Below are 144,179 nucleotides of genomic sequence, written 5' to 3'. Positions count from 1 at the left end.
TTGGCTGTAAACCGGCTGCCCCCGCCCTGCTGTGCGCCAGGCAGAAGTCAAAGGTGATGAAGAGGCAGCACCTTACCGTTTACAATGCAGAGGGAATCGACATTTAATTCCTGCCTAAAGCCTGACGCTCCGCTCACAGCACAGCGGGTGCCCTCTCAGTAACTGCTGAGCAGACACTGACTGTAATCATCTGTCTCAACATCAGGGCACAGCCGGACACCCAAGACCAGGAGACGCCAGCGGTGTGGGGCAAGGGAAAGTCCAGGGAGAGTCAGGGCACAGGTGGGCGGAGCATGTGGATGGGATGGTGGGGGGAGTCCCCCTCGTATCGTGGGCTTACACAGGACTGGAGCCCCCCTGGGCCCCGCCTCCCCCCCTGGCTCCCAGAGGACCCAGGTGACCGGAGCCCTGGGTTCCCAGAGGGGCCAAGGGACCGGCCCCTCCCTCCACAGGTGGCCTCGAGGGTCAGCACCCCTCACTTGCAGAAACAAAATGTGTGTCTCTTTCTAAATGTGTATATTTTTATTGACTTCAGAGAGGAAGGGAGAGGGAGTGAGAGATAGAAACACCCATGAGGAGAAAGAATCATGGATCGGCTGCCTCCTGCACACCCCACACTGGGGATGGAGCCGCAACCCAGGCCTGTGGCCTTGACCAGAATCGGACCGGGACCTCCTGATGCTCAGCCACCGCTGAGCCACGCCGGCCGGGCAGAATTCATGTCTCTGAGGCCTCATTTCCATCTCGGGGAGAAGTTCACGGGCAAACAGACTATGCAGGTCCCGGACCCTCCGTCCCCCGGCTCCTCAGCGTGCTGCCCCTGAGGCTTCAGGTGGTCGCCCCTGGGAGGAGGGGAAGACCCACCCCCTTAATTAACAGCCGGAGACAAATTGGAAACAGCTGTGATAATTAGACACCTTAAGTGCTGTGAAGGAGGAATAATTTCTGCGGCCTTCGCAATAAATCTTATGCTGTCTCGCTCCTGATGCCGGCCTGGAGCTTTTTCCCCCTCTTGCAGGGTGAGTTAGCACATTACTCATAAAAGAAACAGTATCCCTTTTGTTTAGGCCGGGCCTGTTTAATAACAAAAGGGCCGGTCGCAATGACAGGGGCAGCCGGTGACAGAGCCAGCGCCCCGGCGGGCAGGCTCGCAAGTTTCTCGGGGAGGCGGCAGGCCCCGGGCCCGCGGCCCTGCCCAGCGTGGCTGGTTTCCACGCCGAAGGCTCCTCGGAACGGTCCTCACGCTGTCGGCTGCAGGTTTTGGGGGTCACGGAGGTAAAGCTAGAGCGCCCAGATGTGCTCGCGGCAAACCAAAGGACCGGAGTCCACGCAGCGTTGAACTTCCGCAGGATTCCGGGGTTTGGTGGGTCGGTATGTCCAGGAGATGGAGGGATGAGCAGGAAACGCCTCACTGAAGGACAGGAAAGGCACGGAGGTGGCCCTAGGTCCCTCCCCTCCGTTTGGAGAGGAGAATCCGGCCCCACACAGGGGAACTGACGGGGCCCAAGCTTCCGGGGAGCTCGCAGCAGGACCAGGTCTAGAACTGGACAGTCTGCTTCGGCTTCTGCAAGGCAGTCTCCGGGCGACCAAGTAATCAAGACCACTTAGCGCTCCCTCAGAGGTGCGCAGGCGGCGGCTCCCTGGGCAGGCTGGAAGGGTGACGAGCGTGAGCCTCCCTGCCCGTCCCGGCTCCCATCCTGGCTCTACCCTTCCCACAGGCGACTTGGGTAGTTACTTCACCTCTTCAGTTCTCAGTTTACTCGTCTGTGAAATGGGTATGAAACAGCTGGTGAGGTCTTTCGTGAGGATTGATGAGGTCAGGCGTATCAAAATCTCATTAACGACCTGCCTGCTCCCCACGGGCACCCATGCAGCTGAGCACGGCCAGGGAAAGACACACCCATGGACTGTCCTTGAACTCTTGACCCAACGCTCCGATGGCCTCTCGGGGGCCCCCAGAAATTCTCTCTTTTTTTTTTTTATCCTGGTCATTCCTCTCCCGGGGCATCCTACACCTCCCTCTCCTCAAACTGCCAACGCCCCCTCTTCTCTGCTCGCTCTTGACGGAGGACCAAGCACATATTCTATTTCACTGAAGCCAACCTGGAGCAGTCCGGGGAGGCCTTTCCAATGGCCCCTGCGGCCAACCGGTCCCCTCACCGCCATACGCTCTGCTTTTCCCTAGTTACCACGTGAGCTCCCCACTCCGCCCGGCCCTTTCTTCGCCGTGCGCTTCAGGCAGACTTCAGCGGAGCCGAGTCATTTGCCCAAACTTAGCAGCGAGCAAATAGCAGAGCCAAACGTTTAATCCCGGGCCTGTGAGAAAAGAAGTTCTGAGGGATCTTTTCCTCAGTCCCCAGCAGAGAGCCTGGTATACACCAGGCACTCAATAAATGCGTGTGAGGAATACGTGAGTGAGCGAACGGATAACCAATCTATGGCTCTAATGGACTTTCCAGGAGACCAGTGACTTACCAAGTGCAGCTCCCCGTCTCCCCTCCCCGCCCTCCCCGGGCGGAGGTTTCAGGCGTGTGTGAGGAGGTGGGAGAATGGAGACTCTGGCATAAAGCCGCCAGCAGAAAGTGGCAAGGGAGATCGCCACACGTCCCATGAACAGCCCTAAGCAGGACACACACACACACACACACACACACACACACACATCCTAGAACTGGGTAACCCAAGTCGAACCGAATGCTCCAGATCAGAAGAGGAGCAGTGGAACCCTAAATTGTCACATTAAGATAAAAACTAGCCAGGACAAGTGGGACTAGAAAAGGCCATTCTGTATGGACAATGTATACTTCAAAGTGCATGAGTTCCCACAGGAAACAATTCCTTGAGATGAAATCACAATAAAAAAATGACAAGCCACCTGAAGAAATAAATAACTTTCACAGCAAATGAGAGAGTTAGCACCCAAGAACCAAAGAGGAGAATAACCCTAAAACCACCTTTTAAAAATACAATACTATAATGATGAAAAAAGGGCCGACCAGGGTTCATGTTCGTAAAGGGGAACCAATAGGATTAGTGGTTCCATCAACCACAGAGGATCAGCCCTAAAAAGAATCCACTCCACTGTGTTCCCAACTTCACCTTCACAAAAAAATTCCATTATCAACCCACTTTTTTCTTTAAATTACCTCCCTTTAAAACTTTTCATTAACTTAAAGGGAAGTTATAGTGATGCATGATAACCACAAAATTATGACTTGGCTGTGCTATTGTGGTTTTATTAAATATTTACATAAATATATAATTATTATTATACTAGAGGCCCGATGCACAAAATTCATGCAAGAGTAGGCCTTCCTTCACCCAGCTGCCAGCACTGGCTTCCCTCTGGCACCTGGGACCCAGGCTTCCCTCACAGCCCCGGCTTCGTCTGGAAGGACGGAAGGACATCCGGTCTAATTAGCATATTACACTTTTATTATTATAGATTGAAACTGTTTGTCCAGGGACTCAAAGCATCTCATGTATCACCGGTGCCATATCAACCAAGCTTTGGAAAATACCGGCCTAGATCAACCCTCTGGTTTCAAGGATTAGAAAGTAAAACGCTGCCAGAGGCTAGAACACAGCCAGGACACAGCCCGGGCTTGAACCCACGCACCCACCTCTTCGTGCAGGGGTTGAGTCCCGCGTTCTGCGTCATGTCACCACCATTCACCTGCTTTTCTTACATAACTTTCAAATCTGTTCGCGAGACTCAGAAATTCTTTATGCATTTTCCAAAATAAATATATAAATGGCCTTAAAAGGGGGGAGGAGTTATCGCCAGCAGATGTTCATTACATTTCCGTAAATCAAACCCGCACTTCTGCATGCTAATGAGATGGGAAGGGGCCAGCCTTCGCCATGCGGGAGAAGCGAGCAGTCTGCATGGGGTGTGTCAAAGTGACAGTATTGCTCCAGCCACGGTTAATGGGGGAGCCCAAAGGGCTGCCTTCGTGTGAAGTCATTCATCACCCTTTGAAAGAAATTACATTAAAGGGGAGAGACTTTCTTTACCACTAAAATAGTCCTCGTCTGTAGGAGAGCAAAGCCTGCCTCCTTTGCACAATCCCATAGCAAAAGAGATGCTCACAGCATTTCTATTTTTATTTTCTTACTGGGCTATGATTACAACCAGCGTTCGGCCATCTTTGGGAGCGACATTTCCAGCCCCATTCACACACTTCAGCGCCATCTCTCCACTCCCACCCTGCTTGACCTATGAGCTTTCCAAGTAACACATCTCCAGGGAAGTGCTCAGGCTCCGCAGAGCATACCTTGAGGCTCCTCTCAGATCTCACCAGCGCTTCTGGGCTGCCCACCCACCACTTTCAGACACACTAGACTTACACGTGTGCTCGCATAAGTATGGAGAGGTGCCAGCTGCTGTAACAAGTAAGCCCCAAACAGTCAGTGACATAGCACAACAAAACTTCCCTCCTCGCCCCCTTAACCGTTCTTTGGGTTTGGTGAACAGTTTTCCTCCATGTGATGACCCAGGTCCTTTCCATCTTGTGGCTCTGCCATCCCTTGGAATTCAGAACCCTCTCAATCCAGCCATCAGACCAGGCAACAGTTCAAAGACACGATATGTCCCCTTCCTAATCATGTCAGCCCAAGGATGGCCAACAGCACGTGTGCTCACATTCTACCGGCAGGAACAGCCTCCAGCTGAAGGGGGGCCGGATACACAGGCATTATGTACACAGCCCTCTGTGCCCTTCGCCTGCTATTCTTTCTCTACCCCTGAACTCCTATGCATCCCTCAAGGCCCTACCCATCTTTCAAATACCACCTCTTCTGCGAAGCCATCACTGATGTCCCAGACAGAGCAACCAGTCTCTGTTTCTCCTGTTCATAGCATTCTTCTCTATTAGCAGACACACCAGGCATTCAAGGGCCTGATCTCCTCCGACACCTGAACCCCTAAGAACGAAGTGGTGTCTTATTCAACTCTGTGTCACCAGTGGCACCTCGCCCTGCTCCTGGCAGAGCACAGTGGGCATTCAATATGTTGACTGAATTATATCAGCGCCTGCTCCTGAAATTCATTAGTCAGCATTTAGTGAGTCATTACTCTGCACCCAGGACAGCTTAAAGGGCAAAGGGGCTCCCAGATGAATAGAAGAGTCACCCTTAGTTCTCAAAGTTAAAACTGTCAGCAAAATGCATAGTGGACTTGGGGAAAATTCAGTAGAATGTTGGAACACCTTGAAGTTCCTAGCAAAGGGAAACAGGGATGAATTGAAGGTCACCCGCAAGGCCCCCCTTTCTCCACTCTGCTTCCTCCTCCTGAGCGAAGAGAAGGAAGAGCTGGCTGCATAACTGACGAAAGCAAGAGGAAAGGGAAGGAGAGGGAGGCGTCAAGGAGGAAAACTGCATTGAACGCAGGGAGGGCACATTTTTGTTTTTACTTTTTATTTTGAATTAATTTTAGATTGAGGTGTGTCTGAAGATAGTCGTGTCCTCGTATCTCTCACCCAGCTTTCCCTGAAGCGAACATCTTGCATAACTCTGGTGCAATTAATGGTGAAATCCCGGGAAGTTGGCATTTGCACAATCCTCTCAGCTGATCTACAGACTTTATCGGACTTTCCCCCGTCTTCCCACCGTGTCCTCTTTCTGGTCCGGGACCCGGCCCAGCACCCCACCTTACATCGACCTGTTCTTTCCCTCGAGTCTCCTGCAGCCTCTAACCGTCCCTCCGTCTTTCCTTGTCTCCCGTGACCTTGCCACTTCTGAAGAGTGTGGGGGTGTCATTTTGTCAAATGGATATGGCAGAATTTTTGATAGAGGTGATGTCCTAGATCAGTGGTCGGCAAACTGCGGCTCACGAGCCACATGCGGCTCTTTGGCCCCTTGAGTGCGGCTCTTCCACAAAATACCACGTGCGGGCACGCACGTACAGTGCGATTGGAACTTCGTGGCCCATGCGCGGAAGTTGGTATTTTGTGGAAGAGCCACACTCAAGGGGCCAAAGAGCCGCATGTGGCTCACGAGCCGCAGTTTGCCGACCACTGTCCTAGAAGAATAAGAAATGGACTCCTGAGATGATGACTTAAAAAAGAGAAAGAAACTGAATCCACGAGGCAACGTTTATAGGCACAGGAGAGGACGTATCTCCGCCCCCGAAGGCCAGGCTCAGACGCAGGGGTCTCCCAAGGCCCCTCGCCGTCCCACCGCTGTGGACGCTCACCTGCCCTGCCCGCCCCGCTGTGGACAGAAGCTATCCGGCAGGAGGCCCACGGACACCCTCTCCGAAGGTGGTGCTGTCGTACCAGCTTTTAAGATGACACGAGGGGATGACGGCTGTTAGGACAGTGACGAAAAGGTGGCAAAGGTGGCATCGTGAAGGCAAGACACGGAGACATGCTGGATGGCCAATCAGCGTGAGGGAGACCATGTCCCCTTCAACTTAGAGTACGTCACCGTCGGTCCTGCCGTCCCCTCCCTGCACCGCCACGTCCTCTCCATCCTAAACACTGAGTTCCCACACTGCCTGTTCGGCTTCCCCTCCGAGGGGTTCGTCGATTGTCCCCCCGACCCGGCGTCCCCAGCGTCCTGGCTGTGAGGAAGGACGGAGAAGCGGGGGCTGCAGGAACTCAGAGGGTCCGGAAATTAAACTCTGCTGGAGACTGAATATAAAACTTGGCCAGTCACTGCATCGGAACGCTCCCTGAGGTTCTGTGAGATGATTGCGGCAGACAGAGCGATGGTTCTCTCCGGCGCTTCCTCCCAGAAGCGTTCAGCCATTTGGGGAAAGCATGAGATTTAACCCATTTACGTTTATTGTCATAGCGGCTATTTTGTTTGTGTGTTCATCACCTTGTTTTGTGAGATTTTAAAAAATGATTTTCCTTCTTTCTCTTGCTTCCCACCCCCTAATGGTTGAGACGGTGTACCTGCTGTTTAAAAATCTCCGGACACACCAACCCCCACCTGCGGCTTCGAGACGCCAGCTCTTCACGGTCACTTCCAGCTCGAACTTGGGGGCAGCCCCCTTTCCTTTCTTTGTGCAACGAAGACTTAATGACCACAGACTCCGCGTCCAGTCTGGGGCAATGCCCCACGAATCAGAGGTGAGCGAGGGTGGTATGGCAGGGAGAGGGAGACCCTAAACACGTAAATACCAATAATTACGCAAGGACCATCGTGATACCCACACGGCTGTCTTCAAATCCTAGCGCAGGACTGCAGCGGGAAGGAAACATAACCCGGCCGCTTCCAGGTTCGTCCCTCTACGCGAAGGGGCTCCTCAGGCCCGGGCCTGCTGTTTCTGGGAAAGGTGGGCTGCACGTGGGCCTCAGGGTCATTTTGGAACCTGTTCTCTCTGCCAGGATCCCTTTCTGACCCTCGCCCGCACCCTGGCCTGCACCCTCGCCCACACCCTCGCCCCACCCTGGCCTGCACCCTGGCCCGCACCCTGGCCCGGCAAAGCGAGGACACCATAATTAATGCTTTATTCAGCCCTTGGCCAGCAGGGCAAGCCTGGGTGGGTCTCCTCACCTTCGTGACTTGGGTTTTCTTCCCCGTCCTGATGTGGCCTGGCAGGTGTGGGCACCCAGTCCAGGGGGGAGCCGGGGGCCACAGAGTCTGCGCCTGGCCGAGGAGCAGCAGAGGCGGAGAGAGGGGGGCAGAGACCGGCACGCACTGTTCACTGGGAGACGCGGTGAAGACCATTTCGGGAGAAACGAGGAAATCACAACCAGACGCCACCTAGGGCCGGAGTTACTTGCCAGGCCTCCCAGGAGGCACACGGTTGGGAGATGGGGGTCACGTCCAGGAACCAGAGAGGGCGTGTGAGTCTCTCGGGCACACACAGCCCCTGGGCCTCCGTGACAGGACAGGGGGCGGTCTCCTGGCCTCGCCAGCTGGGGCTCCCCGACCCCGATTCGCCCTGGCGTTCCCGGAAACAACCTCAGGACGAGACCACCATGATCGTCGTTGCAACCCCACCTTTCCAAGGACACTCCCCTGCGAGTCAGTCCCAGAGGCCTGCACAAGGGAGAGTTTAGGGGAGCGGGGATCAAACCAAGGCCTGTGGGCCGGGCGATGGCGTGGCTGGCTCCGGCAGAGGGAGCGAACCCGAGAGAGGGGCCCAAGGGGTGGGGTGGGGGGCAGAGGAGGGCGCTCAACACGCAGCTCCTGGAAACAGCTCAGCCCTCTGCCCTCCACCGGGTGTTCCCAGCCCATCCCACCGCCAACGCCAACGCCAACGGGGCGCAGAGGACACAGTGCGGGCCGGTCCCTCCTCCAGCCCCGCCTCTGTCAGCGTCCCTCTGTCCCCAGCAGGTGGCTCACCCCCATCTCTGTCCTGCAGACAAGGTTATAAAAGGACTTCCCTTTGGGGCTAGGGACGCAGAGGCAGGAGGGGGAAACCCCGCCGTCGCTCTCCGGCTCTGCCTTCCCCCAGATGGAGCTCCCGACATGAAGAGAGGACCATTCATAACCGGAGTGAGCTGCTGGCTACGGTTTTCCTTTTCTTCTTTTTTCAGATCTGGTGTTTATAATTCCAATTGGTGTAAAATTTCCTGATGGTTAACACATCGCATTACTGACACTTTTGAATGAATGACTCATTCCCGAATAATTGACTCGCTTTGTAATTTGGGAAGTAAAATCACATTTACGAGTCCCCCGAGTGGAGGGTCTATATTGTTGTGCATAAAAAGCAGATAAATCATAAACGCGAAATCTGCAAACACTCCCATTAGCCTTTGTCCCGGCGCGAAGGGCAGCGCCTCTTCAAAGCGCACAGCTGCTCGGGCTCTGCGAGGGCCTTCGCCGCGGCCCCGTTTCATCGCGGGGGTAAAACCGCGCACGGCTCGCCCCTCATCCCGCCCGTGTCCAGCGGCTGGCCGTGCTCCCGGCCCCCCCTTTCCCGCCCGACTTCTCGTTCCCGTTCCAACCACGCAGGCCACACCGACGGCGGGCGCTTTGTGGCTCACCGAGGGCCCCCCCGCAAGAAAAGACCCTCCCCAGTGAAGTCAGGTTCCCGGGCGAGCTGCACCCACACAATAAGTGGGTGCCTGGCCGATTGGGGTTCACCAAACCCACAACGTGATCCTAACGAGACCCGACAAGGGCACTTTTTTTTTTCTTTTTTTTAGTGGCTGAGAGTCAAGTCTCCTTGTTTGGATTTAACTCCACACATGCGTGCGTTGCTAAGGCCCCCCTATTTTTAAGGGCAAAACGTACACAGGGAACCCAAAAGGCAGGCCCGAGCCCGCGCCGTCTGGGGCCGGGCGCTAATTGTATCTTGATGTGCCGGGGATGTGAAATCTAGAAGTCCTGGCAGTGGAGTCCTTGTCCCACTTTGCCGCCCGCTGCAAATTAGCGAGTGCGCCTGGGAGAGAGCCCGGCGGGGCTGCTCTTGTTGACATATCAACTTGAGGCCGCACAGAGCCGGCCGGCCCCGGTGCCCTTGGTTTTGTAGTTACAGTGCATTTTAAGGGCCTGACAGGTCCGGTGCTAAGATGTTCTGAATTAGATTTGAATTACAACCGCTAAATGCCCTTGTCAAAGATCGTTAGTCCTGACACTAGCCACGTCCCTGCAGCTGACGGCTCCGATGCGAGGCCCCCGGCTTAAACAAAGACATGCCCCGCGTTTCATTCCGAATTGTCAGAGCGTAATTGAGTTAAAAGAGCAGCTACAGCATAAGAATGGCAATCTCTGCTGCTTCTCTTCGCTTTGAAATAAATCCAGGGGACAATTTAGCGGCATCGTAGGCGCAAAATGAGAAGAGGGTTTTCCACCAAGACGCGGGGCGCTTGCAAAGGAAAAGTCCAGGCCCGGCCCTGGCCCTGGGCGGCAGGGCTCCGGCAGCCAGGGGCCTGCGCCAACGCCTCTCGGGGCTGGACTCGGTCCTTCCCAAGTGGGAGACCAAAAAACAACCGCCTGGTCCCTGGATGTCACGCAACCAATGTTGGTCACAGAACTGAACCAACGAATTTAAAGAGAGAGAACCGTGGGCAGAACCAAGGGGCGCTGGAGCTGGAGCCAGCCCCACCCGGATCCCCTTCCTGCGGCAGACCCACACCCCGACCACTGACTTCCCTTTTCTGAGGCCCCACGTCCTCTCTGGTGGCCATGGGGGTAGCCATGCCAGCTCCTAGAACAGCGGTTCTCAACCTCCTGGCCCTTTAAATACAGTTCCTCATGGTGTGACCCAACCATAAAATCATTTTCGTTGCTACTTCATCACTGTCATGTTGCTACTGTGATGAATCGTCATGTAAATATCTGATGGCAGGATGGTCTTAGGCGACCCCTGTGAAAGGGTCGTTCGACCGCCAAAGGGGTCGCAACCCACAGGTTGAGAACCGCTGCTCTAGAAGGGCATTGGGCTGTGGTCACTAAAGCTCATTATAAGAAGCTGATACTTTTTCTTTTCTTTTTTCAAAAGATGGCGCACCACAGGAGGAACGAGGCCAGGAAAGGTTGGCCCGGGACCCACCCAGCAGCATGGTGGGGGGAGGGTACGTGCCTGGGAGGCTCTGGGTGCCGCAGGAGGCGTGGAGGGGAGCGTGGTGGCTGGCAGTGCCTGCCTCACCCAGACTCCCCACATTCACAGTTCACATACACCCGTGGGAACTCACTGAGCTGCTGGTGGGTACAGCCGGGGCGACAGTTCTTCAGACATTTAAGGGAAGGCAGCTGGCGAAGTGGGTTTTCAGGTCAAATACAGGACGCCCAGTGCCATTTGGGTTTCAGATAAACACATGCTGTTTCAGTGTACGGAGTCCGAAGTATCACACAGTTTTAAGTAGCCATTATTATCCGGAGTTAGAGTCAGCAGGCAGTCTTTTTTTTTTTGTCCTTCTTCTGCCAAGTCTGGCGATCTTCGATCTTTGTTAGAAAGAACTTAAAGCTGAGAGTCAAAAAGGCCCAGGGGTGCCGTCCTAGGCCTGCCCCCTTCCTTCCTCGGGAGCCAGGGGTCCCCGCAGGAAAACGATTGCCCAGCCCTACGCGCAGGGGGAGCAGGAGACAGGGGCAGGGTGGGACCTGCACGCTGTGAGCCGTGGCCGGCCTGAGGTTCAGTGCCGCCTGCTTCCGACCTGGCTGCCGGGCCACCTGGGACTCCGCAGGCGCAGGGAGAGAGCCGGTTCGGCCCAGCGCAGCGTCCCGCCCTCCTCCCGCCGCACATGCACTTCTGAGCTGGACGGAAACAGCACAATGAGCACAAACCTGGCCACGGAGTGTGATAAAAAAGAGTCCCCCCAAGAAGTCAGTCCGGGGGCTCCTGTGGGGGATCCCCGCCCAGGGACGAGGGGGTGTGACGAGAGGTGAGGTGCTCGGCCTGCATCTGGAAAGACCATTCTCCTGTGGGTCAGGAGAGGCGCGGGTGAGAAGACAGGAGCGGCCGCGGGCAGGGGCCGGGAATGCGCTAAACCTCAGGCTTCCCGTGGCCTTAAACTTGGACCCGGAGGCCGGGGGACAGCTGTCCTTCCCTCTTCGGAGCTGCACAAAAATCCCTTCCAGGCTCTAAAATAAAGACATGAGAGGGGAAATAGCAATGCCTGTGGGCTGTGCATAAAGCCCAAGGCAAAAGGAGAGGAGGGAGGGCTGGAACGCAATCAACACGTGTCTGAGAGGCCCGACGGGCACACCCTGGCGGGTGCACAGGCTTTGGGGGAAGTTAAGGCGCAGTTAGGAGACGACTCCGAAGGACCACGGAGAAGAAGCCTGTCTCAGGACGCCCGCTCCAGCATGGGAGCCACATGCGGGGAATGAGCCGGGGAGACGCCCGCCCCGGCTGGCGGCCCGCGTTAATTTCTGATCCACTAAGAAGGCGCTTCACTCTGAGCAGCACCCCCCCCATCCCCACCCGCCTGATTCGGATGCGAGGCCCAGCCCCGAGTTCAAGCTGCTGCCGCTTAAGAAGGCTTATTTTGACACAGTAATTACAGGGCTCGAGCGATGCTTTACATTAGAGTATAAAACACTCATTAAATTAAAATTCTTCCATGAAATCATGAAAATAAACAGTCTGTCCAAACTGGCATCAACAAATTCCCCGGCGCCTCTGCGCTTTCTCAGGCCGGCCAGCCAGGGGCCCGCATTTAGCCGCGAAGTGTGAATGGCTCGCATTCCTTTGAAGGCCCAGCATTCTGCTTCTTTTTAAGATTATTGCCTTAATTGTTTTTACAACTTGTAAGATTTTAAAGCTATTAAGCTTCAAAGTTGGGGGTGGGAACACTTGAAATGGGGACCCTTTGTACCCGGCCCAGCTTGCCAGTGGGGGGACAGCCCTCAGACCCTTCTGGGACAATTAAAATCCAGGGGACAAGCGGGGATGGGCCATTTTTCCATGACCCCTTACGGGATAGAAAATAAACCTCGCATTTCAAGGGCTGTAGACAGGAGAGCAGGGGGCAAGTAGGTGGGGCAGGGGGCCAGCCTGAGCTTGTGGGAAGAGCAGGGGCCTCCAAACCAGCCAACCTGGGCATGCAGGTGGCCACTGCCTGCTCTGAGCTCACCTCCCTGTGGCTAAGAGGAGGAGGGTGAGTCAGCACAGTGCATCCTCGGTTCTATCAAGTCCCGCGCACACAGAATCCGCAGATGCTGAGCCATCGCCCCTGGGAGGATGCGGGGGGGGGGGGGGGGGCGGCTAGTGGGACCTGCAGCCTCTGGTCACAACATTCTCCTCCACCGATCAAGACACCGCTGGCTTGCTTCATGTGTGTTGACAGACACCCTATTTCGTATGTGTTGCCGATGCGTGAACAGTGAGCTCACGGCCCAGCACGCTGTGGCTCGTGCCCAGATGAGCTCGGGTCCGGAAGGACACGCCTTCTCAGCCTCGCCAGCACCACGCGTGGGGGCCTCACAGCAGGGACACCACCGACAAAAGGCGCAAAAATGCAAAACGTGTGCCGTGCAGCAGGCCTCTTGCTTACGGTGGGAGTGGCAATTAGCACATCGGCTGTGTGGACATTTCCACGCTCTGCGCATGTGCGCACAGTGGGGTTACAAGTACCTCTCAGCCGCGAGGCACATTCTCAGACTCCGGTGTCTGAAAACAACGAGGAGGCCGTGCCCTGTGGGCAGGGAAAGGGGAGTGTTTAAAAAAAGTAAAACAAACTGAGCGCAGCCACGCTGCCTTCCCAGCAGGGGTTCGGGGAAGGGAGTGGAGATGACAGATGACACAGTGGCGTTTGTAAACGGGAAGGAGAGGCCTCCGCCCCGCGCCTGCCACCTACTGAGACAGGAGGAACCAGGGTCTGATGAAGTCGCAGCAAAGAGGAACGTTATTGCCGGGGCTGGGACCCCCCTCCCCCCCCCGTCTCCCCTGGGCTCAGGCTCCCACATGGGCCTTTCTCGGGGTGTTTGGGGGAAACCCGGATGGAGGGAGGAACAGGGAGAAAGAGCCAGACAGAACACAGGCGGTGAGATGAAGGTACCACCAGGAATTCATTGGAGGCAGCGCCTAGGGTTGGTGGAGACCAGGAGAAACGGATGCCTCCCACCAAGTTTCCCCGGAGGAATTGGGCGGAGGGGGCTGGGGGGGCCCTCACAGGCGGGGGGGGGGGGGGCGCTAACGGCAATATGTGGGAGCTTCTGGGAGGCTAGGACTTGGGACATGTCGGGTGGCCATGAAGATTCAAAATAATTTATCTGAAGAGCTCAGAACATAATGGCACTCAAAACCAGTAATCTGTTCCTGCAAGTGTCACAAATAAAATGCATTACCTTTTACCTCCAAGTCTTCCCGCTCTAAAGGATAACCCCTCCGAACAGAAACTGTCAGTTCTAGGTCCCCAGAGTCCAGACAAGGCCCGGCACCCACAGGTGCTCAGGACACGCGGCCACAGCAGGGGATGGGCGCAGGTTTCATGAAGCGCACCTCCCCGCCCCCCAAGCGAAGGCTTTGACGGGGAGACATTTGCGAGCCCACGGTCTGGAATAAACGCCCAGTCTCCTCAAAGCCAGGACCATGAAATGACCTGGACTCCCCCCGGCCCAAGACTTTCCAAGCTGGGCTCCGGGGAGCTCCAGGGCACCCCGGGGAGCAGCGCAGACTCTGGGGACCAGGGGGAGGGGGAGCAGAGGGAGCCCCGCTCAGCACTGCCACCAGCCGAGCGGCGAAGCTTTACATTTAGATTACTCGTTGGGGGGTGGGGGGTGGGGGGAGACAAGGTAGAAATTATTCAACAAAAAAGAGCTCTTGGCCTAAAAAGTAAGAATAAAGCACATACTTGTACCCTGCGGATAGCCAATCGCTTGATATCGAAGAGAAGAAAACGGAGATTCAGGACTTGACCAAGGTCACGGGGGACAGCCTTGCGCCTAGAAGCCAGGTGCCACCGCACGCAGGATGGTTCTCGTAGAGTGTGTCCATGTGTGTGCGAGTTTCTTGTTGGTCAGGGTGAGCCCCGCGAGGCCGCAGTAACAAGCACTCCCCAATATCTCAGTAGCTTACACAGGACTGGATTCTCACGCACACAGCTCCCATGCAGGGCGGGCGGTCCTCCAGGGCAGCCAGCTCGGGGTTCAGGATGCTTCTTTTGTGTGGCCCCCATCTCAACATCGGTCCTCCCCGCAGATCCCTCAGCCCAGGGAGCGGGGACAGGAGCACCAATCACAGAAGAATCCTTCCTGCCTCCGCCTGGAATGACAGGTGTCAGCCACTTGCGCTCACACCCCATTGGCCAGAACCAGTCACATGACCCTCACTGTAGGGGGGCTGGGAGGAGTGAAGATCCGATAGGGCGTGGGCACTGCTCATTCTGACAGGTGTGGGCTTTTATCCCTCCTGAGGGCAGCAGGAAACCCTGGGACTGGAGCCAGAAAACCCGAGTTCAAGTCCTGGTCCCTCCGGACGGTGTGTGACCACGTGACCACGTGACCACGGACAAGTCGGCAGAACGCCCGAACCTCACGTTTCTCTCAAAACCTGGCAAGATAGCAACACCTCCTTCGCTCAGGAATCTGGTGAGGTTCAAAGGCGCCGAGGCATGTGAGGCTGACTCGAAAATTACAATGTCGGCTACAAGCCAGCATTTGTTTTAATTGTTACTCAAAGGTGAGGCCCTTGTCAGAGCTGGGCTGGAAGGGTGTTAAGCACAATTAAGCCACATAATTAGCTCTCCAGTGGGCTTGCACTTGACACAAAAACCCACATTCCTCGGGACACCGGAGGGGACCAGGTTGCAGCCCGCCAGGCAGACAGAGCTGCCAAGACGCTCCCTCCTGCTCTCGCGTGCAGAGGAGGGAGGCCGCGGCAGGAAAGCCTTCCTGGGAGGGAACAAGCACGTGCACTTGGGAATCACCTGGGGGCCTCCCCCAGCTCGCTCACCCGAGGCCCCTTGTAGTGCGTAGCTGTCAGCGAGACGCAGTTGTGCTGAGAAAACAACAGCGCTGGTGGTGTTAGCCATGTTGAGCTCAAAGGAAACAGACGGGGGTGCGCCCTGCTGGTCTGGACCTGGAGCTGAACAAAGTGTTTTAATCATGTCAGTCGTTCTGTGTCGGAAACCAGCGACCCAACAACTTCACACGAGGAACCTGGTTAAAATATATACAAGCAGTTATGCACAGAGATGGTAGCCGTACACTTTATATAACTAGGGGCCCAGTGCAGGAACTCGTGTACCTTAAAGGAACTGTGGGCCCCAAGGTTCTGGGGGACACAGGGGCGGGTCTCAGCCCATCCTCCGTGCTCCTGCCCGGCCCTTCCGCATGGCCCCCAGTCCCCTGTCTGCTTGCAGCCCCGCTCCTGCTGCCGCTGATCCCACACACTGACAGCTCCGGCCCCACTCATACCCACTGACAATGCAGAGTGATTGGGGCTGGTGCAGGCAGTGGGTGCGAGAGGCAGCTGCCAGCCCTGATCGTCCCTCAGGAGCAGGAGGAGGTGGAGAAGCCCTGAAGGGCAATCAGGGCCAGCAGCCACCACTCGCCGACGCTGGGCGCCATCAGTGGGTACGAGCGGGGCCGACGTTGGCAGCAGGTGCAGGCGCCAGCAGCAGGTGTGAGCACCCAGCCAGACCTTGGCACGTGGGAGCAAAGAATTTTCAGTCACCACCAGAGGCTCGCCCCCATGACAGCGACTGGTGCCCCGCCTTGGTCTGGCACCCCACTCACCTGCTCCACCATCCCACCGCGGCCGATGCCCGCCATGTTCCATGCTCTGCCGCCTGTTGCCAACGCCCGCCATGTTCTGTGCGCGCCCCCTGGTGGTCAGTGCACGTCATAGTGACTGGTTGGTTGGTTGTTCGGTTGTTCCGCCATTTGGTCTATTTGCATATTAGGATTTTATATATATAGATGACACATGTTAAACTCTTTAGCATGCAACAACAGGAGGCCAGTTAAGAGTAAGTGGTGGGAGGTTATGCAGCCACTAAAAGGAGCAACAAGAAAGAGTTTGTGGTGAAATGAGAGCATGCTCCCGACACAATGTTATGAAAAAACAGCACTCAGGTGCTTTCTTTAATTTTAATGAGCAGCTACTATGAACCAGGCGCTGGACTGAGATTAAAGAGTTCATTTATTTTCTTATTTTTTCATTCGACAGAGATGCGTGGATGGCCCAGCATGTGCCAGGCACTCTGCTCGACCCGGGACACGTGTCCCCGCTTTACTTATCCACTCGCTGCACATGCGTTTGTGGAAGGCTTCCTAGCCCGGCAGTGTGGCGGGCGCTAGGGAGAAATTGTACGTTAAGCAGGTACGGAGTACCAACGCGGGGGGAAAGACTGGAAGGAAACCACACGAACATGTTCTTGGTGATTAACTCCAGGAATGAGATTCTGGATGATGTTAATTTTCCCCTCGTGTTGTACAAGTTTTCTGCCATGGACGCTTATGCTCTTGAAATCAGGGAAAGAAAGAAAAAAACAAGGTGAGGCGAAGGGAAATGTTAGAACCAGAAGTGGGCGCGGTTGTGACGGGAGTTTGGAGAGAACCTGCTGGCGGGGAGGTGGGCTCAGACGCAGACGCATCCCCTCCGGGCCCCGACGGCGCTGGCTTTCTGCCTGAATGGGGGCCCCCCGTTCCCGGGTGCAGCCAGGTTTCTCTGAGGAGCAAAGAGATGGGGGCACTTCCAGTTAGAGAGATCTGATTTCCCCCGTCATCGTCAGAAAACCCAGAAAGATTGCCCACGCCCTACTTCCTGGTCTGTAAAATGGGCATAATCATAGCCACCTCGTTAGCTGTCCTGAGGAGCGGGGGTGTGCCGGGTGGAAGGCGCCTGGTGTGTGTCTAAGAGATGTTTAGTCCATGTCACGCCCCCCCACCCCCCAGAACACCCCCAGTCCTCCGCCTGCTCTGGACACACAGGGATCTGACGTGATGATGTGCCGATTTACGTCAAGAATGGTAGGCTGGTGAGAGACATCCCCAGAGCCCATACATGGGGTCCAGGGTGAGGCCCATTGCCATGATGTCCGCGGTGGCCAGGCCCTCCTCTTGTCCGCTCTGCAGCCCGAGGGGTGGCTTCCATCCGCCTGGTCTCCCAGCCGCTCCCCCTTAAGCCAGAGAGCGATCGTGTTCTCAGCGGCCTGCAGCTCAGGCTGCCGTGTGCTTCTCATCCAGGCAAAGGGCTCGGCCAGTGGCAAGGGCACCTGGGAAAGTCATCTGAAGGCCGAGCCGACCCGCGGCGCTGTTCACAGGACGCGGGGTGCTGCGCGGGCCGCTGTGTCTGCTGTGGGCTATACCCTTGACAGCAGCGGTTCTCAACCTGTGGGTCGCCACCCCTTTGGGGGTCGAACGACCCTTTCACAGGGGTCACCTAAGACCATCGGAAAACACATATATAATTACGTATTGTTTTTGTGATGAATCACTATGCTTTCATTATGTTCAATTTGTAACAATGAAAATACATCCTGCATATTAGATATTTACATTACGATTCGGCATCGGTTAATCAAGTGGTAAGGCACAGTCACGCAGTAAAACATTAGGCAGCGACTGAGACCATTCCTGGGGAACCCAGGAGGCCACGTGGGAGAACGGCCACGCTGTCCCGCTAAGTGAAAGAGCAGGCGCGCGTCCCGCCTGGCCACGCCAAGGGCCATGCGAGGTGTGTGTGCAGACGGAAAACCCCGAAAGGCGCACGATGACGGCGGCTCCGACGGGGTGGTCGCGGCGGAAGGAACCATTCTCTTCATTTCAAAATGTTCCACCGTGTTGTTGGACTAGTTTTCCCAATAAAAATGCTGCCCATAAAAAATGACATTATCCCCACAGCCGAGCAGAAAATACCATCAAGTGTTTGTCAGGCTCCTGGAGAAGTAGTTACTTTCTAAGCTTTGACGCCAAAGGGAACATTGCAAAGGAAAAGGCACGCAAGTCCGACGAAGCAAAATACAAACCCCGGGCCTAATGCAATCTGTAACCAACCCCTGCACTTAGCGGAAGGAATCGCTTTCCCAGGACCCGGACTGCTGGCGATGGGACTGGAACCCGGGGCTTGTTGGCAGGCGGGACGGGCCTATGACCTTGCGGAGGGCAGCTTGGCAACGTGGCTCAGGAGCTGTGAGTAGGATCCCAGGTGTCGGCCTGGCCTGACCACCCTGGAGACGTGCGCTGCAGACGCAATCAGTCGCTCACGCTCCGTGCAGAGCGAGGTTCCTGGCAGCCTCGCCGGCAAGTACAGCACGTGTAGAGCTTTGGTGATGGGCCCGTGTACTCGTGGAATCCTCGTCAGCCTGTGGGGCTGAGGACCGCGCTGCAAGCTGGCCGTGCGCTTGGCTATAATAATAGGCGTTACAGTGGGAAACTGACAGGGCTGCAGAGGCGACTCACGCAACAAGCCTTTATTGAGCACCTACTGTGTACCACGTGCTGATGATAAGTACAGAGCTCTGGGAGGGTGTTTGAGGGAAGGTCGTTGAACTTAACCTCGTCTGATGTATCAGATGGGACTGTGTGTATGTGTGTGTGCACGTGTGTGAGGGATGTGAGGTGCGAGGGATGTGAGGGGTGACAGGTGTGGTGTGGAGGGTGTGTACCTGGGCTCCCTGGGAGGAGCAAGGTAGGAGTATGGGCGATTTTTTTTCTCTATTCAAAGTATTCTTACAGTTGTTATGTTGCTTTTAAAATAAAAATGTAAGGTTCCAAAATAAAATAATTCTGTTCTTGTTTTCCAAGCACAAGAAACCGAGGAACTGTATGTGTCTGAATCGTTAAAAAATGTGATCTTCCTTCCAAAAGCTGGAAGTTTGGGCAGTCTCAGAGCGCCGGCTGAGCCACCACCACATGGACAATGTGACTAGGCCAGCCGTGGGCAAACTACGGCCCGCGGGCCGGATCCGGCCCATTTGAAATGAATAAAACTATTGAAAAAAAAAGACCGTACCCTTTATGTAATGATGTTTACTTTGAATTTATATTAGTTCACACAAACACTCCATCCATGCTTCTGTTCCGGCCCTCCGGTCCAGTTTAAGAACCCATTGTGGCCCTCGAGTCAAAAAGTTTGCCCACCCCTGGACTAGGGCCACTATGGAACTGCATTCTGAATTTTAATGGATTTATTTACATTTAAAAGCTGAAGCAGTTTAAATATTTTCCATTAGCACCTTACTGTGTACGCTACATATTGTTAACATTCATTAAAACTAATTTTACCAGTTACTTCCCTTTTTTATGGAGGCTACCAAAATTATAAAGCCACACGTGCACCTTCCGTGATGTTTCTATGGGACAATGTGTTCTGCGTGTCAGTCTTTTGTCAATTGTGTTTTACAAACATCTTTTCTATCTTGGGCTCATCTCACTTTCGTGGAAGCTTTTGATCATCAGAACTTCCGTTTCTCCCTGGCTTATTTAGGGACAGATTTCCTAAAGATGCCCCAAGGCTGTGGTGTCTTTTTTTTATTTTTATTACTGGAGGCCTGGTGCACAAAATTCGTGCATGGGGGGGTGTTCCCTTAGCCCAGCCTGCACCCTCTCCAATCCAGGACCCCTCAAGGGATGTCCGACTGCCGGTTTAGGTCCGATCCCAGGGCAGTTGAACATCCCTCTCACAATCCAGGACTGCTGACTCCTAACTGCCCCCCTTGCCGGCCTGGTTGCCCCCAACTGCCCCCCTGCTGGCCTAGTTGCTCCACGCAGCCTGCTGTTCAGTCCTTTGGTCATCCCTCACTTACCCCCCTGCTGGCCTGGTCACCCCACGCAGCCTGCTTTTGGTCATCCATCTGGTTGATTCAGTCGTGACAACCCCTGGCTTTTTATATATTAGGATGGATTTCAGAGAGGAAGGAAGAGGGAGAGAGAGATAGAAATATCAGTGATGAGAGAGAATCATTGATTGGCTGCCTCCTGCACACCCCCTCCTGGGGATCTAGCCTGCAACCTGGGCATGTGCCCTTGACTGGGATCGAACCCGGGACCCTCCAGTTTGCAGGCCGATGCTCTATCCACTGAGCCAAACCAGCTAGGGCTCTTTTTTTTTTTTTTTAATCCTCAACCAAGGACATGCTTAGAGAGAGGAACAGAGAGAGAGAGAGAGAGAGAGAGAGAGGAACATCAATAGGTTGTCTTCCATATGCTCCCCAACTAGGGATCAAACCTACAACCCAGGCATGCGCCCTGAGCAGGAATTGAACCAGCAACCTTTGGGTGCACGGGACCACGCACAACCAACTGAGCCGCCCTCGCTGGCAGCCTATTCGTGATTCCCTCTCATCATTGATATTTCTCGTTCCCTATTCAACAACCTTCCTGCAGTGAAGAGGGAGAGGCGGGTCTATAGTAGGACTGGAAAGGTCCCTGGGCAGAAAGCTGAGGGTCTGGGGGGGGCGGTGGGCGGTGGGCAAGGGAAGCGAGTTCCTGAGAGCTCTGCAGCCAGGCCCTGGCCTCTCCTCCTTCCTTTAGCTGCGGTGGCCTGGAAGCCGCCTCTCCCTTCCTCGGGGACAAAGCGAGACTAGGCTGGCCACCATCGAGGGGGGCAGAGACACCCCAAGTGTGGGCCCACGGGCAGAGCGCCGGGGCTCCAGCTGCTAAGGGAGCAGCGCCCGCGGCAGGAAGCCTGGGTGCCCGCTCCCCCAGGCAGGGCTGACGCAGTCACGGTTTGGGGAACATTCTTGGACCAGCTCCGTCCCAGCAGAGCCTCGGTCGCGGCTGCCGGCGTCTGAAGCGGTTCCAGGAGATGGCCCGCTCGCTCGGTAATTGCCCCGTTGTATCTCAAGATGGGGGTCTGGGGGCTGAGCCCAGCCTATGAGGTTCCAGCTGCACGAGACAAATCCGAAACATACGCACACGCACACTTAGCCTCGAATTTGTGAACGCGCACCAACCCCAGACACCCCCAGAGGCCTGGTCTCACTCCCAGCCGTCTCATAACCCAGGCTGCGCCCTCAGGCGCCTGGGCTCCGGGGTCGGGGTGGGGGTGGGGGTGCCGTTTCCACTCCCTGACAATCTCGAGGGCACATCTGTGAGGGGTCGGGGGGGTCCCTACTTCAGCCAGCACATCGGTGGGTGGTGGGCGTACTGGGCACACCACCTCTCCCACCCCTGCCGCCACTAGGCCACACGGCGCCCCTGAGATGGCTGGGCACGTACACAGGGTCCCCTTTGTGTTCTGCCTTCTCTGCCACCTTGAAGGGTTCACAAACGTGGGGGCTGGGGCCTGGGAGCAGGGGCGCGTGGCCCGGCACTTCCCAATCCTCTTCCGAAATCGGGGCTCCTGGACGCGCATCAGAAGACTTCAAAACGAAACGAACGTGCTTGTGAGATGCGGGTTAACTTTTTCCAAGGGTTTTAATCCTTTTCTGCAGGACTTCTCAGAGCCTTTCCTCTAGCGAGGCGCCATGTGGGTTTCTGCGAGGGGGAGCTAGGATGCAGCGTTTCCCCCGCAAACCACCACACCGCCCGCTGCGGCAGGTGCCGCGAGCATCCGCCGTGCTCGCGTGCCGGCACCTCCCCTCTTCTTGTTCCCATGGTGCTTTGAGAGGGGCTGAACCAGGACCTCGCCCCGGAGCCTCGTCCCCGGAGCCCACAGGTGGCTCGAGCCTGGCCCAAGGGTCCCCCTATGGTGAGGGGCTCTCCTTGTCAGGGCGACTGAGCGGAGAGGATGTGGGGCTTGAAGCCGAGAGCCGCGCCCCAGCAACGTGTGCGGCTCTCAGGATCCAGCCGTGCCTGACGCCATCCCTTCCCCGGACTTGGGGCTGGGGTTTGGGGCAGGGGGCAGGGCAGGGGCAGCTGGCTGACGCGGAGAGAACCCACGGGGCATCTTGCAGACCGTCAGGGAGTGTGCCGGGCAGGGTGCTTCCGGCAGCGAAGAACAGAGACCTCGCTCAGCATGGCTTCCGCCTGCAGAGCCGGGTTCTCCCGCCCAAACACCAGTCCCGGGGTGGCCCGTTGGTGAATCCAGCTGCTCGGCGAAGTCTCCAGAGCTGGCTCCTTCCTGGCTGCCACCAGGACGGGTCCCCTTAAGGAGTACCGTCACCCTTCCGAGCCTTGCTTTTCTCATTTACAGAATGGAAGGGAGCCCGGCCGGTGTGGCTCAGTGGTTGGGCATTGACCTATGAACCCGGAGGTCATGGTTCAATTCCTGGTCAGGGAACAGACCCGGGTTGTGGGCTCGATCCCCAGTGTGGGGCATGCAGGAGGCAGCCGATCGATAATCCCCTCTCATCATTGATGTCTCTCTCTCTCTCTCCCTTCCTCTCTGAAGTCAATAAAAACGTGGAAGGAAGAGCAGCAGCAGAAGCTCCTCCCACGCCTGGTGCCCGTGTGACCACCTGCACATGGTCGCCGCGGCCTCCGCTAGGCTGTCTCCCGCCGGTCACACCTGTCCACCCAGAACTCCTAGCTTCCCCCCAGACTGACGTGGTTCTGTCTTCCACCTCGGGGCCCGGCATGAATTTCTCAGGCCAAAACCTCAGAGTTGCCTGGCCCGCCCCCATCCTTTCCCTCCCTGCCCGCACCCGGCCCACTCCCGGACGCACCCCGCCTGCCCTGGTGCACAATCCTTTTCATGTCTTACCAGGTTGGTTCGCCATCATGTCGCTGGGAATGTTGCCTCGATATTCATAAGTGACCTAAGCCTGTCGTTTTCGTGTACAGTGTGTGTCCGGTTTGGGTGTCGGGGTAATGGTGGCTGGAAGGCGGTTACTCCTCTTCCTTTTTTGGAAGAATTGGTATCGATTCTTCTTTAAATGTTCGATTGATTGTTTCCTTTGTGTACACTTTTAAATGGCGAATTCAGTATCTTCAGTTGGCAGAGGTCCATTCGGAGTCCCTGTTTCTTCTCAGCTCGGTGTTGGTGGGTGGTGTGTTTCTAACCAGCAGTCGCCAACCTTTCGGACCTCAGGGACCACCAGGTGGCGACCGCGGTTTCTAACCATTGGTCTGTGTCACCCATGTTATCAATCCCGTGGGCGCATACAGAGTCCTCCCTGGTCGTCCTTGTTATTTCTGAACAGTCCATTGTGATGTCTCCTCTTTCTTTCCTGGTTTCAGCCATTTGCATCTTTTCTCTCTTTTTAAATTTTTTATATATATTTTTTAATTGATTTCAGAGAGGAAGGGAGAGGGAGAGAGAGATGGAAACATCCATGATGAGAGAGAATCATGGATCGGCTGCCTCCTGCACGCCCCCCACTGGGGATCCAGCCCCCAACCCGGGCACGTGCCCTGACCGGGAATCGAACCCTGACCTCCTGGTTCCTAGGTCAACGCTCACCCACGGAGCCACGCCCGCCGGGCTCTTCTCTTCCTGTTGGTCCGTCTCCTAAAGGTGTGTCGACGTGGCGGGTCTTTTCCCAGGCCCAGCGTTTGGTTGCCGTGGTTTTCCTCTGTTGTCTGTCCATTCTCTGTGGTATTTACTTCCTCTCGGGTGCTGATCATTTCTGCTCGCTCTGGGTGGAGTTTGCTCATCTTGTCCAGGCAGTTAAGATGGAAGCTCAGGTTACTGAGGTCCTGTTTCTTAGCACAGACCTTCGCACCTGCGATGTCCCTCCAGCACCGCTCCGGCCACGGGCGTTGGTGGGTTGCATCCTCGCTGTCGCTGGCCTCACAATCGTTTCTAATTTCCTTGTGATTTGTTCTCTGACCCACTGGCCATGTAGGAATAGGTTCATGTCCACGTGTTTGTGAATTTCCGGAATCTCCTTCTGCTCCTGCTTTCCGATGCCATTCCCTGATGGCCAGAGAGCATGCGTTGTCCCAACCGTCTGTAGATCGTGGAGGCTTGTTTTCCGGCCCAGCGTGTGGTCCGTGCACCGAGGAGAACGGGCCTGCTCCTGTGGGTCGGCGGGCGGCCTTAGGGGTGCCTGTTCCAGCTCCTTGCGCCGCTCAAGATCGCCCGCTCACGCCGATCCCCCGTTAGTGGAATTTGCACCTTGTGAGCAAGCTGGCGACGGGGCGGGAACCGGGGCCTGCCTCACCTGTGGGGCTCGCTGAGGGAGGCGGCCCGGACCCCGCCGCCCCCTGGCCTGCGGCAGAGCCCTGCAGCCGGAGCTGGGCGAGGGGGCCTGGCGGCGCTCCGTCCTGCGGAGATGCTGCGCCTCACCCGGGAGCCGGGAGCCGGGCCCTGGGAGCGAGGGCAGCCGATCCATGGTTCTCTCTCGTCGTTGATGTTTCTATCCCTCCTCCCTCTCCCATCCTCTCTGAAATCAATAAAAATATATCTTTTAAAAAGATGCAATATCAACTCTTGCTGGAATGTCCACCTTGCTGGCTTGACTTGCAGGTTTTGCCCCACAATCACATGAGCCAATGTCCTGAAATAAATCTCTAGGTGGATGGATATAGAGCTAGGTGAGATAGAGAGAGAGGGGTGACAGGTAGACACACACACACACACACACACGGGTAACTATTGCTTCTCTGGAGAACCTTGACTGCTATGCTAAGGGTCCGTCTTATTCAGCAGAAGGACTGAGATTCCTTAAGGCAGGAACATGACCTACGGCCCCATCCATGACTCCGCGTCCCCCCGACACCTGGTGTGACATGGGACAGAGAGCTCCCCCACGAGGCCTGGTGCCTTGACTGACAAACCAGCGAAGGTGGCGGCCGCTTGCACTCGCCCCGACAGCGGTGAGGAAGGGGGAGCAGACCTATCTGCCCGGCTCTGGTCTGTTTCCTTTAAACCCAGGCAGTTTAGATTCCACGGGAGCCTCGTCGAGACAGCAGGCGAGGCCCATTGAAATCGAGTCTGTAAATGCAAAACATGAGAAAAGAGCGCATTGGTATTTGATATTCCTATATTTCAATATTCTTTTGATATTCCAATAGGAAACTTAAACTCTGGGGTTTTATGCATGCTTCGTTTTCCCTTTGATTTGGCGCAACGCTTTGCTTTGAATGCGTTTGCTTTAATCACTGGGCCACGGAGCAGGCGGGACCTGCGTCTTGTTTGGGGAAGAGCTGGGGGTGCAGCCATCTGGGCCCAGAAAATGACTGCCTCCTGCAAGTCCCCGAATCTTCCCACAGGAACCCCGGCTGGAGGGATGGCGGGGCTCACGGGGGGCGGGGGAGGCTCCCCTGGCCTTGCTCCAAGGGGGGACACTTGAGTCCCTACCTTACAGTTCAAAGGCAGAAAAGCAGAAAGAGCAGCTGCAGCCGGGCCCCTGGCAGGTGCCAGGACGGGGGACAAGTTCCCGGGACATCTGATTGGCAGCTGATCTGGGGCACAACCATGTGGGGTGCCTGCAGCCGGTTCCATGCAGGGGAGGAGCGGGGCGGGGCGGGGGCGGGGGCCAGGAGGGGAAGGAGGAGGGGGAGCTGGGTGAGTCTGTGACGTGAGGCAGCTCAGTCCAAGGAGGAAACATGACTCTGACGATCACGGTGACGGTGACGGTGACGGTGACGACGTCAGGGCCACGGTGCCGCTCAATGACCCCGGTTACTGAGCACTTGCTGTTCGCAGGCATGTGCTTGGCTCGAGGCGGACTGTCCCGTGTGACCCTCGAAATCACCGTCCGCGTTTGCAGTCGCCAGAAGCAGAGCCGGCCAGGCCTGGGGGCAGTTGTTCGTTCCGAGGTGTCCCAGGAAGAATGAGTAGAGGAGGTGGGTCCGGAGGCAGGAAGGCTGGTCCCCCTACCGGCTGGGGCTCCGGGAAAGCGCGGAGCCAGCTCAGGACTGGCCGTGGGAGGGCTGAGGCGGTGCGTTTGTCCACGGACCCCGTCCCACCTGCACAGAGCAGCCGAGGGCCCCAGAGCGGCGGCCGCACCTGGGAGTCAGGCCTCAGGTTCCCGGCGAGCCGCAGCCTGGCGGCCGGCAGGAGGGAAGCGGCCCGGCCGGAGCTGCCCAAAGTGGGAGGGGGCAGGAGGGGCCGCAGGAGGAGCAGATCTGGACACAGAGCCTGACTTCAGCCCCTTAACCAGCGCCTGGCCGACCTGCTCCCTCTTCCCACACCAAGCTGCCTCGCCTGGCGCAGCTCGGCCCCACTGTGCCGCTCGGGGCGCCTTGGTGCCAGGGCCAGAGTCCACCCCACACTCACTTGGGCGAAGGGAGGTTGCTCAGTGCCCGTAATGCCTCCGAGGGCGGCTCCAGGCCGGGCACCCGTGGACCAGGGCACAGGGAGCCGGGGGACGCGCCCCTCAGTCTGGACCCTGCTCCGCCCTGTGGGTTCACTCCGCGCCTCTCTGGGCTCTCAGTCCCCCGGTGCAGCTGAGGGACGGCCTCTTTCTGGAAAGTTCCAGGCCAGGGCCGTCCATCCCTGCGCCGTGGTGCGGGCAGAAGCAGGCTGGCCTCTGCTTGGCCAGGTCTGGCTCCCTTCCTGGGGTCCCTGACGGGGTTGGCCCCCCTGAACCCTACACACGGAGCCTGGAGCCGGCCAGGTTCCCAAAGGAGACTTAGGCTGTGGACGCCGGGAGGACAGTGTGTGCGGGCGGGAGGGGAGGCTGGCGCTCTGCGGGGGACACATGGGGCGTTCAGGGGGGACAGCCCCCCTCGCTCATCCCTAGGGCGGAAAATAGTGCGCTGTGGAGGGGCGGGTGCCCGTGTGTGTCTGTGTGCACATGTATGTGTGTGCACACATGCAGGTGTACATGTTTGTGTGTACATGCATCTGTGTGTGTGCAGATGTATGTATTTGTGTGCACGTAAATGTGTGTGCTTATGTGCATGTGCATGTGCATGTGCTTGTGTATACATGTGGAGCTGTCCCTGGGGTCATGTGTGGGAGCGTGTAAAACTGTCAGACAGACGTGTGCGGGCTCCGTGTTGTGTGAGTGAGCCCCCAGGAGAGGAGGCGGGACTGGGGGAGCTCAGGGGTAGGGGCCTTGAGAGGGTGAGGGGTCTGCATGTGAGGGCAAGCGCCCCCGCGGGGTGGGGCCCATCCCCCCAGGACTCACAGGGGTCCCGCTGCGGCCCCGCCTTTCCCTGAGGCCCCCGAAGGTCAGGGGCAGGAACAGAGAGCAGAACCGGCCATGGGACCAACCGGCCATGGGACCAACCGGCCACGGGACCAACCTGCCACGGGACCAACCGGCCATGGGACCAACCGGCCACGGGACCAACCCGCCATGGGACCAACCGGCCACGGGACCAACCCGCCACGGGACCAACCGGCCATGGGACCAACCGGCCACGGGACCAACCCGCCATGGGACCAACCCGCCATGGGACCAACCCGCCATGGGACCAACCAGCCATGGGACCAACCCGCCATGGGACCAACCAGCCATGGGACCAACCCGCCATGGGACCAACCCGCCACACAAGTGTCAGCCTGACCCAGGTCAGACAGGCCACGGGCCAAGGCTGCATCAGGGGAGACCCTGCGCCTGGCCAGGGATGGGGGGCGGGGCGAGACCTGTGTCCACATCTGCAAGTGGCGCCCAGGAGGGAGGGGGGCCCTCAGCACCCCAGGCCAGGAGGGGCCCGGGGCAGGCGGACAGGGCTGGGCCTCAGGCTTCCGGGCCCCAGGAAGGTAGGCCACCCCCTTCCTCCGCCCCAGCCCCTCGCTCTCCTGGGAGGGTCCGCCTGAGGGAGCCCCGCGGAACCCACCGCTGCCCTGAGGGTCACTCATCGAGCTTCTCCAGCAGCGGCTGCGGCTGGGCTCCCCGTGCTGGGCTCCCCGTGTTGGGCTCCCCGTGCTGGGCTCCCCGTGTTGGGCTCCCCGTGCTGGGCTCCCCGTGCTGGGCTCCCCGTGTTGGGCTCCCCGTGCTGGGCTCCCCGTGTTGGGCTCCCCGTGCTGGGCTCCCCGTGCTGGGCTCCCCGTGCTGGGCTCCCCGTGTTGGGCTCCCCGTGCTGGGCTCCCCGTGTTGGGCTCCCCGTGCTGGGCTCCCCGTGTTGGGCTCCCCGTGCTGGGCTCCCCGTGCTGGGCTCCCCGTGTCTACAGGACGGAGGGGAACGCAAACAAACGCCTGGGGAAGGAGTCCGCCCTCCGGCCCGCGGGGCGGGGACCCAGCGTGGCCTCCCGGGGAGCTCAGGAACAAGGAGTGGAGGTGGGGGTGGGATGGGGAGACGGGGGGGGGGGAAGGCGGGGGCGGGGGGAGACGCCGTGCTCGCAGGGCGGGTGCTGCGTGTGGGTGTGTGCGGGTCAGCACGTGTGGTCCCGGGACCAGAGCGCCCTGAACACGAGAGGCCACGAGGGACGGAGCTGCCTTCTGCGAGGGGTTGACACTGCAGAAGCCTCGGGGGGTTGGGGGCCGCATGACAGAGAGAGAGATGAGCCGTGGGGCGACCTGAAGGCCAGCCGAGGGCGGCAAGGGAGCCAGAGGCCCACTGCAGGCTGCACCCGCGTCTTCCGAGGGGCCCGCCTTCCTCAGAAGTCATTTCGCCCAGAACCACAACGTGTCAGACACGGGCGTGGGCTGCTGGGGGGGGGGGGGGCAGGCAGCTCTCTGGGGCCCAGCTCCACCGGAGCCATCGCCCCTCCCCCGCCATCGCCCCTCCCCCGCCATCGCCCCTGCCCACAGCTGCCCAGAGCCACCTCCCGGGGTCCCCGGGGGATGCCCTGTGCCACACATGTCCCCATGAGGCCCCTTCTAGGGCCCTTCCTGTCCTGCGGGCTCCTGTGCCCCCCGCCGCTCCACCCCGCGAGCTGCCCGCACGTCAGCCAGGAGGGCACAGAAAGTGCAGTTGGAGCTCAGACGCGCCTGGCACGGCCACCTCTGGAGGGCCGTCCTTCAGAAAGGGGGGGGTCCGTTCTGTCCCCAAACCGCAGACTGAGGGGGGCGGCCTTGCAGGCGGCCGTGTCCACAGATCAGCGGAGCTCCCGGCGAGCAGCCTGTCCCCGGGGGTGCAGCACCGCGCCCTAGAACAGCACAGGGGACGGAGGCCGGGCTCCGGGGCGCCCACCCCGAAACTCTGTGCACCGGAGCCCGAAGGGTTTCTCTCCCAGCAGCCTCTCTCTGCCCCCCTCCCTCCCGCACATCCCGGCCCGGCAGGAGCTTGCGTGCCCATCACCTGCGGGCAGCGCCAGCCCCTCCTGAGAGCACGGGGACTGCTTGCTGCCAGGGGACAGGGTGGGCAGAACTCTTGGTTGTTGCTGTTGTGTTAATCCTCCCCCGAGGATGCTTCCCATTGATTTTTACAGAGAGTGGGAGGGAGGGGGCGAGACAGAGAGAGAGGAACATCGATGTGAGAGAGACACGTCATTGGCTGCCTCCGCACTGGCTCCCCGGTCAGGGATCCAGCCTGCAGCTGAGGTACAAGGCACGTGCCCCTGACCAGAATCGAACCCGGGACCCTTCGGCCTGTGGGCCACTGAGCCACACCGGCCAGGTGGGAGAGAACTCGCCTCCACAGCCGGCCTGCGGTGGCCATCGCGCTCTTCCTGTGCTTCCTGCGGGGTCCACGGCGTCGGGGGTCTGCTCACTCGGCGGCTCCCCTGTCGGAGGGCAGCCCGATGCGCAGCCAGCGCCTCCGAGGTCACGGGTAACAGGCCGGGAGGCGGCGGAGGGAGTCGGAGCGGCCGAGCAGGAAAATGCCGCCTCTCCTCGCAGGCGCCTCGGGCAGCAGAGAGGCCGCGGGGCACGGAAAGCCTCCCACCGGCTCCGCACAGCCGGACTCGGCTCCGTGCGTCCGGGAGGGGGGCTCCGTGCGTCCGGGAGGGGGGCTCGGTGCGTCCGGGAGGGGGCTCGGTGCGTCCGGGAGGGGGCTCGGTGCATCTGGGAGGGGGCTCGGTGTGTCCGGGAGGCCAGCGCAGCAGGTCTTGGCATCCACCGCGCCCCCTGGACGGCCCACAGCAGCTCCAGCGGCGACACTGACGGGCCTGGCTTCCAAACCGCGAGGAGGAGGAGGACAGAGGAAGGACGCTCTTCAGACGAAAGACGCCCAGTCCTCCCCGTTGCACCTGCACAGTCTGCCTCCGCCCGCTCCGCCGGCCCTCCGCCTCTCCGCCCGCGAGCAGAGAGGCCTCCGGAGAGGGAGGGAGAGCCCTGTCCCACTCACCCACGCCCCACATCTAACCTGCCCGGACGCCCAGGCCGCCAGCCGCCGGCCTGTCCACAGACATGTCCCTGGACAAGAAAACTCGCAGGAAACGCAAGGAAAGGGAAGGCCGCCGAGCCTTGACGGGCCCCACCGGTGCCGGGCCCTGGCTGGACGCTGGCGCCACCAGGCCGCTCGAGACCGGCTCCTGCCCCGCGGGTCCTGGAGGAGGATTCTAACTCCTGGAGGGCCTGTCGCCACAGCGCTGTGCTGGCGCCGTGCCCATCCCTCCCATCGGTCCTCGCCACGGCTCCGTGAGACGTGACCGTACCCAGCCTCCTGACGAGGACATAGGGGCCAGCGAGCGAAGGACCTGCCAGCCCCGGCCGCCGGGGACGGCGGAGCCCGCCTCTGAACGCAGCCCCTGTCCAGAGCCGGTCTGCGCGCTCTGTCACCCTTTTCCCCGTAACCCACAGCCCGGTGGCCACGCAGACCCAAGACCGCAAGCCCTGACCTGCCTCCACCCTCCACACGCATGGGCTTTGCACGTGGCCGCGCCCCGATGCCTCCTTTGACGCAGAGGCAGGCGCCCGGAGGGCCCTCGCCCAGGCTCACGTCACATGCGGGCGGCGGGCGGGGGCTCCTCGGGCCTGGAGCAGGATGAGACGGGTCGGGCGCCCCTCTGCCCGCCTTCCCGTGCGCATTCGCCCGCCCAGCTGGAGGCTGGGCCCGCGGCCAGTCCCTGTGCCCGCGGAGAGTGAGGGCCCACCAGGCTGTGGGTCCCTGCAGGTTTCCGGGGGAGAAGTGGCCTCCAGGGGCAGGTACCCCCTGGCGTGTCCGGGTCGGAGGGAGGAGAGGTGGGTGAGGAGGTCTGAGCCCCCGTTCGCCATCTTTGGGTATTTGCCCCTTTTAGCTCCTTCTTTGGGAACAACGATGGGCTCCTAAGGAGTTGGGAAAACAGCGTCGGCAGGTCCTGGAGCCGCCGCTGGGTTGGCTGTGAGGCAGATGCCAGAGGACTCAGTGGAGAGGGCGAGTCTAGTTTGAGTTCAGTCTAGAGCAGTGACGGCGAACCTTCTGAGCTCGGCGCGTCAGCATTTTGAAAAACCCTAACTTAACTCTGCTGCCGTGTCACATATAGAAATTTTTTGATATTCGCAACCATAGTAAAACAAAGATGTATATTTTTGATATTTATTTTATATATTTAAATGCCATTTAACAAAGAAAAATCAACCAAAAAAAATGAGTTCGCGTGTCAGAGGTTCGCCATCACTGGTCTAGACCAGCCGTGGGCAAACTACGGCCCGCGGGCCGGATCCGGCCCGTTTGAAATGAATAAAACTAAAAAAAAAAAAAAGACCGTCCCCTTTTATGTAATGATGTTTACTTTGAATTTATATTAGTTCACACAAACACTCCATCCATGCTTTTGTTCCGGCCCTCCGGTCCAGCTTAAGAACCCATTGTGGCCCTCGAGTCAAAAAGTTTGCCCACCCCTGCCATAGACTCTGGAGGGGAGAGTGAAAAAGAGAAGGTGCCCCCAGCGGCCACCCGCAAGCAGGGAGCACGTCCACACTAACCAGGCTGTTATGGTCACCCCTGGCCAGACAGGGCCGAGAGCGTCTCCTGTGCCAGGGCAGGCAGAGGCGGGTCTCCGAGGGGAGGGGAGACGGATTGGCAGAGGAGAACAGGGCAGGCAGAGGCGGGTCTCCGAGGGGAGGGGAGACGGATTGGCAGAGGAGAACAGGGCAGGCAGAGGCGGGTCTCCGAGGGGAGTGGTGACAGATTGGCAGAGGAGAACAGGCACTGGGGGTGGAGCCCGTGGGTCCTGGGCTTGGCTCTGTCCCTGACTCACCCTGTGACCTAAGGAAGCCCTTCCCCTCCCTGAGCCTCAGTGGCGCCATCTTCAAGGTGCCTGGCCCTGAGGGCCTCGCCGACACTACCCCACACCCAGGCGCCTCGGGCACAGGGCCGCGGACACGTGCAGCCCAGCATTCTTGGGGGAGGGCACGCGATGCCCTCACTGCAGGATGTTTACCAGCATCCTGGCCTCTGCCCATGAGAATGCCCCTCCGTCCCCACACACAGTGTAACGTAACGACCCAAAGTGGCTCCAGGCCTTGGCCCTAGGGAAGTGGGGAAATGGGGGGCGGGGGGAGCGGAGATCGCCTGGTAGGAAGCACGGCCCTGGGCCCAGGGCCCACACCCTCGCCTGAAGGAAGGACCCGCACACCTTCTCCATCAGACGACCCTGCAGCCACCCCTGGTCCACCGCCTCCTTTGTCGGAGCTCGAGCAGGGTCCCGCCCCAGGACCGCCCTCCTCATCCCCAGGCCTCTGGATTGAGTCTCGAGTCCGTCTTGGGAACCTCCAGAACCAGCTGAGACCGCCCCTGAGCTCCAGGCCCTTGTGGGTGTGAAGAGAACCCTGACTTCCCTCCTCCTCCAATGCCACGCTCGGGGGTGGCAGGTGCCACAGCGGGAGGCCTGGGGTGGGGGTGGCCGCCGTCTGACGGTGTGCTCCCCTCCTCTCTGGGTGTGAGCAGAGAAAGCTCGGGGTCTCCCTCTTCCTGAAAGGACACTAATCCCATCGCCGGGGCCCCACCCCCAAAGGCCCCACCTCCAGATACCATCACAGTGTCAGTCAGAGCTTCCACGCATGGATTAGGGGGGACACAGACATTCCGACCATAGCACCCCAGGCTTTCAGCGGCCTGCCCATTGTGAGCATTAGCCCCCTGGTGCCCGGCCCAGGGTGGCAGCCAGCAGGCAGACGGGGCCACACACCCATCTGGACTCCTGACCTCACCCCCAGCACTGCCCCTCGCTCCCGCCTCAAACGCCCGCCTGCCCCCCGCCTTTGCCCCCGCGCCCCCCATGTGGCAGCCTCTTCTCCGCAAGGCTTCTGTGCAGTTGTTCTTGGGAGCTATTTTGGGTTTTCACTCAAAGGTTAGCTCGCACTTGAACCCGCCTTGGCCGCTGTCCCTGGAACTGACTGTCGCTGCTTTGGCGGCGCCCCTCCCGGCGCCCTCGCTCTCCGGGCACTGGGCCAGCTGCCCTCCCTCCCACTGCGAGTCAGGCGGAAAGAAGCAGATGGAGAGACTCCCCGGGCAGCCCACGTGGGCTCCACGACGCGGCCGTGGCTGTGAGAGGCTCTCCCCGGGACCCGGGTCCACGGGACACATAGAATAGGACCTCTGGGGGGAGAGGAGGGACACAGCAGGGACCTTCCCACGGCCCAGCGCCCGCTGCTTCCTCCCTTTCACTCCTCAGGGCCTATGACGGGGATCTTCACCCCACGTTCCCGATGTGAACACCGAGGCTCCGAGGGGTCAAGCTCAAGGTCACAGAACCATGAAGCAGAGCCAGGACCCACCCAGCTCCAAACAGCTCCCAAGCCCGGTCCTCTCTGCTCAGCCTGCGGGTCCAGACAGAAGCCACCCGCCCACCCGTGTCCCACGGAGACAACCCTCCCCGCTCCCGGCCTGGCTCTCCGCGGTGGGAGGGAGGTGGTGGCAGGGCCCAGCCGCGTCGCCCTGCTCCCGGTGCCTGTCAGGCTGTCTGCTCCCAGCAGGACGGGGCCTCTGACGAACAAAACGCAGGCCCTGCCTCCAGCTGCTCTCGGGTTTCCGCGCACAGTAAACCGGCGTGTTTTTATTTCTCCGTCTGTAAACATCGCTCGTCTAATGCGGTAACTGCCGTTCATACAGGGCTATAAAAACAGAGGTCAGCGCACGATACGATTATGCTCTCACTTCAGTGCGTGCAATCCATAATAAAGCAGAGCCGCGCGCGGGCCAGGGGCGCCGGCTCTGCGAGGACTCACGTCTGGCGCGCAAGGATCTACGTGGGCATAATATTTTCCACAGCTGTCAGGGCCGATTTAAAAGGCAATATCCTTTCCCGGCACTTGATTTAGATTCTGTTTATGCCGTGCGGAGGATTGCTAACTCCGCAGCATCTGACTGGGGGTCTGATTACACCGAGGCCACCGCCAAGGGGCGGCCGATGCGGTGTGAGGTCGGGAGCGGGGCGGGGCGGCTGCTCTCACCAGGCCCCTGGCACTGAGGTGCGCCGGAGGGGATGGGCTAGCAGCAGGGCTGGGGGTGGAGGTCGGAGGGAGAGGGGGAGGGACAGGCCTGCCTGGCACACAGCCAGGAGGAGCAGGCTGTGGCCCTGGGGGAGTCATCTGCCTCTCGGTGACTCCGTGTCCCCATGAGCGGGTGGAGAGCAAGCAAGGTCTCATGCCTGAGCTGTGTGTCCTCAGAATCCCCATGTTGAAGCTCTTTTTTGTTGTTTCATTCCTCACCCAAGGATATTTTTCCAGTGAGTTTTAGGGAGAAGGGAAGACAGAGAAACACTGATGTCAGAGAAACACATCGATGGGTTGCCTCCTGCACACACCCGGACCAGGGCCCTGGCCGGGGAGGAGCCTGCATCTGAGGTGCATGCCCTTGACCAGAATCGAACTGGGACCCTTCGGTCCACAGGCCGACGCTCTATCCCCTGAGCCAAACCGGCCAGGCCCATGTTGGAGTTCTAACCCTGGTGCCTCAGGACCTCACAGCCTGAAGACAGGGCCCTAAAGAGGGGACTCGTGTTCAATGGTGCCCGTGGGTGGGCCCTGACCCATCTGACCCGTCTGACCGAGGCAGACACCCCGTGGGGGACACAGCTGCCTGCACGTCGAGGAGTGAGGCCTCGGGAAACAGCCACGAGAAGCCCCGTGGGGGGCCGTGGGAGACGGAGTTTGCGAGCCCCTAAAGGGAAGGCAAGGGCAGACACCTCCCGCCTGCCCATGCCAGGGCAGTGTACACAACACACCTAGTGTATATGACACAAACACATATACACATACCAACACACACCAACATGCATGTATACACACCCAGTGTACACAACACACAGTGTATATGACACACACACACACATATACACACACCAACACACACCAGTAAACACACAGTGTACACAACACACCTAGTGTATATGACACACACACACATATACACATACCAATACACACCAACATGCATGTATACACAGTGCACACAACACACCTAGTGTATATGACACACATATACACACACCAACACACACTGGTATAGACACAGTGTACACAACACAGTGTATATGACACACACACACATATACACACACCAATACACACCTACACACACACCAGTATACACACACAGTGTACACAACACACCTAGTGTATATGACACACACATATACACACACCAACACACACCAACATGCATGTATACACACCGGTATACACACACCGTGTACACAACACACACAGTGTATGTGACACACATACCAACACACACGTATACACACACAACACGCATATATACAAACACCAACACACACACGCGCACACTGGATTGGACGGCTTTCCCGATTTGTAACAGATAACGTTTGGAGTAGAAAACCTCTTGCCTCCCAGCCAACATGAGAGCCACTCTCTCCAGCCCCCTCGGGGCCCCCCATCCTGGATAATGGTTCTAAATATTATACAGTTTTGTTCAAAAACTGTTTACAGAACCCGCCCCCCCTGGGCCCTGAGACAGCGGGAGTGACTCAAGGGCTGTGTGCCCAGGGGAGGGGGTTCCGGCAGGGGGAGGGCGGGGGGGGCGCTGGCAGGGGGAGGGGCGGGGGGGTGCCGGCAGGGGGAGGGGCGGGGGGGGTGCCGGCAGGGGGAGGGGCGGGGGGGCGCCGGCAGGGGGAGGGGCGGGGGGGGTGCCGGCAGGGGGAGGGGCGGGGGGCGCCGGCAGGGGGAGGGGCGGGGGGGTGCCGGCAGGGGGAGGGGCGGGGGGCGCCGGCAGGGGGAGGGGCGGGTGCCCAGGTGCTTTCCTTCACCCCCAGTTACGGAGCCCCCAGCGAGCCGGGCGGGGCCTGACCCTCCACAGGCTCCCAGGGGATGTCACTGCCCAGCCGTGAGCTGCCCCTGGCCCCCTGCCCCCCCACTGTTGCAGGGAGCCCCGCTCCCGGTGTGGTCCGCCCCTGGGAGCGTGCTGGGCGCTCTCTAGATGGGCAGCGAGCGAGAGCTGTGGAACTTTCCAGAGATAAGGCCCCTCTGGAACACTGCCGGAGACCCCAGTGCACAGAGGGCTGATGGGAGACGCAGGCGCAGCGCAGGCTGGCATGAGGGCCTCGGCCGCACCACGGTGGGTGGGAGCCTGGCTCAGACGCAGACACCCCGGGTGCCCATCCGCCTGCCCCCCGCGGGCTGTGTGGCCGGGGGAGCCGCTCCCGCTCGGGGCCTCGTGTCTGTCCTCCGCAAAGTGGAACAGGGGCCATCACGCTGCCCGCAGAGGCAGAGCAGGTGAGGGCACGTCGCCCAAGCCCCCTGAGCCGCCAGGGCGACGGAGGGCCCCCCGCGGGCAGGTGGTGGTTGCTATCCGTGAAACGGTGCCCGGTGCCCGCAGCCCCCGCCCCGCGCTGCCGGCCGCAGCCCCAGCCCACACGGCAGCATTTTGCCTGTGAAAACATTTTGGTGCAATTTTCTGACCCGCAAAAATATTTTTACAGGGAAAACGCACGCCTGGCATGGAGCTGCTCAGTCTCACTGGTTTGTTTAGCTTCTCGGGAAAATAAACAAAAGTGAGTGTGTGGACACCAGGGGATGGGCCCGATCACACAACCCTCCGCGGCTCCCGCCAGCGCCCCGCGTGCCCCCACACCGCAGAGCGATGGACGCGGGCCAGGTCACTCAGCCTGGTCACCCACGAGGCCACGAGACACAGAGCCCACAGCCCAGGGCAACTGCACCCCGAGCCCACACACTCCACGTCTCAGAGGAGTGACCAGAGCGAAGGGTCCCAGCCCAGGTCCTGGGGGTGGGGGGAGCACAGGGAAGGGTCCCAGCTGAGGCCCTGGGGGTGGGGGGAGCACAGGGAAGGGTCCCAGCCCAGGCCCTAGGAGTGGGGGCACAGGGAAGGGTCCCAGCCGAGGCCCTGGGGGTGGAGGGAGCACAGGGAAGGGTCCCAGCCCAGGTCCTGGAGGTGGGAGAGCACAGGGAAGGGTCCCAGCCCAGGTCCTGGGGGTGGGAGAGCACAGGGAAGGGTCCCAGCCCAGGTCCTGGGGGTGGGGGAGCACAGGGAAGGGTCCCAGCCCAGGCCCTGGGGGTGGGGGAGCACAGGGAAGGGTTCCAGCCCAGGCCCTGGGGGTGGGGGAGCACAGGGAAGGGTCCCAGCCCAGGTCCTGGGGGTGGGGGAGCACAGGGAAGGGTCCCAGCCCAGGTCCTGGGGGTGGGAGAGCACAGGGAAGGGTCCCAGCCCAGGTCCTGGGGGTGGGAGAGCACAGGGAAGGGTCCCAGCCCAGGCCCTGGAGTTGGGGGGGGGGGGGGAACACCAGCTTCCGGGCCGTAAGGAAGAGCCTGCACTGGGTGGGAAGCAGCAGGCAGGATTGTCCCACTGTGCTGGAGGCGGGAGTGTGAGCCGAGGGGGCGGCAGGCCCCGCTCTCTGAGTGTCTTGGGAAGAAACTTTCTCCGTCCTTCCAGCTCTGGTCGCTCCCAAATCCTGGCTTTTGGCCGCCGCCCTCCAGGCTGTCTGTCCACGTGGCCTCTCCCTGCACCTCTGGTCTGCACGCGGCCTTCAGATCGGGACCCCGGGGTACCTGATGGGGCCATCAACCTGAACTGGATCCCATCGGCAAAGACCGTTTCCAAACAAGCCGCCTTCCCAGGCCTCAGGCGGGACTTCAGCACGTCTTTTGAGGGGACACAATTCAACCCACAGCTGTGGGGGGACCGAGAGAGCAGGCCGCACAGGGCCGGAGCCAGGACCCCTCCGAGGGGCCCGCCAGCACACACATCCCTGACGTCTGCCCTCCACAGCCCTCGGGCCACCGGCAGCCGCGTCCCGCCTGGGAGCCCTGCTCCATGGCCTATAAACTGTTTGTAAGGTTTTAAATAAACACGCGCGGCCCTTCTGAAGTCTGGGGGCTCACCCAGGGCTTGGGCAGTTGTCAGCGCACTCCAGCGCCCGGGGCCCTGAAAACCAACGGTGGGCAGAGCCACCCACAGAGGCCAGCGAGGAGGGTCCCGGTGGGCACGCCCACGCAGGACATTCCAACCCGGGCACCCCCACTGCCCTGCTGGGCCAGACCCGCAGTGAGGACGCAGCCCAGGAGGCCGGCGGCGGGGGGGGGGGGGGGGGGGCCTTCCCTACGTCCAGACACAGCCTGGAGGTGGGAACTGGCAGGTCCCCCCGGCCAGCCCGTCTCCCAGGCTGTACACAGAGGCTCCGTTCAGCCCCCTGGAGAGATGTCGTCCCTGCCGGCCAAGGTCAGGAACGCCCCCCCCCCCCCCCTGTAGCTCCTGCCTGGTGTCTGTCCGGCAGGGCCACTCACTGGCGCTGGCGGCAAAATGCAGCCCCGGATGGGGATCATGGGCCACCAAGGGGACGGTTTTTAAATGGGGGCCAATATTTTAAAATCGGAAATTTCACGAGAAATCTCCAGCGGCCGCGTGGAGCGGCCACGGCCCTTGGAGGCCGAGCTGCGCCTGTGCTGTGTTACGGCCAAAGGTGATCCTGGGGGGGGGGGGGGGGGGGAAGGATTAAGGAAAGACAGACAAGAGAATGGAAACTGGGTCTCGGGGGGACGCTGCTCCCTGATGAGGAGACAGCGCCAGCGCCCACAGCCGTGTCTTTATTTTATAGCAGATGCCACGAGGCAAAGCAGGGGCGTGATCAGGTTGTTTACAGCATTCTCGTGAGTTTCAACCCCACTCAACTACATGCACCTGAACTCTATCACAAGGCACGTGGGGTCACGTGTTCGGACCACAGGTTCACGCTCACAGCTACAGCCGTTGGCTATGATGGTGCTGGGGGGGCCCTGCCCTCCAGCTGGGACTTGCACGTGGCAGTGAGAGGACCCTGTCCTTTCATTAGTCCGAGGCTTGAACCTGGCCAAACACCGTAACCGCGCCCCACAGTGCTGGGAGAGGACAGGGGGCGTTCTATGTCCCGGGGGGTCAGGTGGTGCAGTGAGAGGCACGGTCACAGTGGTGCCACGTGGGGAATGCTGACCAGAGGGTTCCCAGGACTCACACCACACCCGGCCAGCATGTGGGGAGACCTCCTGGATGACAGTCCCCCTGCCTCCCCCAGGCTTGGTGGCGGCTCCACCACAGGGCACCCATCCAAGTGGCGTTTACCTGGAGGTCAGAGGTCGCCCAACACTCTTCAGGAGCTGGGGCCCCGGGGGACTCCCCAGCTGTGTGGCCTGGACGGTGCAGGTCCCTGACCCCCTGTGGGATGGGCGGTGAGCTAGTCCTCAGCTGCTGCTGTGGTTGCTGTGGTGGCTGTTCCTGCTCTTGCTCCCGGTGGACAGAATCCTGCCTCAGCTCCACTCCCCAGAGGCCGCCCTGCGATCGCGCACACTGCTGGCGAGAGGAAGGGCCCAGCACAGAGGGGCTGGGACACCCGGGCTTGGAGGGGAAGGCCACTGCACCCCATGCAGCTGGGACGCTGGAGCCAGTGAAGCCCACACCACAGAGCCTGCACAGCTCAGAGCCTACAGAGCTCACACACCCCACAGTTCACACCCCAGAGCCCACCCCACAGTTCACACCTCAGAGCCCACCCCAGTTCACACCCCAGAGCCCACCCCACAGTTCACACCTCAGAGCCCACCCCACAGTTCACACCTCAGAGCCCACCCCACAGTTCACAGCTCAGAGCCCACCCCACAGTTCACACCCCAGAGCCCACCCCACAGTTCACACCTCAGAGCCCACCCCACAGTTCACACCTCAGAGCCCATCCCACAGTTCACACCCCAGAGCCCACCCCACAGTTCACACCTCAGAGCCCACCCCACAGTTCACACCTCAGAGCCCATCCCACAGTTCACACCTCAGAGCCCACCCCAGTTCACACCCCAGAGCCCACCCCACAGTTTACACCTCAGAGCCCACCCCACAGTTCACAGCTCAGAGCCCACCCCACAGTTCACACCCCAGAGCCCATCCCACAGTTCACACCTCAGAGCCCACCCCAGTTCACACCTCAGAGCCCACCCCACAGTTCACACCTCAGAGCCCACCCCAGTTCACACCTCAGAGCCCACCCCACAGTTCACACCTCAGAGCCCACCCCACAGTTCACAGCTCAGAGCCCACCCCACAGTTCACACCTCAGAGCCCACCCCACAGTTCACACCTCAGAGCCCACCCCAGTTCACACCTCAGAGCCCACCCCAGTTCACAGCTCAGAGCCCACCCCACAGTTCACACCTCAGAGCCCACCCCACAGTTCACACCTCAGAGCCCACCCCACAGTTCACACCTCAGAGCCCACCCCAGTTCACACCTCAGAGCCCACCCCAGTTCACACCTCAGAGCCCACCCCACAGTTCACAGCTCAGAGCCCACCCCAGTTCACACCTCAGAGCCCACCCCACAGTTCACACCTCAGACCCCGCCCCACAGTTCACACCTCAGACCCCACCCCACAGTTCACAGCTCAGAGCCCACCCCACAATTCACACCTCAGAGTCCACACCCCATAGTTCACACCTCAGACCCAACACCCACAGTTCACACCTCAGGGCCCACACACCTCAGAACTATTCAGCCACCCTGCCCAGCACCCTGAGCATGGGTGTCATGGCATTGATAAGACTCTGGCAGCTCCTTAGTTGAGGGCTGCAGCGGGGTGTGCCCCTCCCGGCCTGCTGGCCTCAGGGTGGAGGAGCATGCGTCTGTCCCAGAGGTGCCGGCGTGGCACTGGCAGATGCGGTGAGACCGCGGGGGAAGGGCGAGGAGGAAGGGCACCGCCAAGTGTCCACCAGAGCTCCTGTTCCTCTTTCACATGGATGCACCCCCGGCAGTGGATGCACCCCTGGCAGTGGATGCACCCCTGGCAGGGCCGCCTGCAGGAGTGGGTGCGTGGAAGCTGCGTTCCTCAGTGCCTGCCCTCGCCGAGACCCCACAGCCACGGCCCCGTCCCTGCAGGTCGCCTCCCACAAGTCTGAGTCCCGGCCACAGGCCGAAAGCCCAGGCGTCACAAACGCCCTGTTGGTGGAGCCTGGACTGTCGGTGGTGCTGCCCACAGTGGCTCCTCCCACCTGGACCCCGCTGGACAGCGGGCCTCCCGGCTCCCCACGGCTCCGTCGGGCCTGAGGGCGCTAATGAGTGCCCTGGAGTTAAGTGTTTCCCAAACCCCCACCCCCACCCCTCCCTGCCCCCCTGCATGGCCTCTCACACCCTGAACGCCAGGCTGGCTGCTCGCAGCACTGCACCGAGAGGGGACATTGGGTGTGAGAGCTGATTGGTTTCTGACAAGTCCAGCTTGGCCTCTTTTTAGCACCTACTCATCCCCAGAGGCTGGAAACCTGATATTTTAATGATTTGTTCCAGAACCTTTGGGGGGTGGGGCGGTGCTTCTGTGGAGCCAAACCCCCAGGGAGGCAGGCCTGGTCCATGTGATTAGCAGGTGAGACTTGCAGGAGGAGAGTTGATGCTGCCAGGCAGGGGGGTGCTGTCAGGCAGGGGGGTGCTGTCAGGCAGGGGGTGCTGTCAGGTGGGGGGATGCTGCCAGGCAGGGGGGTGCTGCCAGGCAGGGGGGTGCTGTCAGGCAGGGGGGTGCTGTCAGGTGGGGGGATGCTGCCAGGCAGGGGGGTGCTGTCAGGCAGGGGGGTGCTGTCAGGCAGGGGGGTGCTGTCAGGTGGGGGGATGCTGTCAGGCAGGGGGAGGTGCTATCAGGTAGGGGGGAGGTGCTGTCAGGCAGGGGGGGTGCTGTCAGGTGGGGGGATGCTGTCAGGCAGGGGGAGGTGCTATCAGGTAGGGGGGAGGTGCTGCCAGGCAGGTGGGGTGCTGCCAGGCAGGTGGGGTGCTGTCAGGCAGGGGGGGTGCTGTCAGGTAGGGGGGGTGCTGCCAGGCAGGTGGGGTGCTGTCAGGCAGGGGGGATGCTGTCAGGCAGGTGGGATGCTGTCAGGCAGGGGGGATGCTGTCAGGCAGGTGGGGTGCTGTCAGGCAGGTGGGGTGCTGTCAGGTAGGGGGGGTGCTGCCAGGCAGGTGGGATGCTGTCAGGCAGGGGGGATGCTGCCAGGCAGGTGGGGTGCTGTCAGGCAGGGGGGGTGCTGTCAGGTAGGGGGGGTGCTGCCAGGCAGGTGGGGTGCTGTCAGGCAGGGGGGGTGCTGTCAGGCAGGGGGGGTGCTGTCAGGTAGGGGGGGATGCTGTCAGGCAGGGGGGATGCTGTCAGGCAGGGGGGGTGCTGTCAGGCAGGGGGAGGTGCTGTCAGGCAGGGGGGGTGCTGTCAGGTGGGGGGATGCTGCCAGGCAGGGGGAGGTGCTATCAGGTAGGGGGGATGCTGTCAGGCAGGTGGGGTGCTGTCAGGCAGGGGGAGGTGCTGTCAGGCAGGGGGGGTGCTGTCAGGTGGGGGGATGCTGCCAGGCAGGGGGAGGTGCTATCAGGTAGGGGGGAGGTGCTGCCAGGCAGGGGGGTGCTGTCAGGCAGGGGGGTGCTGTCAGGTGGGGGGATGCTGCCAGGCAGGGGGAGGTGCTATCAGGTAGGGGGGAGGTGCTGCCAGGCAGGGGGGGTGCTGTCAGGCAGGGGGTGGGGGCTGCGCATCCACTGCCAGCCCAGCTCGAGCAGCCCTCAGCCTAGAGTGCAGCTCCGGCCCCCCTCCAGGCCAAGTTGGGCTTTCGGGAGGGGTGGCTCCTTTGTCTCGTAACTGCACAACCGTTTCCCCTGCACTCCTGATTATTTGGCGCAAACTGCCTGCTCTTCCCCAACCTTTTTTCTTTTTTTTCTAAATGTTTTTCCTACGTCCTCCTTATTCTTTTTTTTGGGATCACAGAATCTCAGAGGAGGAAGGAGGCTGAAGTTCCACCTCTTCATTTTATAAATGGAGAAACTGAGGCCCAGTGAAGATAAAGGACTTACCCAAGTCACACAAGTGAGTTAATATTATCATCACCATCATCATCATATCATCATCACCATCATCACCATTATCACCACCACCACCACCACCATCATCATCACCATCACCATCACCATTGTCATCATCACCATCACCATTGTCACCATCACCATCACCATTGTCATCATCACCATCACCATCACCATTGTCACCATCACCATCACCATTATCATCATCATCACCATCACCATTGTCATCATCACCATCACCATCACCATTGTCACCATCACCATCACCATCACCATTGTCACCATCACCATCACCATTGTCATCATCACCATCACCATCACCATCACCAGTGTCATCATCACCACCACCATCACCATCACCATTGTCATCATCACCACCAGGTCATCCTTATTCTCATATTCACCACCATCATCATCACCATCACCACCATCATCATCACCATCACCACCATCATCACCATCACCATTGTCATCATCATCACCAGGTCATCTTTATTATCATCATCATCACCACCATCACCATATCTTCATTATCACCATCACCTTCTTTGCTATAATCATTACCATCATCACCACCACCATCACCATCACCACCACCATCATTTATTTGCTTGTTCATACCCAACCTTATCCCAAATAAAAAAAATCAGAGCCCTTAGCCACCACAAAATCTTGGGTCTCCAGCCTCCTTCCTTAGGGCCCCTTCCCCATTGTCCCTCTCTTCCTGCAGGTGTCTCACTTTCATCCACACCAGGGGGTGGCTTTTGTCATTTGAGGTCCTCTCTCCAGTTCTCCCACCCCCTTCCCGGTGTTTCTCATACACACACTCTTCCTCTCGCTGAGGGGAGTACGGCCTGGAGAAGACAGTTCTAACACGTGGAGGATGGGGTGCAGGTGGAGGGGGAGAGGGAGCAGAGTGTAAAGGGTCCCGGCCGGCTGCTGCTTCTGCTCCACAGCCTGGTGGCGGGACACAGGGCCAGCCACGTCCCTTCATTCCCATTAGAAAATGGGCTGGGAGGGAGAGGAGGGTTATCATGGGACAGGCCACACCCATAACAGGCCATTCCTTTTTCTGGAGGCCTCTCCCTGGAGCTTCCTTAAGGGGGGCCCAGGGCGGTAGGGGGGTTCATGCATGGAAGGCACCACAGATCTCTGCAGGGACAGCTCTGCCCACACCGGCTCTGCTGGCTTCCGGCTGTGCCCTGCTCCTGCCGGGTGAGCTCCTGAGCACATAAACCCAGCCTCCCCTCTTCCGCCAGCCCCGCCCCATGTCCCCTTCCCCACCTCAGTCTCCAGCTTTGCCCTTTGCAGCCGACACTTAGAAATGCGGGGTCCACTTTAGCCAGGTTTGGCCAGAAAACCTCCATCCATCGGTTCGTGTCTGTGGACCTAGAACAAACACCCACACCCTCCTCCAGGAGCTCGCGCAGGTGGCAGCCGGCTCCCCCCCTCCTGAGTGACTTCCAGCCGCCCAAGGCCCCGTGAGTCCACGGGCAAGTGGCCCGCGGGGCAGGGGTTATGCCCGGCGGGCGGAGCGAGTCTGAAAATACGGCCTAAGGAGGCCTTTCCGGAACGGCGGAGGAGGAGCCGAGCGGCGAGGAGCGCGGGGCACCCACTCGTCCTGGGCGCCTGCCCGGCCCCCGCAGCCCATCCCAGGCTGGCCGGCTCCTCTGGACCGCTCGGTGTCCACGACCCCCAAGGGCTGGGCTCTTTAGGGAAAAGGCATCCAAGGTGGCGCCCACAATGGGGCAGCCCAGAGCAGCACCCTTTCCCGTCCTTTGGGGGAGGGGCAGCTGGCAGGGGGGGAGAACCCTCTGAAACCGACTGCAACTTAGACAATAGAGGCCCCTCGTGTCCCGCCTGCAGGGGCTGCCCTGTGCCCAGCCCTGGAACAGCCTGTGCTGCTGGCACTGCCGCTGCTGCCAGAGGCCACGCAGCTGGGAAGCGGCGCGTCTGGGTTCCAGCCCATCTCTGACCATTCACTCCGACCCAGCCCCTCACCTGAGTGACAAGAGCCCAGAAGGGTCACGGGTGGGTAGCGAGGCCCAGGCCACCCAGCAAATGGATGGGGCCCAAGTGAAGGGGTGGACGGGGGGGGGGTGGGGGGTGGAGGAGGCAGGTGAGGTGCCAGCGGAAGGCTGGGGCCAGGTGACCGCCGTGATGGGCCTGCGGAGGTGCTCAGGGAGCCGGAGCGGGGCACGGAGGAGAGAGGGGGCAGGGCAAGAGCTGGGCAGTCTTGTCTGAAATTTTCTTAAAACATTTTTTTTGAGAGAGAGAGAACCATCAAGGATGAGAGAGCGTGGACCGGCTGCCTCCTGCAGGCCCCACACTGGGGATCGAGCCTGCAACCCCCATGTGCCCTGACCGGAATCGAACCGGGACCTTCTGGTTCATAGGTCAACGCTCAACCACGGAGCCACGCCGGCGGTGCTGTGCCCGAAATGTTGACGCCGCACAGGACAGGAATGGCAGGGGAGGAAGGCTGAGGTCAGGCAGCCACTCAGGAGCTGTGACAGGCCTGGTGCAGAGCCTGGTGCAGGTGATGGCGGGAGAGGGGAGGGGGGAGGGGTGGCGGCCTGACATTTCTAGAGACAGAGAAGAGCAGGTCTCTGCCCAGACAGCGGACGGGAAGCGGGGAGGTGCTGGGAGAATCGGGCTGAGCAATATCAGGGCCGGGGTGTAGACTCAGGGCCCATCCCCACAGTCAACGCTCGCTCACTCACTCACTCACTCGCTCACTCACTCGCTCGCTCACTCACTCACTCGCTCACTCACTCGCTCGCTCACTCACTCACTCACTCGCTCACTCTCTACTGGAAAGCTCCGTTCCAGGCTCTGGAGTAGACACTGATGGTCCTCGCACTGCAGGAGCTCAGAACGTCCCACCCCTGACACCAGGAGTGACCAGCAGAGTCCTCAACTTCCTCCTCTCAGACAAGATCCAGGATGGTGCTGTCTCCACCCTCCCCATCTCCCCCTCCCCCTCTCCACCCTCCCCATCTCACCCTCCCCCTCTCCACCCTCCCCCGACTCCATCCTCCCCGTCTCCACCCTCCCCGTCTCCACCCTCCCCCGTCTCCACCCTCCCCGTCTCCACCCTCCCCCTCTCCACCCTCCCCCGTCTCCACCCTCCCCCTCTCCACCCTCCCCATCTCCACCCTCCCCATCTCCACCCTCCCCCATCTCCACCCTCCCCCATCTCCACCCTCCCCGTCTCCACCCTCCCCATCTCCACCCTCCCCATCTCCATCCTTCCAGATCTTCCTGGTCCGTGTGGGGGTTCTCACTGTTGGCCTCTATGTATCTTCTCCCCGCTGGACTGGGGTCACCTCCACGGCCGGAGCCACCACCCCCCGCAGGGCCCAGTCACCGTAGATGCTCAGCCACCAATGGTCCCCGTGATCACGTCTCAGCTCCCTCATGAAGATCCCCTTCGATACAGAATCATTAAATAGTTCCAAGTTTTAAGTTTTGAAAAAACAAATCAAGCAACTTAACTTCCAGAGTCTGTGGATGGAGACAGCACCTTGGGATCAGCCCTCCCTCCTGCTTTCTCATTCGCTGTCTCGTTCACTCAACGGACGTGAATCGGACCCCAGCCCGGCTGCTCACCACGGGGCTCTGGGAGCGCAGAGTAAGACGGGGCATGCGCAATGCAGACGTGGAGGAGTCTGCAGTTCTACCAGGACCTGGGATCCTGGAGGGCTTCCCAGCGGAGGCGCTGCCTGGAGAGCTGGGGGGGGAGGGGCGGCCAGGTGGAGAGAGAGGCTGCCCTGCAGACCAGGGTGGGGAGGCTGAGGCCGGGACAGTGGCACGTGCGGGGAGGCCGGAGGGGGTGGACTTGCTTCTCTGGGGGCGGAGGCATCTGCCGCCTGCTCATAACTTACGGACACACTAGGCCATGCGGCTGGACGGACCCTGAGCGTCCACACCCGGGGTTACCGGGCAACATTCCAGCCCATCATCCTCTGGCCTGAACCCCAACCTCCGGAGTCCAAGTTCTGCCCAGAACACCCACTCCCAGTCCTGCCCCAGCGTCCTGCCCAGGCCCGGGGCCACCTCCCTCCCAGGGTCCCCGATTCTGCTCCCCCCCCCCAAGCCGCCTTCCCAGGACTCATCACCCTTCTCTCCAGCCTCGGCTCCGCTGGTGCCTCCCTGGCGGGCAGGTGCTCAGCAGGTCAGTGGGACGTTCGGATGCCCCCTTACCCTCTGGAAGAGGGGCGGGCACAGGAGGAGCGTGTGGGCCTGGAGTCAGGATGTGGGGGAGGGCAAGGCAGGAACTGGAAGGCTCCCTAGAGGAGGGGACCAAACTGGCCTTGAAGGGTGAACAGGACTTTGTGGGGTGAGGGAGGGGGTGGGGAGATCCAGGCTGAGAAGGCAGTGAGGCAGAGGTAGGGGCCTGAGGAGACCGGGCAGGGAGGGGGGTGGGGCTGCACGCAGGGTGCTTGGTGAAGATGCGGGTTCGCAGGGCTGGGCCAGGATGGCTGCCCCCAGTGTCCAAGGGCGGGGAGAGTCCCTCTGAGCCCCTGGAATGGAGCACTCAGAGGCCGGGATGTGGGCCGCACGGCCTCCTGGACAACACAGCGCCTTTAGCGGCCCGACCCCCACACACCAAGGCGTCGCCTGAGGACTTTTCTTTTCTTTTCTTTTTTAAATATTTTTATTGATTTTTTTCACAGAGAGGAAGGGAGAGGGATAGTTAGAAACATCGATGAGAGAGAAACATCGATCAGCTGCCTCCTGCACACCCCTTACTGGGGATGTGCCCGCAACCAAGGTACATGCCCTTGACCAAAATCGAACCTGAGACCCTTCAGTTCAAAGGCCGACGCTCTATCCACTGAACCACACCGGTCAGGGCCTGGGGACTTTTCTAACTGACCCCCCCGGAGAGGAGCTGCTGGCTGGACCCAGCTCAGCCTCCCCCTCCTTCCCCGGGCCTCCGAGTCTGCGATCCTATCAGCCGTCATTTTTTTTCGTTCATTCACTCCCTGATCATTATCCCGCGCCTTCCGATGCTGCAGACAGGCCATCCATTTACTTCTGTAAAACTAAACAGCACGCCGAGCCCTTCCAGGACGCGCTCCGAGCGGGCGATGTTCTGGGGAATGTTTCGCGGAGCAGTGAAAAATTTAATTTTTTCCCCCAGCATCGAGATGTGTCAAACATAATTTATGCCTGGACATAATTTATCCCTAAAGATAAATATTGAAACCCAAGAGAGGAGAGACGGCTGCAGCATTTCCAGGGGCGGGAGGCGGGAGACGGGTGGCGGGGGGGGGGGGGGGTCCCCTCCCCGATCCCACCCTGGAGGGCGAAGGAACGGTAAACTGAACGAGAGGAGCGCGGCGCACGCCGGGTCTGGGCCCAGTCACACACAGAGAGAGAGCCCTTTTCACAGGCCCCTTTTGTGTCTGTTGAACGGTTGCTCTGTCTTGCATAAAGCCTCCTGCCAGCCAAGCCCTCAATTAAAGTCACCTGCTGGTCTTTGTCAGCTGAGCTTGACGCTGTCAAATCAGGCAGAGCTCCTTAAGCCAATACAAGTCATTAGAGACCCGCCATGGCGGACAGGAGCCATACGTAATCAATTGATATCTTCCTCTGCGGGGGGCGGGGTCCCGGGGAGCCCCCCGCCCCCCACCCCCGCCCCGGCCTCATCCGCAGGGGCCACTGCCCCTGGATCTCATTAGGCTGAGGCTCAGCAGGGCCGAGGCGGCGCTGAAAGGCCATCAGTGGGCGAGCCCATTAATAACTCGCCGGTGCCCTGCGCATTGTAATTGTCAGGCTGCAATTTACAGTAATCCTCCGATGCCGGGCCCCCGTCGGGGCAGCTGATGGGAAACGCATACGCCCGCGCGAAGGGGAGAAGCCCGAGATGCGTGGGTTCAAGAGTCAGAGCGTGCAGCCGTGTGTGCTGAGTGACAGGCGGTTTAGGACTAGCCTGGGACCATATTTTAAAAGGTCACTGAAAACCCTTGGCTGGGGCCCTCTGACAAACAATGAACATTCCATATATTTATTTGCCATCTCTTTGTTTTTACAGCACGCAGAATAAATGAGGGGGTGACGTGGCGCGGGCCTGCATATTGTCAGCACAGGTTATAAGTCATTATTAAACGCCATCAAATCAAACCGAGCCCCGTCGAGGCAATGAGACTAAAAGTTATTTGCATTCCTTCTGTCATAAAAAATCATATCCCCTTACTCAGGACTTTCGTTTCTTTATTAAATGCAGCCACAGGAGTATTCCAGGTCTGGCAATATAAGCTCAGGAAACCTCTCTCGGAATAACTCAGTGTAACAGCTCAGCCCCGATCCCACTAAAAAGTCCCAGCTGAGAGGATCTGGGCACTCAATCAAGACACACATATTACTTTTAAATAAGATTAGCCTTTATATTTTGCTGCTTAAGTTAAAACTTTTCATGTCATTCTCCACTTTTATGTAAACTCCAACATAATTCTGTTTTAGCAAAACACTTCAAACAAATTAAAAACCTCAGGTCGAATGTGTCCTCAACAAAAGCTTTCTTAATGGCATCGCCGTGTTTGCTGACGCGGAAACGCGGTTAAATCGGATGGACTCGCCCCCGCGCCCGGCGCTGGCGATTCGGCCGAGCAGGGCGCCTCGGTGACCGGGGCCAACAGCTCCCGCTGCGCACAGCACGCCGCTCCCTGCCCGGACCCGGGGCCGAGTCCGCCGGGTCCCACACGGACTGCGACGTGGAGAGCGATCAGGGGGCTCAGGGGAGGGACGCGGCCTCCGAGGGCCGCTGCTGGCCAGTCACCGAGCTGTGGGTGACAGGGTCTTCCCGGTCCCGGCGGCGGCGGCTGGGAGGACACTGGGGAGTCGAGGTCAGGGCCGGACGCTGCACCCACTCCTCACCCAGCGGAGATGCGCGGCCACTGTCCGGAGGCGGGGATCTGGGAAGGCAACTGTTTTGAAAAGTGAACAACATCAGCCATTTGAGGGCCCCTTCCGACAGCCGATAAAGGAGGAATGGAAGATCTGTCCTCCTGCCTCCGCCTCACACCCTCAGGGCCGTGGCGGTCTCTCTGGCCCGAAGCAGAGCTGCAGGTTTAGTCACACTCCCACAGCCTCGTGCAGCCCCCGGCACCGCACACGGCTCCCCACATACGATCTCGTCGAGGCCGACACGTCCTTCGGCGCCAGGCAGGGTGACCGTCCAGGGGACAGCGATCAACAGGAAGCTCGACGACCCGAAGAGAGGTGTCCAGGGTTGTGTCCAGAGTGTGGCAGGCAGGATGGCCCCAAAGATCCCCGCGCTTGGCGGGGTGCCCTGTGTCATACCCTCCCCCTGAGTGTGGGCAGGGCTGAGACGCCGGTGGGGTTAGACCAGGGGTGGGCAAACTTTTTGACTCGAGGGCCACAATGGGTTCTTAAACTGGATTGGAGGGCCGGAACAAAAGCATGGGTGGAGTGTTTGTGTGAACTAATATAAATTCAAAGTAAACATCATTACATAAAAAGGTACGGTCTTTTTTTTTTTTTTTAGTTTTATTCATTTCAAACAGGCTGGATCCGGCCCGTGGACCGTAGTTTGGCCACGGCTGGGTTAGATCATGTGAGAGGACGAAGGCGAAAGGGTTTTGCAGATGGAATTAGGGACCCTAATCCGTTGGCCTTGAATGAATCAAAATGGACGCCATCGTCGGTGGGCCTGGCCTCATCGGGCGCAGCCTTTACCGAGGGTCCCAGCCGTCCCTGAAAACGGAGACTGCGGCGGGAGGGGCGCTCTCCGCCGGCCTTGACAAGCAAGCTGCCAGGGTTTCGCATCTTCAAGGGAAGGAATTCGGCCAACAGCCACGTGAGCCCGGAAGGAGCCGAGCCCTGGCCAGACCTCGGCCGGTGATGCCTCACTGCAGCCTGCATGGCCCTGGCAGGGGGCCCGGCCAGCCGTGCCCAGACTCCTGACCCGCAGGAACTACCGGGTAATGAACCATGTGGTTCTGAGCCATCGAATTTATGTGACTTTGTTACACGGCAACACGAAACAAACACAGGTGCCAGTCATGAACTCAGGGCCTCCAGGCCACCACGCCGGCGGACCTGCCCCACGCCCGCATCTGGCCGTATGTCAACCCCATCCGTGCACCCCTTCCTCACATTAAGCTAAACATCAAATGGAAGCTTACTTTTAAGTTGCTTTTATCCAACCATTTTCTTATCTTAAAATACATTCTGAAATACACCAAAATCTGCTTCTTCATCTGGTTATTACGATCAATATTATCTAAGAGCTTTCTTATAACACAAAAAAGGAGACTGCGAAGCCTCTTCCCTTTTCATTTCAAAGGCCGCAGACAGCCGCACAGCTGACACCGATACGGAGCTTTCTTGTTAAGCCCATAAACCTTAGCGCCATGAGCAAAGTCTACCTTTGGAAACACCTGACTAAATATTTCATAAACGCAACACGCAGCCAATTCCTGCAGTAGATGCACTGGATTTACAACCATCAAACTACGTTAAACTTACAATACCGAGATTTATCACCTATTCAATGGAGTCTCGTTTTAGTAATATCTCTCATTTGATCCCAAAGGATCTCAAATGCCTCCGACCCTTGGCCAGGGCACCGCGCTGTAACTCATAACGAGGTAATCAAACCCTCGCTGCAGGGCTGTGGCCGCACTCGGGGATCAGCCCACCTCTCAAGAAAAGGTGGGAGCCCGGGGAGGGCCAGCTGCGGCTCCTTTAAGAGTGCAGACACGGTGCTCAGACCCAGACCTCGGGGGAACCCCACAGGGAACCGCAGCCTGGGAGTGGGGGGCTGCTCACAGGCTTCTGTGCCAGTGACTTTCAGACGTTAGCGTTTGCCGTAGATCCTTTCTTTCAACACAGTGTCCTGAGAAAGCCCAACAAATAGGTCGGGTAAGATCCGAAGAGCCCTGGCCAGGAGAGGGGGCCCAGCCCACGCCCTCCTCCTCCCAGCCCTGGTCCCCTCCTCCCAGCCCCACGGCCTCCCTCCTCCCAGCCCCACGGCCTCCCTCCTCCCAGCCCATGACCCCCTCCTCCCAGCCCCACAGCCTCCCTCCTCCCAGCCCCACGGCCTCCCTCCTCCCAGCCCCTCACCCTCCCTCCTCCCAGCCCATGACCCCCACCTCCCAGCCCCTCACCCTCCCTCCTCCCAGCCCCTCACCCTCCCTCCTCCCAGCCCATGACCCCCTCCTCCCAGCCCCTCACCCTCCCTCCTCCCAGCCCACAGCCTCCTCCCAGCCCACGGCCTCCTCCCAGCCCTGGCAGCTGCGAACACGGGCGAGACCTGTCTCTCTCCCTCTTCCTCTGTGCTCGGCACACCTGGGCCACTGTTTAAGAAGTACAGATGCCCGGGCCCGAGATTCTGATTGTGTTGTTAACTCCGAATCTCTGCCTGGCTCAGTCCCCATCATATGTCTGAGGAACCCAGGAGATTCCGGTTTAAAGCTACAGCGCCATGAGCCTGCTCTCAGAATGTTTTCGTCACCCACGCTGAAATTGTAAATTTGGGTTAAAACGTGCCAGTTAATTTTGAAGATTTATAGTGATCGCTTTCCCTAAAGAATTCCTCCAGCATTCAGGACTCTGTGACGTGGGCAGGTAACACGAGCCACATCCTAGGGCCTCCCCAGACCCACCCTCCCAAGAATTCCATGGCTGCAAACGTCCACGGCACCCCAGACCAGCGACCACGTGAGAGTAGAACTCCTACTCACCCCTCAAAACCTTTTAGTAAACACCCCCTTGATCCTCCCACCTTCTCCTCCTGGGCCAGGTCAGTCCTTTATTGGACTAAAATTATTATGTGCACAGTTGTCCCCACCATAACACGAGCCCTGAGAGCGTCCCCCGCACCCCTGCACCTCGGTGCTCACCTCTGAACCGGGAAAGCCAGTGGTATCGACTCATGCAACTTAGCGGAAGCGGTGAGAATAGCAGGTGCTCAGCGTTCCCCTCATTGTCCAAGCTGGGCCACCCGACGCCACCCCGCCCTGTCGTATTCCCTAAGGCTGCCCTAGTCCCTCACTGTCTGTCTCCCCGGCCCAGCCCACGCACCCGACCGACTTGTCCCTCTGATTGGCTCCCAGAGGGGCCCCCACAGCGGGTACTGGATGGTGCTGGTGGGCGAATGCATACACACATCGAGCAAAAGGGCAAGAACGTGACCGTGGCCTCTAGGAATTTCGTCCGGGGAGCCAAGGTTCACATCTCTCACCTCTACGCTCACAAGGTAAGTTCCCGTGGCTTCGAGCGTTATCAGCGTTGGAGACAGGGAGAGGCGAGGGCTGTGAATGGAGGCCACACACCCCCATTTCCCCCCACCCCTCACCCCCTTCCCCCCCCCCCCCCGCACCCGTGCAGGCCCCCTGCCCGGTGCCTTCCCGCATCCCTGGTGCAGGAGGGTGACAGCGGAATGGCCCCGGGCCGTCTGCCGGTGGGAACCCAGATGACTAGAAATGCTCAGACCGCGAGCTGACAGTACCTCCCCTTTGTCAACAAAGCTGGTTTGAGTGGGTTTTCGTTCTGGAAAGCCTAGAGTTCTATTTATAAACATAACCTCAAGTTGGAATTCTGGCTTGTTAAGAGGACTGATTCAGCCCTTTCCTCCAAAATAGGTAAATAGAAGCAAAAATAACTAAGCCCCACAAAACCCACGGCGGCTTGACGGCTCTTAAAAGAACGTAAAGCTCAAACACTTTCCCATAAAAGCCGCGTCTCTCCCACGGTGTCCGCCCCTCGCCAGGCTGCGCTCCCGCGGGAGAGACCAGCGCCCGATCCCCTCCGTCGCGGGAAGAGCGTGCTGGCTCCTCGCTGGCCCACATGGCGGAGGGTCCTCTCGCTGCGGCTGTGCCCACTTGGCGGGTGGCCCACAGGGCCCAGTGGCACGGGTCGGAGCGGGCTGTGGGAGGTGCTGTGCCTCCCAGAGCCCCACCCGCCGGCCGGCTCCTCACCCGCCGGCCGGCTCCTGCCAGAACCGTACTGGGACTGAGGGTGCGATGTTTGCGGCCGCCCCTCGGCCCAGGAAGGGCCTGCGTGTAGATGATGTAAGGGTAGGATGGGGGCTGGGGAACCAGGGACTAACACAAACACAGGGTTTTCTCCCCAGAACGCAGCTGCCCGCGATGCGGCTGCGGCCTGTCTCCCCACCAGGACCCACGGGGGCGCAGCTCCACGGCGGGGCAGGGCTTCTGGCGGCTCACTGCCCGGCCCAGCGCGTCCTGAGGCGAATGCACGCTGAGGGAGCAGGGGCCAGAGGTCTGCTGGGAACCTGGCTGTGAGCTGCCCGTCGGCAAAGCAGAAAGATGGGCTAGAAGACTGTGTCCCCGCAGACCCACCTCCAGGCAGAGCCGGCTCCTCCGGGCACTTCCCTCTAGGGGCTGCGCCCACCTGCCAGGCTGTGGGCCCTTTGGGCCGACCAGGAACCACCCTGCCCCCCCCCCCACAGTGACGGGCCTGTCCCCTGGCGAACGGGGCAGAAAGCAGAGCTCCTCCTCCCTCCCCCTTCGGCGGGACCAACCCCGCGAGGCCCGCAGGGCTCAGCAGAGGACAGCCCCCCGCATCTGGGACCCCGACAGAGTGAGCGGTGCTTCAACGGCCCTTGGCACCCCAGCTGCTGAGGGACATGCAGAGGCGGCTGACGCGCTGAGAAGGGCGGGCCTGTGGGAGGCGGGCTGGGTATGGGCAGGAGGCCTCTGGGCTTGGCGCTCACTCAGGTGCCTCTGTAGGAAGGGCAGTGCCACTCCAGTGAAGGTGTCCGAAGAGGCCAGGAGTTTAGGCAGAGCTGGCAGCACAGCGCAAGGCCTCCCTGCCCAGCCAGTGTGGCTGTGGCTGACCATCAACCATGAACTGGGAAGTGATGGTTTGTTCCCGGTTAGGGCACACGCCAGGGTTGCGAGCTTGGTCCCCGGTGTGTGTGTGGGGGGGGGGGGGGGGCGTGCAGGAGGCAGCTGATCGATGCTTCATCATTGACGTTCCATCTCTCCCTTCCTCTCTGAAATCAATAAACACATATTTAAAAATAAAAATTAAAGGCCTCCCCACAGGCTGCACGCTGGGTTGTTGGGAAGACAGGCCCCAACCCCCGAGGGCTGCCAACCCCACAGCTGTGTCCGCTCCGGGGCTGTCCCGTGCAGCCGAGCCCTCCTGACACCCACGTTTCCACTGCTTTGCTGTGACTATTCCGCAAGCCGTTTCCCCAGGAACACAGGGCCTGGCTCAACAACAGGAGGGGAGCCTGTGACCCCGTAACGAGAAAACCTTGGGGTTTCCTTCCTGTGCACCAGCTGCAGGGACAGCTGGTCAACGTCACCCATGAGCCCGGCCCGCTGGCTGCCAGGGCAGCCGGGTGAGCTCCTGGCCCATCAGACCGCGGGTCCCCATGGGCCCAGATGTGCTTGGCAGGGGTGTCTCCAGGGAGCGGCTCCAGGCGCTGGCAGCACAAGGTCTTTGGTCTCATCAGGGGGGAAGGCAGCCCCTCTGAGGGTCCCATGCGTTCAAAATAATAAATGAAAACAAGTTCTGCAAGGAACCCCTTCCATTTCATTTAATCCAGGCTGCCCAAACTTAGAGACCATGGAACCCTTTCTGCCACATCACATACTTAACGGACCTGGGCATCGCTCGTCGCTTCCCACTCAAGTGGGGATGGTGGGAAGCCCGACAAATGAAAGGCCGTGTTCAAAGCAAAAACAAAAACAAAACACACCACACACCCCCAAACCAAAACCCAGGGGACATTCGGGCTGATATGCAACTCATCAAAAATTATTCTTAAAAAAGAAAAAACTTCCCAAGCTAAGAACAGCTCTAGTAACCCGTCTCCATCCAGTAACTTCCTAGTGAGATTCTCAGTCATGTTCACCAACCGCCACCCTCCCCCTCAACCAAGAAAAAGTGGGCATAGATTACAGAACCAGAAAACATCCCCTCACTGCAGGGCGCCGCCGCCACCAGGGCCATGCTGCTGCGTGTGCGTGTGCGTGTGCGTGTGCGTGTGCGTGTGCGACACACTGCCGTTGAAGCCCAGCCCCTCACCGTGGTCCCGTCATGACGCACCAGCCAGCAGAGTGGTTTCGCCGAGGGAGGGCTTGCCCTTCTCCAGACCACCCCCCCCCACCCCACCCCCACCCCCACCCCGCCTGGAGGCGGCACAGGTGGGAAGCACAGAGGTTCCAGTGCTTGCTTCTCGTTGAACAGGGAACCAATGGCTTTTCTTACCGAGACTGGCCTCATGTCAAGTCCTTCAATGGCCACTGGGCACGTCCCTAGTTTTCCAGGCTAATGTGAGTCGGGTAACGGGGCAACAGCAGATTCTAACCTGCTCTCTAAACCACCCGAATCTTTCCTCATTTGAAAAAATGAGCTCTAGGGTTACATACAAAACAAAGAAACAAATCCTGTGACTGCTGCCTATGCTGGCCTTTGGTCACCATCTGGTTTTCTTCTCAACACGAAATGTGTAGCGCACACATACACAGTCACCTATTTTCATTCCACCTTCATCCTCAACCCATCCACATAAGTTAGAGAATAACTGAATGATGGTTAAACATGTTTTATTTAGGTAGACATGGGTCAAAGGTTCAGCCCTGACTCTGCATTCAAGTTACTTCACTTCTGTGCCTCGTTGTTGCCACCTGTAAAATGGGTATCACAGTAACAATTCGCATTTATCACAGGCTTATGATGTGGGCGGCACTGCACCCTGCATTCTCCGTGGACTCGCCCTGACCTGAATGACTGCTCCTCATGGTGCCAGCCAGGACGTGGGCCAAGTCATCCAATAACCTGCCCAGCCAGTGCTGGGAGCCAGGTGGTCTGCCCGCAGCTCTCATGTCCATCTCTATGCTTTACATCCTCCAACAGGAGCCGTCTCCAGCATCGTGGGAGGAGTAAGTGGCGTAAAACGTGAAAAGCTTTTGCACGGACCAGGCGCCAGCACATGTTCAGTAACCGGAGCTGCTGCAGGTCCAGGAGCCCTTATCTGAGACCCTAGGGGCCACTGTGCTTCGCAATTCAAAGGTTTTCAGGAGAGAATTTTCAAGGGAGTAAAAAGGCAACTCACAGAATGGGAGAAAAATTTAGTAAGAGTTTACTATCCAGAATATAAAGAACTCCTAGAACTCAACACCAAAAAAACAAACTCAATTCAAAAACGGACAAAGGACTTGAATAGATAGTTCTCCAGATACGTAAATGGCCAACAAGCGCATGAAAAAAAATACTCAACATCACAGTAAGTAGGGAATTCCAAATCAAACCACAACGGACCACCTCGCACCCACCAGGACAGCTATTATCAGACGCGCGGGTGAGGAAGCGGTGCATGGGAACACGTGTGCACTGCTGACGAGAATGTACAAGTGCCCGAGCTGGCATGGCTCAGTGAATAGAGCGTTGGCCTGCAGACTGAAGGGTCCTGGGTCCAATTCCGGTCAAGGGCACATGCCTGGGTTGCGGGCTCGATCCCCAGTAGGGGGCGTGCAGGAGGCAGCCGATCAATGGTTCTCTCCCATCATAGGTGTTTCTCTTTCTCTCTCCCTTCCTCTCTCTGAAGTCAATAAAAATAAAAAATAAAATTTAAAAAGAATGTAAATGGCACAGCCACTGTGTTAAGCAGCATGGCGGTTTCTCAAAATACTAAACACAGAATCACCCTGTGGTCCAGTCATTCGTCTGGTCGGACACCGAAGCAGCAAAAGCAGGGTTCACAGACATGGGCACCCCAGTGCTCACAGCAGCACCGCCCGCTCCAGCCGAAGGGGAAGGCACCCCACTGGAGGCGACAAGGGATACTCCTCGGCCTTGAAAAGGAAGCGCTGACATGCTACAACATGCATGGGCCTGGTAGACACATGCAAAGTGAAATAAAAAAGCCAGACCCCCAAAGACATACACTGTCCAAGGACCTAGAAGAGTCACATTCAGAGACAGAGTGGAGGGTGGGTGCCAGGGACTGGGGGAGGGGCCCGGGGAGTCGGTGTTTCATGGTGACAGCGTTTCCGTTTGGGATAAAGGTTCTGGAAATGGATGGTGGTGATGGTCACATAACAGCGTTAATGAACTTAATGCCCTGAACTATATACTTACAAGGGGCTGAAATGGTAAGCTTCATGTGCATTTTACCACAAGGAAAGGGTAAGAGAGACAGAAGCACGGCCTACACCAGTGATGGCGAACCTATGACACGCGTGTCAGAGGTGACACGCAAACTCATTTTTTTGGTTGATTTTTCTTTGTTAAGTGTCATTTAAATATATAAAGTAAATATCAAAAATAGAAGTCTTTGTTTTACTATGGTTGCAAAGATCAAAAAATGTCTATATGTGACACGGCACCAGAGTTAAGTTAGGGTTTTTCAAAACGCTGACACGCCGAGCTCAAAAGGTTCGCCATCACTGGCCTACACACTGCCTCACAGGCTGGGAAGCCTTGCGTGCTGCACACCCACCGGGTGCACCCCCAGCTCCGGGCCTTCGCGGATCACGGCCCGCTCACAGCTGAGCCAGCGAGGGGCACCTACCATCGCTTCCAAACACGCATCACGCTGTGCAGCTGCAGAAAAAGCCTTCCCTTGCATCTGCGTTCTTTTCACGCACATCACGACTGCACCCTGGTCCACCTGGCCTGGCTGTGTGCCCGTCGCTGGCCGCGGGACACGGGGTCGTGGTGGCAGGAAGGCCGTGGCCGAGGCCTGGCCTGAACTACCCAGTGGACTGTGGGCAGCCACACCCCCCCACAGGCACGGAGCGCTCAACCAAATCCCTCAGGATTGAAACACATACTTTTCCCCCTTTTAGTTAGAGACAGGAGGGAGGGGAAAGGAAGGGATTAATTTAAACTCTTACGAAGGAAAACTAAAACTTTTTGCTAAGGAACTTACACTTGCCATCTTGTTCCCACAGCCAAGCATCTCTACTAGTGCTCAAGTTACGGGGGCTGCATGAGGGCGGGCCCGAGCCTGGAGCGGTCAAGTTCTTTCCCAACCGACCATTTGGAAGGGCCTACAAGCTGGAAGCTGATTTCAGAAGGAGCCAGTCCCCCTTGGGAACGGGTCAGATCTTTCGTCAGAAACCCCGGGCCTGGGACACGTCAGTCACTGGGCCAGCATTTCAGAAAACACCCTGGGGTCACCTGAGTCTTGAAAACGAGAGTTGTTCCTACAGAACGCTACCGCCGACGGCAAGCAGAGCCTGGTAAACAGGATGTCACCAGACGGAAGCAGGCGTTTCCAGCTGACCACGGAATTAAAACGTTTAAAGACCATTTCTGCGGCAACTACTTGAGTTATCGCCCAGTTGAGCCGATCAAATTGAGAAAAGAAAAAGATAGGAGGCCACGCAGTGAACAGACCATAACTTTATTGGAGATTTACTCAGCTACAATTATTACACAAAAAAAAACACGATGGAAGGTAACCGCGGCCCATGAGTGCAGACGCAGCCTTCTGCTGACGACGACATGTGAAGTGACATCACGTCCCTTAAAAACGGCTGCAGTGTGTGGTGGTAAAGACTTTATTGTCAATCAGAGTTCACGTTAGTATTACTTGATTTTAGTCATTTTCCTGCACTCTATTTACAACAGAAATGCCAGAAATGTCACTTTTGTTCACCTTCGCAGTTTTGCTGTGTAACCAACCGGCTGCCACAGCGAATTCTGAACACATCTACAAAATCTAAACTGTCTGGTTGATGTCCAAATAAAAACAGACTGAAAAAGAAGCAGTTAATGATTAAAATATATTTACAAGTCAGTTTCGCGAGACCATTTTCACTGCTGGTGGAAAATACCGAGTGTTAATGCAAGCTCCCTAACATCACTCCTAGGGTCTCTAACTCTTAAGATCATTTTAATATGCTCGGTCTTCAATGTGTCTTAAAACCATTTCGTGTACAATATAAAATAAAGGAATTCATCTGGAGATAATTAAATTCCTGAAAAGTAATCAGTGGTTGAAAAAATACACCTACGTAAATGGAATTAAAATAACCGTCAGGTGATAAACGCAGCGTGCGCCTCTCTTCCGCAGAGGACAAAGCTGGCTAAGGACTCAACGTCATTCCAGACGCCGCTTAGATTGAACACCAAGGTCTCCGTCTCGCGGGTTACATTCTGTGAGAGAATGAGATCCCCTCAGAGCGAGATGTAAAGGAAAACCCTGGCCCGGGGCTGGACGCGGTGGGCCTGGGCCGGACTGCTCTGCCGCCCGCAGCCCCGCCCGCTCCAGGCGCCCACGGAAGGGCCAACTGCCGGGTGAGCGCAGGCGCATGAACGGAACCACCAGAGCCAAAGGCGCCTACATCTCTTGCGATTTAGGCCGGGAATCTGAATCTCTCTGAGGGCAAGCTATTATTAAGAAAATAAAAATATTAGTATGTTCAATGATAAAAATTACAGGAGTGTTAGAGGTCATTCTACATTTAATCACATCACATAATATAAAAGAAAAAAGTAACAAACATTTTTAAACATAATTAAGAGTTCAGTTAACAAATCTTTGTCATACTTTCACAAACAGTAAAAATGCCACAGACGAGAATGATCCACTGAAGTTGTGCAAGGATACATGACACATTGCAGGCATTAGAATTATCTTTTTCAAATTCGGTAAATCAAAACAGCAGCGAGGCCAAACCACATTTTTTGCTCTCAGTTAAGCATATTTCCTTGAAATGAGGTAAGCATGGTACCAAGTGCAATGCTGCTCTGTGCTCCATGGCGGGGGTGGGGGGGGATGACAAGCGCAGCGTAGTGAGGACGGCGAAGGTACACACAGAAGTTAAAGACGTTTACAATGAGGGCCAAGCCAACTGACCTCCACACAGCCCTGGGGAGCCTCTGCGGTCAGCTTCAGGGCAGGCGTGCAGGCCTCCCCAGCGCCCGCAGCACCCGCAGGCTCACGCTGCATCCCGCCTCCCGTCGCCACCGCAGGACGAAGGGATGGCCCACGGTGGGAGGAGGAGGGGGACGGGGACGGGCGGGCCATGCAGAGTGAGCTTTTTCCTAATGAACAGGCACGAAACATTTCAACAAGCTCAACGGGAACGTTACAGCATTAGATTCAGCAGCACAGAGCGTTCATAACCATTTCACTCGCCTAACTCATAGCTTTTCTTTATAACAGAGCAACCAGGGGTCAGAGTGGGCGTCACAAATTACAATCAGCTAATTTTCTCCAGCAAAAAAACAAACAAAAACAGAAATAGCTCAAGTTTGCTGCTGATAAAACATTTTGAATGGTAGCAGGAAATTTGAACCCCTGAGAATGTATGACCTAATCATATCCAAGTCTGAACTTTTAAAGTATTAACAAAAAATACTCTTCTTAAGGTTACAAAATATATTGAGGCATTTTCTCCCAGTGGGAACTGCACTGTGAACAATCTGACACTGGTGCCAGGAGGCAGAGCCCCGCGACCCTGGGATGAGGGCGCTAGACAACGCGGCCCTCCGCCTGCAGCAGGTAGTCGGTGCGCTGTCCGGACATCTGTGATATGCCTTCACCACAAGTCAAATCCACACCCGGCCTTACTTGCTCATGGACACGGTTACAGTTCCGTAATCCAAGAATTGCTTGGTTTTAACTTGCCATGAGACCTTCTGCTAAGATTTTTAAAAAACGAAACGGAAATCTAAGGTTCCAAATCAGAATTCAGTATTTTAAAAACGAGGCCACCCAAATTAATTTGCTCAGGAACGCAATTAATAATTAGATCCATCCCAATGTAAGACTGGGGACAAGGTCGGGAGCGGGGCGTCCCTCTCTGAGGCCTCCTAGCCAGTGAAGCGGCAGCCTCGGGCCGACACGTGCAGAGCGCTGCTCGGGGAGCGGTGCCGACAGCGGGAGGTACAGATTCAACTGCAATTAAACAGAAATGCAGCACTGCAAGAAGATCAAGTTCAGACGATGTGCTGGGAACATTAGACACCTCTGCTCAGCTTTCTTAACCTTCAAGCATAATTAATGGGGCAAATTGCAGCAAACCTCTACTGGTATGTTGGTGGGAGTGCAAGACCAGCCCACAGCTTTTATAAAGGTAAATTAAGAGGTATTATAGGTACAGTGCAAAAAAAATTAAAATTTCAAGCATAATACATAAACATAGCACCAAACAGGGGGAAACGCATGCAGAAGAAAAGAAGAACTGAGGTATTTAAGTGAAGAGTGCCGACAGGTCTAATTAAAGAAACTTAGGCAAATGCCTAAAAATGTCTTTTTTTGTTTCTTTTCCAAAGATAGAAATAATGAGCTAGGTGAGCTAAATTAACAAGCTAAATCATGGACGTATCACAATCGTGGCAGTTTCCTCACACTTTAAACTCCCACAGCTAGCACAGCTTTGGTAGTGCAGTACACGCAGCATGGTGGACAGTGCAGCAGACACTCACGGGAGAAGGCGAAAGGGGAAGGTGCTGGGCCTGTCTTTAAATAAGTGACCAATGAATTATAAAATCTGCAGCATATTTTAGGTGTGATATGTCTAAGGTTAATTTTGTTAGAGAAACAGCCTATAGGGCAAAATTATTTGCCACAAACAATTTCTATCAGTGGAACTACCTAGCAGGAGGTTTTTTAAGTAAAACTGGGTAGCTAGCCAAAGATCATTTTTATTATGGTGTTTTTTAAAAAATCCCATCTACAGATTCTGGTTTTTTAAATGTCTTTAGTATACACATGCCAGAAATCCAAATCTCCTGTTTTAAGTTACAACTACACTAGTGGGTTGTGAATCCCACAGTCTCAACATCTAATGCACAATAAAATGCAGGGAATGTAAGATCAGTTTGTTCCAAAAAAGATCAGAAATTAAAGCGTATCCATGAGGACGTTACGTTTAAGGCAAGAACCTTTGTCACACGTGGCACGAGAACACTAACACTGGATTCACCAGCTGGCCAGCCGATGCCATTGACATCTGACCCCCACGATTAAGTGCAATGGCGCTGGGAACACCATCTTCGCAGAACGTGGGCACCGAGGTGACACGGCACACGTCCCCGCTTCGCAGCGTCCTCTGGGCTCCCAGTACAGGCTGGCGATGCCGCACAGACCGGGGGCACGAGGACTCTGCGTCACTCTAGGGACTGTGTGAGTTTTCAGCTCCCTGGCCTCCTAACACTAAGCCAAGGTGAGGAAATTAAACTAAAAACAAAACAAACCATCCGTAATTGCTCTGAACGCTTGCTAAATGCCATCAGTAAAGCACTCTTGTGGTTTAAACAAAGCAGAAGTGAGGAAAGAAGACAAGATTGTGTTTGCGCAAAAAACTAAAACTACAGTTAGTTCCAAAATTTTTATACATAGGTTAAATGTTTTATTCTGTAATCTATCCTGTTATCAAACAAACTTTAAATTCTGCCTTCTATTCATTCCGCTCAGTATCAACTTTAAATCATCCTTTTCAATCTAAGTATTTTCTACCTTATTCTGCGTTTTTGTTTTTTAATTTTAAAAAGGGGCTTCAGCTGCTGGGAACCTGAGGTTGATTGGCTTTGAGGCTGCGGAGGGCTCTTCTTGCCGCTGCAGACTTGGCGATCCTGTAGCTGCGACCGACGCCTTTGAACTTCCCCTTCCCCACCACCTCCACGGTGACTCTGACCTTGCCATCGTAGGTCCTCTCCGCCGGGCTGTAAAGAGGCCAAACAGCATGAATTAGAAGTCGGAGTATTTATTATGACTGTCAATCAGCTCTGAGTGTGAGCTCTCGGCCGGGAGCCCGCACAGGCTGACACCACACCAGGGAAACGTGCACGACGGCTCACGCACAGCGGCCGGCGGGCTGCCGTGGCTTCTTTAATTCAGCGTCACTTTCTAAAACAGCAGAGAAGTCGATCAGACTACAAGTGGAAACTGCGGAGAGCGTGCCCCCGTGTAAATATTTTTCGGAATCGTTCATTTACGGCATCTGTGAGAACTTCCCCCTGGATTTGAAATAAGTTAATTTTTTCCATGCACATCTTTGCTTACCTAAACTTGGCGGTTTCTGGTTCCATTTCAAGCAATTCTCGCACAGGGGAACGGGGCACATTTGCAGAGAATTTTTCTGTAATCAAAGTGAAAGAATAACGTAAATAATACCCTGCAGTTGCTTTGAATTTAGATTCTGCTCTTTTTGAAGGGGAGCCACAGTACCTATGAGTGGCCGCATCATAGGGTAGTACACCTGCCAAACCATCTCCAGCGACATCCCACTGTCCATGTAAATGGCACCAGCAAGTGACTCAAAAATATCCCCCATGGCCTTGGGGACTTCAATGTCCTCCTCCTTCTCCTCGTCCTCCTCGGACCGCCTGAGCTGGGGAGAGAAAAGGGACTGTGAGCAGGAGGCAGGAAGGCAGCTTCCTTTCCCGGCTGGGACCCTCATTCCATCGCTAACAAAGGTAACGACACCAGTTCACGGCTGCCTCCACATGGCACTAGGTTCTTCACAAGCAGTAACTTACCTAAAAATGAAGTGTTTTCAAATTTCTTCAAAAAAAAAAAAAAAATCCCCTCCCTTTTAACAGTCTATACCCAGCAAAGAAAAAAAGATTATTTTTCAATAAGAACAAAATTTTTAACACAAAATTAGAAATAGTCAATAAATAAATGTATTTTAAAAACTTTCAAATTCACTCATCATCAAAGAACTGCACCTCCGCAGAGCTGCCCGGCGGCTGGGCAGGGAGGGGGAGTGCTGGTGGGACAGGCAGGGAGGACGCACGCTGCTGAGGGCATGAACGGCCCCTTTCTGGGCAGGGAAACCCTATTTGGAGGGTATTTTCCTGCAAGCTCCTTTTTATGAAATACTTAATGCATGTTTTCTGTAAAAGAGTACCTGACAAACAGCAGGTATTCAACTTCACAGAATAAAAACTTACATGCGTAGCAAAAGCCTTTTAAAGGTTCACAATTGTTTTTCCGCAGCAATTCCACCTCTGGGAACTTATCGTAAGGAGGTAACTGGATATATAAGCATATTTATCTCATCCATGTTTATTAAAAGTCCTAACTAAAAGCAGCTTAAATACCCAGCTGCAAGGACGACAAGAGGCGCTCCCCGACAGCCGTGCACTGACCAGCATGCAGCTACTGACAGTCACCCCCGCGCACGCAGGGAAAAGAAGAGTGTGGAAAATCACGCATAACATAACCCCTCTTATATGCATGTTTACATCTGCTTTCTAAAATAAACACAAACTACTTGTGAAAGAGAAATTAAAAGGAGGGGACAGTAATTTCTAAACAGTTTTTAGTGAAACAAAGTTCTATATACAAATTATAATACTGACTACTGGAAAAATAAGACAGTTATTGTTCATATATCATGGTTTTGAGGTAGAAAGGAATTTTAAAACATATGAAGTTTAATTCTTTCCTTTTACAGAGGAGGAAACTGAGGCCCAGAAAAGTGGAGAGAATTCTTAAGATCAAATAGTAAATTTAAATAGCCAGACCATGACATTTCCAATTAGTTTTTGTAACTTCCATACATATTTACGTAAGCAACGGAGAGGAAAAAAGAATGAACACAGATTACAGAACCAGTAGGTCCCCTTGTCATGTAAAAGAGCATTTAAATTTCGGCGAATCTCTCTCATTCTAAGCTTGCAGTGTGTGGGAGGATGAGACCAGAAGTGATGCTGACTGCGAGACGGTTCTACGTCCTAGTTTCCTGCGACCACACTCGCCCTCGCTCTCACACTGCCCGAGGCCGCGCCGGCCGCCTGCACGGAGCCTGCCTGCCGGCCTGCAGCTGGTCTAGACCGAGAGCCTTCGCTTCCAAGGAAGTCAAGGGAATGCATGAAAGCCCCAACAACGGTTTGAAATTTAAAAAGGAACCAATCAAAAAAGCACAATGACAACAGCTATCAGAGGAATTTATGAATAAGTTCCTTAACTCCTTACAAAAAATCCACAAAAGGAAGGAAAGCCAAGGAGTCAGCATGGGGAGGAGGAGGGACGCAGAGGGGTGGCGGCAAGCACTCCGGGCGGGCGCTGGGAACACCTCAGCGACAGCCTCGCCGACAAAGCTGCAGAGGAGTCACCAACATCAGAAACAGCTCCATCACCAACGAACCTCTGGCTGAACTTACGGAGAAGCCTCTCAAATTCCAACGGTTAGCAACGCAGAAGTTTGGTTTTTAACTGAGATCTTCCATTTCCGGTAGAAGCAGAATACGTGTTTGTACTGCTTACCTGAGACATGAGCAAATATTCCCGACACGTGCTGAAGGGCAAGGCAGGGAGAAGCCGCGAGGAGGCCACTGGGTTAGGCACCGCGGGGGTGGCCAGGGGGTGGCGCCACGCCTCTCGGGGGCCTGAATCGGTGGGGGAGGGTGCCACACTGGACCGCGCTGGGCTCCCTCTCCCTGTGAATGGCCACATGCCTCCATTCCTAAAAGGCCCCCCGAGGGCTCCGGCCCACCTCAGCTCTCCCCAGGATCGCACGGTGTGGGCCCCGCAGCCTGGCTCCGGCCGTCCCTCTGCACAGCTGTGAGCCCGAGCCCCGACTCCCCAGAACCCGGTCAGCGGCCCCCCCTCTGACTCGCACACGCTCGGCAGCACTGACCTCGGAGTCCATCCCCTGCATCTCGTTCTTCTCGAGCTGGAACTGCACGAAGACGTCGATGACCTGGAAGAGCTCCGGGGACACGGCCTTGAAGTACTTGTGGTAGTCGTGCTTCACGGCCAAGGACGCGAAAATGGTGTTGTTGACCAGGGCGGAGCGCAGGTCTGTCAGGACGCCCGGCGAGTGCTGCCGCGGGTCTTCGTAAAGGTGCTTGGTTATGAGGTAGTCCAAAATCGCGTCTCCCAGGAACTCCAGGCGCTGGTAACAATCTGAGGGGGGAGCCAGGGGGGCCATGAGCCTGGGCAACGCCCTGACCCGGTTTCTGCAGAATGACTGGCGGGAGGCCTGCCCGAGAGCCACGGCAGAGACTTTTTTCTGGGTTCATTTCATACACACTCTTCAAGGACAAAATCACTTGACATCTCACTTGCTGAAGCCTCTGGCAATTACATTTTAATGGCAAATTAAGCACATTTCTTATACTACGTGTGGCCCAAAGACAAACGTCTTGTGAGGAAAACCCTTCCCAGGAGACACCCTCATCCCTGAGCCCTTTCCCCCGGCACCGAGCTGGGCAGGCAGGTCCCCACCCCGCATCCCTTACTGCGCCCAACCCTGCGCGTCCGCCTCCACCGCGGTCTCGTCACCGCACACCACTCACTCACACGTGAATGTATTTAAGTGGCACGCGCCTCGCCATTTCTGGGTTACATCTGTTACACAGATAACAGTTAGTATAAGGAGACCCTCTTCTCAACTTGGATTAGAAACAGTGAAACTGAGCCCTGGCTGCTGTGGCTCAGTTGGTGGGGCGCCGTCCTGTGCACGGAAAGGTTGCCGGTTTGACTCCCGGTCAGGCATATGCCCAGGTTGCGGACTCGATCTCTGGTAGGAGTGCAGGAGGCAGCCAATCGATGTTTCACTCTCACATCGATGTTTCTCCCTCTCTCCCTGCCCACCCTCCCTTCCTCTCCCTCTAAAAAAAAAAGATTAATAGAAAAAATGAATTTTACACAAACCAAGAGATTGAGAAATAAAAGTTGCAAAGTGAGCCAAGACCTTGAGCAAAAGCAGCTGATTGTCAAAATGTGAAAGTTAGCGATCTTAACCAGCACCTCATCTTTCTCCATTAGTAAAGTCCCTTCACCTGCGGAAACTGAGGCAGGGACAGATAGAATGACTTGTCCAGCCACCCCCCAGGGAGGGGCTGAGACAGGCTAGAGCCCAGGCCTCACCCAGGACTGGGCGGTAGAAAACCAGGCCGCTACACTCTCCAAGAAAAACAGGTTTCGTTTCACCAATCTTTCTAGAATGGAGTCGGATGCCTTTTCACTTTTTGGCTTCACATTCCTCAGACCATCTTAACCTACATTCTTTTCCTTACACACACTTTCTGCTTGGCTTTGGTGTTCTGGACTCAAGCACTTGTTACTGTGAGACAGAAAAACACATGGACTTGAGCTGTGTTGCACAGGCTGACGCGGTGTTAGCTGTTAGGTGCCTGTTCTTCCTTCTAAGGCAGCGTCGCCAACCGGTGGTCCGTGAGGTCTGAAAGGTTGGCGACGCTGTTCTAAGGCAACGGGCTGGGAGCCTGTTACACACAGACGGGAAGCAGCAGGGAGCACAGTGCAGAGAAGACGACAGCGGTCAGAGCAGGGGCATGAAGCCTCTGTGAAGCAGTTTCTTACCATCTATTCATCTTTAGACTTACGATAAAAGGGTGTGGAAGTACCTCCAGAACACACACATACATCAGGAGCCCAGAGCAGCCCGGGCGGCAGAGAGCCCCTTGGCGGGCCGAGACAGGAGCGACACCCACGAGGCGGCCGCTCCCCGGGATCCCGCAGCACGTGACGTGACATGTGCGAGCGGGACAGAGGGCCGCCTCCCGCCTCCCAAAGAGCAGCGCCGGCTCCCAGAGGAGAGGCCAGGCTTTCTCGCTGGCCGCGGCCTCCTCCCCCGCCTCGCGTGGTAAGCACCAAGTCTGAACACGCATAGATCATTTTTCTATGAGGCCAAAATAATGCGATTAACACGTGGCCGCACTTTCAGAGAAGCGCGGCGGGCCTGGCGCCTTACCGGTAATGGTGTTGTAGTGGTAGGAGGCGTGGGTAAACGCCTGCAGAAGGTACGCCTTGTTCTTGAATCTGTAGTTGATTTTCTCTTCAAAATTCTCAAAACCGGCTATGAGGTGCGTCAGCGTCTTATCTGCGTCCGGATGGTCGAACATGCAGCGGGGCGGGATCTTCAGGCAGCCGTACTCCACGTCCCTCCCCGCGGCGGCGCGGGGGCTGGCCGGGGCCGGGGCCGCCGCCCGGCTCGCTGAAAGGCTCCTTTGTTGGCTGCTGCAGTTCTCCCGGGCAGGGCACAGGGCCTTCTCGCGCTCAGTCCTTTTAATTACAGGGAGCACCTTCAGCCCCAGCGAACAGAGGAAAAGCTGAGCCGCCCTCTCGCCACAGCTGGTTAAATAGCAGCCCAGCAGGGCCTCCACGCAGTCGGCGATGCTTTTGTCAGCAATGCACTGCTCCGTGTGCAGGTCGTAAGAAATGGACTGTTTCCCTGTGTCAATACCACAGTTTTCCTCTGATGGGTTCCAGAACCCCACCACAAAGTCATCCTCTTCCACAGCTTTGCTAGGATCCAGATAGCACATCGCATCCCAAGAGCTATAGTCAAAGTCCTCGAAGTCTGCTGAAAACGGCATGCTACCTAAGGAGGCTTTTTTGGGCATTTTCCACTCATACGCTGAGTCGGCGGCTGAAAAGGGGGAGAGAGGGATTTTCTTCACAAACGCTCCCGAGCCCATCAGCATGTTGTCTATGAACTGGATGTGCTCCTGGTCGTACTCCAGGAGGTCGTCCTCGTCGTCGGCGTCCTCCTTGGGGGCCCTCCACAGCAGGCCCTCCTCCTCGTCCTCGTCAAAGTCATCGTCCAGTTTGCCATTAGCCAACATGCAGTCCTTTGTCTGCAAGAGGGGAATGGGGCAGGAGGGAGACATAGCTGCTGGTTTTAAAAGGGTTGGAGACTCAATAAAAGCAAGGGTTATGGATAATTTCAAATGACAACCACAAATACTAAAAGGCAACTTTAAAATCACAGCCATTTGTTTTCAATTAACATAAAATAAGTTATTTAATCATATAAACAAAGTAAAACATGTTCTTTGAATGTTCATTTTCTGAGTTATAGAATGACCTTTATCCAGTCCGAAGCTTTAAGCTGATGATTTTATACATGGAATATGAAGTTAAAGTTAATGGCCACAAGGCAAAATTCAGCTGAGAACTCTAACTCCGGCAGAATACACAATGAAAGTACTCATATGCCAACCACAGAGATCTTCAATTTTGCCGAAAAAGTTCTAAAAGATTTTCAAATTAATAAAATTAAATTCCAAATGCAAAAAAGCATTATCTTTGCAATTAAGAGTATAATATAAAACAGATAGAATTATTTCTTACATCTTTGTAACATTAAAAATGTGCAAGTTTCATGATATAGTGTCTGTCCCTATTTCTACTTCAAATCAAAGTACATTTGCTACAATGTAAAACTAAATTGCTTTACTTTGAAAACTAAAAGTGATCACTGACCTAAGCTATGAATTTGAGAAATTATGCTTTTCCCCTCCACTGAGCTACAGTAATCAGGGTAACTGATTATAGCGTAACTGACAAAAATAGAAGAAAATTTAGACTAACATGAAACACAACAATCCAATTTCTGTCAGAGGATCTTTGCTAATTCCAATTTCTTTGGCAACAGCTTATTTGTGAATGACAACCTTAATAATGGGCTAGGATTCAGTAATGACGTAACTTTTTTGCAACGCTAGGAAGATGCCAAATTTCTGTTGAGTAATAAAATAAAAATAAAAAAAACACAAACAAGAAAAACCACACACATCAAGACTTGACTCTGGGGGGAGAGGCAGCAGGCTGTGCTTCACTTTTGAGAATGACAACTTTCCAGAGTGTTCTGAAAGGTTTTCAAACTTTCTGTCAAGCGCTTTTTAAATGCTGCAAATATTTTCATTTTAAGCCAGACTCAAAAGAGATACAAACTGTAATTGTTTGAAAAGAAATAAGAGCAGTGAGCCAAGCCATATACCTTTAACAATGTATATTTTTTTAAATAAAAAAAGTTTATAAAACTTTTTCAAGAATAAGGAACTAAAAGAAACTACAATGGCAGACCTCGAGGAACTATTCCCTGTTAAAAATCCTATACTTTCCTGGTAACACGAGATTTTTCTTTTTTTTACTAATTGTTTGGTCCTTAGAAGAAAGGGCCAAATTACAATTAAAAAAAAATCAGACTGAATAATTTTTAATTAAAAACATCCACATATATTTTTATAGAGATGCTAACATAAGCTAAAATCAGTGGAGTGCAGAAAAGCAAGAAACAAAACACAGGACTGGGCTTTATCACAAAGAAGCCGTATGACCTTGGGCGAAGTTCTTTAAATCCCAGGGTTTGTTTCCCTGCAGAACAGTGGGATGCTACCTCGCTCAGTGGTTCCCAAGAGCACTTCACGCGCTTTAAAAATAAAAGCCCAGCATGCAACTCTCCTTCAGTCCCCGTGCGCTTTCTACCTAGCGACTGCCCCGCATGATTGCTGAGGGGCAGGGCAGTGACAACAGGAGTGCAAGGAGACTATGCTTTGCAATAGCATGTGAGGGCCTATTTCATTGTATAAACTACTCAGTGGAAGTAGGAACAGTATTTTTAATGTTTTCCAGGAACCAAAGTGCCAGTTCTTCTGCAATGTCAAGAAAAGGAACTGTTTGCTAGACCTTAAAAACAAAAACACAACTTTTTTAAATCAAAAGGACATGCCTACATCAGCTTTATTCTTCTATATTCGTAGTTTTTTAAAAAAGTCAATTATATTATAAAACAGTATTTATAAAGCACAATTGTTGCCAGAATAATTTTTGTAAAAATGTATTATTTTCTCTAAAGTTCTCAGAGTCTACACATTTCCTCCTAAGGTTCTACCTATCTCTAAATTAATAACATGTACTTTTCTAACCCAATTCTTATTAAAATATTCTCCTCATGTTTTCCCACATAAGTTTACTATCTGTAAGTCAAAAACTGCGTGACTTAAAAATATACTCAATACAGAGGTAAAATCCAGACTGAGTCACGGAGTGTGTGACCCAGAAACAGTGAAGACAGACGGCTGGGACCTGCATGTCAGAAAGAAGGCGACACACACAGCCGGACGCGCCTGCTCACCGTCGCGGAAGCGAAAGGGAAGCCACAGCGCGCGGCTCACGGAGGGAGAGTCACTGAGAGCCGCCGCCTGCGCGCCGCGCCCCTGGCAGAGGCGCTGGAGTTCCCAGCCAATGCTGGCCGGGCTGCCCCACCAGCGCAGCGCCCAGGCCCTCCCAGGTGCCCTCTGCTGGCCTTCAAGACAAGATACCAGGAAGCAACCGCATCTTCTGAAATCAGGCAACATTTAAACTATTGCCAGAGACCTACAACCTTCACGTATGGCAATTTATTTACTTATTATTTTTAGGTCACAAAAGAAGAAACAGTCCTGCAAAAACCCTGAGCTTCAAAAGCAAGATCTTATTGAAATTGTATTATTTCACAGACTAGAGATCATAGGTCACTAAAAGTCATTTCACTGAACAGAGCTAAGTAGGGAATCTATGATAAACTATAACACCTAACAGTAAGGTGAAATGTTATATAAAAAAATGTTTTATTTTTCTTCTTTTGAACACTAAATTAGGTAATCTTCTAACTTGCACAAAGGAAGAGAAAGTGTCTTCTTTCAAAATTGCAACATTGTTTCTAAATCCAATGAAAAGACAGTCTATTTATAGAGATATTAAATCAATATATCAAATATATACTCTATTATAAACATACCAGGGGAAAAAAACAAAAACTTAATAGAACAAATTTCTCCCCTCACCAAAAAAGGAATCCTCCGGTTACCACCAACTTACCATTTCATCCTTCTCCCATTTATCTGTGCTGCTCTTGTCCTGATTGACTACATAGCCAGGAGGAAGCCAGTTCACAGGGGGATCGAATATGGACACCACCATGCGGCTGGGCAGCCCCTTCTTCTTCCCAAGCCGATACAGATTGCAGTTGCTGACCTTCGGCAGAAAAAGTTTACAGCACACTTACTAGGCACCTTCTCTGCTGTCACTCACAGGAGCATGTGAACGTATTTGTACCTAGATTATGATAACTGCTCATCAATGATAAAGACTGATGGAAAATAGTAAGTCCTCTCTCCTTTAGTGTAGTTAGATGAGTATTTGAGTTTTAAATGCAGATCCAAAAAAACTGATGTATACGTGCAAATTCCTTAAGTCAGAAGAAACAGTTCAATTTCAACCTGTAGAAAGCAGGTTGATATAAAATGATGATATAAAATGCAAAATGCTAATTTTGAAATTTTTTTTTTTAAATATATTTTATTGATTTTTTACAGAGAGGAAGGGAGAGAGATAGAGAGTTAGAAACATCAATGAGAGAGAAACATCGATCAGCCGCCTCCTGCACATCTCCTACTGGGGATGTGCCCGCAACCCAGGTACATGCCCTTGACCGGAATCGAACCCGGGACCCCTCAGTCCGCAGGCCGACGCTCTATCCACTGAGCCAAACCGGTTTTGGCTAATTTTGAAATTTTTGAAAAAGAATCCACATAGGTCCAAGAGGTCACAATATTCTCAATGACGTAAAGTGAATCTGGCACTGAACAGAGCTCAAATTACTTCACAATGTGAGAGCCCACGCCACAAATGATTTCAAATGTAATGTTTTCTCCAACATCACTCCTTTGTTTTGAATGGTATTTCAAGATAGTATTGTTCAATTGTTTTAAAGTCAAGCAAAAGGCAATAAAGAACAACTCCCTTGTTTATTTGCATCAATAAAACCCTCATTTCTGTTTTCCCTGAGGCTTCCCATCTCCTCAAATTACTGCATTTCTGTCTCATTTTTACTTGGAAACTAGTGTCTAGGACTGTCACCTCATTTCCGTTTTCTAAACACTGGGTTTCTTTATATTTAAGTCCTTCATGAGCCCTTCTTCCACGTAACGCAATCCCATGGGACCAGCACCCAGCGGGAGAGGCGCCAGGGCAGCGCCCCTGGGAGAAGAATGTCAGCAGGAGCGGGCTCTGCACAGAGCAGCGCGGAGGGAGAGGCGTCCACTGACCCCAGCACTTGCTGAAGGGCTTTCCTAGGCTGGGAAATGTAACCGCTCAAATAAATGCTAGTTCCTTCTCCATACTAAGAGGACACAGCATCCCAGATGCCAGAGAGGATAGGAATCACAAAGTCGACGGAAACAGTTGGCAGGAGAGAACTAAGGACTCATGGAGCTCAACGTGGGACAAGCCGGATTCAGCAAGGGGAAATGGGTGAGAGCTCCGAGAAGCCACCAGCTGCTGCGTGTCCCGGGGCCCGGGGTCCACGGGAAGACAAGGGCGCCGGCCTGGCTAGGAGACAGGCCTATCTGGGGCTGAGCACCCTGGAAGGTCTTACCCCAGGCAAAGGGAGGGAGAACTTCCACAGGAAAGAGGAGTCAAAGCTCTCTGAGCAGATGAATGGATGAATTTTCGAAATATAAAATCATGTCTTTCTTAGCTAACAGGGTAGTCATTCTTAGCCTCTGATTCCCAACCACCCCTGGGAAAACTCACTCATATAAAGCTTATTTCCCAAACCGTATGTTAGTCCTAAATTCTCAATTATCTCAACATCCCACTTCATATTTCATGAGGTCTAAACACCCAACCTGAACCCTGATTCCTACATTTCTGTCTACCTCACAACCAGCATCATTATCGCCCCAACCTCCGTGTGTGTGTGTGTGTGTGTGTGTGTGTGTGTGTGTGTGTGGTTGCCATCGCTACATCCTCCCTACCATGCTGGGATGCAGCAGAGACGATGGTGAAAGGCATGGGCTCCAGCCTCGGATGAACGCCTGACCGCCCCGGACTAGCTAGATGACCTACATGAGCTAAACTCTCTAAGCAGTTTTCTCATCTGCAAAATGGAGACGTTATCTGCCTCCCAGGGGCTTGTTGAAAAGATTACAGGAGAAGGGCTGTAAGGTACCCAGTCTAGTGCCTGGCGTCACAGGGTAATATCAAGGGCAGGTCGGTGCAATGGTGAAGAGCGAGGTCTCTCACAGCCAGGCTGGGCTGCCATCTATCTGCCATGAGCTCAGGCAGTTCGCCTCTGCTGCCCCAGCCCCTCATGGACAAGATGGAAGAAGAGAGCAGGTCTGGCAGAGGAAGCCCCTCGTGTCGGCCAGCATCTCTGCCTCTGAAATACCCCGCCCCCAGACACCCACTTCTGCTCACACTGACTTCTTCAAAGCCAACTGACTGCTCAGCTTGGTTTGGTCTTGCTTTTCAACTCACGCTGCGTGCTGCTACCAGACCGATCATTTAAAACCACCACTTTACTGATATTCATAGTCCCTCATGCAAAAAGTGCCTTCAACATTCCCGTGACCTACACATTCAAAGTGCAGATTCCCTCGCCCAGGAGCACGGCTTCGACCCACCGCCTTTTCAGGTCTTTTCTCGGGAGTTTCCACACTTCTGACCGTGGCCGCCGCCCCAGAGAGCCGACAGGCTCTGCCATGTGTCCACTTCACGGCCGCACTGTGGACACCCCTCCGTGAGCGCCTCCCCTGACCGTGAGTGGTAACCCTCGCTGAGTGCTCAGGCTAACCGGAGCTAAGTTACCTGCCAAACAGGCACACGCTGACTTGTGACACCTCTTTTCATCATTAAAGATTTTACCCTCACTACTTCTCTTCCTTAGATCTTGACTCCACACTAAATTGAAGAACGCGCCCTCCCTTTGTCTTATCAGGCACGGCCCACGCAGAGCCCGAAGCTCGGTCTCCAACCGCTGGGTACTGAGCTGAGAAGTGCTGCTCTTTCCCTCCCCAGCACCCTGCGCCTCGGAGACGCGCGCCCCGTGGAAGCCGTGTCTTGTCCACCGAGACAGTGCTCTCCCAAGTAAACACCTCATTCACCTCCGTTAAGGAGGGCACGAGCTCTCACAGATGCTGCATCTGAACTGAATGTCTATCAGTCAGTCAGTCACATCAGATCAGCAGCCCCCAAACCTGAGTGCTTCATCGGTGACAAGCAGATCTGTGTCACCCCTGGGCACGCATGCCACCGGCTTCAGCGGCACATGACCGTGTGGGGTCCCTGAGGGCAATACTTTTCTTCTCCCCGAAACTACCCAATACGCGCAACCAATCCGGGCACAACGAGTAATTGTTCTAACTCTCAACGTAAAAGGAGGAACTCTTACCTTTTTGCTTCTCATGTATGAAAGGCGGCCCTCGTGCGCATCAGGGTAAGTGCAAAACAGATACGTGGTGATGGCGTGCTTTAGGAAGGAGTCCCCCAGCATCTCGAGCCGCTCCAAGTTGAATCCATCGCTGGCATTCGAAAGGGTCAAAGCCTGAAGAATGAGTCCAGGGTTTGGGCCCAGAGTCCTGGAGGAGTAGCCAGGAGAGGGGCTCTGCGCAGAGCCCAGCCTGTCCTTGCGCACGGCAACAGCTTCTGTGGGACCAGGCCCCGTGGCCCCCAGGGGACTGCCATCTGAGGTAGGTTTGTTGGCATCTCCATCAAGGCATTTATTACTCAGGAGACTACATTCATCGCTGGGCGTGGGCTGGTTCTCACAACTGGGTAAATTCTGGGTGGGAGATGAGGTAGTTGGTTGTACAGGTATTTCCTGCTTGTAGTAATTCAGCTGATTTCCTTGGCAAAAGTCTCTGTTAGCTAAATCATAACTGCCATTGGCAAGATTTCTATTGTAAGAAAGACCGTTAATTGCTGTGAGGTCTGTGGGCACGTCAATGGGGAGCTTACCAGGTGACTCACTGAGTAACGCTCTGCAGGTCACAGACATTTGGTCATGATTCTCTAGAGAGGAGGTTCTACTAGCACCTTGATGTGCAGCATGTTCAGGGACAATTGTGCTGTGCTTACAGTAATGATCATTTTCAGCTGAAGAGGAGTTAGCAATTGAGATGAAAGATTTGCTGTCGATAGATTTTTTCCACCCAAAGTCTAAGTTAGGGTATCTGCAAAGACATTTTTATAACTTTTCATCAGATCCTTCAAAAGGGCGAGGCCTAGAGCAAGAGTCATCTGACTATGAAACAGAGATCCCTGTAGGTGTGCTCCTGCTGGAGAGGAGAAACCAGTTTCCAAGGAAGAAGCCTGCACTGCGGAGCGGACAGGCGCCTGCGCTGCTGCCATCCGTCAGTAACAGTGTGGCCGCCAGGCGCTGAAGCCGGGTCAGTCCTCGGGCTCACGAGCTGGGAAACTTTGGGCCATCACATAACCTCTCTGCGCCTAAGCTAACAACGCGGAAGAGGAGCGAACAACAGTTCCTGCCATTCCATTTTAAAGTCCCTCACTCTCCAGAACCACAGGGTCTTGCCAACTGGATAATCAAAATTAATCTGAGAGGTTAAACCAATAATTCCCAGAGAGTGCAGAGACTTTACTAGTGGGGAAATAATGGGGGGAGGACATAATGAAGACGAAGAAACCAAGGCACTGCTTTTCAATATAAACCCGATTGGTAAGAGGAAGCAGGCTTCGAAGGTCAGCACGGTTACAGGGACTGTTTTCATTTCAGCTCCCATCGCTGAGGGAGGGGTGACTATTTTTGATCCTAGTATCTCACCTCCCTCTGTAACATCACAGGAGCACAGGACTCGATATGTAGACTTTTCACTTAGGAATCAAAGGACGCACTTATGTCACCTATTAGGCATCCCTGTTCTTTCAGTCTTTTAAGAACCATTTTAGATAAAGTTAAAGTTTAAACTTAATTCCGTTCTTTTGTAAGCAGGCCTACCTAAAATCCACAGGAAGGGATCTGACTCCCACGCCGGCATCGCTGGCTGTCTGGGCTCGGAGCTCCTCGGCGGTCAGAAGGCAGTGAAGGCGGTACAGAACGCTGGGGAGACAGACGGCTTTCCGCCACAGCGAGGCTGGGATCGGATGGATAGCACAGAGTTCGGGAACCAGTATCTTTGAATACGAAGAAATGTGAAAACATTAATATAAAGCAAACACACAGAAGAATGGAAAAGAAAGCTAAGATCACTTTCACTACTGGATAAGGACAAAAATCGTTAAGTACTAGCAAAATCTTATTTTTGAAAATATTTTCATACAAATCCTTGAAGGCCACATGGGGTTTATCCTAGCATTTATAAGGACGACTTCATGGTATCATTGTGTCAATGGACCAAATATATAAGCCAAACTGATGGCTGCTAGGTGAGAAGGGGGAGGGGCTGGGTGAAAAGGTGAAGGGACTAGGAAGTACAAATCGGTGGTTACGAAACAGTCACAGGGATGGAAAGTACAGCAGAGGGAATACAGTCAATAATACTGTAATAACCGTGTATGGTGTCAGAGAGGTGTAGGGCTTACAGAAGGGATTATGTGGGTAAAGTTATGTAATGTCTAACCACTATGCTGTACACCTGCAACTACTGTCAACTGTAATTGATATATTGAAAAAAAATTTTTTTTTCAAATAATCCTTGAGGGCAAATGGGATTTATCCTAGAATTTATAAGGATGATTCATGTATAATTGTACCAATGGACCAAAGGTAAAAGTTAAACTGCTCATGCTTACCAAAAAAATACTCAAATAAAAGTCAACACATAACATCAGTTAAACCAAAACAAAACCTAAGGGTTGGGCAATTTCCAGAACGTTTACAAGTCACTTAGTTCACTTGATAATATAAAATTCAAACTTATCTTTCTTAAGTGATGCTCATAACATTACCTGTTTATTCTGCAGACTTTCCCATTTGGCTTTCCTCTTTTCAGCACTGCTTAGAGGAAGGGCTTTCCCTTTCTGGTTCAAATGGCGAGGTGTCAAAAGATTAAGTCTGCGAAAACGGCAAAACCATTTTACCAAACAGACCAAGTCCGCTCTCCCAGTGCCGCCTGCCCGCCTGAAGAGCTCATCGCCACCACGGACCCTGACCACACCCGGGCAGTCTGTGTGCACAGCATCTGGTTTCAGGGTCCAAGGGGGCAGTATACCGTGGACCTCTGCATGTGCCTACTGCCTGCTGGAAAAGCGCCTCAGGGCCAGGCTTACCTTGAGGATGTGTGGTCCACATCCAGCAGTGGCTGGTTGAGATTGGTCAGGTCAAGGTTGTACTTGGTTTTATAATATTCTGCAAAAGTTTCATACTCGGGGGAAGGAAATTTGCTCAGTGGGGTAAGGTCAGTGTACACATCAGCAACATAAAACCGATGAGGTTGATCAAAATTTCTATACCTAAAAAAAATATAATAATAATAATGACTTGTGGTTTAAATCAACTGTTCTCAAAACACAACTCACTGTTTTTAATATGGAAATGGAAACACGATTATAAAGTAAGAGTTCAAAAGGTTAAAAATAAATAACATTAACGAAAACTTTAATTCCAAATTATATATTTCAAGTGGATTTGAAAAAAAGCACTACATTTATATCGAGCAAAGCCTACCTGACCATTCTCCCCTTCTGTCTTAGTATCTATAGCTCCATAACACATGGCAGCTAAAGGGCCTCATTAAGTAACTCTTAGTTCCATCAATATAAACAGCACAGAAAGCTTCCAATACCCAAGCTGAGCAGACACTTGTACATTACCAATGCGACCGTGACACACGGCCACGGAGGTGGGCTACTACACCGTTACTAATGCTGGTAGTTGGATGACAGCTAACACTAACTATGGCTTTGAGGCACACAAAGAAAAAAATCAGGCGAAAAGCATTAAAGCCAGCGCTCAAACTCTGAAAGTGCCTAAAATCTCCATTCCCTACATTTGTACAAAATAAGAGAAATTCAGATTTACTAGTTCCTTCGAACTTAATAACATTATTCCTTATAAAAATGTTAAGCGAAACGTTATTTATGATCAAATTCTCGAAGACTTTGGGGATTAAAAGGAGGGCGGTTTTAGGAAGAAAGCCTGTCAACACCCTCAGATGACCTGATCTTTAACGACAGGATTTAGGTGTTGTTTTATAAGGACATAAACTGGAGAAAACAAGTCCACCATGAAGGGAAACAGCAATGCCAAACCGCAGCGCACGCTCTCCCATGCGAACAAGCGACTTCGGAAACAACGCCCCGCCAGCCCTCACTCCGCCAACCGCTCACCTTGGAATGATAACTGCGTCCTGGTAATCTTCCAATTTAAAAACAAAGGGTGTTTCTTTTGAGTACTTTGTACTGGGGATGCCTATGCGAGCTTCTGATTTCTCAATATCTTCCATGAATTTAAAGTCAATGTCCAGAGTGCTGGAGTCATTCACTTAGGGAAGAAAAAACTGTTAGCTTGTTACATATCAACAGGAAACGACTCTGACGTAAGCTCTCTATTCACATGTGTCTAACACAGAGTTACCACGGTAAGAGGCTTCTGTATTATGTACAAAAGCAGCTGCCAAGCCAAATGTTCCTTCTTTCGAGTCGGGTCCTTACCAACATTCAGAGGTAGAACACAGTATGCTGAGTCAGCGTCTGTGGGCTTGAATTCTAGTGCAGGCTTTTCAAGGCGAAGAATATGTGAGAATATATACTGGTGGAGCCTTGTAATCAACTCGAGCATCTGGAGAGACAGCGTGAAGCCAGACTTCTTCAGCTCGATGGATATGGTGACCTCTCCAGAGCGAGTGTACACGGGAAAGTGCGGAATCTTAGCACAAAGGAGACAAAGTGCCCACGGTTAACAGGTACCGATTCCTTTCTAAATGTTTCACTTCAGGAGAGAAGTGATGCTTTCTATCAGGAAGCAGGGGAGACAGCTCAATTTTTAAATACTGAACACACTGCAGGAACAAGGCCGTCACTCTTAAGTCGTTCTCCGCCTAACATCGGTAGTCATGACGCAGTGCCTCACCTGAGGTATGGGTTTGGCTGTCAGTATCCCAAAGCATCTTGTGGTGTCCTCAGGGGGATAGAGCTTCCGTCTTCTGAAGTTGAGTTCATCAGGTAATGGGGTCGTTAGAACCATTCCTATCACATACAGGTAGCAGGGCTGATCGGGTTTGGGATAGCTATCCCTCAGACATTCTGGAATCTAGAATTGGAAAGAAAACCTCAGCATCATGCTCAAATATAATAGCCTCTTTTCCAGATGTTGGCAAGAAAAGCAGCTTACTCCGGGCTTTACCAAATGCTGCTGAGAAGCTGAGAGAAGAACCGAGGCACAAGACCGCCTATTGCGTAGCCCGCTGGAGAGTCAATAAGCATTTCTCAGGTCTGGGATACAAGGCCCATGTTCACCTACCCATAATGCACTGCTGATTCTACAGCTGGAACCACAAGTCAGACTCGGCTGCTGTAGTGCATGAACTGCCACCGATCCACCTGGACACATACACTGAGAGAACGGATTCTGACGCCTAGCAGGCCACACCCTAACTCCTGACAGGTATTTGTACTTATGCCCGCCAGTGTGCCCCTCACCCTGAACAGGCACCCTTCCGCTTATCTATTTGATCATACAAATCCTCTTCTGTCTGAGCCCCACACATAAGTAAAGCAAGCACCGTATCACTACAGTGAGTAAAACAAAGAATACCTCTTTAAAAGAAATACACTAGTTCTGGATAGAACCTGATGGGTGAGTCTAAGAATCCTTTCGGAAAGAAAAAGAGGTGCCATGTCCGAGTGGGCAGGGGCAGATCCGAGGGAAGGAGCGGTAGGGGAGGCAGTGGCGGTCCAGAGGGGGCCAAATGACAGGGTTTGGGAAGCCAGCCAGGGGAGCTGAGATTTGATGCAGCAGGAAAGAAAGTGACAAGGCCAGATTTTTATTCGGCTCTAGCCAATACTAACTGCTTTTGGGTAGCACTGTCTTCGTTTTGTAGAACCTGGTCTGCCTGGGACACTGGTCTCTTCTTCATCATGCAAATCAAGCTCTTCTTCATATTTAACAGTTTCTTTCCCAACTGGCATCAAATGGTCATCCAGTTCACCTACGAAATGTAAAGAGAATTGACACATACAATACAGATGTTGCCTCCCTAATTAGTCAACGATACTGAGGAAGCATCTGGAAGACTAATGACAACTAAAGCATCTTTGCTCTTAATAAAAACGTAATTGAACATGATACTTAAGGCAAAGTCTATGCTGAATCCATATATTCAATATGAGCAGAATTTCAAAAACAAAAACATCCAAACAGGAAAAGTGCACATTGTCATCTCTTTACAAAAGCCGTGGGGATCACGTCCTCCCATTTTTAAGGAAGTGGATTAACTTGTACACTAATATAGGTTAATTTGAGAGACTGGCGTTAAAATGCAAACATTCATGATTCAACAGTATATGGAAACCTTTCTGTATCTAAAAGGAGTTAGTAAAGAAAGCGAAAAAGGAGAGCTGTCTGTAGCTCAGCAGTGGGAAACCAAGCCTCCTCCCCGACACAGCTCTCAGCTCCACAAAACCTGTTGACCTATAAAGTCCTTGACATGCTTTTGCTTTACAATGTTTTTAACTTTATTTTTATTTACACGTGCTTTTCAAATGCTTACCAATTTTGTGCAGTTTCTCACAGCAAATAAGAGCTACAACTCTTTCAGCCAACCGTATACAGCTCATCGGGGGACCCTGAAAGTAACAAGAAATATTTCCATTGTGTATGCACGCAGCTATATTGTCATTAACACCTAAAATGTCTACAGAACTTCTGTCCCAATACCTTTCAGGTTGAAATTTACCAGAGGAAAGTTCTTTCTTTTGAAAAATGTCCACAAGTTTAAAAAATCCTATTCTCCATATCTAAAAGCCAACTTTAAAAATCTTTCCCAGGAAAACTGAATAAATTATAACCAAGAATTAACAATTTTGGTGAATTTAAATTTTAATATATTTTACTTTCATTAATCTACAAGCATGTAACAAAAAAATAAAGATATATCAAAATTTGACTACAAAATACATGATAATAGTTCTGAACAACTTTCAATGTGCAACAGAAATTAGTCATCTTCCAATATCTGGAAACGAGCATTGGGACCAAGGACAGACAGCAGTTACTCAAAGACAGAGCATCAGGTCGGGAGAGCAATAGGGCAGCCCAATGACAGCTCCGAATTCGGGGTCACGGTGCGCATCTAGGTCACAGCGGACCCGTTCTGTCAGAAATGCAGACACTGACCGGATCGTGGCGGGACCTCGAGGTCATACACCCCAATTCTGCGAGTCCGTGAGTTATGTAGTGATACTGAAGGCACATCATTTCTTTCTCTAAACTTACAACAATGGAGGCTCGAAGAGGTGAGTTGATTGGCAGGTAAAGAGTTGAATAGAATGTCCCATCAGGTAACTCTCGGGTTCTACACTTAGGAGCTAGGTGAGTGAACGGGTCACTTGGTAATCTAGCGCAGTATCTGGGGAGAAAAAGGAATTCTGATGCTCAATCTACACTGAGAGACAGATGAGAACATGTTACTGAGAGTCACACCCTGTTTGACTTCTGAGGTCCCTCTTCCCCTCTGCTGGAGCGGCACTTAGTGGAGTGGGAGCCTCACTGCTTCACACTGTCAACAAGGAACAGTGTGTCTAACAGACTTCCTGCAGCGATGCTCTGGAAGGGCACTGTCCACCAGGCGGCCACTGAGCCCCTGAAAGGTGGAGAGGGCAGCCAGGGAACTAAACTTTTTACCTCATTTAATTTTAATTAAAATTGAAATCTGGATTTAAATAGTCACATGTGTCCAGTGACTACCACGCTGGGAAGTGCGTGCAGAAGCGGCTCTGAGTCTGTTAAGAGAACACATCGCCAGTGTTTGTTCCTTAACGCTCTTACACTTGCCAGGCGAAGCCACATTGAGAGACAGGCCACAAAGTAACTGGCCTGTAATCTTCAAAAGCTGCAAGGCCATTAAAGTCAAGGAAGCCTGAAGATCAGCTCCAGGCTGAAGGAGACAAGAGGTGATGAGAAAAACAGACCGACCCATGGCCCCAGGTGGGGTTCTTTCACTACCAAGCACATCCCGTGAAACCTGAACAGGCCTCTCTGGGTGAGGGGACATGGGAGTTCTTACTAGTATTCTTGCAACATTTTAAAGTTTTAATTTATTTTGAAATAAAAAGTTGAAAAGAAAGTCTTATGCTGGCTGCTCCTGTGTTTTACCTCTGCATAAGATTTATCCTGATACATACTCTAGGCATGTATCTGCTTTTCTTCGTTCTTAGAAATGTTATTACCAAGTCAGGACCAAGTAAATTAGAACATACTCAACTATACAAGTTAATTCATCATAATCTTAAATTGTTGCAGGTGAAAAATTCAATATTTCCCAACAATTGTGGCACAAAACAATAAACTTCAGAATTCAGAAAAATATTAGTGAGCATTGTAAAATTAAATCTAATTAAAATAAGCACACCTTCATTGTGTCAAGCTTGTTGATGGGAACTAAACATTTTCATTGCACAATACTGTTTTAGCCCCTTGACTAAAAAGAAGAATGAATGGAAAAAAGCAACTTCATATTTTTCTCTTATCAAAATATTACAAGCCATAAATGGAAAGATGGGTCTCTGTTTGCAAAAGGTAAACAACAATGCAGTCCCTACAGGTTTAGACTGAAACCTTCAGTACTCAGAGACTTCCACGCCGGTGAGCTCACACGTACCTATTGATGTGCCCAATGGCCGTGTTGATTGTGACGCGTGGACCCCCGTCATCGGGCCTCAGCACATACGGAGGGAACACGTCGTCGTCGTCCACCACAGGCTCGATGTCAGTCTCCCCAGTGTCAACTGACTTGGAGCATTTGTTTCTCAAGATCTGAACATTTAAAACAGAACCAGTGAGGCAACTAACGCCTTCTTTGCCATACGTGCGTTGTCCGCCTCCGTCCCTCTAGGAAAAGGCCCCTTGACAGGAAACTCTCTTCCAAACACCCTTCAATACTCCAAAGCCACCGGCTGCAGAAAATTCCTCCCCGTGCGTTCCTTCTAGAACGGGTCACGGGGGACACTCGTCATCAAGGTGCAAGGCTTACAGTGCACAGCGCACGCACACACACAATTACCAGTCTCTTCCATTAGTATAGGAGCAATATCATTCTGACATCACTCCAGAACCCAAACCGTCAACTGTCACTACACTGTCCACACTCAGTGTGCTTTCCAGGCATTCTTCCTGAATAATCCATATGACCACTTTCTCCATTGTACTGTAAGCTTGCAAGCGCTTTAGAAAATGCTGCTGGCTGTTTGTAATTACAGGGAGGGGCAAAAGTAGGTTAACAGTTGTAAGTACACGAAACAGAGTTTATTCTTGTATTGTGATTTATTAATTATTGTATTATTTTCCATACAATCAACTGTGAACCTATTTTGCACCACCCTTATGTTCAACTTTCTTATCATGTACACACTGCACAGGTCTGCTGAGGTCATTCTCTGTAGGTGAATTTTTATCTATCTCTGTGCACATAGAAATAACTTTAACTTTTGGATCTTACCTTTTCAATAGCTTTGTATGTTTTAAGGTCTTCTTCAAAACTTTTGAGTTTGTCCGTATCTGCTAACATGATATAATTGGAGATGGGTGCCCTTGCTCTTCCCTTAGATTGAACATAGGATCGATACTCTGTGGGTAAATCAAAACGGACCACCAAGTTGCATTTTGGTATATCAACACCCTCTTCCACAATACTTGTTGCAATTAGCAGGTTGGTCTCATGTGCTCGAAATTTCCTAAGTACCTGAAAAAAAATCCACCAAATAAAAGCAATTCTAAAAAATTTTCCAAAATAAATGTAGTAAAAGTGACAACCGTCATTTCTGACATATACTCTGGGCATGCTAAATTTTTAAGGCCAAGCAAGCTAAGGAAGATGACATCAAACAAAATTCATACTGCATGAACACATGGGCAAAGAAGTTCTGATTTAACAATAGTTTTCAACTGAATATGACGTGAGAAATCGAAGTGTCTTCCAACTTTACAGACGTGTCCACGCACAAACCACAGAAAGCCTCACGTTGAAGGGGCTGGCGTCTTTAATGACCACAAAAGAATCCTGCCAACAAAGTGACCCAACGAATCCACTTCTTGCGTCCTGTTGACATTCTGACCCCCCACAATGATATCTGTCTGTGAGACTGTGCCAACATCCCCTCAAAGATGTCATAATTCACTAAAATCCCTAAATCAGTTGAAATTAAAAATTACAGGCAAGGCATTATTTATTTTCTGGAATCGTGAGAACTTTTTAATGCGGAAATTAGAATCCTATATAATGAAGAGCTAGCATGCTAATTAGACCGAACAGCAGAGCCACCGGGCAAACCAAGCCTGCAAGGGGCTGCAAGGGCCGGTCACGGCAACCCGGGCTTCGAGGGCCGAGCCTCTTGCACGAATTTCGTGCATCGGGCCTCTAGTTAAAAAATAAAGTGAAACTTTTTTCTTCCTAGATTTAAAATAACACCATTTCCCAATTCAGGATAAGTTAAATAATAAAGTAAATGGGGTTTTAGACAGATCTATCAGCCTCTGGCCATCGGACTCCCCAAATGGAATATTATCAAAAAGCTAGGACATAGAAAACGGCATCAATGTGAATTATTCTGCTACTTTTAAGTTAAATAACAAACTTTAAATAAAAATATTTTGTTTGAGAGCCAGAATACTACATTAGGCTTTCGCACCTTTACAGTGCTATTTCCTGTATTAAAATCTTAAAAAGTATGAAAAAAACTAAGCCAAAATCTTTATGGAAAACAAAACAAAACCATTCCAGGAAAAGCTTTCATTGGTTGCTTCAGCTATCCGCGTCATCAGGAGTGGCGGCTACGCCTGCCGTTTTCCTAGGAAACGGAGGGTGTGCCTCAGGTTGATACAGGAAAGTGCAATGGCTGACAGCAAGTAAGACACAAAGCTGATTTACCAGGGCCGCTCTAATTCTCAGTTTATGAAGCACTGCACGACCACCCCAGGAGGAGCCGTGTGTGAACAGGCATCCTGCGGACAGGAAAAGGCCGAGGCGCCTGAGGACGGCGTGCCTGTGGGCAGTGTGCCGCCTGTGCCTGAACGCTGTCGCTGCAGGGATTTTAGCGTCAGTACCTCTTCCTGCTTCCTGAACTCCGCTTCCATCTGCTTGCTGCGGGGCTGGCTCCCGATGCCGTGCCCAGTGATGAAGCTGCTGCTGACGTAAGCCAGCTCGGGGTCCTGTTTGCCCGCTTCCTTTATCAGCCTAAGGAAATCACATACATTTTGAAGTTAAACGTTGGTGAGGGAAACCATTTAGACTTTGTTTATAAGGTCTCCCTTAAAACGGAAATGCACCTATTTAGCCAATATCCCTAACAAAATGGCACTTTCCCCAAGTAGCTTCAACAGGAACCACTGCCACTCCGCACTGAGTAGGTTTGTGGGCCCAATTCTTGTAACACAACCACAGGGCTGAGGCTGACGCAGCCTGATGGATACGATGGTCACAGTGCCTCAAACTCTCTAATTTGGGTGATGACGTAACAGAAATGTGGCCCAAGAAGGGACAGAGCCAGAGCAGGCAGAGAAACAGCAATTCCTCCTCCACCTCAGCTGCAGGCCGCATGCGCCTCTCGGCGCTGGCACCACCTGAGGCAGCAGGCCTGCCCTAGTGTCTGTGCCACGCTCACCCCCCCGCGCCAAGGGGGAAGCTCTGCAGCAGAGGAGCCTGAGACGCCCCGCTGTGTGCGGAAAGAAGCCCGGGCCGGGCTCCGTCTCCCTGGCACCCTGCACCGAGAGCAGCTCCAGGGAGAGAGCACCTGCCTCCCCACCCCCCACCGTCCCGGCCCCCGGCACTGATCACAGCTCTGCATCACAGACACGGGGCCTGGGCACAGCTTCCAGAGCCCATCCCACCCTCGGAGGAAAGAGCGAGACACAGCCTGCTCCTCCGCATTCGCCCAGGTGCCCATCACCTCGGCCGGCCTTCCAGCTGAGACAGGGAAGAGCCGCAGGCGGAGATCACTTTACACGCGCAGAAGGTGAACGGTTAGCACGGCATCACAGCTATTTTGGAAATATCCACATTCAAAACTCAGCACACAGGATAAATGGTTCCACACCTGACGTAAGCGATTCCATATGGTCCTTCTGAAGTCATACAACATAGCATAAATTCCTAATAGAAAACTGCATTTTTAAGTCAAACCATTCTTTTTTCCTTTTCTAAATACATGAAACAGACTAATATCAAAGAGCTGGAGGAAACTTTGAGTGGCCATCTAAAATACCCTGCTGCCTCCCCGTCAGCACAGCCTGGGAGCCTGCCTACAATCCTAGCACTGAAAACGTTAGGATCAGAAACGTCCTTAGCACATTCCAAGCTTTGTTTAGTTATTACAACAAACTATGACATCTGTAACAGAAAGCAATGCCACATGCACACGAATAACATACCCCACATCTAAAATACGCAATTATCTTAGAAATATGGACTTCCAAATTTATTTAGGTAAGCAAGCATCGATGTGAATGCAACGGAGGTTAAAACAATGCGTTTCAGGTTACTCCTGATCAGGCAGAGGACATGTTTTACTTTGCCAAGTGATCAGCCTGGCAGACTCCAATCAGCTGAGACAGAGGCCCTGAGGGTGGGTTATTTCTCCTAATGACACGCGCATCGACGCTGCAGAGAACGGAAGGCACAATATGCACATTAATAAACAAAATCTCTTGTGAGATATCACTAAAGGCCCTATGCCTAGGCTGGAAAAGTTAGAGAGAGAACACATATTTCTCTCTCAGGTAAGTTGAAGGGATGCCAAACCACATGCCCAAGTCGAAGCTGTGGATTTCGGAGAAGCGACACAGGTCTGCTACTGCAGAGCGGACCAGCCAGACAAGCTGCCTGGAGACTTCACGGGACAGAGGACTGGGAGACACCATCTCACTTGTTCTCTGGCCTCTTACAGTGAGTCTGTGCGCCTCGTCCCACCAGCAAGCCGTGTGGTAAACTACGCTGCCCTCCAGTGCTCAGAGCTTCTCAAACTATCTACAGCAAACTGGTTATTGTTTTTATTTCAAATCCATTGGAGACCAATGCTTTTGTAAAATTCCATGAAAATTAACCATTAACAAAATGAATCTTGGCTCTTGAAAAAAAACAAGATGGCAGCATAGGTAAACACCGGAGTTAGCTGCCTCGAACAACCACTTCAAAAATACAACTAAAAGACGGAACGGACATGGCCCAGAACCACAGGAAGACTGGCTGAGGGGAAATTCTTCAACTAGAAGGAAAGAGAACAGCATAAGAGACTCAGAGGAGGCGCAGTGCGGAAAATACAAAGGTGCGGAGGTACACGTGGAGCGGGCTAGCGGCGGAGGGCATGGTTGTCTTTTCCAACCGGGAGGGAGTCTCAGATTCTGAGCTCCAGATCCGGGTGAGTCTCTAGGGACCCAGACTCAAACGGGAGAAGCGGGACTGTCTGGCATCAGTCGGAACGCGAGGGCAGTTTTCTCTCCCAGGTTTGCAGCGGTTGCTGGGGCTCTGAAAGGCAGAGCCTCTGGGGACGGGACTGAGAGCAGCCATAACTGCTCCCGCCCCCGCCCTGTTTGATCCCGTGCGACCCCCCCTCCCCCCCCCCCCCCTCCAAGCCCTGCGCAGAGCCATTTGCCGGATAGCCTCAGGCAAAGGCTAGATTAGCACCTCCCTAGAGGACATAAGTTTTCCCACTGCAGACACAGCTGACTCTCACAGCCAGTTGGCCTGGAGGTCAAATCCCCCCAGTATTAACTACAACAAGACTGCGCACAAAGACCACTAGGGGGTGCACCAAGAAAGCATAACAAAATGCGGAGACAAAGAAACAGGACAAAATTGTCAATGGAGGATATTGAGTTCAGAACCACACTTTTAAGGTCTCTCAAGAACTGTCTAGAAGCCGCCAATAAAGTTATTGAGATCTACAAGAAATCTAATGAGACCCTCAATGTTATGATAAAGAACCAACTAGAAATTAAGCATACACGGACTGAAATAACAAATATTATACAGACTCCCAACAGCAGACCAGAGGAGCGCAAGAAACAAGGCAAAGATTTGAAATGCAAGGAAGCTAAAAACACCCAACCGGAAAAGCAAAATGAAAAACGAATCCGAAAATATGAAGATAGTGTAAGGAGCCTCTGGGACAGCTTCAAGCGTACCAACATCAGAATTATAGGGGTGCCAGAAGATGACAGAGAGCAAGATATTGAAAACCTATTTGAAGAAATAATGACAGAAAACTTCCCCTACCTGGTGAAAGAAATAGACTTACAGGTCCAGGAAGCGCAGAGAACCCCAAACAAAAGGAATCCAAAGAGGACCACACCAAGACACATCATAATTAAAATGCCAAGAGCAAAAGACAAAGAGAGAATCCTAAAAGCAGCAAGAGAAAGACAGTCAGTTACCTACAAGGGAATACCCATACGACTGTCAGCTGATTTCTCAACAGAAACTATGCAGGCCAGAAGGAGTGGCAAGAAATATTCAAAGTGATGAATGCCAAGAACTTACAACCAAGATTACTTTATCCAGCAAAGCTATCATTCAGAATTGAAGGTCAGATAAAGAGCTTCACAGATAAGGAAAAGCTAAAGGAGTTCATCACCACCAAACCAGTATTATATGAAATGCTGAAAGGTATCCTTTAAGAAGAGGAAGAAGAAGAAAAAGGTAAAGATACTAATTATGAACAACAAATACGCATCTATCAACAAATGAATCTAAGAATCAAGTGAATTAATAATCTGATGAACAGAATGAACTGGTGATTATAATAGAATCAGGGACATAGGAAGGGAATGGACTCACTATTCTTAGGGGGGGAAGGGGTGTGGGAGATGCAGGAAGAGACTGGACAAAAATTGTGCACCTATGGATGAGGACAGTGGGGGGGGGGCGTAAGGGCAGAGGGTGGGGTGGGAACTGGGTGGAGGGGAGCTATGGGGGGAAAAAAAGAGGAACAAATGTAATAATCTGAACAATGAAGATTTAATAAAAAATAAAAAATAAAAATAAAAGAAAAAAAATGAATCTTAAAAATGATTACTGTTGTATTATATTTGACAGACATACTGTCCAAACGAAGAATTTCTGGATGCTTCCACCTCTGCACCTACCTCACCACAGTGGGCACTGGCTGTGCAAATGCCACACTGTGTGCAAATGCATGCTGCCTACCCAATTACACTGGAAGCAGCGTGGCCCAAAACGAGAACTACGCATGCTAGATTCTGAAAACCAGTAAATGTGCTTCTAACTTGACTAAACATGCTAATTCACAGAGAGCCAAAGGGGGAAAATTCATAGATACAAGCACATCATCTGAAATGTCTGCCAGGTACTGAAATATGTTATCAACAATCCTATATAATAAAAGGGTAATATGCAAATTGACCCTAATGGTGGAACGACCGGACGCTATGACGCATACTGGCCACCAGGGGGTAGACGCTCAATGCAGGAGCTGCCCCTGGTGGTCAGTGCACTCCCAGAGGGGAGCATCGCTCAGCCAGAAGCCAGCTCATGGCTGGCCAGCACAGCAGCGGGAGCCTTTCTCACCTCTGTGGCAGCGTAAAGATGTCCAACTGACAGCTTAGGCCCACTCCTCATAGGGAGCCATTAGTCGGACATCCCCTGAGTGGTCCCGGACTGCAAGAGGGCGCAGGCTGGCTGAGAGACCCCTCACCCCTGAGTGCACAAATTTTCCTGCACTGGGCGTCTAGTACCTTTAATAATATCTTTACTCTTTATATTTTCTTATCAAAGTGAGAAAATCAAATGTAACTCCTGTATGATCTTACCAAAAAAACAACCACTGATAGTTATAACACATTGACACTGTATTCCTACTGTGTGTCAGGTGAGAAAACAGTCATTTTTACACACAATGTCCAATAGGAGAGAGAGCTATTGCTACTATTTTACAAATGAAGAGGCTGAGGCATTAGGTAACTTTCACAAAATATACCTCTGTAGAGTGGGTAGAAATAAAAGGAGCCAGAGCTCCCTGGAGGAATGACTGTTCTGCAGGGAAAGCAGGGAAAGGACAAGAGCTGGGCATCGAGCAGCATCAGACCATAAGGCTGTGCTCAAACACAAGAGGAGGCGGCACATCACAGGAACACAGGAGCCAGCCCGAAAGGTGTGGACCATGTGAGCAACAAAATGAATAACCTAGTATTAGGTTACAACCCAAAGTAGAAAATAAACAAACATGAATCCATACTGATCCAATAAACACAAACAGGCAGACAGGATAACAGAGACCTGTTTTCCTCACAGAGAATTCTAACAACTTACATAGAGAAGCCGCTTTCCAGGAATGGAGCTTAACCCACCCTCCCTGGATAAACCAGACTTGGAGACTTGCTTCCAAAGGATAAAGGAAGAAAAGGGCCAAAGACAGCTACAGCGGAGAAGCCAGCAAACACCAGTGAGCCAGGTGAGCCAGTCTAGCACCTGTGATGCTCCGTGCTGGTGCCATGAACCCTAATACAATGGGAGGGCACTTCATCTCTGGGGTGTTCTTCCACACCCTAAAACCCCAGGCTAACACTGAGAAAAATGTTAGACAAATTCAAAGTGAGAGGCATTCTACAAAATGCCTGACTCCAAGACTGCCAAGGTCATCCCAACAAGGGCAGACTGAGAAGCTGTGGGAGACCCGAGATTAGGGAGACATACACGCAAATGCATGAAGAGAAATTAATAGGAAAACTGGTGACATTCAAATCAAGTCTGGAGTTTAGCTCATAGTAACACACCAATGTTAGCTTCTGGGTTGTGACAAATGTAGCATCCTATATAATCCTATCCTGTGCTATATAATCCTACCTGATAAGAGAGGAATATGCTCATTATCCATTACACCATAACATCAGGACGGATCTACAAGTGGTGGAGAGCTACAGGAGGGCAGGGCAGGAGCTCAGAGCAGCGGAGAGCTACCAGCGGCGATGGGCGGGTGGCCAGCGGAGGCCAGCGGCAGAGAGCTACTCGCGCACGCGGGCTCCTGGTGATAACATAAGATGTTAATAGCATAGGCGGGGAAAAGCTGGTGGCGGGGGGGGGGGGGGGGGGGGGGGGGGGGGGACGGGGGACTCCTAGTGATAACATAAGATGTTAATAGCATAGGCGGGGAAAAGCTGGGGGGGGACTCCTAGTGATAACATAAGATGTTAATAGCATAGGCGGGGAAAAGCTGGTGGCGGGGGGGGGGGGGGGGGGGGGGGACGGACGGGGGACTCCTAGTGATAACATAAGATGTTAATAGCATAGGCGGGGAAAAGCTGGGGGGGGACTCCTAGTGATAACATAAGATGTTAATAGCATAGGCAGGGAAAAGCTGGGGAGGGGGGGCTACAGGGGAACTCTGCACATCTTTGCAACTTTTCTGTAAACAAAAGGTTATTAGGGAAATGGGGGGTGTGAGCCCTGGTTTGTCCAATGTCACACAGTATTAGCGCATTGCATGCGGGAAACGTATTTATACGTTTTTTTATAGGCTAGCGGTAGAATGCGGGTAACGTATAAATACGTAAACTAAAGTTATCGTAATTTTACTGAACGTTGCCATTTGCGCAAAAAATTAGCAAAAATGGCCCGCGCCACCTGTTAACGCGTGATAAAAACTACCCGCAAACAATGTGTTAGGAAGTTACACAGGGAAGAGAGCACTAGACTTAGAGAAGGGAAGCCATTCTCTGCACTTCCTACCAGTGTTATTTTGGGAGAGTCACCAACTGCGTCTCCGTTTCCTCATCTATAATAGAGTAAAATTATCTGCCTTCGCCTCATGAAGTGCTGTGAAGTTGAAAAATACATATGTACAAAGATAAATTATAAACGCTAAAGCCCTATAGTAAGGCAAAAGGAAAGCTATAAACCTAAGACTGTGTGTACACCTCCTCTGTACACAGAAGGGGCTGTGATTTATTTTTCAATGAGGAGAGGAGAAAACTGCCCGTGGATTACAATAGCTCACCCTCCGTGAAGCTGTTCACTGAAGAAGGGCTTTTCCTCCCATTAAGTTGATGGGAGGAAAGAATCTGGACTTCAGGAAGTTTTTCTAAGCTTATTAAAAACTGGAACAAGACCTCTATTGTATATTCAATTAGCTGCCCATAAAGTCAACCCTCAAATCGCTCTTGATTCATCATCCAACACTAAATTCCAGCCACATTTTATGAGAGTTGATCGCAATTAATCTGATCCTCAAAGTCAATAGGAAGCAATGACTGGTTTTCGATAAACCTTTCCAGGCTAATGCTCTTGCAATGAGACCTGGCCCATCTCCACATTTAAAAACACATGCAGAGGAGGCGGCAAGGAAGAAAATAGCCCCATTTCTCCTCTCCAAGCCCCAGAAAATGTAATTCTTAAGCCGTCCTGGAAGGGGGGCGGGGAGTATGTCTATAACCAGGCCAGAACGGTGCCAACAGTAGACCCTCCTGACCGCTGAAATGCCTGTCTCCCAGGCGGATCCCAACAGCCGTCCTGGCCGCTCCTGGCAGCCTTCCCACCGAGCAAAGCGCGCGGTTCGTGTTTGCGGCGCCCGGGGGCACGGTGACTGCAGAGGGAGCTGGAAACCGGAGCGGATGTTGGCGGCCTGCACTGTCTCTGTCACTGACGGGCAATCCAACGCGGAGGAAACCGCTTCTCCTCCCGGGGCCCCTGCTCTTTCGTACACAAGTGAGTGGCTGGATCAGGGAGTCAGTGAAGTCCCTTCCCAACCTTAAACTCCTGGCTTCGGCGTAATTCACTCCCTGACGCTGCTTTACGGCGCGTTCATCACAGGGATCAGGCCCAATGACCATGAAAATTACCAGACTGCAAACCGCCAGACGGCGGCCCCAGGGCCCAATTTCTTGTTACTCAACTAAGTTTTCAAAAACCCCAAACCAGTCAGAAGCAGTTCAGAAAGAACCCGAAATCACCTCCGGAAACAAAGCTTGATCTCTCCTCAGAGACCACTACCTGCAGGAAAGGCCTTAGGGACCCACTGGGCCAGTTAACGATGTCCGGATGTCCGAGAAAGCAGGCCGTCTGAAGCACAGAAGAGCCTGGCCTTATCAACAAAGCACCGGCCCACGGCCCCGGAGCCCGCCCTCGGGCCGGGGACACACCGAGCCCAGCTGCGCCCAGCTGCTCCCGGGAAGGGCGGGGCGGGCCCACCGGCTCCTTTGCCAATATTCTCCAAATGTTTCCCTAACACCTACTCTCTCCCGGCTCAGGAAACTTAATATACAGTCTACGAACTGACCCACGTGGCGAATCCAGTTGTTCAAAACTTTTCCCACTGCAAACCTGAATTAACACTGAAGGGGTAAAAAAGCTAACATAAAAAATCAGCCACAGCACCACCCAGAGGTGACGCTTACCCAAAGGTTACCTTCGGGACAAAGCTCGCTGTGGAGTGCTTAACACTGCCACACGCCCAACCCAGCAGCACAGAACAGTAAGTCCCTGAACTGGGCCTAACAGCTGAAGACAAACAAGAACGGCTTCGCTTGACCGTGATTGTTCCCCACTTGCTCTCTGCCTCAGGCGGGTTAGAGGTTTGCATCCTTGCAGAGCAAGCCTCAGGGCTGGGAGAGCTGCTCGCACACATGCCCGCTGCCAACGCTGCCTGGCACTGCCGTGAGCAGGCCGCGGCATGGTGCGGGGACGTGCCCTCACCCCTGCAGCTCGGACGCCGCCCCGCAGAGCCTCAGAACAGCACGCTGCCTGGCTCCGCTCTGGGGAAAAGGCGAACCGTAGAGATCTACCTGTTTAAGACAACTGCTGTGTATCTTCTTTCCACGAAAATAATTCCACATAAAATATTGGTGAATGGAGAAGGGAAATTTGTCTCTGGCTTCTCCTTTTCTTCAATTTCTTCATCCTCATCATCATCCTCAGAGTCACTCCAAGACACATAGTTATCCTGGTTCCTGTTATTGTACCACTCCACGCTCTCAAACTGCTGCCGCTCATACGGTTTGTACTTGCGGAGGATCTCCAGCAGTCTGATCACTTTCGGAGTTACAAATCGCAGGTCCAGGGAGGCCGGTGAGAAGTGCTCTTCGCACAGGGCGTGGATTTTCCGCAGGAAAGTGTCTGTGAACAGCAGGAATTTCCTGTGCAGCTCCTCTTGCTCGTGTTTGATGTGTTTCTGCAGTTCTCTCACCATCATTCCAGCTACTTTATCTGCACACCAGGGCCCCAGAACTACCAACACCGCGCGGCAGTCCGCCAGTATCTACAGAACAAAAAGAGCCAAATGTTACACAATAATCACGCAGCAGTGCCCTATGAGGCTTAACTGGGGTTTACGTTATCTTCAATCTGCCCCTTCAAAATAAATGTACCCCACATATTCATGTGAACACTGAGGTTAATGCCCTAAGGTTGGGAACAGGGGCCCGTGGTCTTTCCAAGCTCTACTTTGTCATACACACACACACACACACACACACACACACACACACACACCCAGAACCACCATTTTGTTTTTCCCAGCAAAAATAATCAAATAATAGATATTAAAAGGTGCAACTGTATAAAGATGAAACTTTATTTTTAGATCTCTGATTAGTTAGAAGGACAACTGAGTCATTTACTTTCAGGTAACTATACAAAGAATTCCATAGTGGAGTCATCTTATTTTAGGTATCAAAGAGCAAGACAATTTTCCTTTAACTTTATATGCAGAGAACCACACCTTACAATCCTAGCTCAGAGCAGACTGCCAATCCACAGCGAGAGACTGAGGAACCTTCTGCAGGCGAGTAAAAGACAGACTGGGGGGGAACATGGACTTAGTGACAATTCAAGGGCTCAGGAGAGTCTGGGCATTGCTGCTTCAGAAAACATCAGCAAGAGAGAAATTAAGATGCAGATTCAACAGTGTCAGCACTCATGAACGGGTGCAAAGTCCTAGAACAATGGTTCTCAAGTTTTAAAGCATCAGGGTAACTGGACGGCCTGTTAATCTCAGCCAGCTCGACCCACCCCCGGTTTTAGATTCAGCAGGTCCAGGGTGAGCCCGTAATTCACATGTCTAACAAGTTCCAGGGGGTGCCGATGAGGCTGGTCTGGGGTCCGTACTTTGAGAACCATTATCCTAAGGGATCTCTTCTCAAAGCTGGATCCCATTCAGAAATGACAAGCTCATATCCAGTTACACACAAGGAAACAGCAAAAGAATTTGTTTAGCCAAAGGGTTTGAGCAGGTACTAACTCATCTGACCAAGAAATAAGAAAACTAGACTCATTCCTTTTTTCAAATAGCCATGGCATGAACATCCTAAGTCATCTCTTCTATCAGGGAGGTCTATACTCTAGTAAACTCAACCCAATATATGTTTGATACCTGTCCAAAGAGGTAAGGTTCAGGCCTTAAATTAGAAAGTATAGAAACTACCCTCATCAGAAGCATATTTTCATTTCAATACTAAACCCAAACGGAAGCCTTTATCATCTGTCCTACACTTACTTTGCATATGCTTACCTGTTTAGAAATTAAAGTAGAATCTCTTTCTTTTGAATGTGCAGATATATTACAGTCATTGACAAAATTAAGTGCTTCCTCTAATTCCATCAGCAGTCTCTCATAAAGCCCACTTCTGTCCATAAATGGTCCACAGTCCACCACAATCTCGTACGGCTGAGAAGTGTATCTTTAACATCAGGAACAAAAGCGGTCAATACTACAGTAAACGCACTACCGCATTGCGATCCACTACATGTCTAAACCAAGCAAGAAACTTCCTGTGTTCAGCTTGCATACCTACTTGGGACAACAGGCAGGCTCACCGGCTCCCTGAAGTGGTGCTCACTTGTGTCCATGCTATGTGTTTGCCTGTCAGGGCTCAAGGAATGACTGCAGAAAGCTGACAGTCAAAGAATTTTGAGAATTCATTTTTATGCCAGGTTTTATATTTTGTTTTTTAGTTTTAGACTTTCATCTTTTGCCCCCTCAGGAATAATGTTGGTCAAAATACTCAAGAAACTCAACATGATACTTTTCGGAAGCAGAAATCAGGGATGGGGGTTAGATGGTAGGGGGAGGTGTTATTAAATTGATCCATTTTTATACTAGTTGAAGGTATAGCATTTGCAAATGTCAACTTTGCTTTTTATGTGTTTTTATAAAATCTGCTATAGGGAAAGTTTCCCCAACTTTCAGTCAATTACAGTATCATTCATTGGATCTTTCATAAAACGTGACAACCAGAGTAGCACATAATGTTCTAAAAGCACATACAATCATTAAGGAAAAAGTACCGTAAAGACATATTTAAATACTAGTTTTCATTATTCTCAACCAGAATCTATACCTAACCAAACAGCCACATTTAGAGAACTAGGTAATGCCAAATCCAACAGATCACCTATCATCCTCATCCTAGAAAGTTTTACTTAAATGCTCTAATACCTCTACTTTTCTTGCAAGGAAGTAAAAAATAACATGTCCTCAAGGTTATGAGACCTGTATTTTGTATGGCATTTGGATACCTAAGTTCTATAACCTAAAACATTACCTTTTTTTCTCATTCTACAAGGAGAATTTTCCAAAATTCTACTAAAGGCCAGGCACACTGCGAGGTGTTTTCTAGGTGTCTACGTAATTAGTCATCGCAGAATGCCCTGAAGCGACTGCCAATGGCATTTCACAGATGCGGGAACAGTAAAAGGACTGGCAGTCACAGCTTACAAGTAGTGGAGCCAGTATTCATAGCCCATGTCTGATTTAAAGCCATAACCTGAGACTAATGAAAACTGTAGATTTAAATATGTCTTTACTTGTTAAAAGACTGTATCTGATAAGAATATAAAGGTATTTTAATATGTATTAAATTTGTTTCATTTATTTAAAAACCTTATTTATACAGGCTCCCTTCCACAAACTTAAATCAAAATTTGTGTCTGTGTGTGTTTTTCAATGAAACTCAAAATAGCAACCCCCTCAAAGAGACGAGCCTAGAAATCATAAACATCTTTCTCAGAAATTCATATCCATTTTCAAAACTACAGGGTGTTTCCAATTATTTTAAAGCATATTGTAAAATACTGAGTTCTCTAAGTAATGTTCTTTCAATCCATCACATGTGACATTTAGATCGGAAGAACAAAGCACACACATTGATGGAAAGGAACACAAATTTACTATCCATGTCCCCAGTCCTTGTCAGTATCAGCAAATATGAAGGGCCAAGGCTGATGCAATATTCTCTCCTAAGGCAGAAACACCTCCATCTGCCTCTCTCTGTGTAAACAGGGTTAAGCCCCTGCATTCGAAAGGACTGTCCTGGTAAAGAACTGCTGTCTCGCTCTTTCCTTTTAACAGCCACCGTGTGCTCTTGCGCAGGCACCTCCTGCGAGGCACGGGAAAGGCCCTGCAGGCTTCGAGTTAGTTCTGGCTGGTCTGGCCACACCAAGTCCGTCGGAAGTGCATACCTGTCTAAGACCACCAAGTCGGTTGCAGTCTCAGCATTACTCTTAAGAATTTTCTCCAGTTTCTGAATCTTTTCTTCTAATTCCTCTGGATCACATTTCCCATTTAAAATGGAAGCAGTTAGTCCCAAAATACGAGGGCATGATGGACAACTTTCACAGAGCTAACATAATACAAGATACTAACAGTAAGAAATTCATTTTGCAAGGCCATAATAAAAAAGGCATCACCATATTAAAACATGTCCAAAAAGACTGACAAATACTAAAAATATTACTTGCAGAATTATGGTAGTATGGTTAAAAGTTCCACTTATCACTAAGGCAGATTTCTTATGCTTAAAATTTTATTACAGATTTAGTTTTATTATAGATTATTTATTATAACTTATTATTATAGACTATAGATGTAAATGAACATTAATATTCATTCATTAATACACTGGAACCAAGTTCACAAAATTAGTAACTAATACTATTGCTTTGATATATAAACACTGCTTATACTCATTAATTTGACCTGAATTATTAAGACTGATAAAATATAAAAACTTACCTTCATAATTTCTCGATATGGGTGGTCTAGGATTGCAAGGTGACATTCATCAAACACCAAAAGGTTAATGTCTGACAGTGACAAGTAACCATTTTTCAAAACAATCAAGGCGACATAGCAAGTCATAATGAGAACCTAAAATAAAATTGACATCAGTATGAACAAATGTACCATTCACCTGACAGGACACACTTACATGAAAGGAGGTTATGGAGCCATTGTATTGTAGGTGAGAACTAAGAAATCCATGAGTCAAAATTAATACAAAAATTCTAAATGGCCAAAACCGGTTTGGCTCAGTGGATAGAGCGTCGGCCTGTGGACTGAAAGGTCCCAGGTTCGATTCCGGTCAAGGGCATGTACCTGGGTTGCGGGCACATCCCCAGTAGGAGATGTGCAGGAGGCGGCTGATCGATGTTTCTCTCTCATCGATGTTTCTAACTCTCTATCTCTCTCCCTTCCTCTCTGTAAAAAATCAATAAAATATATTATTAAAAAAAAAAAAAAAATTCTAAATGTATGGAAGCTCATACTTTAGAACCAAGAAGTAGAATTAGGGAAACATGAAACAGACTATGAAAAACAATTCTTGCTAATAGAGACCATGTTTTTATAACTCTCTTAAATCTATTTCAGGGTTTCAGGTTCCTACAGCCATATTTTGACTAATGAGACCTGTCGATTTAATCAAATCACAAAACAATTCACAGTTTTGTTTTGTTTTTTCCCCATTGAGCTGACAAAGTTTTCCAGAAGATGACACAAACAAAATGTGTTTTTTCCATTTAATTTATCCTATTTTATTTTTTTCCATCACCATTTATACCCCTGTACCCTTCCACCTCTACCCACCCCCTCCCCCGCAATCACCACACTGCTGCCGTGTCCATAAGCTCTTTCTCCGTTTTTGCTCAACCCCTCCACACCCGCCTCCCCCTGCCCACCACCACCACCACCAAAGCGGTCTGCCTGCTCTCTATCTGAGTCTGTCTCTATTTTGCTTGTTAGTTCAGTTTGTTCACTAGATTCCACATATGAGTGAGATCATATGGTACTTGTTTTTCTGTGACTGGCTTATTTCACTTAGCATAACATCCTCTAAACATCCTCTAAGTCCATCCATGCTATTGCAAAGGGTAAAATTTTCTTCTTTTTTATGGCTACTAAATGTTCTTTTTATAGATTATCATTCTGTGGACATTTAAGTGCTTTTTAATGTGGACTCAACCCAAAATGTGAGACATACTAGCAGACTGTATGTAGACTGTTAAAAGCTGGTTAGGAAGCAGTTCTTAACCACTGCAGATCCACCAACACGTGCTGGCTACACGGCAACGTTAAGTGAGAGGAAGCCTCGTCCAAGACCCAAAGAGCTCCTCCAAGAAATGTCTGCCGTTTCAAGACATTACACTCAAGCGCACATGTTCTGAAAGCACGTTATCTGCAAGGTGGAAAGTCGGGATGTGTGCTTCCCAGGCAAGTAAACCACACCAAGAAATCAGAGCAACACAGACTGGCACTTTACTCGGCTCTGGGAAGAGACCCACGGTGAGAAAGGGCGCGCGGGCTAGTTTCCGGGCTGAGAGCACAGGAGGGTAGGGTTTTCAGTCCAACTCAGCCAGCCAAGGCCGCAGGGCATCTGAGAACCAAGCCAAGGACTTGCAGGGATTTACAGAGTGAAGTGTCTCTGCCAGGCTTACCTGGTGCTTAGTAAACTCCTGGTTCCATTTCTCTTTAGTCCAAGATGCAAGTACTTCTAGGTGTGCGTACTCCCCCACCTTGAGGTCTGAATGAGTCCTGACAGCCGACACTTGCTGAGCAACCTGGTTTGCTGGTTACAAACAGAAACTCCATGTAAACAGGACAAGTTGGCTCTAGTTGGTTCTCTGGGCTACAATGATTCAGACAGTTGAGGAAACCCTTCTTATTCTGTATTATACCGAACCATCTGCATTAGAGATTTCCAAAATGCAATTATTAGACTCACCACCCTGACCGTCACTCACTTCAGAGACCCTGTATCACCTCCATCCTTTAGAGCGGATTTTCCCCAACCTAAAAATGTAACTTTTAGGCTAGAATGAGAACTACTCCAGATCCACCCCTCCTGTTGTAGTCAATAAAATCAGACCATTTCACCAAGACACAATACAGACTAACACATAGTCACACCAGTAAGAACATCTCGTGCTGAGAACATGTAAATTAAGGAGAGGATGACATGGCTGTATTAGTGCCTCAGCAGCTCAGGTTCACACTTTATACTTTTATTTCAATATATAATCCCAAACACATAAAACCCAGTATTTTTAACTAGTAAGAAGCAACTATTTACCTTTCTTTCTACAACTGACATAGCAAAGTCATAAACCAAAAAGTTACCTATGTCATAATCAAGCACCTTTGGGCATGTTTTGCGAAACTAAACATCAAAACAAAATAACTAACACAACTTAGATCATGTTACAATAGTAATCCATTCAAAAGAAATGCAGAATCAGGATTAAATGCAATTACATCTAAAAGAAAAGCTAGTTTTACACCTATGGAATAAAACAGCTAATATTTAAGAGAAATACTACAAAGTTAAGAAATAAGCAGCTCTGCTATCAGAATTTCAACAAGTACATTACTTGTCAAACTCTCTACATTTTCAATAATTTAACCAATAATTTAATCTCATCCAATTTCCTCTATGCAATGTGAAAGAGTACTTTTTTATTACCAGAGTTGACCAAGAACACAGTCCTTTTTCCATGTCTGCTGAAGTCTCCCCTGATCTGATAGGACAGCTCTTTAGTGAGTAGTACTGCAATGAACGTCTTCCCTGAGCCAGTGTTCAAACAGACTATGGTATTCCGATCCAGAGCTGCTTCAAGCAGTTCAACCTGGAAATACAGTGGGAAAAGATTACACACTTCTTATCTAAGTACAAAATTTAGAAAATGGGATTTTCTTTTAATTCAGGGAATTCCCCTGTTTTCTAGTATCTTCCTCCAATAAGTTTGCCAAAAAGCATACTTTCTGCATCTGTGTATGTGAATAATAACCAGACGCATTAAAATGCCTGTTATACAGAGCGGTAATATAAGCATATGTTGAAATGTATTTACAATTTCCTTAAGATTTTTGCACGGACAGAATACTTCTCTAGAATTAGATGAATGACTAAATTTATTGTAATCGGGGTTCTGCCAGTTCATAGTTGTTCAATCTCAATTCCTACCCAGCTCATGAGGACAGACACATCCAAATGGATGAGGTTTTCAGGGGGGAGAAAATAAGGAACTTCACAAATAAAACTATCAATCTAATTACTCAGCAGATGTTAGAAAAGGATTATTAAGAACAAAGTATCTGGAATGAGAAAATTAATCAGAAGAGGAAAGCTTGAACAGGTAAATGAGTTTTATTAAGTTGTGTCAACTAAATGCTAATTTATTCTATTTTAGTGAAATGCTCCAGTATTAGTGTTCTCATTAGTACCTGATATTTTCTTGGCGTATAAATGTTATCATGAATTGCTTCTTGTTGCCATGGCAGTCCAAAGAAAGGACCCATTGGTGAGGAAGCAGGGGTCATGAGCTGCAGGCCTGCCATGCTGAGGGGTTGCAAAGCAGGGCTTTTCATTCATCCAGTGTTTCTTTCATTGCATTTTTGTTCTAGCACAGCTTACTACAAAAGGGAAAAAGAATACCATTACACAACCATGCAGGGTTAAAAACAAAAGAAAGCACAGAAACAAGAGAAACATCAAAATATCACTCCTATGGGCCTTTCAAACTCTTATAACTGTTTCAGCTTTTTCTTGATCTAAGAGGATTGTTTTTAAAAGTCAAGCATTCTATTCTCTCCAACCCACCAACCCTATCCCTAGTAACTTGTCTGAAAGAATTAGACAACTTTACACACGTGAAAAGTACATAAACATTTATTGCTGCATTATTACTACAAACAAGAAATAATTTTAAATGTATTAATAAAAATTTAGCTAAGCAAATTATGGTATGCCTATAATGAAATACTCTGAATCCATTAAGATAATACACATCTATATTTACTGACACAGAACCCTGTCCTTAATATGTACAGTATAATGACTCTTAAAATATATGTATATATAAAACATGTAAGTATGCACAGGAAAAATTCAAATGCCTGTCAACAGTTATTTCATCTAAAGACCAAAACACAGGTCTTTTTCTCAACTAGCAACCTAGCATAGATGACCAACTACTTAAATATGTACCTTTAAAATTATACATCTCTTACACATTTACATATCAAAAAATAATACTAATAAAATGAAATTATACATATCCCCAATAAACTAAAACAAGGCGCACCATTCTGTGAAATGATAGTCTGTCATGGTATCTAAGCACTCCTGTGGATTTCATGTCTTCTTTCCCAAAGATAAATCTGGTAAGTAAAACGATAAAATACAAATGGAGTCTTTCTAAAATCCCTAACCTGCAGATAGAGGGTGAGGGTTTCCCATCTCTATGTGAAAGCCCAGCATCCGCTTGCCTAACCGTCAGCAGAATGTGCTTGCCCCGGAGAAGGGAGTTCTCTCCCTTGTGCTGCTTGGGAGTGTTCACTGTTATGACTCTATGGAACTGAAAGGGAGAATACAGCTTTGGTTCCTTGCCAACAAGAACGCTGAATCTCCTGACGTTAAATGGATAACCCTGGGACAGCACAGTGACCCCAGTTGTTGCATCTCATCCTGAAGAATCTCAAATGTGGGCCTTCATATCAGCACAACACCAATTCTGGTTTCAGAGGCTACTGCAGTGGCCAGAATTCACCACCCAACTAATACAAGCGCGATCCTCGGTGAGGGAACAGGGGCACGCGGCTGCAGGAGCCAAGGGCCTCAGCACGGCTCGCGCCATCTGTGGAGCAGACAGTACCACTGCTCTCATCACCCCGTGCAGGACGCAAGCAGAGAAGCCGGAGCACATCATGAAAAACTACCAAGTCATTCTTTTCCCCGGATCAAAGGAACACGCTGCTCCTTCTCCACGGAACCAGAGCCCAGCAGCCATTCCTTCCACCCCCACTGAGCGCTCACTGTGCCCCCTTCCGCAGCCCACAGGGGCACACCCTCAGGTTCGTCACTCAAGCTTTTTACACAACACAGCTGCCGAGACTCCAACATGAAACCCGATTTTATCTAATTTCCTGCGATCCACAGGTCAGTCTGCAAGCCAGGGTTGAGATCTGCAGGCACCTCCCAGCTGGCTACCTTCGTGGGCTCCCTCCACATGCCTCCTTCCTGACTGCAGGCTGCTTCCGGTCTAAGATTATGTATGCTTAAGCGACCCCTCACTTCTCACCCAACCCAAATCACAGACACAGCAAAAGTATCAGGAAATCAGACTACATCCGGGTGGAGGATGGGGGAAAAGGAAAAAGAGAAGAGGGCAACAATGCCTACAAAACTCCAAATACACCTCCCTCCACCAGCACAGCCAGGAAGCAGCAGGACCCCTCCTTCCTACCACTGTCACGTGTCACCATTCCTTCTCATATAGATGACATCAGTAATTATGATCATTAATAACTCCGGGGAAAAACTGTCCAAACACAAATGAGAAGAATGTTCCATTTTTTTAAAAGGGAGGTCTGTATTCTTCAAAAACATATCTTAAAATACAAGAAGAAAAAAGAAAGAAAATGTTCCAGATTAAAGAAGACTACAGGAGACACAACAGCTAAATGCAGAAACTAATCTCCCGTGTCAATGGCAGATCCATGCCTTAAAGTCCATTCCTGAATCCACTGAAGAAACTGCAGGAAACAGCAGTTAAACTCACTGCAGTATGGCTCGGGGCTATGTAAGAATAGCCTTCTTCCTAGGAAATATACACTGAAGATTTAGTGGTGAAGGGCCATGATATATGCAACTTATTCTCAGATGGTTCAGAAAAAGAAACCAGGTATAGATATATAGAGCGTGTGGGTGCAACTGATACAGCAAGTGGGCAAATGGATAATGCATGTATTCTTTGTTCTATTCTTTTCCTGAACTTTTCCGTAAGACTGAAATTATTTCCAAATAAAGAGTTCTAAAAAGTAAATAAATACAACCAACTAAGCCAGGATTTCCTTGAGTACAGGAGCGTTATGCCTCACACACACCGTGTCACCCACAGCACCGGATCACACCTGGCCAGGGCAAACCAGCGCCCAGTCCGCAGAATGAAAACAACGCCCACATGAGCGACATGAAAACCTCCAAACAGCCTCTCTGCCTTCCATAATGCAGACCACACTGCGCGTGCTCAGACACCACGCACACCTTCTTCTTCTGCTGGCACACATGCTCCACACAAGCTGTGCGCCTCACTCAGCACACTCTGAACTTGCCTGTGCGTGCGCCAGGTACACAGTTAGAGCAGTGGTTCTCAACCTTCCTCACGCCGCGACCCTTTAATACAGCTCCTCATGTTGTGGTGACCCCCAATTTCATTGTTACAAATTGAACATAATTAAAGCATAGTGATTAATCATAAAAACAATATGTAATTATATATGTGTTTTCCGATGGTCTTAGGCGACCCCTGTGAAAGGGTCGTTCAACCCGCAAAGGGGTCGCAACCCACAGGTTGAGAACCACTGAGTTAGATAAATAAATATTCGATGAACTGAGTCAGAGATTCATGAATGTCCACATAACAACGTGTAGAGCAGAATCACAGGCGGCTCAAAACCTCTATCTATTTGGCTTGGAAATCCACACCCACCGTTCCTCCGGGCCGTGGAGGTGTATGTAACGAGAGGAGACTTGCAAGGAAATGGAGGACAGCCATTTAGCCCTCCCAGTTATAGTTTCCATGAGGTCATAACATTTACACTAATTGTCATTCTTTTAATATACAGGGGCTGGCCCCGGTAATATACTTCCTATTTAGGGAAAGCAGATCCAAGATTTAAAAATTCAACAGGTAATCCAATCATGTGAAAACAGAAGAACCTATAATTCTGCCCATTTTGACTTTCTTTGGCACGGTGAGATGGATTTTCCCCCTCACTTGGCCTTAATGAAATGCTCTGAATCCCTGCTGGGAAGTGAAAGTGCTAGTTCATAGATGAACTGCCTACAGTAACTGCCTTAGCAGCACCACAGTAACTCCACGTGACTGCTTTTCAATCACAGATTTTAAATTTCTGGTCAAACAATTTACACTCATGAAATTGGTGAGGCTGTTTCATAGTTTCCATATATTAAAACAACTTAGCACAACACACGATAAACTCTTCTCCACTTCCCACACAGGGTTCGTCGCGGGTTTACCGTTTTAATGTGTGATCTCTGTGTTGCTGTTGTCTGCACTGCATTGTGACATTGTGACAGCAGTTTATTGGAAAATCACAGCATGCCCATGCTTCTGCTCTAAAAACAAATGCAAAATAGCCAATTTTAAGATTCCTGTACTTAAACTGAATATAAACACATCTATAAGAGCGTCTTATTAATATGAAGAGTTGAATAAAGGCCATTATTTTTGTATTAAATTTTAAACAAAAGACATTTGGGTTATTTTAGGGTACCACATTATTCTAAAACAAAGAGCAAAAGAAGGAACAATAGCAGGCCTAATTCCAAGAAAAAATTCAAGAACAGATTCTAAAATGAATACAAGGAAATAAAACGAAGTAAATAAATTCTAAAGATGAAGACTAGAACAATGAAAAAAATAAAAGAGTAAGTATGTGTTATTTCCTAAATTCACATACACAAAAGAAATAACGAAGGCCACCAGAAGAGGTCAGGCTGAAAAATCCAAATCATCTAGTAATAGGTCTTCAATACGTATATAAAATGTTATCAGCAATTTCAATTTCTCAAAATGAAACTGAAAACACAAATTCAAAAACAGTTAAGTCCACACTATAAACTAGTATAGAACTCATTTATGAATAAAAGAATTCAGAAACACAGTTCACCAACATTGTAGAGAAATTTAAATTTAGAGGTGGTTCTCCTAAAAGAGATTCTAAGTCAGAAACTAAGGAAGCACGAAGTTGAACGTTTAATTGAATCAGCACAGCGCTCTGTGAGCCTGACCGAGTTCATTAGCATACTGCAACGCTGCTACCAGCACAAGCTCGGGGAGAAAGAACAAATGGAAGGGTCTCCTTTCACTTACCGAAGGGCAGTCTAGTTGTTTAAAGAACATTCCTGTGGAGGTTAAACTTGCTCATTCCATACACAAATTTACTTTGCTAGGAAGTTAACAAAGCAGAATGAGGGTACCTTAACACTATTGAAGTATGTACATATTTACCTCAAAATGCTGATTCTAAGTTCTTTCAGTTTCCGAGTCTGTATTAATTCATACCCTAGGTAACCTAAAAGCAATCAGAGAGAATATTTTAGAACATAAAACTCCATTTTAAAAACCAAATTTAAGAAATTTCCTATTTAACAATAATGTTCATGTTTAACTTATCAGAATAAGATCCCTGATAAAATAATTTAGTTATCTATTGGGAGTCAAGAAAGCAGTACATGTCTGAAAGAGAGCTGCTCTTTAAAATTTCTATTTATTATGTTCTAATACAATTGAAAAATTTTTAAAGTTGTTAGTATAATCCGGCACCAGGGAGAATTCTTGACAGTACATTACATTATCCCCCAGTAAAAACTGGCTTTAAAACTCTCAGACACCAGGGCAAGTCAGTATCACGCTGACACGAGCATGCAGGTCATCACCCTAACTGCTCCTGTCAGTGCGCTTCCTGAAGCTGCCTCGTGCTCCAGCGGCAATTCCAGCCTGGCTGCCACCTAGGAAGATGCAAGTCAATTCACCACCATCTCTCCCCTCCTCGCTAATGCACACTCGCCTTCTTTCTGGACGCACCATAACCAAAACAATAAACCAGTGATCCTTTAAGTTCACCGCAGCCTCACTATGACTGCTGATTATCCCAACCACTTCCCTAGACAATCCTGTGTAGATACATGAGAACGTGCACATGCCAAATACAATGAGAACTCATTTTATGTTCATAACAGAGCCAACAGGTCACGTTTTCTCATTTTAATCGATGACCACAACTTAAATTACAAACATGCAAATTCCCGTTTGATGGCCCCTTTTATAACTCTGAAAGACAAGCCACATACCAGACTCTCTGTCGAGTTTCAGAATAAACCAAGAGACTGACCCCACATGCGCATCTAACCCACTCGACGGCTGTGCCCTTTCACACCAAGCTTGTCCCAACGGCCAGCCTGCTCACCGGAAGGCTAAAGGCACCAGGAGCTTCCTGTGCGCATTTTCAAAACTGGTAACAGAGAACTCCAGCTCACCCATGTCCTGGCATTAGTGTCCCAGACTGAGAGTCCAGCTTTACAAATACGAACGTCCAGCCTTCAGTCCTAACCTTGTGAAGCCCAAATGCACTCCTCCCTCCATGAAGTCCCAGTGAACAAAAGGAAAACATGAACCCTGACATTAAAACACAGCCAAAAGCACTGGTGTCAACTAACAGAAAAAACTAAGAAATGTTTGAAGAGCTTTCAGTTCCTAGTAAACCACCACAAAAACAAGTCTGAGATGTCCTAAATTAAAGTTACAGAGGCTAGAGAGAAAGACAGAAGGCCAGCCTGGGAACAGCCGGGAGCTGGCTCTAACCAGGCTGCTCCTGCTCCCTGGCCCTCGCTGGACTTTCGGATTCGTTTCCAGGGGCTATTTCCTCGATTATTCTGAAGAGAACAGCCAGGCAACCTCGGACCCCCGGGACCTGGGCTTCTTACTTACACCTGAGCTTCCCCAACTTGCCCACCCCCTACCCAGGGCTTCCCTGAGCCCGGAGCCCGTCGCGGCCTGTCCAGCTCCACCTTCCCCTGGCCTCTTGGTCCGGAGCTGGTGTAAGCCTTTCCAATTGGCTTCCATCTTTCTCCCTTGCTTGATGTAGGAAAACGGCTGCAAAACTCCGACAAGGAACAGGCTGTCTGTGCAACCTAACCGGGCTGCTAGTGGTTTGTTTAGATTCCAGGCACCAAGACCTGTCTTCTTTTTTGCCAGCAATGGCCCAATAATCCCTGTCTTTTAAAGGCTGTCAGCCATGGAAGTTAAATTGTTTGTTTAACGTAACAAATATGCTATGGCTTTCCCAAGCATTATCCTAACTCCAACAAAGCCTTAGTGACTAAAGGCACCCTCGGCTCCGGATACAAAGGGACAGCTTTAAGTGGCGGCCCTGTGGTTGCTGGTCTAAGGGCAACATTAAAATTAAGAGGCGCCTTCCCCATCCTTTGTTTACAGAATTCTTCTCAGTTCTTTCCCAATGTATGTGAATCTTACACCTCTAGCTCTTCTCACTTATTTCTCAGGAATGTTTAAGGGCCTGAGAGCCACCTCTGAAATGTAATCAAGAAAGATAACTGCAGCCCTGGCCAGGCGGTTCAGGGGCCTGGAGCATCACCCTACACCACAAGGTTGGAGGTTTGGTTCCCAGTCAGGGTACATACCTAGGTTTTGGGCTCAATCCCAGTCAGGACACTTAAAGGGAGGCAACCAATCAGTTTCTCTCTCACATTCGTTTCTCTGTTTCTCTCTCTCTCCCCTGCCCCACTCCCTCCCTGCACCCCTTCCTCTCTCTTTCAGATCAGTAACATGTCAAATCAATGAGCATGTCCTCGGGTGAGGATTTACAATAAAGGAAGATAATGCCCCATCTCCAAGTTTCCTAGGAAAAGATGGGCCTCATTTGCCACCTGACTCCAAATTGCAAAACCTACCTCCAGTGATAAAGATACCAGAAATTAGCAATTTATCTTGACAGCACGGAAGTAATAGGCTGTAGCCACTGTCCTCTCCAGCTCTGTAGTGGCTGACCAGATGCACATCCCATTCTGGTTCAATGTTCACTCATAATAAAACCGTTTTCTTCCCTTCTACCTTTTTTGCAGAGATTTTCTGGGTTGCAAGAATTTGTTTCTAATTCTATTTTTACATCAGCTTTACAAAAAAACACCACGTCCAGTTCTCAAATAGTATGCATGCCAAATAACAAAATTCCATTTCATGGAACTTCCTAAAACATGCTGCCCAACTACACTGGGGAAAGGAGTTTTTAAAAGAAGAGGGAGCTAAGTGCGCAAACAGCCTTATTAAAAAAGAAATCTGCGCATAGAAAGGGTCCGAAGTTGTTTAACTCTTTTTAGATATATATATATACACACACATACACACACACACACACACACACACTAGAGGCCCAGGGCACGAAATTCGTGCACTGGCGGGGGAGGGGGGGAGTTCCCTCAGCCCAGCCTGTGCCCTCTCACAGTCCGGGAGCCCTCGGGAAATGTTTGACTGACATATGGCTGCTGCACTCGCCAGCCATGAGCCCGGCTTCTGGCTGAGTGGCGCTCCCCCTGTGGGAGCAAACTGACCACCAGGGGGCAGCTCCTGAATTCAGCATCTGCCCCCTGGTGGTCAGTGCACGTCATAGCAAGCGGTTGAGCGGCCTTAGCATATCATTAGCATATTACACTTTGATTGGTTGAATGGATGACCGGACACTTAGCATATTAGGCTTTTATTATATAGGATTATTGACTTTAGAGAGACAGGAAGGGAGAGGAGAGAGACAGAAACACAGGTGAGAGTGAAACATTGATGGGCCCCCTACTGGGGATTGACTCCAAAACCCTGGCATATGCCCTGACCAGGAATCAAATTGGTGACCTATAGGTGCACTGGATGATGCTCGACCAACTGAGCCACACCGGACAGGGCTCAACTGTTTTAAGAAAACTTCCTAAGTCCAGATGATGCTCTCACCTCTTAAGAGGTTCTCATACTAGTACACAGCCACTCCCTCCTCCCAGATGTTCCCAGGCTGTAGGAGGGGCACCCAGTAAGGCAACTGAGGCTGTAGAAAGCAAGGCCTTTTTGATTTTTTAAAGTTTTTTTTTTTTTAAAGTCATCTGCATGCCAGCAAGGGGTCCAGCGTCAGTAAGGCTTATCATACGCCACTACCTCTCTCTAAGGTTGTTTCCTTGCCTACAAAATAGGAACACCTGACTATTACGAGGATCAAGTAAGACCATGCATGCATGTATTGAGCCTGGTGGAGAAAAAGTGTTTGCAACACAGAAAATGCTCACTAAGTGGAGTTTCTCAAAAACCACACTCCCATCTCTATCTAGAACCATGTTTTCAAACAATTCTTAAGACTATAAGGAATGTCTTAAAGAAGACCTAAGATGTTTAATTAATTCTAAAACTCAGCATAGAAAATATATTCTCATATAAATTTAAAGTACACAAGATTTTATACAGTATTTTAACCCAACAAACATGAAAAAAAAACAAAACTCTGAACTACCTAGACATTATGAATTTATAGGATAGAAATCAAATCTAAATCACAAACTATAGTATGTGAAATAAAGTTACATAGCTTTGTATCCACCAATTTTCTTTAAAAGCAAAGAAAAAAAAAAACACAACAAAAAGTATCATATACTATTTCTGTTGGCCCCACTGACATCACTGAAAATATTACTTCCCTTAACTACTTCTTAGGCAATGAAATAGTACAGATGGGCAAGAAATTATCATCGTCATCACCACAAAATGGACAAGTTTGAAATGTAAAGTGTAAAAAAAACATACAAAAAGATGGGAAATATCCCAAATTTCTATAGTATACAAAGTAAATATTTCAAGGATTTATTAACTCCTACTTGGTGAGTATAGCTTATGAAAAGACTAAGGTCAAACAAAGATTGAGACCAAAGAGAAGAGAAAAGGAATATAAACTTCAAGAATTTAAACCCCAATATCTTTAGATACTAATTACAGATTTCCATTTTTACTTGTCATTTGTCATTAATTAGAAATCCTTGTATACTAATCTAGCCTACAACATTAACACATACAAAACTTCATACAGAAATGTTCCCTTCAACATTACCAATTATAACAGCAAAAATGCCCCTCCCACTTCCACCCCCAAATCTAAATGTCTCACAATGAATGAGGGAATGGTTTGGTAAACCATGGTTCATTTTACATGATACAATTCAATTGAGCCATTAAACAGAACGAATTTATAATGAACAAAAATGCTTATGTTATGGCATAAAATGAAAAAAGCAGAACATTTTTATTTACAATAAGATTATGATTATGTCTTCAAGTTAAAAACTAAAAAAAAGAGCCCTGACTGGTTTGGCTCAGTGGATAGAGCATCGGCCTGCGGACTGAAGGGTCCCAGGTTCAATTCGGACCAGGGGCATGTACCTTGGTTGCAGGCACATCCCTAGTAGAAGGTGTGCAGGGGTCAGCTGATCGGTGTTTCTCTCTCATAGATGTTTCTGGCTCTCTATCCCTCTCCCTTCCTCTCTGTGAAAAGTCAATGAAATATTAAAAAAAAAAAAAAAGAAAAAGAAAAAACTAAAAAAAGAAAAGGGAGGGAGGGGGGAACGGAGAGAAAATATTCACTCAAAAATTGAGGACATGATTACTACCCAGAGTAATTTATTTTCCTTAAAATTTTTCTGCATTTTAAAATTCCCTATAATCTGAGCACTTTATTACTTTTAGAATTGGAAAAAAAACTTTCAAGGGTTTGTATAAAGACAACAGTTTAGAAATATATGATTCTGTTTTAGGAACTGGAAAAGAAAAACTCCCTTTCTGAAGCTATTAATTGTGGTAAATTTTACCCCAGTTTCTATAAGTTAAACCACAAATTCAATGGCCTTCTTTTCTTGCACTACTCTACGAACCAAACAAATTTCTGGGTTTCTCTAAATATCTAACATAAATATATTAAGTTTACATTGCAACGTAATTATGCCTAAAACTAGATTTGTCAGAAACTGAAGTTGAATGCAGGTCAAATACCATTTTAATAAATTCCATCCATCAAAATTTCCATATAAGAAGTATCTCTAGGCTGCCAGCCAATGGCCCCTTTACTTGGAATACTTCTGAAAAAGACCACATTCCCACTCATCAAAATGGCACAGAGGCCTGACTTCCCTTCCAGCTACCTAAAGTGACATTTCCCCTGCAGCGTGTTTCAGGAGAGGTAAATAATTAACACAGCACTAGCTTTCAAGGTGAGTTTTAAGGTTAAGGTATGATTCCAAGTTTCTGTATTTGACTCAATAAAAACACTGTTCAACAAGTACTAGAATTTTACTCAATTCTGCCTATCTTTTACACCACATAAGACCACCCATGAGGAAAAAGGGGCCACTTTATGTCAAGCGATTTTAAGATAATATAACACAGACATTTTCTTTTTCTTTCTTTATTTAATTATTTAGAGAGAGGAAGGGAGAGGGAGAAAGAGAAACATCAATGTAAGAGTGAAACATGGAAGGGCTGCCTCCTCCTCCTCCATGTCACCTACCAGGGATATAGCCCACACCCAATCATGTGCTCTGACTGGGAATCGAACCGGCAACGTTTTGGTGCATGGAACAATGCCAACCGAGTCACACTGGGCAGGGCAACATGGACATTTTAATACTAAAGACGGGTCTGGTCCTGAGACGAAATGAGCCTACTAGACTGGTACAGATGAGGGATGTTTAATCAACGTGGAGTCAGAAGAGAACATTAAGAGCTCCAGGCAGGGAGGAAAGCACACACCACGGCCTGGGCACTGTGGGCACCGCTCCTGCTACCTGCTTCCCTCCCAACCTCCGCACTGAGCTTCTCCTGGGGCCACACCCCTCTCTCCCCACAGAGCTTCTCTCATTGGACGCCCCGCACCCAGCACACACAGCCTATCCACACACCCACATCAGGCTCCATGATCCCCTGTTCCTCATGAGATGCTATTGCTACCCCTCCACCCCAAAACTGTGAACTCTTAGAAATGAAAGATAGCCTCATACTTGACTTACACTAAATTCACGGAAAGCTGGAAATACCACAAATATATTTCCATTAACACTACATTGAGAATAAACTTTATTTATCTAACCTTAAATTAACATTTATCTTTATAGGTCAAAGAAAATTTCAATTTAGTAGATACTTCCTACTGTTTAAAGACTTTACATAACCCCAATTATTTGAATAAGTTTAATGCCTCCATCCTTGCCCCTCTCTCCTTAGAAAGAAGAGTTCAGGGATGGCCTGACAGCGTCAACGCCAGAGCGGCATCAGTTGGCACAATGGCAATCCTGACATCACACAACTATATTCCTCCTCCCTCCCAAACCTTCTGGTGAACCCCCAGCCACTACAGAACTGTCTCCTCGTTAAGGCAACCTGATCTGACACTAACCTTGAAAATGACTCAGCAACAATTCAAAGCTCTACAGTTTCAAGTACAACTGGGAAAACCCAAAGACTCAAATAATTCTTCTCATTACTTTTTTTAGAAACTGTATTTTATTAGGTTTAAAATCCAGATAAAACTTTGTTCAATGTCAACTAAGAAGTGCAGAAGAAAGGACAGAAAAAAAATCATTTTTAGCCATCACAACTGAAAATCGAGGCAAGAGTCATTAATGGACACTAAAACTATTGGGTGATAGTTACAAAAGAATATTAACATCATGTCACAATAGCTCTGCACAGATTACCTATTTGACATGGAAACAACTTTTTCACTAGAAACACCTGCCAGATGCCACTGTAACTTAACCCAAGTGACACAATTAGCATCACCAACACTGAGACAACATGTACTTCCCCCCACGGTGAGGAACTGAAAGTACCAAAGCTACAAAACAATACCATCTCTGCAGCATTCCTGCTAAAAGTGCAAAACCTGAATCTCATCATGAGGAAACGTGAAAACCAAATCTGAGATTCCTTTTACAAAACAACTGGCTGTGCTCTTCAAAAATGCCCGTATCATAGAAGTGCAAAGCTGAGGAACTATCAGATTAAACGAGTAAAGAGACATGACAGCCCTAGCTGGTTTGGGTCGGTGGACAGAGCGTTGGCCTGTGGACTGGAGGTCCCCGGTTTGATTCCAGTCAAGGGCATATGCCTGGGTTGCAGGCTCCATCCCCAGTGGGGGGCATGCAGGAGGCAGCTGATCAATGATTCTCTCTCATCACTGAAGTTCCTATCTTTCTCTCCCTCTCCTTTCCTCTCTGAAAGCAATAAAAATATATTTTTTTTAAAAAGAGAGACATGACAACTAAACACAATGTACATAATTGAGCTGAATGGGGATCAGACTATGCTACCTCAAAATGTGTCACTTTGGCATAAGGATTTTTAGAGCTGAAGGCAAGACCAACAGCAGACACGCGAGGAAGTCCCCGCCCGCCCCGGTTCTGCCTAAAAGCAGGCCATCAATTTCCCACTGTCAAGGTGCCCCTTCTCCCACTCCCGTACCAGGAAGAGATGACCCCTATCACTGGAGAGAGACCCCGGGGACTTGGCTCCGCATAAATAAACCTACTGAAATAACACTTACTTTCCCTGTGTCCCTCGCAGATTTACCTTGCCACAAGTTACCACCCTTAGAAGTCCAAACTCCTGTTCCTCTGTCTGGTCACGTCTCCACAGTTTGTCGCCCTGTATTAAAATGGCTATGCCTCTCAGGCCTCACCGCTTCTTTGGCTTTTATTTCTTCCTATGAAGCTGCTGCGTGCGTGGAGAACAAGCCTTTCTCCAGCTAATCTGTCCTTCGTCGGTTTAATTCGGTCCCCAGCCACTGAACTAGACCACAGAGGGAAGCTACCCGCCTCCCCATAGGAACACTGGTGACGTTGTAATATTATCAATGTGAAATTATCTGAGTTTCATAACTGTGTGACGAATATGTAAGAGAATATTCTTGTTCTCAAAATCTACCTCAAATATTTGGTAGTGAAGAGCACAAGGTCTGGAATGCAAATGCACAAACTGATAAATATTGGTAAATGCAGGGTATTCTATTCCCACAACTCTGTAAGGTGTGTTTTAAACGTAAAGTTAAAAATAAAACTCTACTAAATACTGACAAGTCAGTATTTAGCTATCAGTAGAACACAGAAAATAGAGCTATGTCCCATTTCATTTCATAGTAGTATAAAAATATTTAAGGTGGTTTTCCTCGCTTAAAAACCTTTGTTTTACCTCCTGCCCCTTAAATTACTCATTCATTCAATAAATATTTATTGAGCAAGACATCCCTAGTACAAGTCTATAATGGAGGAGGTGAGAATGGGCCGCAGTTCAGTTTTATAGACGGAGTAATAGCAGCATTAGTCAGGAAGGGGACAGTCAGGGCCTCCTGGGGACAAGACTCCCTGCAGGTCAAGCTGAAGAAATTGCGAGAAGCAGCATGCTGGAGCACCTGTCCACAGGAGAATGGTGAGACGGCGAAACTGTAAGACAAGCGGGAGTAGGGCATAAAGGGTCTTCTCGATGGCTCTGTGGGGATTTGTCCGCTTGGGCGAGATCTGGCTCAGATTTTCTATTCTCAGTAGACATCCGGGGCTCTCACCGAGTAAACCGCAGCCCAAGAACAACTGTGTATCAAGGCCCAAAGACAAGGACAGCTAAACACGAGGGGGAGGCTCCTGAACTGTAACGCTTTCCTTCAGAGCAGACATTCCTTTCCTGTTACAAACATTTCCGCTCCTCACACCTGTGCCTGGGACTGTCCCTGTGTGCGCACCGAAAGTCCCTGTAGCACAAACCCCCACCCACCTGCCCCCACCCCGGGAGACCCAGGGCCTTTCTGGCCCATCTCTAGCCCGAGCCCCTATCCTCGCCTCCTGTTACACCTTTCCACTTGGAAAGCCACACTCAGCTGCAAGGGAACGTTTGGCTGTTCCAAAAATTCAATTCATCTAAAAAGAAAGATGAAGATTTGCTATTATTAAAACTACAAACAAATTTTTAAACCCTCCATTACAGGAATTCAGGAATTTTGGGGAGAAAAAATCCAGCAGCATCAGAAAAAATGCAGCCTCCTAAGCGAACAAGTCTTTTTCATTTCACTCAACTGTGTTACAATTAAACCCAATACATTACAGAGCAAATCCCTGAGAGAGGGAGGGAAGCAGGGTAGAAGTCAGAGTGGTGCTTGAATCCATCTGCTACCTGTAAGACCTCGGGCTAACGACCTCACCTCTCAATCCCAGCAGCATTCTATAATGGGATCTACAACGATGTCTGTCCGCCCCACACTCCTCTAGCTCCCCTACATAATCCACAATACATACATTTAATTCATTAGCCAAGTCAAATGTGCAAATCACTAAAAAAATGCATAAGATGTTTGGTGGGGAAAAGAATTGCATGCGCTGGAGGGAGGAAGTTGAAGCCATTTGAATACTGACTGTCCCCCTCCCAAAATGTTTTGAAGATACTCCTATTTTATACTTTACTTATTTTTATTTTTACTATTACTTAGAAACAATCCTTCAAAGAACAACAACGCACATGTTAAATTATAATTCAAGTGTTGGATTAATCAAAAGTGAATTTTGGTCAGATTAGAAATTTAGCTTCCAATCTAATTACAAATTTCATATACTAATCAAGAGCTTCTTTTTAAAAAAAATTTTTAATTGATTTGAGAGAGAGAGAGAGAGAGAGAGAGAGAGAGAGAGAGAAACACTGATTTGTTGTTCCATGTTTTATGCACTCATTGGTTGATTCATCTATGCTCCCAACCTTGGCATATCGGGGCTGATGCTCCAACCAACTGAGCTACCAGTAGCTTTTGAATATCATTAGTTTTCAGGGAACTAACTTTGTCCACATAAATCACACTAGTACCTAACTTCTAAGAATATATAAATCCTAACTGAAGTGTCATTAACCACTGACTATTATTTCATACACATAGCAAAGAGTATTCTTTATATTACTTATCTCTTAAACAGTTGTAATTTTTTCAAATGAAGCAAAGTTTTAGCTGGTTATTTTAGCATCAATTACTTTCTCATGGCCACTCAAGGAAATACTTTAGATAAAGTGGACAAATTCCTTGGAAAACACAGTTTACCAAAGTTAACATCTGAAAAAACAAAAATCTGAAGAGGCCTATACCTTTTAAAGAAAATAGATTATTAAAAATTGATTATTAAAAACTCCAAGCCCAGATGGCTTCACTAGTGATTCTTCTAAATATTTAAAAATAACTTCAATCTTAAAAACAAACTCTTCAGGACAGAAGAAAGAGAGAATACTTCCCAACTCTTTCTATGATGCCAGCATAAACTTGACACCAAAACCTAATAAAAACAGTAAAATTACAGCCCCACCTCTCAAACAAAAAACATAAAAATGCTAAACAAATCCTAGCAAACTGAATCCAGATATATATAAAAAGGAAAATGCATCTTAACCTGTTGTGTTTTGTCACAGGAATGCAAAGATGGCTTAACATAAAAAAAAAAATCAATTGATTAGGACTTAACTATAAAGCTACAGTAATTAAGATAGTGTGGGTGCTGGCACAAAAATAGACAATGAAACAGAATAAAATATGGAAAAGGACACATATATAAGCTTACTTACTTAATGGCAAAAAACAATACTGTAGTACAGCAGGGAATAGAAGCTAGGTTGTATATCCAGAGAGAAAAAAGAATCCTTACTCCCGCCTCATATCACACACAAAAATCAATGCGAGTTAGATTATATATCTAAATGTACAAAACTGAACAATAAAGTTATTAGAAAAAAACATAGGCGAATACATCTTCATGTCCTTGGGTGAGCAGAAATTTCTTAGACAAGATCTAGAAAGCACCGGTCATAAAGGGAAAACATTGACAAACTGGACTACATAAAATTAGAACCTGTGTTCATTAAATGACCTGATTAAGAGAGTGAAAAAGCAAGCCAGAGTAGGATATAGTAACAACTCCTACAGATCAATAAGCAAAAGGCAGACGAGCAAACTGAGTGGGCAAAAAGGACTTCACAGCACAAGGTATCAAAATGATCAAAGAGAAAAAGTAAAAGAGTTTCTGTCAGGTTCTCATCCATTAACAAACATTTACTAAGCTGTTCTAGATGGAGACAGAGAAGATGAAAAGACTCAACGGTCTCCGAAAGATTCTGACATCCATTCAAAGCAAAAATCTGACTTTATCTACTTCGTAAGACTATTTCCCAAAGTTTTCATCTTACATTTCTGGGAGGAAGGGAGAGAGAAACATCAATGTGAGCGCAACACATGGATCTGCTGCCTCCTGCAGGGACCGAGCCAGCACCCCAGCATGTGCCCTGAGGAATGGAACCGGGAACCTCAGTGCCCTGGACAGCACGCAACCGAGTCACACCAGCCAGGGCAGTAATAATCTTTTAAAAAACAACATAAAAGCAATGTTATTCTCCATAAAACTGTGCTAGTTTCTAAATACTTCAAAAAGTAATAAAAACTAATTTATTCACTGAACAAATCGGAGCACCTCCTGTATGCCAGGTACTGTTCCAGTCCATCCTTACCTACACTAATAAAAGAGAAACATGGTAATTGGCGTACGACCGCTACCCTTCCCATTGGCTAATCAGGGTGATATGCAAATTAACTGTCAGCCAAGATGGCGCCCGCAGCCAGGCAGCTTGAAACTAACATGAGACTTGCTTGCTTCAGTGACGGAGGACTCCAACGTTCTCCGCAGGCCACTGCAGGCCTCTGAGCCTGCAGTTTCAAACACTGTAACAAATATAGACCCTAAACAAAACCCCAGAAACCAGCTTTCAGCCGGCTGGGATCTCAGTGCTGGAGTTGATAGAGTTTCGAGAACCGAAACAAACCAGATACCTGCTTTCAGGAGCGGAGGCCTAAGAGCTGGAGCCTCAGAGCTAAAGCTGGCCCAGAATAAAAAAAGAAAAAAAGGAGCAGTTGGGAGCTTCAGTCCCAGCCTGAAAATAGCCCTCAGCCCCTCACCCAGACTGGCCAGGCACCCCAGTGGGGACCCCCACCCTGAAGGGGGTGTGACCAGCTGCAAACAGCCATCATCCCCTCATCCGGGCTGGCCAGGCACCCCAGTGGGGACCCCCACCCTGATCCAGGACACCCTTCAAGGCAAACCAGTCAGCCCCCATCCGTGCACCAGGCCTCTATTCTATATAGTAAAAGGGTAATATGCCTCCCAGCACCAGGATCAGCAGAGCTGAGAGGCCTCCCGGCACCGGGATCAGTGTGACAGGGGGCAGCGCCCAAACCCCCTGATCGCCCTGCGGCTCTGTGTGTGACAGGGGGCAGGGCCACAACCTCCCTATCGGCCCTGCTCTGTTTGTGACAGGTGAAGGCGCCCCAACCCCCTGATTGGCCCTGCTCTGTGGGTGATAGAGGGCGGCGCCCCAACCCCCTGATCCACCCTGCTCTGTGTATGACAGGGGGTGGTGTGCCAACTCCCCTATCGGCCCTACTCTGTGAGTGACAGGGGGGAGCTCTTCAACCCCCTGATGGGCCCTGCTCTGTGCGTGACAGGGGGAAGCTCCCCAACCCCCTGATGGGCCCTGCTCTGTGCGTGACAGGGGGGAGCTCCCCAACCCCCTGATGGGCACTGCTCTGTGCGTGACAGGGGGCAGCGCCCCAAACCCGATTGGCCCTGCTCTGTGCGTGACAGGGGGTGGCGCCACAACCTCCCCATCGACTCTGCCTTGAGTGTGACAGGGGGCGGTGCCCCAACCCCCCAATCGGCCCTACCCTGAGCGTGACTGAGGGTGGCATCGCAACCTCCCAATCCGCCTTGCTCTGTGCATGACAGGGGGTGGCACCCCAACTCCCCAATCGGCCCTACTCTGAGCCCGACCAGGGGCTGCACCTAGGGATTGGGCCTGCCCTCTGCCACCCGGGAGCAGGCCTAAGCCAGCAGGTCGTTATCTCCCAAGGGGTCCCAGACTGCGAGAGGGCACAGGCCGGGCTGAGGGACCCCCTCCTCCCCCCCGAGTGCACAAATTTTTGTGCACCGGGCCTCTAGTTATTCTATAAACCTTAACACAGACATTTAATGTCACTACAAGTCTCAAAAATCAAACACTAAGGCCAAAATTTAAGTATTTCATGTCTTATCTCTACTAAATCTTATAGACAACCTCAAGCAATGCTTTCTTATGGCATCTTCCTAGTCACGTATTTAAATGATGCTAAGCTATCCTTGCCCTAAGCAACTTCACATATTAAGAGAACCAACAATTCACTGACAATTTTAGATAAATAGGAAAGACATTTTGTACTCAGAGTTTGTTTTAACAAAGGCCTTCTTACATTACTGAAAATTTTAATTTCATCAGCTAGACCTAAAAAATACAGTTGACCCTCGAACATCACAAAGAGGGTACACTTATACAGATTTTTATGCAATAAATACCTGTACTGTTTTTGATCCACGGTTGCAGAGGGTCATTACACAAAGGAAACTTGAGCACCAAGGATTTCGGTATTCGAGGCAGGGGTGAGGAGATCAGCGCCCTGTAACCCCATGTTGCTCAAGGATCAGCTGCATCACTTCCTCTGCATTCACTCACTGAGGACACACCACCACCAAAGCAGCCCCGCTTTTCAGGCCAACACACGTTCGTTCATTCCCAAAGCCTGGCAGCGAAAATCTGGGAACTCCTGCCTGCCTATCCTGTCCAGAAATGAGTTCATTCGTAAAGAGATTGTCACTCAGCATCTGTCAAAAGACAACTGAATGAGACCCTGATATTTCAGGAAAATCATCTGGGAGATAAATGAACTAAACTCTAATAAATCAAATCACCAGAACGAGGTACCCCCGTATTCCTGAGGCCTTTCTATTCTGCCCGAGGCTTTTACCTAGTTTCCCTACAATGGCATGTGAAAAATGTTTCTCTATCACTCGTAAAACATTTTGTCCACATATTAATGTCATTTTATATGCAAATTTAAACAATTACTTATTCTTCATACAAGAGAAAAGTCTGCTTCTCCTGGTTAATTGGCATACTTCCTTTCATTAATCAATGCCAACTATAATTAGTACTGTTTCCTCTTTCACTTTAACTAACAATTTAGACTTTTAAAAAAACCCCTTCAGCTACATGCAGATGCCAAGCTCGCCTTGCCCTCAGCTTCTCGTCTAATTCCCTCCAGCCTCCTCCACTCTGTACCTCTCAACCCTTACCATTTCAGTCCTTTCATACACCTGTTATAGCAAAACCATCTCAAACCCTTCCTCAAGGTAGACAGATAATAAAATATACACACGCAATGACCTTTTAGAATGACCTAAACTCTTGAATGTTCAAAAAAGCAGAGCATAAGGTAAACAAGACAAATCATATGGCTCCAACTTACAATTTACCCAAGGTAGACATGGACCCTCCAGTGTCCTCCTCCGGCAGCCAAGAGCACAGCCTAGCGCCATGACGGCTCAACTGAAGCAGCTCAGTTATTTGAATATCCATTTGCCAGGAACTGAGATCATAAAAATGAGTCAATCCTGGGTCTTAAGGAGATTAAAGTGTTTTCTTGACAAAGAGGAACCGTTTGTAGGAAAGTGTAACTTTCAGGAGAGCCCTGAGAAAGTTCATATTGCGATAAAATCTGAGTCCAGCCCTCACTGGTTTGGCTCAGTGGACAGAGCATCGGCCCTCGGATGGAAGGGTCCCAAGTTTGATTCCAGTCAAGGGATGTACCTTGGTTGCAGGCTCAGTCCTCAGTAGGGGGCATGCAGAAGGCAGTTGATCGATATTTCTAACTCTCTTTATCCCTCTCTTTCTCTCTATAAAAATCAATAAAAAATATATATTTTTTAAAATCTGAGTCCAGTATTTTGATGATCTGGCCCAGCTGGGGTGACAATTGATTGAGCATCATCCAATGCACTGATAGGTTGCCAGGTCAAGGCACATACCCGAGTTGTGGGTTGGATCCCTGGTTGGTGCATGTATGGAAAACAACCAATCAATGTATCTCTCTCACACCGGTTTCTTTTTCTCTCTCTCTCTCCCTCCCCGTCCCCCGCCCCCCCCCCCCACCCCTATCTCTAAGCATGTCCTTGGGTTAAGATGAAACACACACACACACACACACACACACACACACACACACACGAGAACTATTCATAAAGCCAAAATGCAGAAGCAACAACCCAGGTGTCCACCTACGGATGAATGGATAAATAAAATGTGGTACATACACATACAATGAACCATTATTCAGCCTTAAAAAGGAAATCCTGACACAGGCTACAACATAAATGAACCCTGAAGAAGCTTAAGTGAAATACACCAGTCACAAAAGGACAAATACTGTATGATCCCACTTGTATGAGGTTCCAAGAGGAGTCACATTCATAGAGAAATAGAATGATGGCTGCCCAGGGCTGGAAGGAGGGTGGAGTGAGAGTTAGTGTTTAATGGGGCAGAGTTTCAGTTGAGGGAGAGGAAAAAGTTCTGGAGATGATGGTGCTGATGGTTGCAAAACAATGTGTGTGTACTTCATGCCATAAAACCATACACTGAAAACTGGTTAAAGTGATAAAATTAGTTATATATATTTAGCATAGGAAAAAAACTGAAATACTCAGATGAGAGGTCACCTGAACATGTAGGTTACACAGCGTTTCCTTCATTCAACAACAAGCATCAACTAAGGACTTCCTGCACGTGCTATGGCTTCTTCTCCACAATCCACTTAGAACACCAGCGTAATGCAAGGGACAGAGCACCATGCAAGGGCTCTGAAATCACACCATCAGTCCTGCTCAGCCACTTCCAGACTTGAACTCCAGGCAATTATCTCTGTATGTGAAGTAAGGACAGTGCCTCAGGGTCACTTCTCTCCTTTGCCACAAGTAATGACCACAAGGTGTTAAGGTCACAAGTGAGAGAGTATCTATTAAATGTCTACTTTCTCAAGAGAAACAAGCATCGCCCAAGTCGGTGGCAGGGGACGAACAGTGCAATGCCGTAAGTCCTCCTTCCTAGGTGACGCGGAGCGCACCAGCCCACACACACCACCACAGAATCACCACCAGGTCAGATGAAGCCAGATGACAATGAAATGTCCTCGAAAACCAGGAGAGTGACACTCGGCAATGGCAAAACCACCTCGCTGCACAGTCCCTACACAGAGCCACAAGCCGGGTCCGGGAGACAGAACTCCACCTGCGACGAGGCGATGGCAGCGTGAGGAGCAAGCCCTCCCTGAAACACGTGCAGAAAAAGGCTTCTCTCCCCAAATTAAATCTAACTAACACATCTTTTCTTCACACGGTTCAAATGGCATCTTGTTGCCATGAATAAACCACACACCAACATTACCATTTAAGCGCTTCAAATGATCATATTAAAAGCAATCTTTAGTGTCTCTGATCTATAGACAAAATTTTATAAAATATGTCCTACATCAAGTTTTGAAATAACTGTATGTGTGTGCATGTATGTGGCATGTATTCCCTATAAAGTATGCACGTGCACATGTAGCTATCTAGTTTGAAAGACAACACCTGGCGAAAGAGGCCGATGCTTCCAGAGCCTAGTTCCTGCAGGAATCAGTGATGCCCAAATTACTATTCACAAGCCACCTCCTCCAGAATCCCGCCGGCATCCATCCTGTAATAAATCACTGGAGCTCTTGGTTAAGGCGAGTATTTTTACTGACAAATGTTAATGTTTACATCAACACGTTTTTCAGCTGCGTTAACCTTGCATTAAAGCACATTTTTTAAAAATTCCCTCATTTCCAAGGTACCTAACTCCTGCCCTTTTCCATGCGCTGTGCACTGCACTTGAGGGACAAGCAACACGAAGACAACGGGAAATCCGAATGGTGACGATGCAGAAAGCTCCAAGGACGAAGCACCTCAGGAAGCAGGCGCCTGCTTCCAAGGAAGGGCTCTTGGATTAGACGAAGGAAGGTCCTTAAGCCGAATCGATGTCCTTACACCGAATCCATGTCAGTCAACTGTGCTCGCCCGTGGTTGGAACACTTAAGGCTTACGTGGATCGGTCACGCGGGCGTTCTCAGCCTGACTTTCTGCACCAAAACGCTCCCTGAACACTGCAGGGCGAGGCTGGCTCTCACCTGCTCCCTGCACAGCTGCAGGCCACGCAGACGCTGCAGGCAGACACGCCGCTGGCCTGTGGGGCCTGCGCTGCGGGCCAGGCCGGCGGGCAGCCGGGCGCCTCCGGGTCATCTCCGCAGACCTGACGCGGGGCTGAAGCTCACGCTGATTCCCCGCAGAGTACAAGCCCGCGGGAGAGGCTCCTGGCGGGGACCACAAGTTCTGGCGCATAAACATCGCCGGGGAGGGGCGGGAAGATGGCCTCCGCCGCCCGCCCCGGACCCAGACCTGGTCACCCGCAGTGGTCGGGAACAGTCCTCCTGGTCCCGCCGGGCGCCCCGAAGGCCCGCGCTTCCTGCCAGCAGCACCCGCAGCCCCGCGTCCTCCCCCTCCACCCGCGGCCCTCCCGCAGGTGTCCGCTGCGGCCACAGCAGTGACCGCCGCCGCCGGTCCCAGGAAACCCCGAGGCGCCGCGGCCCGTCCCGCCGCAGCCGGTGCGCGTCCCCGGACCTGTCAAACCCCGCTCCCCAAGGGCGGCCCGCGACCCCCTGCCCCCCAACCAGAGCCGGGGCGACCGCACCACGTCCCTCCAAATCGGCCACTCGGAAGGGGCGCCAGGGTGGCCGGCGCACAGCCCTGCAGGCCGCGCCGTCTGCCCGCGCCGTCCCCGCCCCACGCGCCAGGCCTGAGCGCGGGCCCAGGGCCGGGGCGCCCACGCGGGCCGGGCGCAGCGCTCCCCGCCGGCCGGGCGCAGCGCTCCCCGCCCCGGACACAAAGCGGCGCCGCGGGAGCCCGCCTCACCTGCAGCACGGGGCGCCGCGGGCCTTCGAGAACCATCGGACCCCTCTCCGGCGCGTGCGTCACAGCCCAGGCCTCCCGGTGCCGCCCGGCGCCGCCGCCGCCGCCATTTCCTCCCGCTCGCCGGCGCCGCGTCCCCGCTGTCAGGCTACTCCATTCACCTGGGCCCGCTGCAGCCCGCGCCGCGCCGCGCCTCCGCCTCGACCCCTCCCGCCGGCGCCTGCGGAGATTGCGCAGCGCCCGGCTCGCCCGCAGCCCGCGCACGGCCCGCGGCAACGGCGCACGGCCGCTTGGAGAATCCCACCGGCGCCCGCGCCGCCCCGGACGCCGCGCCGCGCCGCGCCCCGCGCCGGCTGAGAGCGAGCCTGTGACTGGACGGCGCGCGGCGGTGAAAGGTTAACCCCGGCCCCTCAGCCAATCAGGAGCCCGGAGACGGCGGGGCTGAAGCGGGGTCTGCGGCCCAGCGGCGGCCGGGCCCGGGCCGTTCCAGCGCCGGGCGGCCTCGTGGGCTGCGGGCGCTCCCCGCCCGGCGGGGCAGGACCTCCGGGCGCTCGGATTCGCCCGCCGCCCTTGCTGCCCTGCGTGGCAGCCATCGCCCCTAAACGTGGCCTTTTCCCACTTCCCTCCCGCGTTTTAAAGACCTTCCCGCTCGGCCGCTTTCCACCCCGCTCCTGGCTGGGGTCCTCCGCATTTGGGGGGACCACGGACGCCACCTCCCACCCCCACCCACCCGCAGACGAGAGGGGACGGTGGCCCCATGTACGTGAAGTGCTCATTGCACAGGTTGCTGCCCACCCGGCACCATGCCTTGTGACTGTGGGTTAAAATGTGAAGGCCGAGTAACAGGCTTAAGGAAAATCCTCCTAATGTGCCCCAAAATGCAGACATCGCTTCCAGAGGCACCCGATAGGTGCTTCGGTGCCCGAGACTAGCACCTACTGTGTGCTGGGCGCTGCTGAGGTCAGCAAGGTTCAATACTGAACTCTTAGGCTAAGCTGCTCCCGTGGAGACGCGCTTGGCTGCAACTCGGATGTGTGTGTCCGTTACCAAAAAAGGCTGTAAAACATCTCACCAGTAATGTTGATATTTATTGCATGTTGGCATGTTGAACTGGTAGTGCTCTCTGATATATTGGAATGAATATTCGTTTCACCTGCGTCTTTTTAGAATGTGAGTGCGAGAAGAATGGCGATGCTTCGTGTGGCTCGCATTATGTCGCTATGGGACCGGCTGATGCAAGCGGGTGATCTTTCCATGGGGCCCTGCGAGGTCTGTGCAGTCATCGCCCCCCACCCCTGTCTATTAAAAGGAACAAAACAAAAAACCTCCAGCGACTGAACAGCTAAGATGTGAACAACTGAGATTTGAACCCGGGTGTTCTGGCTGTGAAGCTGGGGTGCTCATCGCGCCTGCGCGCCCATGTTGCTCATATAGTTGCTGTAAACTCACCTACTGGTAAGCGTGGACTGTTCATGGGTAAAATGAGGAGCTAGAATGCTCTTGGCAGACTTCCCTAAAAGTAATGTTTCTTATATGGCAAGCACTGTGGGCCGTAGACCTCCCCAGTAACACATGGAAAGGCTTTGGGGAGATCATCCTTTATGGGAAAGGAAGGCATCCAGGGTGGGGATGGCCACTCTCCCCACCCCCTCCCACCCCCACCCCCCACCCCCCCCCACCCTCCGCAGTGGGAATGTGTGGGCAGGTTCACTTCCAGCCCCTCCTGCTGTCCTCTGAGTTGGTCAAAACTAGCTGGACTTCATCAGCTAGCTTGTCTGATTTTCATCAAAATTTTTTTTAAAAATTAAGTATTTATATGGTTCATCCATCAGAAAGCATAAGAAGATATACAGTTAAAAGAATCTCTCCCCCACACCTGTCTCCATCCCCAAACACATAACCACTATTTTTTGCTCATTCTTCTAGGTAATCTTTTTATGCCTATAGAAGCCGAGACATCCCCCAATTTACAAAAGTAGTTGCATGCCACACCCAAGTATTACATTTTGCTTTTTATTACTTAATGTATCAAAAATATGTCGATAGCAGTATATGCAGAGCTCCTCATTAATTTTTTTTCAATGCCCATAACATTTTATTGTAGGAATATGCCAGAATGTATTTAACCAATACTCTGCTGACGGGCACTTAGACTTCCAGTCTTTTGTAATTAAACATCGGTCCATTTGGAACTGACTCGGTATGTGGGGTGAGGTATGGATCCAAATTAACATTTCTTCCAGACGCTACACAGCGTGCCATTGTTGCCCACTTGCAGAAGCGTTCCCTTCTAGACTCGTTTGTCCCAGTGGTGTGTCTATTCACCTTCCAGGTGCTCGTGCTTTAAATCTGGAGAAGAAATCTTGTAAGGGATAGTGTTTCATACTTGGTTGAGGTCACTAAAAAGCTTAGCGCTAATATCCCAGCCCATACTGAGCAGTACAGTACCATGTGGTAAGCATTTTCTGTGGCTTAATCTTTATTTCCTCCTTGCCCTGACTATATTTCAGTTTGTTGTGTTTTTTTTATAGAACAAGGCAGGATATAAATACACCTTTGTTTAAGCCCTAGCCGGTGTGGCTCACTGGATAGAGCGTTGGCCTGTGGACCAAAGCGTCCCAAGTTCAATTATGGCCAAGGGCATGTGCCTGGTTGCAGGCTCCTTCCCGGCCCAGGCCCTAGTCTGGGCATGTACAGGAGGCAACCAGTCGATGTGTTTTTTTCACATCAGTGTTTCTCTCTGTCTTTCCCTCTCTCTTCCACTCTCTCTCTCTAAAAGATCAATGGAAAAATATCCTCGGGTGAGGATTTAAAAAAAAAAAAAAAAAGATTCTCTGTTTGTAACAGAAACCAACCTGAAGTAGCTTAATGGAAAGGGAAGAATTTATCATTAGGATGTCAGTTTCTCACAAAGCCAGGACCAGGAATACAGCTACATCTTAGCCAAGGGCTTAGGACCAGGGTTAGGAAGTACCCAGAAACCCAAAAGATACTCCTCATGTCCTTCTGTGACTTTTCCCCCTGTGTGTCTGCTTCATCTCTCTCTCTCTCTCTCTCTCTCTCTACTAATTTGTTCTCTCTGCTTCTCTGTCTACACAGGTCTACACAGGATAATACAGCCATGCCCATATTCAGCTAGGAAGTCAGGCTAGTGTGGGGGTCAGACCCCAAACAAGGAAGCAGGGTGGCCTCCAAAGCCAGGCGGCGGATTGCGTGGAGGCGCCACACAGAGGAAAACCACACGGGGAAAACGGGAGCCAGGGGTCTCACTGCGGGGAAGGGGCTGCAGGCCCAGTAATGCGAAGAGCAAGAAGGCTGTGTGACCGGACTGGAATCAGAGGTATTGATGTGAATTCAAGCTTTGCAGCGTACGTAGCTATAACGATAAATGTAAATGTATTTGAAGTGCCATAGAGATGAGCCTGGAGCATCTTACTGTGTCAGAAAGTATGAAATGCACAAGGAATGATGGAGACATCTCAAAAACACAAAGCAGTCATCTTGAAGGGGCCACGTCTGGGGCAATTTGAGCATCAAAATAAATTATAGAAGGAGGAGATGGCCCATGTAATAAAGTGTAACCCACGAGCCCACACGGATATTTTTTATTGAATAAATAAATGGGGAGAAGAGATAGCTCATACATACAGTAGAATGCAGCCACGAAATAATGGAATTAAAAATCACTATTTGGCCGAAACCGGTTTGGCTCAGTGAATGAACCGTCGGCCTGCGGACTGAAGGGTCCCAGGTTCAATTCTGGTCGGGGGCATGTACCTGGGTTGCGGGCACATCCCCAGTAGGAGATGTGCAGGAGGCAGCTGATCGATGTTTCTCTCTCATCGATGTTTCTAACTCTATCTCTCTCCCTTCCTCTCTGTAAAAAATCAATAAAATATATTCTTTTAAAAAAATAAATAAAAATCACTATTTGGCAATCATCAGATAAGAAATATCAATGTATGCTATATCCAGTGGATAAAAGTTGGACAAGCAATGAACTATTTACTTAGGCCCAAAGCATCTCCCCATAAATTCCTTCTTTCAAATGTGAGAACTTTCTAAAAGAGAATCTAGCCCACACCACCTTACTAAAGTGTACGAAGCTAACTGTCACCCAAGGGGTCACAGACACACCGCTAAGACCACATGGTGAGCTATAAGCTGGGGTTCAGCGGGGGAAACATATGCAGAGAAGTGGCAGAGTGCACGCTGTCCCCCAACATTCATTATCACTCAGCATAGGCCAAGTGTAGCTATTGTGTGAGCACCATGGCCAGGGGCCAGCAGTCGGTATACCACGGACAGGGACAGAGCAGAGCCCGACCAAAGTGGGCACCACCCCACGGGCACTGCAAATCTCTGTTGACCAATGGGGTTAGGGAACTCCTGGTGTCTCTAAATAATGAGAAATAGATCCTGGGCCCCCAGGTACAGTGCTGGGAAGTCGGCGTTCCCAGGGCAGAGGGCAGCTCGGTGGCCTTGGCCCACCGGGAGCCTTGACTGGCCAAGGTTTTGTCTCTCCACCGACCTGCTCAGTCCTGCTTGGGGGGCTGTGAGCTCTGCTGTGAGGAGAGGGAAGGAGACGACCTTCAGGGCCATCCAGATTTGGCTCTGCTCATTAAGGTCCCTAGTGACCGAAAAAATCAGCATCAGGGGCGACAGAACCACTTCTGTAGTATTTCTGCCAAAAATGCGTGTCTTACATATTAGGGGAAATGTCACACGAACCCCCAAAAGAGGGCTGGTCCACAAGATGACGGGCCTGTAATCTTCAAAAACTTGAAGGTGATGAAAGTCAAAGGAAGACGGAAAATACAGCTTCGGGATGAAGGAGGCGAAGGGGCGTGACCAGTAAGTACGTGTGACCCTGGCTTGGAGCTCGTCGTCCTAAAGGCTTTATTGGCGTAACTGGTGAAAAGTGAACGGAGTCTGGGAGTTTTTGTACCTGTATTTTAGGCTTCTCCAGAGAAACAATACCCTATATCTGAATAAAAACAAGAGGAGATTGACGATAGGAATTGACTCAGGCAGGTGTAGAGACCGAAACGCCGCACACTCTGCCGCCTGCACCCTAAAGAGCCAGGAAAGTCGGGGGCAGCATTCAGTCTGCGTCCAAATGCCCGAGAAGCAGGGAAGACGATGGTGCAGCTCTCAGTCTGAGGTCAAGGCCCGTGAACCAGGGGCCCATGTGTGTGGGTCCCGGAGTCCGAAGGCCCACGAACCAGGAGCTCCATCTGCTGTCTGAGCAAAGGAGAAGATGGACAGCCCAACTCGAAAGAAGAGAGAATTAAAAAAAAAAAAAAAGGAGAGAATTGCTCTTCCTTTGGCTTTGTTCCATTCATGCCCTTAAGGGATTGAACACCTGTCCAGTAGGCGAGAAGGTCACATCATAGGAAGGTGGCTGGATGGCTGCTATGGTGGCAGACCATATGGATGGCTGTGGGGCCACAGAAGGACCGCCTGACAGTGCACGGGGTCCAGGAATTTCTTCCTGAGGAAGAACTTACATAAGCTGAGACCTGAAGTACTAGTAGCCGGAGGGAGTAGGGGATGTTCCGGGAGAAGGAGCAGCAAGTCGGAGCCCACAGGCAAGGTGTGGTTCATTCACGGAACTGAAAGGAGCCCAGTGTGGACCCAACCACAGAGCAGGAGACGAAAGACAGGGAAGGGCAGAGAACAGAAAGCACTTGTGTGTCCTGTTCAGAATTTACTCTTTCATCTCAGCGGTGGGGAGGCCATAGGAAGGTTCATGAGCACAAGGTGATGTGGCCAGATGCACCTTTTTAAAAGTTAACTCCAGCCTGTGTAGCAAGCGGGGAAGAGCAGCAGCAAGTGTCCATTTGCAATCGTGCAATCTGACGAGAATGGCCTGGATGGGAGAGCGGTGCCCCTGAATTAGAGGTATCCGAGAGGTAAAAATGTGACTGTTTCAACTCTCCCCTTTTCTAGTTGTGGTTTCAAGGCCACCAAGACTCTATTTCCAGAAAGTAGAGGGTGCGGTGAGCAGAGCACTGCTGGGCCTGGGAGCTTCCTGAGCTGACCAGGTCCGGTTCCGCTGTGATCCTGTGAGGTGGCCTCGCCACAGGGCCATACGCCTTCTGTTGTCAGTGTGCTTTGTAGCAAAATAATTAACACAGAGATGCATGACTCTTCATCTCGTCAAGTAGAATTAGACTAAAACAGAGGAAAACTATGCACCAGCCAGGCATACTCAGTGCGTTTTCCACTGTCCTGGATCAGATCAGGCCTCTCTTGACTTGAGTGAAATGATCTCAGTGCTTCTTGGCATCTCTTTGGGGGCGACTTGGAATCCCACCGTGTTTGTGACGAGCACATCAGTACTGAACCCTGAGGCGTGTTTCACTTAGAGCTAAAGAACCCGCCTGCAGGCTGCGAGGCACTTTCCCAGGGAAAGCCACCCGAAACCGCCTTCTGCTCGCCCACGCCCTGAGCAGCTCGCCTACAGTTTCAGTGCCTTTTCACTCCCACAGAAAAAGACAACAACAGAAAGATGGCCGTGTGGTAACCAGATCAGCGATACAAGATGTGGCTGAGAGTCCCCCTCATTGGAATAGAAACAATTTTCCCATATCTTAGGATCAGCTTTTTTTCATTTCATTTTCTTTTTTTTTTTTCAAAGTAAGCCTGTCATCTTAATTTACATTGAATTGTTACTCAGTAAACAGTAATCCAGCAGCATTCGTACTTCTGCAAGACAAATGCCTACAGAAGCTTGGAATTAAAAATCAGGTTTGCCCAGATTTTAAAAAAAAAAAAAAAAAAAAAAAAAAAACAGTTCAGGGATCTTAAGTCAGCCAAAGGAATGACATTTCAATTTTTCATTTTTATTTTTTTATTATTATTTTATTAGCTCTTTCTTTTGCTTTTTCTTTGTTTCCCTTTTTTTTGTTTGTTGCTCTATTTTTGCTTTTTTCTTTGTTCTCCTTTTTTGTTTGTTGCTTTATTTTCTACTTCTTTTCACGTTATTTTTTCATTATTCAATTTTATTTTATTTTTACTTGTTATTTTCTATTTTTATACCATTTTTTTAGAATCAGTTTTTTTGTAAATATATTATTTTGTTCCCTTTCTGTCTCTTCTTATCCATTCATCCCTTTTCTACCTCCGCTATACTGAAGTGAGGTCCTCCCCACATTTATCCAATTCTTAACCTTATTTCCTGTATATCAGCTCAGCCTCTACAGATTCTGCCCCTACCCTCTTTACTGGGTGTTTGGTGTTTGTATTTGTTTGGTTTATCTCAGCCGTGGGCAAACTACGGCCCGCGGGCCGGATCCGGCCTGTTTGAAATGAATAAAACTAAAAAAGAAAAAGACCGTACCCTTTTATGTAATGATGTTTACTTTGAATTTATATTAGTTCACACAAACACTCCATCCATGCTTTTGTTCCGGCCCTCTGGTCCAGTTTAAGAACCCATTGTGGCCCTCGAGTCAAAAAGTTTGCCCACCCCTGGTTCATCTATTGGTTCTGTGGTGTTTTCTCCTTTTTCTTTTCTCTCCTGTCTTTTTTCTTCTATTGTATCTCTCTCTCTCAGATATCACTTGTACTCTCTTTTCTCTCCCCTAATTCTCTTTTCTAAGGTGGTCACTTATATTGGGGTTATAGGTATCATGAGTACATTCATGCTTTGTTCCCCTTGAGTCATGACTTGTTAAGGTGAATTTTATCCTGTCTGGCTAAAGTGCTAGAGAGCAAGCCACATAACCAGACACCTGGAGATGAGGAGCAGCGACCCGTGCAGCTCACTCCCGTCCAAAAAGCAGCAGCCATGCAAGCAGCCCACCCCAATCCGAGGAGCAGCAGACTTGCAATCAACCTGTCCAAGGAGCAGTAACCTCACAAGCAGCCCACCACATCAAAAGGAACAACAGCAGCATGCAGCCAGCCCCCATTCAAGGAACAGCATCCACGTGAGCAGTCCGCCCCAGTTCAAGGAGTAACAGCTGTATGAGAAGCCTCGCCCCACCAGCCAGAGGAGCCACCACAGTGGTGAACAGCACCCACCAGAGGAGCTGCTGCCAAGTGAGGAGCAACTGCTACCACAACCACCCGAGGAGCAACCGCAGCCCAAGGAGCCACAGCCACTCAAGGAGCAGCCCCTGAATGACTCAACATCTAGATCTGTTGGTGAGATCAAACATGGGTAGACAAAGAAACCCCCAAAGGAAAGAAGAGGAGGACTCGCCAGAAAAGCAGCTAAGTGAAACAGAGGCATGCAACATGTCAGAAAAAGAATTCAGATTAAGGGTCCTAGAGTGCATAAACCGGATGGAGGAAAAAATCAACAACTTATGCAAGATTCAAGAAAAAACAGATGAAAAAAATCAACAACTTATGTAAGAACAAAGAAGAAATGAAGAGTGATATAGCTGCAATAAAAAACACCATTGAGCCCTGACCGGTTTGGCTCAGCGGATAGAGCGTCGGCCTGCGGACTCAAGGGTCCCAGGTTCGATTCCGGTCAAGGGCATGTACCTTGGTTGCAATGTACCCAGTGGGGAGTGTGCAGGAGGCAGCTGGTCGATGTTTCTCTCTCATCGATGTTTCTAACTCTCTATCCTTCTCCCTTCTTCTCTATAAAAAATCAATAAAATATATTTTTTAAAAAACCAAAAACACCATTGAAAGTTTCAAAAGTAGACTAGGAGAAGTGGAGGACCAAATTAGCAAATTAGAAGACAGGGAAACAAAACACACACAAACTGTACTGCAATTGGAGAAAAAAATTAAAAGACAGGAGGAGAGCTATGGGACAACATGAAACAAAACAACATACGAATAATAGGGGTGCCAGAACAACAGAAAGAGGAACAAGGGTTAGAAAATCTATTGGAAGAAATCCCCAAAGGTTTCAGAAAACTTCCCTGAGGTGGAGAAGAAAAAAGTCACACAAGCACAGAGAGTCCCAAACAAGGTGAAAAGACCCACACCAAGACACATCATAATTACCATGGCAAATGTTCAGGACAAAGAGAGAATCTTAAAGGCTGCATGAGAGAGACGGAAAGTTACATACAAGGGATCTCCCATTAGATTTTCAAATGATTTCTCAATAGAAACACATCAGGCCAGAAAAGAATGGACAGAAATTTACAAAGTGATGCAAAGCAAAGGACTGAATCCAAAAATACTCTATCCAGCAAGGCTATCATTCAAAATTGAAGGGGAAATAAGAAGCTTCACAGACAAGAAAAGGTTAAGGGAGTTTATCACCACCAAGCCAGCAATGCAATAAATGCTAAAGGGACTGGTGTAAAAAGAAGAAATAAAAAGCTAAGAAAGAAAACAGGCACAAAAAATAGAAATGGCTACAAAAAAGTACCTTTCAATAATAACTTTAAACATAAATGGACTAAATGCTCCAATCCAAAGACATCAAGTGGCTGAATGGATGAAAAAACATGACCCATATATTTTCTGTCTACAAGAGACCCACCTCAGAATAAGGGACTCATACAGACTGAAAGTGAAGGGATGGAAAAATATCTTTCAGGCAAATGGAAATGAAAAAACAGCTGGGGCAGCAATACTTATATCAGACAAAATAGACCTCAAAGTGAAGGCCATAACAAGAGATAAGGAAGGCCACTTCATAATACTAAAGGGATCAATACAACAAGAAGATATAACCCTGATAAATATATATGCACCCAATGTTTTTTAATACATAAAAAAAAACCTCCTGGAAGATATTAAGGGAGAGATCGACAACAATACAATCATAGTAGGGGACTTTAATACACCACTGACATCACTGGATAAATCCTCTAGACAAAAAATCAGCAATCCTAAATGATTCTCTAGATCAGATGGACTTAATTGACATCTTCAGAACATTTCACCCCAAAGCCACGGAATATATGTTCTTCTCAAGTACACATGGGACATTTTCAAAAACAGACCACATATTGGGTCACAAGCAAAGTCTCCCCAAATTCAAGAAGATTGAAATCATACCAAGCATCTTCTCAGATCACAATGGCATAATATTAGAAATAAACTACAATAAAAACAACCCAAAATACTCAAATACTTGGAAGTTGAATAGCATGTTATTAAATATTGATGGGGTTACCAATGAGATCAAAGAAGAAATTTAAAACATCCTGGAAACTAATGACAATGAAAACACAACAATCTAAAATCTATGGGACACAATGAAAGCCGTCCTGAGAGGAAAGTTTATAGCCCTACAGGCCTACCTCCAAAAACAAGAAAAAATGGTAGTAAATCATCTAACTCTTCATCTCAAAGAATTAGAAAGAGAGCAACAAGAAAACCCCAGAGTGAGCAGAAGGAAGGAGATAATAAAGATTAGAGCAGAAATAAATGACATAGAGACCAAAAAAAAAATACATAAAATCAATGAAACCAAGAGCTGGTTCTTTGAAAGGATAAACAAGATTGATGAACCTCTAGCCAGGCTCACCAAGAAGCAAAGAGAGAGGACCCAAATAAACAAAATCAGAAACGACAGAGGCGAAATAACAGACCCCACAGAAATACAAATGATTGTTAAAAAAACACTATGGACAGCTCTACTCCAACAAACTAGACAACCTGGAGGAAATGGACAAATTCCTAGAAAAATACAACATTCCAACACTCAATCAGGAAGAATCTAAAAATCTCAATAGGCCAATAACTATGGAAGAAATTGAAGCAGTCATCAAAAAGCTTCCAGCAAACAAAAGCCCAGGGCCAGACAGCTTCAAAGGGGAGTTTTACCAAACATTCAAGGAAGAACAAAAACCTATCCTCCTCAGACTACTACAAAAAATTCAAGAGGAAGGAACACTTCCAAGCTCATTCTATGAAGCCAGCATCACCCTAATACCAAAACCAGGGAAAGACAACACAATGAAAGAGAATTACAGGCCAATATCCCTCATGAACATAGATGCCAAAATCCTCAACAAAATCTTAGCAAATCGGATCCAGCAGTACATCAGAAAGATCATACACCATGACCAAGTAGGATTTATCCCAGGGATGCAAGGATGGTACCATATCTGCAAATCAATAAATGTGATACATCACATAAACAAATTGAAAGAAAAAAAACACATAGTCATATCAATTGATGCAGAAAAAGCATTTGACAAAATCCAACACCGATTTCTGATAAAAACTCTCAGCAAGGTGGAAATAGAAGGATTATTCCTCAACATAATAAAAGCCATATATGACAAACCCACAGCCAACATCATACTCAATGGACAAAAACTAAAACCATTTCCCCTAAGAACAGGGACAAGACAGGGATGCCCACTCTCACCACTCCTGTTCGACATAGTACTGGAAGTATTAGCCATTGCAATTAGACAAGAAGAAGAAATAAAAGGCATCCAAATTGGAAAAGAAGAAGTAAAACTGTCCTTATTTGCAGATGACACATATTATACATAAAAAACCCTAAAGACTCCATGAAAAAACTATTAGACTTAATAAATGAATTTGGCAATGTAGCAGGATACAAAATTAACGTCAAGAAATCTATGGCATTTCCATACACCAATAGTGAACTTACAGAAAGAGAGACTAAAAAAGCAATCCCATTTACCATCACACCAAAAAAAATTAAGCTACCTAGGAATAAACTTAACTAAAGAGGTAAAAGACCTCTACTCAGAAAACTACAGGATGTTGAAAAAAGAGATAGAGGAAGACATAAACAGATGGAAGAACATACCGTGTTCATGGATTGGTAGAATCAACATCATTAAAATGTCCATACTACCCAAAGCAATCTATAAATTCAACGCACTTCCCATTAAAATACCAATGACATACTTCACAGACCTAGAACGAACTCTCCAAAAATTCATCTAGAATAAAAAAAGACCCCAAATAGCTGCAGCGATCCTGAGAAAGAAGAACAAAGTAGGTGGGATCACAATACCAGATATTAAGTTGTATTACAAAGCCACAGTTCTCAAAACTTCCTGGTACTGGCACAACAACAGACATATAGATCAATAGAATAGAATAGAGAGCCCAGAAATCGACCCGAACCAATATGCTCAATTAGTATTTGACAAAGGAGACAAGAACATACCATGGAGACAGTCTCTTCAATAAATGGTGCTGGGAAAATTGGACAGATACCTGCAAAAAAATGAAACTAGACCACCAATGTATAGCATACACAAAAATAAACTCAAAATGGATAAAGGACTTAAATGTAAGATGGGAAACCATAAAAATACTAGAGGAATCCAAAGGCAACAAAATCTCAGACATATGCCGAAGCAATTTCTTCACCAGTACAGCTCCTAGGGCATTGGAAACTAAAGAGAAAATAAACAAATGGGACTACATCAAAATAAAAAGCTTCTGCACAGCAAAAGAAGTCATCAACAAAACAACAAGAAAGCCCACTACATGGGAGAACATATTTGCCAATGTAATCACTGATAAGGGTTTAATCTCCAACATTTACAGGGAACTCATGCAACTTAATAATAGGAAGATAAACAATCCAATCAAAAAATGGGCAAAGGACCTAAATAGACACTTTTCAAAAGAGGACATTCAGAAAGCCAAGAGACATATGAAAACATGCTCAAAGTCACTAATCATCTGAGAAATGCAAATCAAAACAACAATGAGGTACCATCTCACACCTGTCAGACTGGCTATCATCAACAAATCAACAAATGACAAGTGCTGGAGAGGATGTGGAGAAAAAGGAACACTTGTGCACTGCTGGTGGGAATGCAGACTGGTACAGCCACTATGGAAGACAGTATGGAGTTTCCTCAAAAAGTTAAAAATGGAACTCCCATTTGACCCAGTGATCCCACTTCTAGGCATATACCCCAAGAAACCAGAACACCAATCAGAAAGGAGATATGCACCCCTATGTTCATAGCAGCACAATTCACCATAGCTAAGATCTGATTACAGCCTAAGTGCCCATCAGCAGATGAATGGGTTAGAAAACTGTGGTACATCTACACGATGGAATACTATGCTGCTATAAAAAATAAGGAATTCTTACCATTTGCAACGGCATGGATGGAACTGGAGAGCATTATGCTAAGTGAAAAAAGCCAGTCAATGAAAGAAAAATACCACATGATCTCACTCATTTATGGATAATATAGACCATTATAAACTGATGAGCAAAAATAGATACAGAGGCAGAACTGCATGGAACAGACTGTCAAACTACAGCGGGAAGGCTGGGGAGGGTTTGGGGGTGCGAAGGGGGGTAAGAAATCAACCGAAGGACTTGTATGCATGCATATAAGCATAACCAATGGACATAAGACACTGGGAGGTAGGGGGGCCGGGGCAATGTCAAGGGGAGAAAAATAAAAGGAGACCGATATAATACTCTTTGTAATACTTTAAGCAATTAAAAAAAAGAGATTTCCCTTATGGAGTTCAAGGTCAAGTCAACCTACAGTCAATAACTCTGCTCTAAACTATAATAAAATACCACTCAACACTAAATAGGATGGCTATAATATATTTTTTAAAAGGCATTCATGAGAATGTTTAAAACTTGGACCCCTTGTACATTGCTGGTAAAAATGTAAAATAGCGGGGCCACGTTGGAAAACGTTTTTGGCAGTTCCTCAACATGCTAAGTATAGAGTTACCAGATGACCCAGAAGTTCCACTTCTAGGTACATACCCAAAAGAAACGGAAACATCTTCACACAAAAAGCTTGTACACAATGTTCATAGCGGCGTTACTCATAAAAGCCTCAAACTGGAAACAACCCAAATATTCACCAACTGATGAATGGGCAAACAAAATGTGATATACCCATACACTAGAATATAGCACACATACAACTTTAAAATGTTATGCTCAGTGAAAGAAGCCAGTTACAAAAGACCAGATATTATGATTGCATTTATGTGAAATGCCCCCCCCCCCATAGGCATATCCCTGGAGGCATATCCATATAGAAAGCAGATTAGTGACTGCCTGGGGCTAGGGCAGGAGGACAGGGAGGGGGCACTGGGAAAGGAAGGCAACTGTTAATGGATATGGGTTTGAAGTCCTACAATTAGCGCCTCTCTGAGGGGGCGTGGCTGGCTCAGCTTAAAGCCTGGCTGAGGCCAGGCGGCCCACGCTGTGGTGGCTGTTACACGTGGAGGCATGGAGGAGTGTGCTTGCATCTGCAGCGTGGGCTCTTCGCGGGAATGTCGATGCCGTCAGCAGCGCCAAGGCCCAGCTGAGATGGCAGCGGCCGATGGCAAGCCGGCCCTGGCCCCTGCAGAAAAGCACGTCGAGGCGGAGGAGGCAGCGCGGTGCTGCGCGGGGAGTGGAGGAATCGCGAGCCCCATGCCGCCCCCGCCGCCCCCGCACTGCTCGCTGCAGGACCTGCCGGTGGAGATGCTGGTGGAGATCTTCGCCTCGCTCCCCGGCACCGATCTGCCCAGCCTGGCCCAGGCCTGCACCAAATTCCACCACATCCTGCACATCGACAGCATCTGGAGACGGCGCTGCCGCGAGGAGTTTGGCGTCTGTGAAAACTTGCAGAACCTGGAGACGATCGGTATGTCTTATCGAGAGGTCTATGCGAAGCTGCTCCACCCGTACAGACGCATTTTGGGATTGTGGCAGCTAGATGATGACTATAGAAGACTGCTGAATGTCGCGGTGGACGGCTTAGGCATTACTGGCTGGACATGCGGACCTTACCTTAACTTCCATGGGGATGGCACACTGAAATTCAAGCCCTCGTTCAGAATCCGCCTGACGGAGCGGCAATCAGCCGCGGTGGAGTGCCTGGAAGGCCAGCACCTCAGGCCCCACCACCGCCACCTGCAGATTCGGAAGGACAGGTTCACCACCCGGTGCAAGAGGACAGACCACCGAGGGGATTCACCAACGCGGCTGAGGGGGGAAGGGGGGCGGGGGCTGGTGCAGGACAGACAGCTGTGTAACTGCCAGAGCTACCGCCGCCTCTACCTCCCGCCACACCACCCGGTCGACCTCATCAGGCCCGGCCTCTTCCAAGGCAAATACAGCCTCATAATTGTCATGCTCAGCTTCCATGGGAAGTATGCCAGGGTCACGAGAGTCACGGGAAGAGCCAAGGCGTTAGAGATCCACCTCAGGCGCCGCATCCAGCTGCGAGATGGCGAGATCTTCCGCAACTTCAACGAGCTCTCCCGCGTGGTCCAGGAGATTGATGAGCAGGTGTTCCGGGAGCAGCAGCAGCTGCAAGAAGACGGGACTGAGGAAAGCGAGGGCCATGGCTGGCAGAGCCCTGCCCAGCCCAGCGGCGGGGAGTCCGGGGCTGCAGCTTGGGAGGAGCAGCCTGTCCCGTTTGTTCTGCCTGTGGGCTTGTGCTCAAGAGACCAGAACCACCCCCGGACCTGCAGGATGTGTTTCTATGGCGTGGACACTGTTACTGGTACCTTAGATGGCTTCGCCCACCGCTGGCGCTACCCTGGGGTCTTCATCCTGTTCGATGAGAACCACTTCGGGTTCATCTGCCTGGAGGCGAAACAGTTCTTCCTGTTCGGCAGGGTCCAGAACGCCTTCCAGACTGTGGAGGCACCATCCCCGCAGGCCTTCCTGGAGATGCTCCAGAACATTCAGTCCGGACCCCCTGGGAGGAGCAGCTTGCATGCACTTTGAAGATTTGACCTTCTGACCAGGTTACCCACCTTTGTTTGTTTTTTTAATCCTCACCCAAGGATATTTTCCCATTGATGTTTAGAGAGAGTGGGGGAGAAAGGGAAAGACAGAAATAATCGATGTGAGAGAAACACATCAGTTGGTGGCCTCCTGCCCAAGCCCGGACCAAGGCCAGGCTGGGTAGGAGCCAGCAATTGAGGTAGAAATAAACCTTAGACCAGTGGTCTCAACCTTCCTAATGCTGCGACCCTTTAATACAGTTCCTCATGTTGTGGCAACCCCCAATTTCATTGTTACCAATTGAACATAATTAAAGCATAGTGATTAATCACAAAAACAATATGTAATTAGATATGTGTTTTCCGATGGTCTTAGGCGACCCCTGTGAAAGGGTCGTTCAACCCACAGGTTGAGAACTGCTACCTTAGACCTTTCCATCCACAGGTCCAGGCTCTATCCATTGAGCCAAACCAGCTAGGGCTGAGTATGTCTTTTTAAAAAGAAAGAAAGAAAAAGGAAAGATCCTAAAATTAGATAGTGGTAATTGTTAGATTGTACAACTCTGAATATAATAAAAACCACTGAATTGTACATTTTATTTTATTTTTTAATTAAATCTTTATTGTGCAGATTAAAAAATAAAATAAAATGAACAGTTCAACAGAACTACTCGATACTTTAAAACTGATATGAAGTAGCTTTATCATCCATTCCCGCTCTCTTCACTACACTCACCAACCTGCTTTCACGGGCAAATGGTTTTCTCTTGGTTCTCACACTCCAGATTTTCTTCCAGGCAATTCTCTGAGACCTTCCCGTGTGATAGGAGTCAAACAAATGAGATAAGGCCACCGCCAGGGGAGCTCCCTGGTATGGTCTGAGTGTTTGTGTCTCCCCCAAACTTATATGTTGAAATTCCAAGGTGATGGAGGGAGGATTGGGGAAGGTGGTTAGGTCATGAGGGTGGGGCCCTCAGGAACAGGATTAGTGCCCTTATGAAAGGAATGCCAAAGAGCTTGCTTTCACCCTCTGCCATGTGAGGACACGGCAAAAAGTCAGCAGCCTGCAGCCTGCAGCCTAGAGGAGGGCCTTCACCAGAACCTGACCATACTGACACCCTGAATTTGGACTTCCAACCTCCAGAACTGTGGGTAGTAAATTTCTTTTCTTTTTTTTTTTTTTTTTAGTTTTTCTGTTTGTTTTTTTTAAATTAAATCTTTATTGTTCAGATTATTACATTTGTTCCTCTTTTTTCCCCCCATAACTCCCCTCCTCCCAGTTCCCGCCCCACCCTCCGCCCTCACTCCCCACCCACTGTCCTCATCCATAGGTGCACGATATTTGTCCAGTCTCTTCCCGCATCTCCCACACCCCTTTCCCCCCCCCCCAAGAATAGTCAGTCCATTCCCTTTCTATGTCCCTGATTCTATTATGATCACCAGATTATTTATTCACTTGATTCTTAGATTCACTTGATAGATGCATGTTTGTTGTTCATAATTTGTATCTTTACCTTTTTCTTCTTCTTCCTCTTCTTAAAGGATACCTTTCAGCATTTCATATAATACTGGTTTGGTGGTGATGAACTCCTTTAGCTTTTCCTTATCTGTGAAGCTCTTTATCTGACCTTCAGTTCTGAATGATAGCTTTGCTGGATAAAGTAATCTTGGTTGTAGGTTCTTGGTATTCATCACTTTGAATATTTCTTGCAATTCCCTTCTGGCCTGCAAAGTTTCTGTTGAGAAATCAGCTGACAGTCGTATGGGTATTCTCTTGTAGGTAACTGAGTTTCTTTCTCTTGATGCATATATATATATATATATATATATATATATATATATATATATATATATATTTTATTATTGATTTTTTACAGAGAGGGAGAGAGATAGAGAGCTAGAAACATCGATGAGAGAGAAACATCGATCAGCTGCCTCCTGCACACCTCCCACTGGAGATGTGCCCACAACCAAGGTACATGCCCTTGA

The 144,179-nt window shown here is 50.8% G+C and overlaps 2 protein-coding genes across 2 annotated transcripts; one reads left to right on the top strand and one right to left on the bottom strand.

The window, feature by feature from the left end:
- Positions 1-59,538: 59,538 nt before the first annotated feature.
- DICER1 (dicer 1, ribonuclease III) lies at positions 59,539-126,696 on the bottom strand. Its single transcript, XM_059685879.1, is given in 29 exon segments — positions 59,539-63,825; positions 64,166-64,241; positions 64,331-64,493; positions 66,750-67,018; positions 68,829-69,714; positions 72,722-72,877; positions 76,077-76,857; positions 77,643-77,818; positions 78,593-78,698; positions 78,914-79,096; positions 79,973-80,126; positions 80,297-80,510; positions 80,715-80,894; positions 81,653-81,792; positions 82,354-82,429; positions 83,079-83,211; positions 84,463-84,617; positions 85,300-85,542; positions 86,904-87,033; positions 95,589-96,061; positions 97,313-97,481; positions 99,262-99,422; positions 99,815-99,949; positions 101,515-101,645; positions 102,540-102,702; positions 103,301-103,420; positions 103,422-103,489; positions 108,112-108,175; positions 126,558-126,696. Coding segments are annotated over 27 exon segments (5,766 nt in total). The 5' UTR covers positions 103,449-103,489; positions 108,112-108,175; positions 126,558-126,696; the 3' UTR covers positions 59,539-63,659.
- A 13,947-nt stretch (positions 126,697-140,643) lies between these two features.
- On the top strand, positions 140,644-142,800 carry LOC132214395 (F-box only protein 31-like). Its single transcript, XM_059661625.1, has one exon. It carries the CDS (start codon positions 140,701-140,703, stop codon positions 142,189-142,191), a length of 1,491 nt encoding a protein of 496 aa, XP_059517608.1. The 5' UTR covers positions 140,644-140,700; the 3' UTR covers positions 142,192-142,800.
- The last annotated feature ends 1,379 nt before the right edge of the window (positions 142,801-144,179 follow it).

The sequence above is a fragment of the Myotis daubentonii genome, chromosome 1, assembly GCF_963259705.1.
Source record: "Myotis daubentonii chromosome 1, mMyoDau2.1, whole genome shotgun sequence".
Classification (NCBI taxonomy): domain Eukaryota; kingdom Metazoa; phylum Chordata; class Mammalia; order Chiroptera; family Vespertilionidae; genus Myotis; species Myotis daubentonii.
This window is presented reverse-complemented; position numbering and strand designations above follow the sequence as displayed.

Bases quoted from the DNA above. Each gene is read 5' to 3' on its own strand.
- LOC132214395 (XM_059661625.1), top strand. From the start codon at position 140,701: ATGGAGGAGTGTGCTTGCATCTGCAGCGTGGGCTCTTCGCGGGAATGT.